This window comes from Lutra lutra, chromosome 16, assembly GCF_902655055.1.
Source record: "Lutra lutra chromosome 16, mLutLut1.2, whole genome shotgun sequence".
NCBI lineage: Eukaryota > Metazoa > Chordata > Mammalia > Carnivora > Mustelidae > Lutra > Lutra lutra.
In genome coordinates, this window is record NC_062293.1 from 44,069,562 (window position 1) to 44,213,285 (window position 143,724).

The following is a 143,724-nucleotide window of genomic DNA, read 5'->3' on the forward strand; positions in this document are numbered from 1 at the left end:
GAAACAGAAGGACAGACATATTTAAGATTCTATCCTAAAATGTTTATCTTTTTCATGGAGGTAAAGGCCCACTAAACCAATTGATTGGAGTTTTATTTCATTCTAGCAGAGGAAATAACTTCACCTTCATTTAGAAATTTCCATATCCCAGGAAGAGCAATTAGCTAGATCACCAGGTTTGCTCTGCCTGTAATGTAGTTATCTGAACTTTAAAATATTGTTCTAGTGTCAAAATTTAGAGAGAGTTAAGCAATGAAGGGAAAGAAAGAAAAGAAAAAATTTAGAGATTTGAAATATTCCATCCATGGAGCTAATCACACTGAATTTTAGTAAGATAATATACTTATCTCTGATACTGAAAAAAAAAAATGTCAAAACCCAGAACATTTCAAGTGGACCTTTCAAGCTTTCTACAGTTTAGGGATAATCTCTTCTGTAACATTTCTTTTCCCATATTTGGATTTATAAATTCTCTAACATTCTTCTCAGATAAGCACTTTATAAGCTCAACTTCCTAGTGAAAAGCCTTTTGTGTAACTCACCGTGTTTTAATGATGTGTGAGCTCCATGTTGACTTTATCAAGAAAGGATGCTGTACTTTATCAAATGCTTTTTCAGCATCTATTGAGAGTATCATATAGTTCTTGTTCTTGCTTTTATTAATGTATTGTATCACATTGATTGATTTGTGGATGTTGAACCAACCTTGCAGCCCTGGAATAAATCCCACTTGGTCATGGTGAATAATCCTTTTAATGTACTCTTGGATCCTATTGGCTAGTATTTTCATGAGAATTTTTGCATCCATGTTCATCAAGGATATTGGTCTGTAATTCTCCTTTTTGATGGTGTCTTTGTCTGGTTTGGATATCAAGGTAATGCTGGCCTCATAAAATGAATTTGGAAGTTTTTCTTCCATTTCTGTTTTTTGGAACAGTTTCAGGAGAATAGGTGTTAATTCTTCTTTCCAATGTTTGGTAGAATTCCCCTGGGAAGTCGTCTGGCCCTGGGCTCTTGTTTGTTGGGAGATTTTTGATGACTGCTTCAATCTCTTTACTGGTTAAGGGTCTGTTCAGGTTTTCTATTTCTTCCTGGTTCAGTTGTGGTAGTTTATATGTCTCTAGGAATGCATCCATTTCTTCCAGATTTTCAAATTTGCTGGTGTATAGCTGCTCATAATATGTTCTTATAATTGTATTTCTTTGGTGTTGGTTGTGATCTCTCCTCTTTCATTCATGATTTGTTCTTTTGGTTTCTATTTCATTGATTTCTCCTCTGTTCTTTATTATTTCTCTTCTCCTGCTAGATCTAGGCTTTGTTTACTCCAGCTCCTTTCAGTGTAGGGTTGGGTTGTATACGTGAGGCCTTTCTTATTTCTTGAGAAAGGCTTGTATTGCTATATACTTTACTCTCAGGACCACCTTTGCTGTGTCCCAAAGATTTTGAACAGTTGTGTTTTAATTTTCATTTGTTTCCGTGAATTTTTTTTTTAGTTCTTCTTTAATTTCCTGGGTGACCCATTCATTCTTTAGCCTCCATGTATATGAGTTCTTTCCAACTTTCCTCTTGTGGTTGAGTTCTAGTTTCAAAGCATTGTGGCCTGAAAATATGCAGGGATTGATCCCAGTCTTTTGGTACCAGTTGAGACCTGATTTGTGACCCAGGTTGTGATCTATTCTGGAGAATGTTCCATGTGCACTAGAGAAGAGTGTGTATTCTGTTGCTTTGGGATAGAATGTTCTGAATATATTTGTGATGTCCATCTGGTCCAGTGTCATGTAAAAAGTCTTTTATTTCCTTGTTGATCTTTTGCTTAGATGATCTGTTCATTTCAGGGAGGGGGGGTGTTGAAGTCCCCTACTATTATTGTATTATTGTTGATGTGTTTCTTTGATTTTGTTATTATTTGGTTTATATAATTATCTGCTCCCATGTTAGGGGCATAGATACTCAAAATTGTTGGATCTTCTTGTTGAACAGACCCTTTTAGCATGAATGTCCCTCTTCATCTCTTATTATAGTCTTTGTCTTAAAATCTACTTTATCTGATATAAGGATTGCCACCCTTGATATAAGTATTATAAGGATATCATTGCCATGATATAAGGATTTCTTTTGATGTCCGTTAGCATGGTAAATTGTTTTCTACCCCCTCAGTTTAAATCTTGCAGTGTCTTTGGGTCTATTAGTTTCTTGCAGACAGCATATCGATGGGTCTTGTTGTTGTATCCGTTCTGATACCCTGTGTCTTTTGATTGGGGCATTTAGTCCATTTACATTCAGGGTAACTATCGAAAAATATTAATTTAGTGCCATTGTATTGCCTGTAAGATGACTGTTACTGTATATTGTCTCTGTTACTTTCTGGTCTGTTACTTTTAGGCTCTCTCTTTGCTTAGAGGACCCCTTTCAATATTTCCTGTAGACCTGGTTTGGTGTTTGCAAGTTCTTTTAGTTTTGTTTTCCTGGAAGCTTTTTTAATCTCTCCTTCTATTTTCAGTGACAGCCTAGCTGTATATTTTTCTCATTTAATGCTCTGAATATATCATGCCAATCCTTTATGTATGACCTGCCAGGTCTGTGTAGATAGATCTGCTGCCAATCTAATTGTTGTATGTTACAGACCTCTTCTCCTGAGCTGATTTCAGGATTTTCACTTTGTCACTGAGATTTGTAAGTTTTACCATTAGATGACAGGGTGTTGACCTATTTTTTTACAGATTTTGGGGGGGATTCTCTGTGCCTCCTGGGTTTTGATGCTTGTTCCCTTTGCCAAGTTAGGGAAATTCTCTGCTGTAATTTGCTCCAACATACCTTCTGTCCCTCTCTCTTTCTTCTTCTTCTTCTGGGATCCCAATTATTCTAATATTGTTTCATCTATGGTATCACTTACCTCTCAAATTCTCTCCTTGTGGTTCAGTAGTTTTTTATTTCTCTTTTTCTCAGCTTCTTTATTTTCCATCACTTAGTCTTTTATATCACTAATTCTCTCTTCTCCCTCATGTATCTTAGCAGTAAGAGCCTCCATTTTTTTTATTATACCCCATTAATAGCTTTTTAAATTTTGACTTGATTAGATTTTAGTTCTTTTATTTCTCCAGAAAATGCTTTTATTTCTCCAGAAAATGCTTTTATTTCTCCAGAAAATGATTCTCTAGTATCTTCCATGCTTTTTTTGATCCCAGCTAGCATCTTGATGATTGTCATTCTGAACTCTAGTTCTGACACGTTACTATTGTCCATATTGATTAGGTCTCTAGCCATCAGTACTGCCTCTTGTTCATTTCTTTGAGGTGAGTTTTTCCACCTTGTCATTTTATCCAAATAAGAATAGATGAGTGAGAGAACAAAATACTAAGAGTGTAGCAACAACCCCAGAAAAATACACACTAATCAAATCAGAAGAGACCCAAAACCAGCAGGGAGAAAGGAGAAGAAAAAAAGTATATATATATAGATAAAGATATAGTGATATATAGATATATATCTATATATATGGTATCTATGGTATCACTTATATCTATGGTATCACTATATCTATAGCTATATATATATAACTATATATAGATACATCTAGATATATATCTATATCTATGTATCTATTCACTAGTCTAATATATATCGGATATATATATCTGTATCTATAAGACTGGTGAATAGAACAGGGCCACACACTTGATTTTGGGTACATTTGGGGCTGATAGAAGAAACTTGCCTCCTAAAATTATGAAGAAATATTCATATATATATATATATATATATATATATATATATGTATGTATATGAAAAAAAAGGTAGACACAATGAAACACAATGAAAGGATGGAATATGACTGTAATGATGAAAATTTTAAAAGATTCTAAAAAAGAAATTGATAAGAAGTTGGTTGAGGGCGCCTGGGTGGCTCAGTGGGTTGAGCCCTTGCCTTTGGCTCAGGTCATGGTCTCAGGGTCCTGGGATCGAGTCCCACATTGGGCTCTCTGCTCAGGAGGGAGCCTGCTTCCCCCCTTGCTCTCTGCCTGTCTCTCTGCCTACTTGTGATTTCTCTCTGTCAAATAAATAAATAAAATCTTTAAAAAAGGAGAATTTGGTTGAAAAAGGGGGAAAAAAGAGAATGTAATCAGGCTGGAGACTAGCACAAAGCCATGCACTAGATAGGGTACATTTTGATCTGTTAGAAGAAACTGTATCCCAAAATTCTAAAGAAAGAAAAACCTATATGTATACAAAAAATGAGGTTAAATACAATGAAGGGTTAGAATAGGACTATAACAATGAAAATTGAAAAAGATTTTTAGAAAGGTATTGATAAGATAAAATAGTTTAAAAAATTAAAATAGGAAAGAGGAAAAAAATTTTAAATAGAATAAGAAAAAAAATAAAATTAAGAAAATTTTAACTTTGAAAGACTAAGGAATGGGAAAAGAGCCATGAATTCTATGTGTTGCTTTCTCCTAGCTCTGGAGTTCTGCAGTTCTTATTGATCGGTGAACTTGGTCTTGGCTGGGTGTTCTTGCTGATCTTCTGGCAGAGGGGCCTGTTGCTGAGATTCTCAAATCTTGGCCTGAGGCGGAATTGCACCTCCCTTGCCAGGGGCCAAGCTAAGTAATTTGCTAGGGTTTGCTCTCTGGAGCTTTTGTTCCCTGAACACTTTCCATACCACTTTGGAGGGCGGGAATGAAAATGGCGGCCTCCCAATCTCTGGCCTGGAGTTGCTGAGAGCTCGGGGCCCCACTCATCAGTGCACCCTCAGAGAAAAGCAGTTAATCTCTGGTCTCCAGCCGCACTCCGTGCTCACCCAACTTGTGACCGAGCATTTCTATCTCTGGTGCATGGCCCCGTTTGGAGTCTTCAAACCCAGCAAATTCTTGCTGCCCTCTACCGCTCCTGGAGGAGGAAGGTGAGTCTCCCTGGATCTGCCACTTGTGGGGTCCCTGCTCAAAAAATAGTGGTCCAACTGTCTCCCAGATCATAGTTTAAGGTAACCCTGAAGTGAAAGCCCACTACTCAGGTCCATCTCTGCATCCGGTTTCCCTGCTCCAATACCTGAGAGCTCTGCTGCACTCAGACACCCCCGGTCTTTCTGTGACCCTGAGGGACTGAGACCACACTGTCCCCGTGAGGGCACCATCCCTCCTTAGCCTCTGGAATGACGTCCCTCAGTATAGCAGACTTTTAAAAGTTCCAATTTTGTGCTCTGCTTCTCTATGGTTGCCGGGAGCTGGCCCCTCCCATCCACAGTCTATCATCCCATAGATCACCTCTGACTCACTTCTCTGCACATCCTATTTTCCAGAAAGTGGTCGCTTTTCTGTTCCTAGAATTGCTGCTCTTCTCTTCAATCTCCTGTTGAGTTTGTAGGTGTTCAGAATGGTTTGGTAACTAGCTGAACTCCTGGGACCCAATGATATTTATGTCTCATAGTCCTCTGCCATCTTGCTCCATCCCCTTCCATGTTGACTTTAAAGTATATAACTCTTCCCACTGAGCATAGGACTATTTTGCTTTTATTAAATTACTTAATTACTTATGGGATGACAGGTTGTAACATAGTCTCTTGGGGGAACCTACTGCTTTTCCCCACTAGCCCCCGAACCAAGAAAAAAAAGGAATGGAGAAAGGGATGGTGAAAAATGTCCTCCGATTGCTGCCGTATGAATGACCACCATCATTCTGAACAATTCTGATATTTTATGCACCAGTTGTTGATTTACGAGTAGACATATGCTAAGAAGGGAACCAGGCTTGGATTGTCCAATTCTGTAGCTAAGCACCAAGATATGGGGTAAGAACACCACAGTTAAGCCATTGCATTCCATAGTTTTAAGCCTCGCTTTGACGGTGAAACCCAAATCAATTATACAACGGGTGGAACATATCAGGTCACTCCTTCTTACTTATCAGAGAGATGTATCCTTACTTCTAGAAGAGTAATCTTCCTTTTCAGGCTTGGGGATGGCATGGATAGGTTAAATGGAAATTCATATTAAAGCTTAAATTTTGAGATTAACCAAATTAACAAGTTTAGTAAAAAGAGGATGGTGAGGGGGTGACTCATCTCACCAAAAAAACATTTTTTTTGCCTTATTGTTAGATTTTTATTATTTGATATGATTTTCACTAATTTTGGAGCTATTGTGTTGACTTTGTGCTTCTCAGATGGGGCAGCCAGGGCAATGAATTTAGGCTACCAATCATATGCATTCTAAACAACAAATAGAATAAATTTTAAATAGATTGTAAGTTTTTTGGAAATGAGAGCGCCAAATCCTAACCACTAGACCACCAGGGAAGTTAGTTTTTTGGAAATGAGATGAATTATTTGGTTTCATTGCTTATCAATATAGGAAACAACCTTAATCAGTTGAATTCCCCTGGCTGCCTTCCATGCCTTTATCTTCTGTATTGCCTCTTTCCTGGGTGTTGCTTACTAATAAAATCACAGAAAAAAAAAATTAACTTCAGTTGTGAAATAACTTTACAATTCAATTCCATTTTATTTTTTACTTTTATGTAAATACTACATTAGATGTAAAAGGTCTTTAAAAGATTGTTTTAAAGTCCATCTACCTACTTCTAAGTTTTCCTTTAAAAAAAAAATCTGTAGTAGTACTGATAAATAGGGATCAAGTAAATGAAAATTGTGCAGAACAGAGATTTCATTATTTTTTTTTTAAGTCTAGTTAAGTCTGAAACTTTTCAAAACACCTATATAATCCCTTCAACACCTGGCTTGGCAGAACTTTAATTCTGTTTGAAAAAGTGCTTTTTATAAAATGATGTCTTTGGAACATGCATAAGTGTGTGTGGGACAGAAAGAATCCGTATCTGAGTATCTTCATAAAGTAGTTCTTTAAATTTGCAAAGCTAGTTACCACTGACTTACGCTGTCCCTTAACCCCTCTCCTCTCAGCATGCTAGAAAGTGAAGAGAATGGAAATAAGGAGCATGAAGGAATGAAAGAGTAAAGATAATGAAGGTAGGTCAGTGAGGGACTTTTTAATCCCTTTACTCTTTTCCTCTAATATTTTGGGAAACTTCTCAGCAGCTCACTTCTATAAGGAAAATATCCTGCTGGGAGAAGCAAAGAATCAGAAATAGAAGGATGTAGGGAGAATACAAGAAGATGGCTGGGGCAGAGATTGTGGGGGAAAGAAGCCAAGAGAGGAAAATCTATAATTGGATAAAACCAAGTCTCTGCTAGATGGATCTTCTTTCTATAAGGCTGTTAGAATTAAATGCTATATATATAGAGGACTGAAATGATGTGTAGCAAGATGATGGAGTCCTTTTATCATTGACTAGGTTTGTTCCCTTTAAGATTTTGGTGAGGAAATCTTACAAGGTAAATTTACTTCTTTACTTACGCATCTGAAAGCCATAAGCCACCTGGAGTCAAATTTACTTGATCCGTATTCAAGGTTTTATGTGGAATGCAAGGTTATTCATTTAACTGACCCTTTTCCAATTAGCCTTACTTAGTTTAGCCTCAATCTTGAATATTATCTGGAGGCTCACAATCCTGGTAGTCAACCAGCAAGTGTTGGGGGAATTCCATTTAAGGCTAATCCAGAGTCTCCAATTACTTCTGGATTGAGGGCAACCTCAGTTAAAGTCAGGGTACCAGACCTTTATACCCTGTAAGCAAGAATTGGATTTAATCCTCTCTTCACAAATTGAAGTAACCCGAGCAGTCAAACCAGGTCATCTGAAACAGTTTAAACGAGATGGTCACCTGAACACCAAAGAAGCATTTGTCAGTATCCACCTTCAAAGCGGTTTACGGCCAAGCCACAGTCACTAATGAAATGGGCCGGATTTGCCTGTGGAACATTATCCTGCATGTTTAGCTGGCAGGGGCAGGAAGATGGCAATGAAGTGCAGCAAACGCTGAACACGGGCCCATAAAGGAAGGTGTGCACTGAAGTGTGTCACTGGAAAAGGCAGAGGTGGCAATGATACCCTTATAATAACATACACACACAGTTGAGTAGGTGGAATTGTTAATGTAAGAAAAATTAGAGGAAATTCATATAGTTTGTAATGGGCCCAAAGTATTGGAATAGAGAGAAGGATACACCGAGGCAACAGTAGACACAGACACACATGCTCACATGAATACATTATTTTTCCATTTAGTTTCTACATCTTCCTCTCCTGACTCCACAAAGGCACACGGGTTACAGGGTTCTAGAAGTTCCAGTTATAGAATTCTATGCTACTCGGAAAATATATGGCTAACAAAACAGCATCCCTGTTTTCTCCTACGTGGTTTATGCACTCATCAACAGTGACATCTTTAGAAGCAAGTGGATATCAGATACCAATGATCATAACAAGAAACGATGCAGGAGACTTGTACAAACTTGATTCTAAACCTAATCCTAACTGATGATATGGTGGCTCTCATCACCTCCATACACACCCTCACACATCCAAAAGAGTCCAGTTTAGCTGGTCATAGAGCTAACATGGTGATATGTCCAGGAGATTTCCCAGAAACAAGTACTTGGAGGCCATAAGAGTCTGGGCACCATAGTCTTTTGGGACAGTCTCTCCATGAAGAAGGCCCTTCCATTGTCAGGTGTAGCTGGAAACTCGTTCACTGAGAGGGGAGAAGGCGAGGCATGACTTGTCAGAATCAGAGGAAGAGGTTGTTGGGAAGCCATTTTCCTCTCACTGAAGCATGTTATATGGCATTCAAGTGGATGTCCCCATAGGGAATTTCTGTCGCTGTTTCTGGAGTGATACCTTTAATGATACGCTGTTGGGAAGAAAATGCAATGTTAAAAACATTCATTAAAACAATAGTATTGCAAAAATATTTCAACATTAATATGAAAACATTTAAATAGCATTTTAATGGCATTTACTAGTAAGTGGGAATAGTCTCATTGACTTTCCTTAAGAAAGGCATTCCCAATTTATTTGTTCCCAACTATAGATAAAAATGATACATTCAGAGAGCCCCTGGCTGGCTCAGTTGGAAGCTGTGACTCTTGATCTCAGGGTCAGGAGTTTGAGCCCCATGTTGGGTGTAGAGATCACTTAAATAAATAAATACAACTTTAAAAATGACATATTCAGAAACTATAAGCATCTGTCAATTAATTACAAGATCATTATAATATTAATGGGAGAAAATGATGAACTTTCAGTAGAACCTCCACTGGGGTATAACATGCTTTCAAGGACCTGGGAAAGCAAATCTTTTTCTCTGGACCAAGGAGGCTTCCTGTGGCCACACACGGCTCAGGGAGCAGAGAGAATGCTGGACTCTGTCCACCCCCTGCCCCCTGCACCCCTGCCCCAGCCAGGCTCCTTGCGCCCTGCACACACACCAGATACATGATGTGAACGCAGCCACTGCAATGGCTAGGATGTCCCTGATCTCATGAATCTGCCTGTGAAGAAGTACTGGTTAGTTCATACAAAGGTACAAATTATCACAAAATTTAAAAAGGTGTGATGATTTAAATCATCACTCCTAAAGCAAACTCATGTTGACATAGGACTCATTACAGGGAAGACTTTAGGAATTTTTAGTTTGGAAACAGCTGAGATACACAGAAGCTTTAAGACGATCTGAAATACACATGGGCTTGGGTATGAAATATATAGCCCACCATGTAAAACTTAGCATCAGAGTGACATGAAGAAGGGAAAACAGCAGCAACTCAGAGGCTTAGAAAAATATGAAGCTGCTTAGTAAAATTTTTGATGGCTGAGAGTATGTACAGGAAGTGGGCAAAAGTGGATCTGAAAGCATTTTTGATTTATGGATTGTAGGTGAATCTCTGCTACTCATCCTTTATATTTTGCATTGAAAATGAAAGTCTTTTTCTTTCTTTGAGTATAGTTCCTATACAATATTACATTAGTTTCAGTCCTTCAATCTTTTATTCCCTGATTCTGGGAGTTTGTTCTTCTTTACAGAGCAGGGCCTATGGAATTCAAATAGTTCCATCTGCATAGTTAATGACATTAACAAAACTGTATATTTTGTGTTCCTAATCAAGTTCACATTCAAGAACTAAAGTCTCACGCCAGAAATCCCCTTAAAAAGAAGTTGCTGTAGCCCACATCAGCCCTGGATGTCTCCGTTCATTGAAAACATAATTTCACAAACCATCCCTCCCTATAGATGAGTATTTGAGTATTTAAGCTGTAACTGATTAAGCAGAATTAAGTCTTGCTAATTGGGAACTGGACGCAGATCATTCTAACTAGTCTCGAGGGGAGCCGTGTTGTGCAGGAAGAGCAGAGAGCACTAAGATGTATGGTGGAACAGTATAATGAACAACAAAAGTAGAACTTTTGGCTTTTGTGTCCTAGTCCCCAGCCACCCGTGCTGCTGCCCTTCTGGCTGCTGATCTCCCAAAATGCCAGGCCCACTTTTGTTTTCCCTGTTTTGGTAGCATTCTAGTTGCCAGACTATCATTGCTCTCAAAATTTGCCAGGCCATGACCTTTTACAAGGTGACAATCTAAGAAACAGATCACCCCTGACTATGACCTCTGGATTGTAACAATGGAACCAAGGGACTGAAATAAAGGAAGATTTAAAGGAACAAATTCAACAGTTCTGGGTCTGAGTGTGTATTTCAAGCAACACCAGGGTCCAAGGCCCTTGGGGAGGAATGAGGTTGTGATAAAACAGAAAACATAAAAAGTGCGTATTGCTTCAGACGTGACAGATCTGATGTCCATGCCCGATGGCAAGCAGAAGGCAAAGTGGCCATCTGAGAAGTTTAGAATGCTATACACAGCTCAAGCTGTGGGCTGTGGTGCATGCAAATACCAGCTCTCCCTCTCATCACTGCATCGAAGGCTCCTGGGAGTGGCAGCTGTTACAGCTCACCCACTGATGTAGACATATAAATATAGAAGATTGAGAGCCAACGGGTGAGTTTCACATGGGGGATTCATCTCCTCTGAACCGAGCACAACCAGAGAATCCTTTTCTCCCAAAACAATTACTAGTCGGAACACATGCACAAGCACCTACCTCTTTAAATGTCCCTGGAGTGACGATCAGCCGGTACGCTATGTATGTGGGGATGCAGACGAAAGACGAGGTCCCTATGCAGTAACCCAGGATGATACTCCACTGAGGGTAGTTATACTGGAAAAGTCGGAGCTGGGGCGGGCTCATCAAAAAACTGCAGATGATGAACTGGAACCGGAATGCCAAGAAACATTACAAATTGTAATGACATCCTTGCAGATAGGGGCAGTTCTGATACCATGGACCCCAGATGCTAAAGCTGGGATCCTTTCAAGAAATCCCCCAAATGTGCGAGATCCTTGATTGAACCCTGATGCATAGAATCCACTCACTGCTCAGCCCGAGCTGCAGCCAGGAAACAGCCAGGTGCTTGTACTGATTCTCCTCTCCACCCCCCATCTCAACCCTTTGAGCGAGGATGCCAAGGCCTCAGAATGTTGTTTCTGAGGAGTTAAAGTAATCCTTTCGGGGCAAAGGGGAAAACACCGGCAACTATGAAAAGTGATTTGGGCCCTGTCTTGCCAGACAGTGGAAGAATGATCTGGGTGGCATCTCCACAGCATCTGCCCCTCCTAGGGCCCCACAGTTCTCTGGGTTCTGTTTTCACTTCCTCCTGCATTTCCCAGCTGTCAGATGGAAGTTACCTGTGTCCAGGAGAGATACTAAGGTTCTCAAGACCTGGAGAGGCCTTGGGCTCCTGGGTATATGTGTCCCCTCTTTTCTTGAGGTCTCTGCTTTCTGCATTGAGAGCCTTAGCCTGGTGTTTCTACAGACATGGCCCTGCCACGACGTGTCTCAGCCACGAGAGTCCACCCGCCCCGGCCCTCATCATGACCGGAATCGTGGGAGAAAGAAAATTCGAAAGAAAATATCTCCCCCCAAAAAAACACCACAGTGTGTTCCCAACACTCAGCTTCTAGGTTTTCTTACTTCAGTTTGGTTTCCAGAGGGAGAGCGTTAACACCAGTTTCTGCCTAGTAACCACAGGGCCGAAATCGTCACTGCTCTTGATTTAATTTTATTACTCCGTAGTCATAAAGAAAGCAGTGATGTAAACTATTTGTGTGGTTCAACAACTATTTATATCTTTCCTTCTTTGTCTGCAGGTAATAAAATGGGAAGTTGTTAAACACACATCCATCTTCCCAACAGTGTTATCCTAAGTTTGGGAGAAAGCTTTCCCAACGCAGACCCTTCTCAGGTCTCGCCGTCCTCACCCCTGGACCCAGCTACTCAGGGAGCTAGTTCTGGAACATGGCAAGGCTGCACCGTGAAGAGCCTCCCTTCTCTAACTCCTCGCATCTTCACGTCAGGTATGTGAAATCCAGCCCAGTTCTGAGAGGCCTCAGGCTCCTGTGGTAGCCAGTGTGTGCTACTCCAGACACACCCCATGCAGGGACGGCCCTGCCTCTCCCTGCTCATATAGATTTTCTTTTTTCTGAAACTTGGCTTCAGTGAAAAAGAATAGTTTTAGTAAGCTACTCCTTGTTCACTGAAGGCAGCCTTAAAAAGCGCAGAGCCAGGGATCTGGTACAGAGACCCAAAAGTGGAAGACGGATTTGCCTCCCCTTCGCTGGGCCCGGGAGCACTTGCCTTTAGAGGAAGGGAGTAAAAGCAAACACAGCAGGGATCAGGGGTGACGGGCCTCACCCAAGTCTGTGCGTGAGTTCTGCTGGGCATGGCAGCTCACTGACTGCACACCACGAGTTTGCCCAGGCTGCAAGACAGCCAGAGGCTCACAAAGATGAAAGTACTATAAAGCCCGGGGCCAGGACGAGGGGGTAGCCTGTGAGGCCCTCACCTTGGGCACAATAGTTAAGTCGATTTTAGTCATCAAGGGGGAATACTTTAGTGCAATATTTTTAAAAAAGACAAGATCTGACAGGGCCAGAGTAGGGTAAGGTGAGCGAAGTGAGACATGCAAGTTGAGGTCAGGCCTTGCGTTTATTTAAAATGTTGAAATCTGCTGACTGGGGACTTTCCTGCATTAATTTTGGTTTTTTAAAAGTGTTATATTAAAATGTAGTAGTTTTGGGGGCACCTGGGTGGCTCAGTGGGTTAAAGCCTCTGCCTTTGGCTCAGGTCATGATCCCAGGGTCCTGGGATCGAGCCCCGCATCGGGCTCTCTGTTCAGCAGGGAGCCTGCTTCCTCCTCTCTCTCTCTGCCTGCCTCTCTGCCTACTTGTAATCTCTGTCTGTCAAATAAAATAAATAAAATCTTTAAAAAAAAATAAAAAATAAAAAAATAAAATGTAGTAGTTTTGAGTAGTTTTGGCACAACCCCTCACCCCCCCCTTCACTTTGACACCTGTGGCAGAATGCCTTACTTGCCTCTCCCAAATCCCAGCCCTGGACATCCTTTCCTTACTGGGTTGGGGATACTGAAGTAGAGAGACAGAGCTTCTTCCCTCAAGGAACTCAAAGGAACTCTCCTCTTTCTTTGAAAACCAAATGAAAGGATTTAAGTAGATTATCAAGAAGCACAGGTAATCACATAAATTACTGATCCATCTATGTGAGAACTGAGTCTAGTGATGGCAGGCTAGGCCGTTCATGCCAACCCTCTCATGGAAAACAACTACATCTTCTGGATTTAAAAAAAAAAAGACATGTTTTTAAAACAGATGAACATAGGGGAAGGGGAAAAAGAGCAAGGGAAAGCAAACCATAAAAGACTCCTCAGGATAGAGAACCAACAGGGTGGATGGAGGGAAGGGGGTGGGAGGTGGGCTGGCTGGGTGATGGGGATTAAGGAGGGAGCTTGTGGTGATAAGCACCGGGTGTTACAGGCAAGTGATGAATCACTAACTTTACTATACTAAACATTACACGGTTAACTAACTCGAATTTTAAATTTTTTTTTAAGATTTTATTTATTTATTTGACAGATAGAAATCACAAGTAGGCAGAGAGGCAGGCAGAGAGAGAGGAGGAAGCAGGCTCCCCGCGGAGCAGAGAGTCCCATATGGGGCTCGATCCCAGAACCCTGGGATCATGACCTGAGCTGAAGGCAGAGGCTTTAACCCACTGAGCCACCCAGGCGCCCCTCGAATTTTAAAATTTTAAAGAAAAATATACACGTATTTTTAGTCTACCAGTGAGCTGATAAGGTAATAAGAACTACCAAGCCAAGTCTAGGGGAACACTAGAGCCCAGAGCACTTCCCAGAGCCGCTGGGCACTGAGAACTATCTCCTACCCAGGGCAATGGTTGGCTTTGGTTTTGGAAACCTGCAGGGGTCAGGGGAATGGAAGTCAAGAAGGGCTTCTGGGGTACAGACAGACAGACTCACGCAGCATCACAGAGGCAAGAGGGAACTTATGCTCATCTTATATGTTCATGTCCAGATGTACGGGCACAAAAAGTACCAAAGGGCCGCCCAGAGAAAGTCGGAACAGAACACACGAAGGGGTTTTCCCTTGTTGTTTTAAACAAGACGGGGAAGGAACAACGACCTCTGTGTCAAAGCCAGAGATGTCCCTAAGACAAAATGTTTGGCCCAGACATTCCTAACAAGCTAGAGCCGGATAGAAGGACCAGTCCAACAAGCTTTCTGGCTCTACAAGATTAAAAAAATTCCCTCCAAGATAAAATTACAGTTAAATGAAAGAACTGGACAGTGATCCCTGCTGACGGGCACGGAGCCACTTTACGCAGGGCTGCCTCGGAGCACAGCCGGGAGGTGAGCAGGGAGCTTCGCCATCTTGGGGCAAGTGTCTCCTTCGGAGGGACACCGGGAGGTATGCAGGGCCGCCTGCTGCCAGGGGGGGTGAGCACTGAAGGCAAAGAGGCAATGCTTGGAACTGAATGTTCTCACCCAGGTCCTTGGGCATTAGATGGATTCTATCTTGGACTCAGGTCCACACTTGAGGACTTTCGTGTGGGGCATCTTGAAGAAAATGAATATGAAATTACAAGGACCCCTCCTCCCAGGGCCTTCAAGAGCAGCTGAGGAAATCCTTCCCAGGTCTTGAAGAGCTCTTATACGTCACATGTGACCTGGGACCCTTCAGGCTTCAATTTCCTTAACTGTAAAATGGGGTATGAGGGCATGACCCCACTTGACAGAGACGGACTTGGACCATACATTGGAAACATTCAAGAGGAAATTTTAACTGCAGATTGCCCGCTCACATGCCAGATCAAGATCAAGGTTCTTCTAAGCTCCTTCATGGAACGGTTGTAAGGATTCACAGAGCAACGGGTCTAAGTTTAGCATGAAGTCTGGTATGGCACGTCATGTTCAATAAATGTTATTTATCATTCTCACTGAGCAGGGTTGTGATGGGCACATGCCGCAGGCACCCAAGCCCCGACTACCCTTCCATGGTGCTGGAAGCCAGAAAGCGGGGAAGCCTGGGGGACACAGTGACTGGGAGGGACACCAGAGGGGCTTCTCAAGGGCTGGTCATGTTTTTGTCTCTTAGCATGGTTCCTGCTGCGAAAGCATGCTTGATTTATAAAGTTGTGATGAGAGGTACACTTAAGATTTACACACTCTTCTGTAACTATGTTACACTTCAGCACGATTTACTCTATATAACAGTTGGGGTGAACCTTTCTTCGGGGCCAGGGAGAGGGAAATGGCCACTCACCAGGAGAAAGAGAGGGCTGATGGCAACCCAGCAGATCCTCCAAAACCACCCAGGGCTGAAGCCGAGCATTTCCTTCACGTCACTGCAGAACTGAGTGATGCCTAAAGTCACCCGCAAGAGAAAGAGAGATCGGCTGAGGGAGGACATGGACTCCCTCAGAGACAGTGAGCAGCTCTCAGTTTGTCATGGCGGGGGCTCAGGGGCACCAATCTGGTCTGAAAGTGGGACAGGGGACTTGTCACAAAACTGCATTTGATAGCCAGCAACGTTCTTTCTACATGGAGTGAGTGGGACAGGTAGACATTTGGGGAGGGACCCAAAGCCTCCTCTTGGTGCCCACACTGCGCTTGACTTCTGGGATCTCAGCACACATCTGATTTTACTGTTACTGTAGAAAAGAAAGTTACATTTTATCTAGGAACCGTGACCCCACTTGACAGAGATGGACTTGGACCGTACATTGGAAACATTCAAGAGGAAATTTTAACTGCAGATTGCCCGCTCACATGCCAGATCAAGATCAAGGTTCTTCTATAAAAAATATGTGCATGTGAGAACTGAGAACTCCGACTGGTGATAAACTGGAAACGGGAAGGCAGGGTGCCCTGCAGTCCATTCCCCAAGAGCCTCAGCAACAGCAAGGTCCACAACCACACCCGTACCCTGAACTCTGTCCTCAGAATCACTGAGGAGGTAGGGAGGGATTCTTTTTAAAAAACTGGGCTCATGTGCAACTCAAAATACGGGGCCTCCCCTTCTTCATGTTATGTGTAATGACAAACAGGCTACGGCTGTTCTATTACCATAGAAACTAGGGAAATCAATACATTTTCAGAATGAAATAATCACTTCTTGATTTTAAAGATGAAGAGAGGTATCTCTGAACCTGGTTTCTCTCTCTCTCTCTCTCTCTCCTTTCTTGCTCTCTTCAAAGATTTGAGTAATCTGTACATTCAATGTGGGAGTCAATCTTAGATCAAACCCCGATTTTGATTTCTCTCTTTCTTTCTTTCTTTCTTCAAATATTGTATTTATTTATTTTGAGTAATCTCTACATTCAATGTGGGACTCAAACCCTGAGATCAAGAGTCACACGCTCAGAGCACCTGGGTGGCTCAGTCAGTTAAGCATCTGACTTCGGCTCAGGTCATGGTCCCAGGGTACTGCGATCCAGTCCTACATTGGACTCCTTTGCTTATCAGGGAGTCTGCTTCTCCCTCTCCCTCTGCCTGCAGCTTCCCTTGCTTGTGCTCTCTCTCTGTTAAGTAATAAATAAACTTAAAAAAAAAAAAAAAAACAGTCCCATGCTCTATGAATGAGCCAGCCAGGAGCCCCTGAACCTGGTTCTCTTCATGTCAATTGCCCAGGTCATCCCATCCCCACCCACGGACTCTTGGGATCCCTGCCGATGGACCCATGTCAGCTTCCTCTCTCTGCTGCTGCGAGTTTCACCCCTATCAGATTGTATCCCGGCATCCCAGGGGCTGAACTGGGGATTTTACCAAAACAGATAATCCACACAGGAACATTCCTGCCTCTTCCCTGGAAGAGGATCTCCCAGACTCTATCCTGGGGCTTTACGGGGAGCTCTGTAAAATATGGGTATATTGTACCCTCTCCAAATGCATTCCCCGTGCACTGGTTCTTCGTTGTCTGTGCCGCTCTCAGACCCCGCAGCATCTCCAGCATCCTCCACGGGTGAGCTCTATGGAACTGGTCAGCCCGCGCCCGCTGGGTGAACATTTAAACTCAGAAGGAGACAGCGTCCTCCCATGAGCCAGGGGAATCTGTGGCACGGAGTGTAGAGGACATGGTGACCTGCTTCTGAAGAAGCCACTCTGCGGGCGTGGTTTTCCAGACCCCCAGGGAGGTGACGTTTGGTACCCTGCCCCAGCTTTCTTGGATGAAATCAGCCCTTCTCTATTCTGGGGGTTACAGGCTGGTGTAGAAAGGCTCACGCCTGGTGGAGGGAAGCATCTTACCATAAAACCAGTACACAGCCATGGCCTCTATGAGGACAACGGTGAGCACCGCGGGGCCCGTGGCATACTCCTCCAGCAGCTTCACCACGTAGGCCCCTCCCTGGAAAGGAGACAGCAAATGAGTTAAGGGCCCTCCGACGCACTGCCTCCTCTTCATGGGGAAGGCCGAAAGCTGCTTCTTAACTTTGATCAGTCCCACCTTGGACCTAATATAAATTTCCCAGAGCCTGCCTCTGAGACCAGCCCTCACAGCGTGGGCCAGACTGCTTGGCACCAGACGTCCCTTCCTGTGCTACGGAGCACTGTCTCCTTGCTTCTTCTCCCACTGAGCTTTAAGAGACAGACTCAGAAGAGTCCCTGGATCTGTTTTCAACGTCCTTCCACTTATGCAGCACCTACTGTATACTCTGCCCTAAAGAATCCCAGTCCCTAAAGACTGGACCTGGGCCAGTTCACAATACCAGACATGCTGAGCACATTGGTCCTGGCTTCACCTTCTGTCTTAACTTGCCAATCCCTTGGGTCCTCCTCAGGGTGCCCCCCGCACCCCACCCAACCCTGCTGGGGTCATAGCTTGAAGATGCAGATCTTCACAATCTGCCTTGAGTCAGGAGGACATAAGCCAGGGACGCCTGTGGGTATGATCTTATTCCGTTTTAACTGTATTTGCCTCCGCTTCAAAAAAAAAAAAATCATGGGAGGGGGTCTGACTTCTTCACCATTGCACATTCTCTGGAGGAGACAAAGTGAGATTACAAACAGGAGATGCCAGCCTCCAGATATTCTGGATATCAGGACATCAGGGCAGTAATTCCACGAAAGCAGCCCTCAAGACTGGAAAAGCAAACCTCAGTTCTTCTCCAGACGCGCTGTCAAGCCTGAAATCCAGCTGGGTTGATTGCAAGACGGAAAGCCCTCCAACTACCAAGCACAGAGCAGATTCCACACACAAACACTGCCAGAAACAACCTTCCTCCTGATCCCTGGTGACATTTTCAGAGCGGCATCAACCCTCTTACTTGGGCCCCAAAGCCAGGGTGCCACGGAGGATGGAAGCAAAGGGACAGGTTCTTGCGGGGCTCTGCTGCCCCCACAGAGGCTACTCAAAGCTGGGGGTTGCGGTACTCACGAAAGTCAGAGTGGCCAGGGAGCCAAAGAAGCACGTAATGACGACACCAAGCACAAACCACTCCCGGCGCTTGGCCCAGATGTGCGGAAACTCGTCGAGCACAGCTGTGATCACCCCCTCCAAGCCTGCAAACTGAGAGGGACACGCCAGCTGTCACAGGGGAGGCTTAAGGCCAGTGTGTTACCTTCGAGGACAGTGAACGGGAAGGCGGGTGGCTGGTCATGATGGGCTCCTCACAGACCCCAGCCCTCGCTGGCAACGTATCACCCCATTTTCACAGTCATAAAGAAGCCCCCCCGACCAAGCACATCAAGGAAAGAAACAGAGTGCCCAGACAGGACTGCTTTATGTGAGGCCTCCCGGGGAGACTGCGGCTTTGCCAGAAAGACCAACTCAAAGCTGAGAGTCTTCCCACATTACTAAGTGCCAGGTGCGGAGTCAAATGTGGGGCAGCAGGGCACCGAGACCCAAGAGGGACCTTTAGGGTCCCTCTGGTGCAGGGACAGCACCCAGTAATAGCAGTTCACATACCTGAGCCCTGGCCTGGGCAGACCTCTTACCCTCATTAGCCCCTTAATGACTCTCTCAGGTCCTAGAGGGCCATGAGCAGCTGCAGGGAGGCCTGAACCAGGGTCTGAGGGAGCATGGGAGGGAGCAGCCAACACCTCCTGGGGTGGCCAGGATGGGAAGTATACGTGCGCCTTCCTCCCCAACCCGCTCATCTCCTCCAGAAAGCCAGGCTTCCCTCCCTGTTCACTCACGGTGCTGTCCAGGCCCAGTGTGATTAACATCAGGAAGAAGATGATGGCAAAGAAAGTGGATGCTGGCATGTTGGCTATGGCTTCTGCATACGTGATGAAGAGGAGGCTGGGGCCTGAGACAGAGCGGGAGAGAGGAGGTGGTCACCAACACCTGCCCTGCGAAGACATCTCAGGGAAACGCAGCCACACCAACAATTACACTTCTGTCACGAGAACTTACATGTAAAATAGGCTTTAACACACCCCGAACACTTGCTCACACTCCACACCATCCCACCTGCCCATCCTGACATCACGTGAGGGAAGGAACCGCAGCCATCTTGAAAGGCGTAAACCCTCAGTCAGTTGGGGGTGGGGTGGTATGGATGGAAAGAAACCCAAGACCCTAACACTAGCAAAGCTACACAGGGGAATAAGAGTTTCCACCATATCACAACTCAGAGCTTTTTTTTCTGGGCCAGGACTGATATCCAGAGCATTTAGCTTTCTCTGACGGTATTAGCTAGAAAACAGTAGGAAAGGTGAAACATTCCAGAAGAGTCATAGAGGCCTCGGAATGAAGACCTCCCGCTATTTTTAAAGTCCCTTTTGATAGTGTGACTGACATGTCCTCCACTTCTTACGAGCTGGATCAAAGTGCCTGCGTTTGGGGTACAAGGATGATCACAGCTGTGCATTAGGTCAAAGACAGAAGTGTGTTGTCAAGAAAGCCCTGGGATTCCATCCACAAGCTTCCATGGCCGCTTCTTCAATATTTGTCACTCCTTTCCCACGAAAACCTCACAATACAATAGCGTGACTACATCATCTATATTTTATTTTTCTCCAAGGGGAAATTCTAAGGATTAATAATCATTTGCTTATTAGACTTGGACTCATTGCCAGACCCAAACCCAATGCTTTTAAAAGCCCAGTCATCCAGCTGCCCCATCGCCCCCCACCCCCGCCATGGCTGAGCACACAGAAGGCGGTAAGTTTCTCTAAAACCTTGGACAATGTTTAAAGAACATTTAGAAATAGCTCAAAAGTTAGATATCTGTAAGGACCCAAAGAGCAGCCAAGCCATTCAGCAAGGGACATAAAGAGAACACAGGTTCCCACCTGCATCTTTGGCTACCTCGGACACATCCTCGTTCCGCATCTCGGCCATATACCCAAGCACCGTGAAGATGACAAATCCGGAAACAAAGCTCGTCATGCAGTTCACCACGCTGGTCACCAGGGCGTCTCTGGAGCAGAGAACCCACCGGGACTGAGACACTTCCAAGAACAGAGTCTCAAGAGCACCAGTCTCCACCCGAGGCCCTCAGGGACCTGTCCTGGTGTCCCCCTCTTGTCTGCCCCAGCCTGGCCTCTCACACTAGTTGGTAGCTCGAAGCACGGGCTGCCGTTCGCACCATGCATGGCAGGAGGTGAGCCTGGGGCTGGTTATAGTGACGTCCTGTGGTGAATTGGAACCACCCAGACCTCCTGACTTCAAACAAGAATTGCTCTCGGGGAGCCTGGGTGGCTCATTGGTTAAGTGACTGCCTTTGGCTCAGGTCGTGATCCTGGAGTCCCAGAATCGAGTCCCGCCTGGTCAGGCTTCCCTGCTCAGCGGGGAGCCTGCTTCTCCTCTGCCCCTCCCCACCTTATACGTCCTCTCTCTCTCTCTCAAATAAATAAATAAAATCTTAAAAAAAAATTGCTTGGAAGCAGGGTCTGGATTCGAGGCAGGGCCATGAGGGAGCCTTGGCCTCACATTCATAAAGTCCCCGGATTTAGACTTTTGACACTATGTGCAAATGAGGTATGAGCCTGTCCCAGGGATATCCTGACACTTTTTTATTTTTTATTTTTTTTAAATATTTTATTTATTTATTTGACAGAGAGAGAGAGAGATCACAAGTAGGCAGAGAGGCAGGCAGAGAGAGAGGAAACAGGCTCCCTGCTGAGCAGAAAGCCCGATGCGGGACTTGATCCCAGGACCCTGAGATCATGACCTGAGCCAAAGGCAGAGGCTTAACCCACTGAGCCACCCAGGTGTCCCTCCTGACACTTTTTTAAAAGAAGACCTCGTCATCCAACTTCAGGCTGGTGTCCCAGTGCAATGCCACATTGCTTAGGGCAGTTGTGGATTCCTTTGGAAGAGAAGGTGAACAGCACAATTAGATTGCTAGTCACTGTCTTCTGTGAGAGGGCACTCAAAGTTAACTTTAAAGATGATAAGCAATAGTGAAATCGTAATTGGTAAAACACTCCCTGTTTCATCTAAATTTCTGAAATGAGACTTTGCCACAAAAATCATGGTGGCATTTTGCCTTGTTCAAAATAGCTCAATACTTTTGTGAATATGTATATAAATAAATAATCACATTACAATTCTTGTTAAACACATTAATAAGTAAAATCGAAATATTTACTATATGTTGCAATTTTAAAAAATCTGCTGTGGAATTTCTTAATTAAAAAAATTTTGTGTGTGTATGAGAAGCTCTCACAAAACGGAAGTGGCCTGGGCCCCCTCTCAAACCCTGACTGGCCTGGGGAAGGCTATGGACCTGGTGGGTGCTCTGGCCATGGGGGAACTGGTCAGGGACCTGTGGGGTGCCTGGGCCCGGCCAAGCCTAAGGCCATTGTTTTGAGCACCTTCTTCTGGGCCAGCTGACAATGCTCACCCCACTTTCAAGCTTTGCCTGGGGAGCCCCAGATACTCACTGGTAACAGTTGTTGTTGAACTTGTTGTAGCTAGCGAAAGCCAACAGGACCCCAAAGCCAGGACCAAGAGAGAAGAAGATCTGAGCGGCAGCATCCACCCACACCTGGCAGCAGAGGTGAGGGTGAGGGTGAGGGCCAAGCCTGGGCCACACTCTGGCCTCCAGCCCTGGCTCCACACAAAGCGGAAAGACCAGCTCTCAGAGCTCCTCCCAGGGGCGACCACATACCATGTGCAAACCAATATGATTTCTATTCCTCACTTTGTAGCATAAGCCAATCCACTGCCCTTGACTGTACTTTTCATGCTTGTTCTTCTGATTTAAAACATTATTGCAGACGTGCCACTGAGCCTACATTTCTGTTGTCCCTACTGGAGGGACTAGTTTCCCTTAGTAAAATGACAGGCAGGTACCTCTCGTTTTCCCTGTTATCTTACCCCCGTCTCCAGCAGTTTCTGCCAGTTGGGTTTCAAGTAGAAGAGAACACCCCTCCAGGCTCCAGGGAGGGTGGCCCCCCTTACCAGCAGGACCAAAAGAATGATATAAGGGAAGGTGGCTGTCACCCATACCACCTGTGAGGGAAGGGGGCAGAAACACAGATTGTCAGCTTGTGGGTCTTGGTAGCTTTTATGCTTGAAAACCTCTAGGAAAGGAGATGGACCTCTTCTGTAACTATAGGAGGCAGGGTGATGTGGCAGAAATATCAGAGCCTTTAGAATCTGACGGGGATCTGATTCCCAGCTTGCCAATACTCCCACCTCCAGACCCACTTCCCACCTGCAATATGGGAAAACACCCAGCAAAGGACAAGACAGTAGCCAGTGGATATAAAGCATGGATCACAGCCCATCATGGGCTTTCAACAACTTACTGCCACGATTATTCATTGTGACACCATAGGAAGGGGTTAAAGGAATTTTTTTAAAAAAATCATACAATGGTTCCTGGGATTGGTCCATTTCTAGAATTCCTGAACAGATTTGGTGAAGAGAAATTGAGCATTGTGGATCGTGTTTGGTGTTGAAGGACAACAGTGCCCCTCTCTGTCTATGGCTGTCCAGGCTCCCGAGGGCCCCTTGGCAGCCAGAGTTCTCCTCACCTTGCCAGACATTTTGACACCTTTCCAGATGCTGAAGTAGATAACAGTGAAGATGCCCATGATGCAGAGGGTGAGCTGCCAGCTGATGCCCCCCAGGTCCTGAAGTCCCTTAGACCGATGGATCTGCAGGACATGGCGCCTGGAGCCAGTGAGAAAGAAAGGCGCGTGAGATGGCCTGCGCAGTGAGCGGCCCAGGCAGCATGCCAAGGGAAGGGACCGACATCGCGGCTCAAGGACCCAGCACTCGCTGAGCCTGAGAGTGGTGGCCCTGCCCATCCTGAGGGACAGAGCAGCAGAACAGCACATCCAGCCCACAGGCGCTGGGAAGAGTACTCAGCACCACCCACCCTCCCCCCACCCGGTAGACGACTCTCAGGCCCCCCCTTTTCTGGCTGGGGCAGCTTTTGGGTGTCTGGGTAGTAGGCCCCTTCCCACCCCAAAATCCCGCTCTCATGGTTGGCAGCTGCGGGAAAGCCCCGCATTGAGGAGTACGACGTACTCCAGGCATCCTCTTCCAAAGGGTAGGTCCCGCTTGTGAAGTGAACACATGAAACCAGAAACTCCTTGAATAGCGGCGGACTACTGCAGCAGGGGGAGGCTTTGATTCCCTGACAAGGTGCCAGGGCCAGAGCGGGGGCCCAGGAAGAAGGCTGGTTTTGACGCGGAGGAGTCATTTTGGAATGTGAACCAAGGGATCGGCCTGGGCACCTGGGGGCAGCCTGGCCTGGCACATTACAGAGGGCGGGGGAGGAACAGCGCAGAAGGCCAGATTAGGGAGCACTCAAGGTCGAGTCTCCCAGCTCCACATCAGCGTGGTGCCGGCCCTGCCGCTTGCTCACTTACAGGTACCCCTCTTGCCCTAAGGGCTTCATTTCCGGGACACCAGGAAAGAGAAGAGCCCCTCCCTCCCTCCGCGGAAGCCCCACCCCCGGGGGTGTGGCCTGCCTCTACCAGACCACCCCTCACTTACATGCACTTACGTGTAAAATTCTTCAGCGGGAGACGTCGAGTGCAGCGTCCAGGTGACGTTGTTCCCCGAGAAATAGTTGGTGCAGTTGCCGGTGTTCCAGGAGTTGGTGCAGCTGGTCCAGGGCAGCTGGTCGGTGAAGGAGGAGATGAGGTAGTAGAGTGCCCAGGCCATGATGGTGTTGTAGTAGGAGGCGATGTAGAAGGCGATGATGCAGATGGCGTAGCCGATCCCTGGGAGGGGAGTTGGGGGGGGGCACGTTTACAGGGCAGCCTGACAGTGACTGACAGACCCGGGGGGCCTTGTAGGGCCCTTGCAGCTCAAGGGAGCGGAGTGGGGGTTGCTGGGGGCTGCCATCCCCCTCATTCCCCAAGGCTCTGGGAGGTGGTGGACAAAGTGGCAATGTGGTAAATTCCTTAGATGTATTTGCAGGATCACACGTTTGAGAAACACACACACGTCTGTGCTGTTACTGCTTTAAACTCTATTTTGGTTGCTTTAGATTTTTTTAAAGTTTTTTTTTAATTATTATTTATTTGAGAGAGAGTGAGAGGGAGAGCACAAGGCGGGAAGGGTCAGAGGGAGAAACAGACTCTGCCCGGATGGGGGAGCCCCATGCGGGACCCCGGAATCATGCATGACCTGAGCGGAGGGCAGTCACTAAACTGACTGAACCACCCAGGCATCCCTATTTTGGCTGCTTTAAAAAAATACTTTTATTTGAATACAGCTGACACACAACGTTACGTTAGTTTCAGGTGGACAACAGGTGATTTGAGGATATATATGTAACGCTCTACTCACCACAAGTGTGGCTACCATCTGTCTCCACACGACGCTATGACAGCAGCTGTGACAGCACTATATTCCTGATGTGGTGCCTTTCATCCCCATGACCGATTCATACCATAACGGGAAGCCTGTACCTCGCAGTCCCCTTCACCCATTTTGCCCATCCCCCACCTCTTGCCCTCTAGCAACCATTAGTTTATCCTCTATAGTTATAGGACTCTATTAGATCTACTATTATTTATTTTCTAAAATGCTTATTTTTATCATTACTATTTTTGTTTATTTATTTATTTAAGATTTTTATTTATTTATCTGACAGAGATCACAAGTAGGCAGAGAGGCAGGCAGAGAGAGAGGGAAGCAGACTCCTCGCAGAGCAGAGAGCCCGATGCGGGGCTCGATCCCAGGACCCTGAGATCATGACCTGAGCCGAAGGCAGAGGCTTTAACCCACTGAGCCACCCAGGCACCCCATTAAGTTTATTTATTTTTTAGTAATCGCTACACCCAGTGTGGGGCTCAAACTCATGATGCTGAGATTAAGAGTCACATGCTCTAGTAACCAGGTGCCCCAGGTTTGCTTTTAATTGCCATTTATTTTGTTTCTCTTTAACAACCGCATACCACTCGAGCAGTCAAAAACTTAGTACTCAAGTCATCGCCCAGAGATACCTTCAGGCCCAGCTGATTCCAGAAGAAGGTCCCCAACTCCCATACTCTCCCCTGCAGGACCCACCTACCCACCCACCCACTCAAGCCTTTTGGTTACCTTTGAAAATCGGGCAGATTTTCCTCCATATGGAAATGCATCCGTTTCGGTGGTACTGGCCCAGCGCAAGCTCCATGTAGAACAGTGGGATCCCCCCGAAAATGGCCATAATCGTGTAGGGCAGGAGGAAAGCCCCTGAGGCAGATGAAAGACAATTTCACCCCCTGCCCACATCTGCACCAGGACAGCCCAGCTGATCGGGACACCTAGGGTCGCGCTGAGATTCACGGGGCGCTAAGATGCTCAAGTCTAATGAAGCCACTCTGTGCTGCGTGACCTCACACTGTGGTCTCCTGGACTTAGCACCTTCCCAGAGCTCCATGGTCAAATGGGGCTTTAAGAGAGTTAACAAAGGCAGCTGAGAGTACATGGAAAGAAAGCTGGGTTCAGGATCAACAAGAAAGCCTGGGTTCCGGGCCCTGGAATGGGTTGCACATCAACCCACCCTGAGAACCAGGGTCACTGCCCCTCCTGGAACATGTTTCCTCTCCTATGAAATGACAGTGGCACATGAAGCCAGCCACACACGGAATCACTGGTGAGCTTAAGGACACAGATCCACCCACACCCCCGACACGGAAGTTCCAGGTGTGGGTGTCACAACAAAAATGTGCGACCCGCCCAGGTGATTCTGATGCAACCAGAGCTTAGGACCCTTGAGACAGATCACCTGTGACAACCTGCACCAGGGCTCCAATAATCGGCAAGTTCCTGAATTCCTATCTGTGGCCGTCCCTATCGTTCCTGGCTCAGACCCTTGTCACTGATATGTGACTCTATTCCCGTAACTCCACTAAGCCAGAACGCTCCCTTCGGAGCAGCCTTGGCAGGTGTGTCTGAGAAAGGTAGTTTGTCACAAAAGGAGGACGCCTGGAGCTGCTGCATCACCAGGGATGCTGGCATCCCCAGCTCTTGTAGTGACACAGAATTTGGGAACACCGAGGTGGGGATTGCTCACCTGTCGCCTGAGTCTCAGTCCAAAGGGTGGGTCAGCTGTGATTTCCCCCCCTGACTTTCCCTTCCAGAAATTGCTTTGAACCTAGAAACTGGAAGTTGGGGCAACTTGGAAAGGTCCCACCTCACTTACAACTGCTCTGGGTACATCTGGCTTGGGAATAAGAACCACATTGTGTTCTCATGGTGGCATTTGCCCAACGGGGCTTGACTGGCTGAATGGTGGGGAATGAGTGTGGGACAAACGTCCCCAGCGCCTTATAGAAGGTGAGCCCTCTCCAGCTGGAGATAACTTCCCTCCTCCTGGGCAGGGAGGGCTGGGCTTCCCACATCCCCCCCCCCCCCCACCAGTCCCCAGCTGCCTTTGCGGCCACGTGGATCTAGTTCCTTTAAAAATGAGGCAAACCTAGGCAACTCCACGTCAGGCCATGGAGGAAATGAGGACACTAATGAATTCTCCCCAAGCTTCATTTCAGCCGCCCTCCCAAATCAGCTACCAGAGCTTCTGTCAAAATAAATAATGACTGATTTGACTTCCATTTCTCGTCCTTGTCCCATTTTTGATAGCCAGTCCAGCGTCAACACAGAGGCACCGTACATTACTCACTCCTCTCCACTCTACTCTCTGCAGCTTCCACAGCCCTGCCTATAGTCCGCTACTCTTTTTGATAATCTACCAGTTAACTGCTCTGAAGTGTTGGGGGTGGAAAGAGGAAAAGGAGATAATCTCTAGCCTCAAAAATCTAACAGTCTTGGAGGAGACAGAAGGCAGATCCAGTGTCTGGCTTGGGGTTATTATTAAGGCCATGCTGTGGCTGGGTTCAACTCTGGGTCATGCTTAGATTCCAACTCAAGACTCCGGACCTGAGCAGAAGCCCTTCTCTGACCACACACAGGTCCAAAGGTCCCGGAGGGCCTGGGACCCTGGAGCCACTTCCCAGTTTCTCCTCAGACAGATCTAGCCTCTCTGGCCTCTGCCGATCAAAGCCCACACAGGGCTGATGGCCATTCTCACATCCCGCTGTGAACGTGCAATTGGGACCTACGGGGATGGGAAGGGAAGGGGGCCCTTCCACACATGAAGCACAAGCACGCAGAGAATCTGGCAAGGTCAGGTTTGGGAGAGCTTTTATCTGACTTCCTAACCCAGGGAGCCTCAGACATGCTGACTGAACATTGGGCTTACTGGGAACCCATCTTTTGGACCAGTTTGAAAGTCCAAGCAGTCATGTTCTGAGACTCATCAGTTTAGACAAGACAGAAAAGACATGATCTCTGTTGTGGCCTCCTGAGAGGACCTTAAAGACCATCACCGGCTCCGAGCCTCTGTTTGTGGCCCAAGATACTGACCCCCTCCATTCTGGTAGCAGATGTAGGGAAAGCGCCAGACGTTGCCCAAGTCCACCGCATAGCCAATGACAGAGAGGAGGAAATCCATCTTCTTGCCCCAGGTCTCCCGCTCCCCTTGGTGAGCCTCGGCGACTAGGGCGGTGGTGGCAGCTGGAAGGGCATGCTGAGTGTCGTCTCCGGCACCAGGGCTCGGCACCGCTGAGTACCCATTGGAGATGTGGCCAGACTCCACCTTATCCTCAGGGACAGGGACCCCCTTCTGCAGAACTCCATTTTCCTGACAATCGTCTTTATCCTTACACGCGGGCAGCTCCTTCTGGGAATTTAAGGGCGTGGTCTCCATCCTGCTGGCTAGGGGACTATAACGACACCCATCTGCGGAAGTCCCCAGCTGAATTCAGGGCTCAGATCCTGGGATCTCCTCCGAGCTTTGTTATCAGCGGGATTGAGAGCTCTGTTGGAAAGGCACACAGTGAAGGGAGAACAGAATTACGCATTCTCCTTGTCTTTGGTATTAACAAACATGGTAAACTCCGTTAATTAATGGGATTACAAAAGCATCTGTCAAGCGTAAAACATCCTGTTTGCTATAGGGCAGTCAATAAAATCAACCCAGTTTTCAACCTAGATGAGGTATCAAATCACAGTCAAGTCATCTGAAAAGGAAAAAAACCTGAAACAATAAAACAAACAGGAATGGACAGCAAATCACCCAGGTCTCGCGTCAGCTTTAAGAACAAGGGACCGACTTCAGTTTGAGGGACCAGCGCCGCATCCTGGAGCTCACCAGTCACCCAGAAGAAGGTAGGAAGAGAGCTTGCTTCACCAATGCTCTGCAGAGCACTTACCTTGTCCTGGATGCTGTGCGGGGAAAAGAAACCCAAAGAAAGGAGCTGTTGCTGCCTGCCAATAAATTAGGACGGTCCTAAGCCCTTTACGCCAAGCATGCCGTGTATTTTACATAAATTATAGGTATGGCTTTGAAAGGACGAGAGTAAAGGCACCCCTAGCTCCTCAGCTGTAGACTTTTCCCCTCTTCCCGGGCTCCAGCCCTTAGAGATTCTAGCTGCTTCTGGGTGTGTCCAATCCGTCTGTGCTTTGCAGAGCTGCCTTCGCCTCGTGCCTCTGCGGGTCTGCCCAGGCTTTGAAGGGCCCTGCTGCTCACCGTGGGTTCTGCCAGCCTCTCCCAGCGGTCCTGAGCCAGATACACCTGTTATTCGGCAATAGTGGGCAGGCAGGGAGAGCCGGAAGAGCCAAGGAGAGGAGCGTGAGGGTTACAGATGCCGGCATGGCCGGTGTCTCTGAGCCCACACAGCCTGGTGGCGAGGGCTGGCCGGGACCTCGGCACCTCCACAGCCCTGCTGGGGCCTTGGTGCGGGGAAGTCAGAGCAGCAATCGGGACCCAGGCCTCGTACATCAAATGTGGAGCAGAAATTCGAGCCCTTTTGGACTTTAAACCTATGGCCTGTTGTAAAGTCATCAGGAGCCAAGACCTGCCAGCTCACTTCATTTCATCTGGGCCTGAACTCTTCAAGCTCTTGAAATAATCTGGGAGTTGAAACAGGTTTCTGTTTAGCTCAGGTCACATTCTACCTTTCGAGATGTCCAGGGTGAGCTATTGCTGTTCACAGCTCCAAAAATCTGCTATTACCCCTTCAAATCCAACAGCTGGCGGATGGCTAGAAATGGACGGCTAATAAAAAATGGCCATGTCTGTCTCCTACCTCTCTGGGGCTTTCAGTGACCAGAACTGAACTGTCCACACGTGGAAACGTGAAGATAAAAATGTAGCAAGGAATGAGAGCAGAGGAATGGATTCACACCGATGACTGCGTACATAAATATTGGCAAGGGCAAGAAATGACCGAGAAATGACTTAGAGCTCTGTGTTCACTGGGTTCCTTTCTCTGTAAAGCAGAAAATAAAAATTTTAAAGGGCTTGATTGTTGCCAGAAAGATTACAGCCACAAGAGAGAGACCAGCCAGCTCCATGACTCTAGGGGACAGGGTGGGTGTCCCGTGTTCTACCCTTTCTACCTGCTTGGCCCCCACCCCTGACCCCACCCTGGGCTCAAGGTTGCTCACAAATGAACATGAATTTTGATAAGGAGTGATCTAGATAAAACCCCATTGTGCCCATCTTTATGCTGCTCTCAGCCTCTCCCTGTCCCCCTCCGTGGAGCCCTCGGGTTAACCACCCATTCTCTCATCCACCATAAGCCACCACGTACCAGGCCGAGGGATTTTTTTAAAGTTCATTATTTTTTCGAGAGATGATGAGGCGTCAGAGTATTTAAACTCAGAGCTAAATTAAACCTGCCCTTTGTGGTCTCTGGTTGTGTTGTCTGAAGCAGGCCTCCACACTTGCCTTCAGCCTCAATCATCGGCCTATTGTCTGCATTGAACACTGAAGAACTTGAAGGTCAGATGACAGAGATAAAGGGCTTTACCATGTGCAACCCCATGGCACCCAATGGGCAGAGCCAGCCTTGACCAAGGCTCCCCCTCCCCCACCTTTCTTTCTCCACCTTCGAATTTTTACCCCGAGCTTTTGCAGGAACTTCTCCCTATCTGGAATACCGCATTGCTGCTCGCATTGAAACTGCCGCTCAGGGGACCTCACCCCCAGCTGGCTCAGTGCCTGGAGCGCGTGACTCTTGATCTCAGGGTCATGAGTTCGAGTCTCAGGTTGGGTGTAGAGATGACTTAAAAAACAAAACAAAAAAACTGCAGCTCAAGGAGCAGCTACACCATCCAGTCATTCTCTGGCACATTTCCCCATGGTCTATGGGAGAGACACATCACCCATCTCCGAAGAGTATCGTGGTCGGGGGAGCCTTAGCCATACTAGTGACTCTGTGAACTTCCTCAGGCCTGGGTCGAGTTCTAGGTTTCCTGTACACTCTCTCCTGGGGAAGCTTGCAGGGAGGCTGGACAATGCGCGTGTGTTGCTGAATTTTTCCGAGCAATGTATGTTCTTCAGTATCTTCAGGGGGTCCGTCCCCTAAAGCAACGGATCTCGATTTCTTGGCACTGCCCCGACCAGCTCCTAGAAGAATAGTATGTGCTTCTCTATTTTTGTTGTGAGCATTACAAAGACCTTGCTTCCTGATATATCCCCCAGCACTTTTTTTTTGTTTTTTTAATTACATCAACAGGCTGAAATGGCCCAAGTCCTAAGAAAGCAGGTTAAGAGGGATCCTGTGCTGACTCATGACTTTAAGCCGGTCACTGTCCAGCCAGCTCCGCTCTCTGGCACTCCTGATCACAGACCCTGGGGTACAAACGCAAGTTACAGCCACCCAAAGCCACCAAACGGGCAGGAGATACACATCTCTTTTTTTTCTCTGCTTCTCCCAACTGGAAAAAAGCTCCTCCCGGAGACTCATCCAGACAGCCAGGAGACCACGGCCTGGCCCGGACCCCCTTCTGCCCGAGGCTCTCGTGCTCCTTTCCTACTTTTATGATTCTATAGAGCACTGGCCACCTTTTCCTACTGAGTCCAGCAGATCACCGTTGAGAGCAGGCTGCCCTGGGAATATAGAAGTAAAAGTTAAGAAAATTGGCTTCTACGAATGTTCTCTTCAAAGCTTTCTTTTTTAAAAGATATTTTTATCCTGCTGGGTAGAGGTTGCAAACGAGGTCACTGTTACAGCTGTGACCTCCTCCAGGCAGCCTTTGAGTTTCTCCGTGGCCAGAGAAAGCCCCAGAAGCCTTCCTTTGCACCTCAAATGTGGGCTCTTGCACCAGCAGACCAAGTGACAGGCTGGGGTGGCATGATGTCATGCTGCTCCTGGGTGGGATGACAGCCTGACACGTGGGACCCTCATCCCCAAATCTCCGGACACAAGCAGCACGGTGATGCCTCTGGCAGGCTGACAGTCTGCTTTCTGTCCACACTCCTGCTTCCTCTCAGCCCAGGGGGTGGCCTAAGATACCCCACTCCCCCCCCCCGCCCCCCCCACACATATACCCTTCAGGAGAAAGGATTGTTTCTATTTAAACTTCGGGTCAAATCTCCATTCCCCTTCCCACAAACCCTGCTTTTGGAACCAGGGGAACCAGCATCAGAACAAGCACGTAATTACAGCAATTAGTCATGAAACCACCCAGACCTTTGGAAATGGCCATGACCTGACTTGTCCGTTGGACATCCATCAGCACATTCTAAGCAGAAACACTGGAGAAAGTTTGTACTTTGACTTCACTTGTTGAGATCAAAGTGAGTTCATGTCTTGGGACACTTGGTTTCCATTTTCAAAAACCAAACCAGACCCAGCACGGATGATGGGTGTACCACAAGAACAGAGTAATTATAGGTCAGATGGCCAAGTGGAAATTTGCCTTCTCTCTTCAGAGAGGGCGTCTGACGTTCCCAACACACCTCCCTGAGGACCAGAGCGATGACAAAGCTCTGGTGCCCATTGCTGGGGAGCCCCTGGGCTTGGCAACACTAATTCTGCAAAGGCACACTGTATGCCTACTACATGCCAGGCAGGCTCTCAGAGGCAAGGCAGGTGCAGTCCTGCCTGCATGGAGTTCATGGAACAAGGCCAAGCTTCGACTGCGGGAAAACAGTACTTGTGCCGAAGGAGGGAGAGGCAGGGGTGCTCGAAATCCCTGTTGTGCCTCCCTTTGAAAACAGAGCTTCCTGTGGACTGATGCAGCGTGTTGAGGTAGCTCACATTTCAAGCCCCAAGATGCCTTCAGAGTCTACAAGTCATCCCTTTTTCCCTATTGTGCAGTTTCTGTCACAGGAGGCCCAGATGTGAGTGGGTTCTGACTCACAGTCGCCCAAAGCATAAACGCCCAGGAGCCCAAAGGGACTCCTGGCTCACCTTTCAAACAAAACAGACTTCACCATGTGAATGGGGAGCACAGGGAAAACCTGCCTGTTTTTGGACCAAAAGGGCTAGAAATGAACACTGCTTTCCCAACCAAAGAATTCTTTGTGTGAGACCGACAGTTCAATTTTTTGGAGTGGGATTAAATAGTCTCTAATCCTGAGGGCCGTCTGGGCCAATCATCACGAGAAAGGACAAGGGTCTCCTGTCCAGAACTTGCCCTGCCTGGGGGAGGGGGGAACTTCGAACGTCTCTGCACAGAGTGCTGAGTAGAGAGGATGAGCCCTCGGTGGTGTAGTCGACATCGCTCCAGAGGCCGCACTAACATGCTGTGAGTTGTTTACCTTGTCAGTGTCTAGCATAGGGACAATGTCAATAAATGACAGGGCGTTGACAGCCACTGGGCCACCACACGTATGCCGTCCCTCCTGCCATCCAGCTTCACACCCCAGTCAGGCAGACCGGGGTCCAGAGGTGAAGTGACTGCACCCCATTCCACGAGCCCTCCCTGTGATCGTTCCTCCCAATCAGCTCCTCTCCATGGGGTCACTGGGAAAGCTGTAAACAGCAGAGTCCTGGGCTGCCGTCCCAGAGATTATAATTCAAGAGATCCATGTGGGTGCTGCATGCTTAACGGGTGCCCCTGTTTCATCAGGGGCAGGTGGGCCATTGAGCGCCCCCAAGTGTATCCCCACCCCAGGCCATTGCTGCCCGAATTATCCCGCATCCTTGGAGGCCTGGGTTCAGTTTCTATCCACGAAGCTTCACTCACCACCCCAGCCCAAAGGATCTCTCTCTACTCTGTATGATCATCAGAATGTCACTCGTCACTGATTAGTAGGTGTCATTAGTCATCCTTTTACGTCTGTTCGCTTTGGATGCCTTTGGTAGCAGGGGTCGTGACCCACACATCTCTGGGCTCAAATACGGGCACGGCCGCCAGAATGGAGGTTGTATTTTGGGTTCCTTGGGTGCAGGGCCTGGGGAGCCCCAGCCACAATGCTGGTGGTTTTGAGCCTCAAGTGAGGCACAACCCTTTGGTCCCCAGGCTCCCATTCTCAGGGGCCCTGCCCCAATCCTCACCCATTGGCAAGATGAGCTGCGCATCTTGGCTGGAGGAGGGGGGCTGTCACAACAGTCATTTCCATAGACTCTGGACTAGAAAAGACGGACATGTCTGGGATTAAAGAAGAGTCTGGGTTGTGCTTTTAGACTCTGAAACAAGTACCAGCAGGCACACCCATCAGCGGTCTGTGTTCCAAATGTTCATGCATGAGTTGCTTGTTTGGAACGTGGGATGTGTTTTCTCCCTACAGAAATCCACCTTATAAAGGGCGGGTAGCCTCCCAAACTCACTTACAGAATCCTGGTTTGCCCGGAAAATCCAGAAACATCTAAAATGTAAGCTGTGGGACACAGCTTTGTGAAGTACGACAAAAGGGGGTGCGGGGACAATGAAGCTGATTGGGAGGTATCTGTCACCCATCATCTCTCTGGCCTCACGCTCTTTCTGGGTCTTGAGCAGAACTTCAGGAGAGGACAGGAAGTGGGGAGACTCTTGGCAGGTTCTATGGAGGGGTCTTTGGGCAGCCTTCTAAGAGCTGTAGAAGGTGAAGACACACAGTTTCTATCACATTGAACCCCACAACTCACAACTTTTTGCTGAAAACGAAACCTCTGTCGCTGTGTCTCAGCGTGGACAGGCCAGGAGAGGACTTGGGAAACTCAAACAGCCGATGTGCTAGATCAGGCAGGCTGAGGAGTGCCCCTTATACCTTCGAAACCCTACTTTATTGTTGTAATGCAATCTACGCCATAAATAGAAATCAAGATCAAAAAATGGGGCAGATTCCAAACACAGATTTTCTCGTCCTTAATACAAAGTAGATCACTACAACTACTTTTGCGTAAAACAGACATGATTAGGCCCACAAACAGAGCCGGTGGTGGGGAGGGTGGAGAACACCAGCCCCCACCTTACCCCAGGGGCGGCTGGGGGTGGGTGTTAGGAAGTGAGGGTAGATTTACCTGTGGCAGCTGAGCCAAGCAGAGAGAGAGGGGGCAGGGAGAAAGGGATTTGAAGTCGAATTAAGTACAGTGGGAGTGGTGCAGGCAAGAGGAAAGGGGGAGCCACCCGTTTTTCCAGGCGGGGCAGGGAGGACACAGCAGCCCAGGGCTGAGGTCAAGCAGCAGAGAGGAGGGGCCCACAGAGGCCACAATATGCTTCTGCTTTAGGAAATGTTGCCTGCAGGGACCTACACTCTTAGGTCAAGAAGTTCTGAAATGTGCTTTACAGTGTGTTGTGCACGCGGCTTGGGGACATTCATGAAAATCAGTTCATCGTTACATAGTACTGACCTAGGCCTCGGATGCACAGAGGTGGGGGCAAGAGGTGGTTTCCGACCCCTGTGAGTCTCTGGTCTCAAGAAGTAACCCTCTATCCTACAGAGGACACCCTTGAGAGAGTGGGGGAAATTTAAATAAGGGCTGTGATATTTGTGTATTTCATAAAAGTTGATCCAATTGTGTCCCAAATGTGATAATAACGGGGCCATGCCTATGTAGGGTCAATGTCCTCGTTCTTAGGAGACAAAATGTCAAGTATTTAGATGTCTGCAAACTCTTGAGTTTCAACAACAAAAAAAATTATGTGCTATATAGATTGTCTCACTGTTACACAAATTATGTCATACATATTATACAGAATGAATCAAACTACATATAGTACACGTGCAAAAATTAGAGCAAGTGGACACACAAACATGACAAAATGTTAATGACTGGCAGCTCTGAGGGAAGAAGTTTCACCAGGCCATTTCTCTGAATTTTCAGTTGAAATGTTTTAAAGATTTTATTTATTTGACAGACAGAGATCACAAGTAGGCAGAGAGGCAGGCAGAGAGAGAGAGGGAAGCAGGCTCCCTGCTGAGCAGAGAGCCTGATAACTGGCTCAATCCCAGGACGCTGAGATCATGACCTGAGCTGAAGGCAGAGGCTTAACCCACTGAGCCACCCAGGAGCCCCTCAGTTGAAATGTTTTAAAAGAAAAAACTGGGGGGAGGAAAATCATTCTAGTCTTCAGAGCGCTGGGAAACCTCCAGTCAGTCAGATCTCCCTGTGGGCCCAGGGTGCGCCCAGAATAGCATATCTACTTTCTCCTCTCTCTCTCTGGGCAGAGCCTCCCTCCCCTTTCCTCCGGACTCTGCTCCTTTCCTCTGAAACAAGAAAAAGAGCCAGCTAGCTGGATTAGTGTTCAAAAAAAACCACACCCGGGGGAGAGGAAAGAACAGAGGTGCAGGAGACACAAGTTCCAGGCAGGGCTGAGCCCTCAGAGCCAAGGGTGAGCTGGAGTAAACCACAGGGGACCTGGAGCCCTGCCAGCTTGGCCCCTCCCTAAAATCGAGGGAGTCCCTTAGTGAGAGGGAAAAAATTCCGTTTATCTTCATTCAGCAGCTCAGTAGTAATGGAAATAAAATGTTCTTTTTCTTTGAATGTGCCAAGAAAAAAATCATACAAAAACATAAGGGAAAGGCCCCGCTGACTTGCTCCCTCTAATGCAGCCTGCCTCCCAGCCTCCAGCTCCGCATTCCCCCAGAGCACACAGCTGGCTCTCCCAGATCTGCCTTGGCCTTGTCGCCACGTCCCCCCAGCCCCACCCCACTTCTTCCCTCCCTACCTCAAATAATGGCATAAAGAGCTGGACCTCAGGATCCCAGGAGTCCTTCCCCATGCCATCTCCCACTTGTCAGTGTCTGGAGACCCTGGTCACCGGGCCAGCCCCAGAGGATATGACCCCCACGTCTCCATACTGCTGGGATTCATCTCTCGCTCTGCAGTCCAGGGGGTTCGGGGATTACTGACAGGATATCCAGTCCTGGCTTTTAGAAAGCCTATCACTTGGGGGCCCCTGGCTGGCTCAGTCAGTGGAGCCTACGACTCTTGATTTCAGGACTGGGAGTCTGAGCCCCATGTTGTGTGTACGGATAACTTAAAAACAAAATAAAATAAATGAATTAAAAGTAAAAAATCTAGGGGCGCCTGGGTGGCTCAGTCAGGTAAACATTTGCCCTCAGCTCAGGTCATGATCCTGGGATCCTGGGATCAAGTCCTGCTTCTGGCTCCCTGCTTAGCGGGGAGTCTGCTTCTCCCTCTGCCCCTCCCCTGCTCATGATTTCTCTCTCAAATAAATAAAGAAAATCTTAAAAAAAAAAAAAAAAGTAAAAAAGCCTATGGCTTAAATACCCACTAATGAATAACATTGGCTGAGGTTGGGGTGGTAATCAGGGAAGACAGAAGGCCAACGGCCTCATACCGACCTCATCTCTAAGCATTTTGTCACCCCACACAAGGCTGGGAGCACACTCCCTTGCTTTAAAAACGTGTTCTTGACCCCCAGTAAATGAGGAGTCATCTCCCCAGTCACCAGCAGCCAGTTCCAGTCAGGCTGAGGGAGCGCCCCTGCACAGAGTCTGTACTCAGAGATCATTTCGGAAAATGGACCCAAGTCAGTATGATAAGCTGTGCCTAGAAAGAGGGGGGGTGTGTTCAGCCTCTGGTGGGTCTAGCACCCACCCGAGAAAAGCAGTTCACCCTCTGCTCAGGGAAAATCCCTTCTGCCAGGTGTCTCCCACAGGCCACTTTCATCTATTTTCCACCCGGGTCCCTTCCGGCAAGATGCCCACTTTTCTTTCCTTAGGGTGCTAGAAGGTTCAGCCCAGAGACTAATTGCCCCAGGAATGGAGAAGTAGGGCGATTTATCAGATCTTTGACTCCACACCAAGCCTGTGACTGTTACGTGGAAACACCACAGTCCTCAGAGGACCCCGGCGCTGACCGGCAACAGATGCGTGACTGGAAGGAAAATGGGCAGAACCCAGATCTTACTGCCTGGAGGCCGTTGCTATCGCTCCACACTCTGGGTGTCCTGCAAAGGGGATGTGGGGGGTGGGGAAACCCAGGCTCCTGTTTCCTGTGGGTGGTTGAGGTGCAGGATTTGACTTGTGCAAACCTCTGCCTTCCGGTGACCCCTGGGGGTCCCCAGGGAACCCTGACTGGACGGCAACATCTGGGCAGAGTCCCGGGGCTCGGGCATTTGGCAGCATCATTTCCAGTTGTGTTTGCTTAAAGCAGAGAGATTAGGGTCACAGTCACAGGAGTGGAGGGGACTCGGACATCTGGTTATGCGGGGCCCTCTTCTGCCGCTCACTTGGAGCTGAGGAGCTGAGCTGTGATGGGAAGAACTAAGGTGTGAGGTAGCTTCTGACAGAAAAATTACTCCCTTTGGTCACACAGGCATCTTTCTTAAAAAAAAAAAAAAGTGAAATCATGACCGTATCCTGTTGGTTTATTAAGCCAAATTGAAATTAAACTTCTTCAGGCAGCCCTGCCTTTTTTCTCTCAAATTAAACCATTTGGTGATATGAAGGAGAAGGGACTGCCCCTCACTGGCTTCATTCGTGGAATCATCTGTTTCTCTTCAGAAGGGGATATCGGGGATGTTTCTGCAAGCCTGCCCTCGGAGACGACCCCCTCCAGCCAAGCACCCCCACACCATCGCACACAACCCATTTGTGAAGCTCTTGGCCATGCTTCTCTGAGTTTCATCAAAATACTCTCCCAACTCTAAATATCCCCCACAGAGGAATTTCCGAGGTTTTCCTGATTCCACTGAAGCTTCAGCATCACTCTGTCCCCACCCTCACCCCTCTGCCCACCCTTAGTATATGTTTTTTAAGCAAGAGACGGAGAAAAATGGGTTTGAGGAACTGCCCTGCTCTTAGATTCCTGAAATGTCCCACGGGCATCACCAGAGCACTGAGGGGCCTTCTGATGAATTGTGAAGCAGTCTCAATCTGCTCTTGCTCGAGTTCAGTGAAAAAAAAAAAGAAAGAAAAGCCCATATACAAAATGGCTTGCTTAGTTAGCCCTATCAGAACCGGACTCTCCTCAGGGCACTGGGAGCAGCCAAACCCACCCCAGTCCGTGGTAGGAAAACCCCCTTTGGGCACCAGCGGCTCCACACAAAAGCAAGGACTAGGACAGAGTCAAAGCTGTGTGTTTCCCTCCACTGCTCAAAACCCAAATGCTAATGCTCCTCCGTGTCATTAAACCTAAATCCCAATGTTGCTTCCTTAGACATTTTTCCTATGTAACTGAAGGCAAAACACATTAAATATTTGATCCAGTCTTAGCATGATGAGAGCTAGCGGACTCATAAATAATCCACTGACCTGGTTCATTTTTCTGGACAAAATTGAGCATAAAAGTACACGCACACACACACACACAAGTGCTGGTAACGCCTGACTCTTAGAAGTCTCCCCCTCTCAGATTCTTCAGAACCCCAAGTGAACCAGAAATTCTTTACGCAAAAGACCCAGTGCCAAAGGAGATGTGCTCCCTCGGGTCCTTCCACTCCAGAGAGTGTTTTCAAAGATATTTAAATGCACACGTTTTCTTCAGCAACTGACGGTTCCACGCTTGAACCGTGTAGAACAGCTCGCTGGAGTCTGAGTTTCCCATAAATTCTGAATGGCCCGGGAGGTGGCTGAGCGTGCACCAGCTCTGCCAGTGGGAACAACCCAGGCGCACGGAGACTCGTCCCACTTAAGAGTCCATTCAGAGATTCCTCTAGATCCTTGGGCATTTCTGTCAACCAGAAGCCTCCCTGCAGAAACGCCTCTGCACGCAGCCACCTGCCCGCCACGGCGGTAAGGGACCAAACCCGAGCTGCGAGCTGAAACTAAAGCAACTTTTCCCCACGAGCGGGACAAAACGCTTAGCCTAAAGCACATCTTCACAGGGTCTTGCTCTGGTCCCCAGGCCATCGGAACAGCCCCCGCGGGTGGCAGACTAAAGAGCCCTCCAGTGTCCCCCAGTCCCCTGGGCCGCGCCCTGTCCCCGGGCGCGCCGGCTGTCCCCACCCGTGCTCCCCTGGAGGGCGGCGGCAGCGCCTGGAGCCCACCGCGCGCCCACCGGCCAGCCAGCGCCCTGGGGAGCCCCCGCGGGGTGGGGTGCGGCAGGAGCGGGGATTCGCAGCTGGGCAAGCCGACCCACCTGCCGGGAGTCCGTGGGGAGGCTGGTCCAGGGCCCTCGGAGGCGGGGCGGCCCTCACGCCCTCGAGGCACCGGGGGCGCGGCTGCCTGTGCGGGAGCGGGTGCCAGAGCGGCCGTATTTGTACTCTCTCGTTCCCTCACATGGTCTGATCTCTAGATATCCACCGCCAAAGAGCTCTTTAAGAATTTTTGCGTCACTTTGAGCTGCAGAAACTTTACGTTTCCCGCGTGGCCGCGGCTCTGCGCTCCCCCCGGGGTGGGGGTGGCCGCCCCGGGCGCTCGCGCGGGGTGGGGAGGGGTGGAGAGGCTGCGCCGCGTAGGGAGGGGGTAGGGGGCGGGGCGGGGCCCCAGGAACGGGAGGGGAGGCCTCCCTCCCTGGGAGGGACAGTGCTCTAGGAAGCGAGAGAGCCCGCGCGGCGGTGGCACTGGCAGAAGGCCCAACAGAGCCAAGAATCCCAACTTTTTCGCTCTCACCTCGCGGGTGGGCGGGCCTCTCCCTAACCGACAGGTATATTTCCACCCCCACCAGCTGCTCCCCAAGTTTAGGGTTCTGCTCAAAATCACTCCTGCAGAGCGATCTTTCTGGACCACTGACACTTGCCCATCACCCCCACCCTGAATCCTGCTCTGTTTTCTTCCTAGGACTTGGCACCTGGCATTCCTGGGGTTCATCGGCCCCACCGTCTGATGTGCGCTGGGCCAGAAGGGACCTCGTTTCATTTCTGGCCATCCCCAAGGCCTCTAGCAGTCCCTGACCTAGTGGCTCAGTAGTTACTTGCAGACAGACAGAATGAATGAATGATTTCTCCTTTGGTTAACTAGCCATACTTCAAAGCTGTATCGAACTGATTGTCCGGGTGGTGATGCTGGAGGGGATATGCCCCTGGTGTGGCTACAGTAAAGAACTTTCTACAGTATTTTAATTATCTCAAGAGGTTCAACATGGGCGTATTGTTTTGAACCGTGTGAAAACATTGCTTTGATAATTAAAAAAAAATCTAAGTTTAAAAGTGATTTTTAGGGGCGCCTGGGTGGCTCAGTGGGTTAAGCCGCTGCCTTCGGCTCAGGTCATGATCTCAGAGTCCTGGGATCGAGCCCCGCATCGGGCTCTCTGCTCAGCAGGGAGCCTGCTTCCTCCTCTCTCTCTGCCTGCCTCTCTGCCTGCTTGTGATCTCTCTCTGTCAAATAAATAAATAAAATCTTAAAAAAAAAAAAAGTGATTTTTAGTAGAATTTTTTTTTTTAACCTTTGAAAAGAACAGATGGAGTTCTTGCTTTGGGATGCCCCTGAGGCAGAGATGAGAGGGCACAGACTAGCCCATCACCCTCCTCCCAAAGGCGGCCAGGGACCGAGCAAAGTAGAAGGAAGAAAAGAATCACAAGCTTGCAGCCCGTATGTACTTGGAGGAACCGAGTCAGCACACATACGCGGTGCGGTTGAGCAGGTGTCTGTGCCCCCCAACCCCCGCCTCCCCGCCGCGGCCTCTCCCGCCCTGGAAGGAATCAGTGTGAGGCTTTGGTGCCCCCTAGACGTCAGGGGGGCGATTGCAAGGTTGTGGTGAGCCAACTGGCATTTAGGGCTGCAAAGCCAGGCTGGTGATTCCTGGGCGATCTTGGGAAATTCATCTCGGGCCAAATCCCCAGGGATCCCCTTTCAGATGAACAAGTTCCTGCTCCCTGGGTTCTGCTTGGCCTTATTAAACTCATGCGTAAGCACAGTATGAACAACGGGCTGCAGAAATGTAGGGTGCGGTTCCAAGGAGGGGACAGGGCAGAACCAAGGGAAGAGGAGACTGGGGTGGGGCACAGGCTGGGGAGGGGGGTGACTTTAGCCCTCGGCTAAGGCTCTCCAGAATCTGTCCTCCACCTTGGTTCCAATGTGGCTTTTTAACACGACTCCACAGTCTCAAACTGCTGGCCTTCTTTCCAGATCCTGATACCCACTCCAGGGTGGGTACTGCCTTCTTTGGTGCAGTGCTGGCCTAGAGAGTAGGGATCCCACAGGCCTGGGTTAAATCTCAGCTCTGACCCTGGACTGTCTATGTAGGTTTGTTCCCACACAGGGTAAGTTCCCTTACCTCAATCCGTCTGACCTTCGGGTCCCTTGTGTGTAAAATAGGGATCCTGTGAATGGTGGGCACCACCCAGCTCCGGGCTGTGAAGAGGCTGACGGATGCATGGCCTGCCCCCCTGTGCGCCTCTCCTCCCAAGGGAGACTTCGGTATCTTCTTTCTTTGGCCTTGGACCACCCAGGCCAGGCTTCTCTCCTCTTGCTCCTCCTCAAACCCAGCCCTCCTCTCCTCCCTAAAGCGAACCCTTCCCTATCATTCCTCTCCCTGTCATTGTCACCACTTCCCAGTCATCTCCAGGAGCTGACTCTCCCTGGTGAAATCCCTGGTCTCACTGCCCATCCTCCGTCCACATGGGGGGAACGGACAGACGTCACCGTCTACTGGTGAGAAATCAGCATTTTGGGAAGGATCCCATGTCTGCTCCAGCCAGGCTACAGGCAGCAGAGCGGGGGTACTGGAGGCAGACGGGGTCCTCAGATCAGAAGGAATGAGGCCAGGAGGTACCAGTACGAACAGGGAGGAGGTGGAAGTCGGAAACTGGAGAACCTGTGAGTCTCAGCGACTGGCCAGTGTCCAGAAAGCGATGAGTCTGTCGAAGATGCCCGGAACTGGGGTGAACCTGCGTGACCATGACCGGGAGAAAAGCCCCGCTGGGCAACCTTGGTTCAGCAATAATTTCTCTCAGTTCGACCGGCTCTGGCCTCTGCAGAAGAAACACAGCCCTCTCTCCCTCACCACACATAAACACGGCCATCAAGAACTCCCAAGTTCTGGGTCTCTCAAGGCCCAGCAAACCGTTCCCCTGTGGAGCCAGACCAGGAAAAACCCTGTAAGGCCAAACCTCTCCCTCCAGAAGTCCTGGGGCCATCCGTCTGTCCTGCCTTCCTTCTGTTTAATGCATAGATGCAAGACGAGGCCCACCCCTTCTTCTGGGCCTTTCCTCAGCATTCCCAGCCCTGGCAGTGGATGTGTCTGCCTGTGGCATCCCTTCTGAGGCACAAACTCCCACCCCGCCCCCCGATTCGCCAGGGAGGTGACATAGTTTGGGTGACTCTGTTCACATTCAGCTGTGTGTGGAGGCCGGTGCCTGGAGGCCAAGCTCTGCTGCCCAGTAAGAGGCCTGCGCTCATCCCCTCAGAGGGCAGGGCAGGCGTTCCCCTGCAGCTGCTCCTCCTGGACCCAGAAGAAACAAGGAGAGGGCACGGGAGGGGCAGCCCCACCTGGAGTCCGGGGAGGGGGACGTGCTAGGCAGCGGCAGGAATGGGGGACTGGCTCATGCTCGGCCTTGAGCAAGATGCTTTGGTCGCCTTTCCTGGCCCCTTCTGCCTTGTTCCTGAGGAGCCGCCTGCCTCAGATAAACAAGGCCTCTTCCTGCACGTTTGACAGCTGTTGTGACTACCCTGTGCTCTAGCTGTAACATCTCTGAACCGGGGTTTTTGGTTTTTCCTTCCTTCCTTCCTACAGAATTCTCTCATCTGACAGTAAACACCTAGAGCTGAGGCCACATTCTGGAGGCAAGCTGGTTTGTTTGTTTTACCTCTGACCTTGGCAGAGAAGTGGAAGCCAGGAGCAGCATGGAGCCCCAAGAAGGGCCCCCGCAGCCCTGTGTGTGTGCCCCCCAGTATGCAGAGCCCCCGTGCCCCTCTCCTACAGGCCCACCTCCTCTGCTAGGCCCCGAGTCCCCACAGGAAGGGGCTCCACCTCTCCCCACAGCTCCACACACAGCAGGCCCCGTGACCGGAAATGCCTTTTACTCTCAACAGACTCTGGGTGTCCTTAAAACCAGGGCCCCGGGGAAAATCTTGGCACAGCCAATGCTGGGGTACCACACAGCTGTTGGAAAGAGTGAGGCAGTTGATCTGGGCTTATTTGGGGAGGTTCACAAGATTGTTAAATGAGAGGGAAAAAAGCAAACGCAGAACAGGTGTTGCTCAGTTTGCTGGGCAGAGGAAAATGAAAATATGTGTTGAAATCCAAGAATAGACAGGTGAGGAAGAAAAAGAATTAGGAGGAGGAAGAGAAAAGAAAGAAGGAAGAAAACAGCTGAGGGAAAGACAGAAGGCAGGAGGACATCCTGGGAGCCCCAGCCTTACCACAGAGCAGAACCTGGAGGCGCTTCCAGGGGCGCAGCTGTACCTCCCATGATTCAGACGTGTTTCCTCCCCAAAGGGGGCCAAGTTACTCAGCGCCATTGTGATTTTGTCTGTTCCCTTAGGAAGGGGGCAAATATTTGTACTAATTTACTAGTGAGGATGCCAAGAGCCGAGAGGTGACGTTTAGGGCTTCACTGGGGTTGGGGTCAAGAGGGCCAGAATTATTCTTAGAACACCTGTCTTGTGCTTCCAGGCTCTGAGGTCCTCCTGCCAGTTTTCCTTTGCCGGTTAAAATTATAAAACACTCACCCTCTCTTTCGCTTTTCTTCCCTCCTAGGAACTTCAAGATAACTCGTGCCTCTGTGTATGGGGAGGTTTCCCCTTCATCTCTTCTTGGCAAGCTCGTCACCCTCATCCATCACCCTCACTGAGGTCTGTGGTCACCAAGGTTAGAAGTTAGTTTAAAACCAGGCAGCATTTCTTCCCTTCTCCGAGTTCAAGCCCCTTTGCAACCGGAGGGCACTTACTAGAACTGTTGTTCCCAAATGACAGCAGCTGGTGTGAATCAAACATTCCCTCCCTCCCGTTCTTCCTTTCCCTTTGTGATAAAGTGGAAAAGGCTGAACTTGAAAAGGGAAACAAGGGGCACCTGGGTGGCTCAGTCTGTTAAGCGTGCGACTCTGATTATGGCTTCAGATCATGATCTCAGGGTCATGGGATGGAGAGTGGATCCATGTTGGGCATGAAGCCGGATTAAGATTCTCTCTCTTCCTCTCCCTCTGCCTGCACCCCCCCAACTCTTCCCCTAATCCTCCACACCCACTTACTCTCTTTCTCTTAGGGATTAAAAAAAAATAAAGGGAAACAAAACCCAGGCTGGTTTATTCCTAGTTTTAATCAAATTGTAGCATGGACCCCAGGGAGGAAGGAAGAGTTGGTGTCAGGCAACAACGGTTCGAACAAGTTGTCCTAAATATGCGAATGCTCATCTGGAATTACTTAAAGAAGTCCAGCTTAACTAGTGGCGTTGGCTGTGATCAACAGCAGCACCAGCTAAAGGACTTCGTTAGCGCGAGGGCCCCGGAGCTGCCCGCAGCCCATTAGAATCAAGCTGTTCTTTAAGGACAAGCTGGAGACAGCACATGGGTCCGTGACCACATCCTGAAGGCACGTCTCATTATCAGGTCCTGGCTTCTTGGGTGTGTGGGGTCAGCATGACTCTACATGTCCCCAGAGTCCTCTGGCCGCCAAGGACCTTCCACCCGTCAGAGCAGCAGTTAGAGGAGTGCCCAGCCATGCCTTCCTATTTCTGCTCTCAGCAGTCCCCGAATATCAGCAAGGTCCTCCAATTCAGGTCTGGCTAAGCTCTGACCCATTTCCCCATAGGCACTGCTGTTTGCTTCTCCCTACTTGATCCTAATTTTGAGAAATATTTTTTATTAAATATTTGGTTATAAAGATAATTTTTTTACATATTGTGGATTTGGTTTATAATTTGTTTTGGGACTTCTGCATCTATGTTTATGGGTGTGATTTACATGTAATTTTTCCTCTTACTATCCTTGTCAGAGTTATGCCGGTCTCACAAGACAATGCTTTCCACCATAATAGTTCCTTACATCTATCCTTTTGGGCTAATCGAGATTCCCCAGAGATTTCCAATCCCCTGGGCACTACATTTTTTTGTTTGTTGTTTTGTTTTTGTTTTTAAGTTTTATTTATTTATTTCTGAGAGAGAGAGGGAGAGCAGGGAGCAGGGGAGGGGGGAGGAGCGGATGGAGAGGGACAAGCAGACTCTACACTGAGCACGGGCCTGATGTGGGGCTCCATCTCAGGACCCCGAGATCATGACCTGAGTTGAAACCATCTCTTGATGGACGACACTTAATTGACTGAGCCCCCTGGGCACCCCTGCCTGGCACTGGAGTTCTAGGAGCACAAGATGGCAGAGAACATTCAGAATGCAAAGACTCAACCCTCTTACGGTACTTTCATCCCCAGCTCTGTTGCTGACCTCCAGACCATAAACTGTTTTTCTCTCGAGAATAAATCTTGAATTGGCTGAAAGAGCAGGGGAGGGACACTTACCCAGCTGCCCAAGGTGAGGAGGGGATCTAACAGACAGTCAACCCTCCAGTAACCCTCCTTTTGCTCCCAGTTCCCTTAGTGGCTATCTGGAGATGCCATATTTGGGGGTGGGGTGGGTAGTATGCAGTGTAGATTGGTTTGCGGAGCACTGGTTGTCTCCGCCATGGGCTGAGGATTCAATGGTTTCAGCTCTGCTAAATTTCTCAATGTCTCTGCTTTCCAGCTTATTGTGTTTCTTCTGTTGCTCTGGAGGTTGTGGAATTAGGTCTTCTAAATGAATCATTTAACAAAGTTTATCTTCCAGTTTTTAAATATCTGCAGTATCTATAATAGGGCTCTCCTTTTAATTTCTTGTGTATGTGTTTTCATTAGTCTTGTCAAGATCTGTTAATTTACTTTTTTTTAAGAACCAACTTAATGGCTTTGTTGAACTTTAGTTTCCGCACATACATTTTATTTCCTTATACCTTTTTTTTAAAGATTTTATTTATTTATTTGACAGAGAGAGAGAGATCACAAGTAGGCAGAGAGGCAGGCAGAGAGAGAGAGAGAGAGGAGGAAGCAGGCTCCCCACTGAGCAGAGAGCCCGATGCAGGGCTCGATCCCAGGACCCTGAGATCATGACCTGAGCCGAAGGCAGAGGCTTTAACCCACTGAGCCACCCAGGCGCCCCCTCCTTATACCTTTTTTAAAATTTTACAGTTCTAATTTCTTGACATGGATGCTAAGCTCAAATCTCAGGCTTTCTTCCATTCTAATAAAATTTTAAGGCTATAAAATTTATGTACTGTTTTAGCTCTACCTGCCATTTTGAATATGCAGTATTTTTTTTAAACCATTGTTTGGGTTAAATTTCCTTTATGATTTCTTCTTGGACCTATGACTTAATTTCTAAACATATAGGAGCCTTTTAGTTAGCTCTTAATTTTAGTTTCTATTAAGAACTATTGGAAATTTGTTGAGGTTTACTCCCCAGTATATGGCCAGTTTTTGAAAAAGTCCCATGTGCGCTCAAGACTGTGCAGTTATTAGAGCAATGCCTTATAGATGTCCACTATACCAAACTTACTAAATGCTTAAATCTTTTATATATTCACTTGAGGTTTTGGTTACTTGATCTATCAACAATCAAGAAGTGTGTTAAAATCTTCCATTATGATATTATTTTTCCATATAGTTATGTTTTTGTTTTATATAATTTGAGGTTATTAGGTACATACTAATTTAGAATTTAGAATCTTTATATTTTTCTGGGGAACCAAGTAAACATATAATTAATGCAGTGATTCTATCTCTGGTAATGATTTTTTTTTTTTTAAGATTTTATTTATTTCACAGAGACACAGCAAGAGAGGGAACACAAGCAGGGGGAGTGGGAGAGGGAGAAGTAGACTTCCCATTGAGCAGGGAGCCCGATGTGGGACTCAATCCCAGGACCCCGGGATCATGACCTGAGCTGAAGGCAGCCGCTCAACCGACTGAGCCACCCAGGTGCCCCATGCTTTTTGTTTTAAAGCCTATTTCCAGGGTCGACATGTTATACAACTCCAGGGAGACTGTGAATAACAGATCCTGGCATGAGTCTGTTTGTTATTCAGAGTAGTCCTAATTTTGCTAATTATCAGTATAGCCACACCAGATTTATTTTTCTTAGTATCTGCCTTATGTATCTTTCCTATCCTTTTCATATCCCAGGTTGCCGATGTCTCTTGTAATTGGCTTATGGCTGAGTTTCTTTTCAAACTCCAGTTTGAGGGGCTCCTGGGTGATTCAGTCTGTGAGGTGTCTGCCTTCGGCTCAGGTCATGATCCTGAGGTCCTGGGATCGAGCCCCGCCCGGGTCGGACTCCCTACTCAGCAGAGTCTGCTTCTCCCTCTCTCTCTCTCTGCCGCTCCCCCTGTTCATGCTCTCTCTCAAATAAAAAAGTCTTTAAACACCCCCCAAAACCCTCCAGTTTGACAATTTGCCTTTTTTCAGGAACATTTATATATTGTACTTACTGACACATTTAGATTTATCTCTTATTTTGGATACTCTATTTGTTTTGCATTTTTTTTCTCTCACCATCTTGTCTTTTCATAGACAAAAATACCCTGCTTATTTTTTAGTAGTTCATCTAGAAAATTTTGGATGTATCATTAACATACCAAAGTCTAAAGTCAATCGATACACTTCTCTTCTTCCTGAATGACAAAGGATATGTTTAGTCCAACCACCTCCCTAATTATCATCATCTCTTTTCAGGTATTTTAGTCTCATCTTTCTTTGAACCCTGTTAGACTTATCTACAGGTACTTTCTGTTTAGATGATGCACGTACTTATCACATTTCCTATCTTCCATACTGGATCACCTCCCTTCTGTTTGACTGAAAGTGTATTTTATTTCACCCCTGAAAGACAATTTCATTGAGTATAAAATTCTAGGCTCACGGTTAACTTCTCCTAGCACCTTGAAGGTATGTTTCACTGTCTTCTTGCTTACAGAGTTGCCAATGAGAAGACAGTCGTCAATCTAATGGTCTTTTCTTTGGAGGGAATGATCTGTGTTCCTGGATGCTTTAAAGATCTGTTTTAGCGTTTTGCCATGATGTGCCTAGAAATGGGTTTATTTAACTTGCTTGAAACAGAAAGGGTTTACAACAATAGTGACACTTCGATTAAAGCTTGATCTTTTATCTAATGTTATCTTGGAAAGTGCTATGACAGACAGTATCCCCTGCTAGGACTGAGAAGATTCTAGGAAAGCCAGAAAGGTAGGGGGCTCAGGCGCTGATGGAAATGTTGATTAGGAGGCTATATTTATTTGCTTTCAGTGAATTTGCTTTTCAGTGAAAGTAAAGCACATACTCTCCAGCCAATTCCAAGGCAGAACCCAGCAAAGCTTCCTTTCTTACTCTTCTAAGATCTGGATGAAAAAACAGTAAGGTGGCAGGGACACAAGCTCTCCTAGATGCGGTGCCTGGACATCCTCTGCGGGGAAGCCAGTGAGGGTCAGCACTGGCTGGGAAGGACCACGAAGACCACACAGAAAGTGAAGCAGGGAATCCCTGAGCGATCTTACCGTTTCTCCATTTTGAGGAATAGGAGTCACCTGGTTGCTTTCCTTTGTTGCTAAATAAACTCCTAGCTAGATCAAATAAGCCATTTACTCTCATTTAGCAAAGTGTTTTATTCAAAAGCTTCTCAGCACCATCTAGTTGTCAGAAAGAATGGCATCGCCTTTTCCTGCCCACCAGACTCCAGATTCCAGAGGCCGCAGTTAAACCGTTGGGCTAGAGCGCCCCCTAAGGGTTATAATTCAGATCATGATAAGGTTTTGGTGGTTCTCACACTCCTCTTTCTCTAAGCCTCCACTCAAGGAGAGCTGTGCTTCCCCACAGTTCCGAACAGGAAGGAATCATGTCAGACTCAATCAACCTCCCATTCCTGGGCTATCAGAGGCACATAAAACTACCTTGACAAAAACGGGATTCAGTGACTGCCATCTAGGAAGGACAGTGATGCTGTCAGGCAGCATGCCGTTTGAAAGCTCGAATCTCAAGATAACCCTCCCCCAACTCTACCCTAGAAACAAGGAGCATCAGGTCCATTTTCTCTCCATATTCAATTGCTCGTCCTCTCCTGTCTTCTGAAAAGACACTAAGCCAGACCTTTTGACAGAGTTAGGACAAACAATGACAGCTAATTAAAATGCTAAGAGATCCTGAGCTGTTGGGGATGAGGAGAGTACAGAGTGTGACCTGATCCTTCCTTTTAAGAATATTTTGTCTCATCATAAAGCACACTTCTCCGAAGAGGTTCCTGGAGGAGAAATCCAAGAGTCTGACTGTGTCCTGTGGGAACCCATGTAACTTTGGCTTCAGTCCTTGGATCTGTCCGTTGCAGCTACTTCGGGTCCCAGAGGAGGAGGAAAGAGCTAGAGGCAGCGTCAGTTGGCCAAAGCCCCCATGGGGTCCCAGGCCGGCAGGATGATGGGTTCCTGCTCTAGCACGGCTAGCACCTCTTCGGGAACGTGCTTCTTGTCCACCACTACTTCGTAGACATACTCAGAGAACCACTCATCCGTCATGCACAGGTAACCTGGAGGAAAAAACAGAAGGCTCATGAACCAGAGGGCAAGGGGCAAAGGGCAGAAGCCCCACTAGCACTCTAAAGAAGCTTTTTACAAAACTTATACCTGCACACGTCTTTCAGCTTTCTCGTCTAGAACCTCACTTACTCTAAGTCTTACTAACCATTCTGTGATGCAGACGGGACAGGCATGGCTATAATTTCATCTATCAGAAAACTGGGGCTCAGAGTAACTAGGTGACAGGCCCAGTCGCACAGGGGAGGCTCTGACCTGGGCCTCGGACCTAAGACTGTTCGCAGATCCTGTGCTGTTTCATTGCCCGGCCTGTCTGGGCTGAGGAGGAGCATGTGACCCTAGAAGACAGGAGGAAAGTCTTCTTGTTCATAGAGCCAACACCAAGGGGACTGATCTCTAGGATCAGAAGGGCAAGCACCCTAGTTTCATTGTTACCCTGCCCACCTCCTCAGCATCACAGGCTCTTCTCCTACCTTCCTCTCCCCTGTAAATTCCTGCGAGCAGCTAAGCTGCTAGGGGAAACCTGATGGGGCCCGTGTCTTCATTCCCAGGTAGCTGCTTATTTGCTGGTGATCCTGTGTAAGTCAAATGATAACACAGTCTTTGCTTTCCTAGTGGAAAATCTGTGGTGAAGATCAGGCAGAAATGGAAGACTGAGACAGCTTCTTGATTCTTTTCCTCAGCGAGGCCCTAGAGTTTACAGACCTCTCCACTGGGTAGGACTGTATGAATGCCCTAGGCTGAGAGCTCAGCCAAGAGAAAACATGGTGTCAGCCATCATCCACCCATCTTAGAAGCCTGCCTCTTCCCATTGGGAAGATTAACCTGTATTTCAGGCTCCACTAGGACAAAACAAATTCCCCTTCAGGAACGTACTTCCAACAAACCTAAAGAGGGGAAAAAATGCTTCACTTGGCCACTGATAATATAAAGAGTAAAATTAAAGTGAGCAACTAAAGTGCGTATTTAAAATAAGAATTGGTTAAGGAGGGAGCCCAGAGCACAGAAATGTGAACTTACACAGGGCTACTGTGGACACCTACACATCCAAGGACTCAGAGGAATTAGCAGTCTTCATCACCATCATCATCATCACTCCCATCTTAACCATAACCGGCACCTGTTCTATACTAGACACTTGAGCCATTTTCCCCTCAAAGTGTTGTGCAAATCGGTTTCTGTGCTGTATCATTTCTCACTATATGGGACCAAGAAAAAGGAAGAAGTTGTAGGTGTTTCTCCCATGGCAATCCTCTAGGGGAGCAGTTCTCCAATGTCTAGGCCCCACTATATTCTTAAAATGAATGAGGATGCCAGAAAGTTGTTTATGTGGGAACACCTACTGGTCTTCACCATATTAGAAATGAAAACAAAGTTTAAAATACTAATTCATAAGAATTAAAAAAAAAAAAATGAATAGAAATAATACATTTTTAGGAAAAAAACATTAAATTCTCGAAGACACAATAAACCTTAGTTAGAAAAATGGTTTTGTTTTACACTTTAATGTCTGGCTTCACAGAAGACAAATGAATTCTTGTATCTGCTCTGTCTGCAATATGTTGCAATTTGTTGTTCTGGCTGAAGGAGAGGAAGGAAAACCTGGCCTCATACAGATATGTTGTTGAAGGGAAGACCTTGCAACCCCCCTAAGATGGTCCCAGGGAGCCGCGGGGGTCCTGAGAGCACACTTTGACAACCGCTCCCCTAAAGGCCAGACTGATTTAAGTCATTAAAATGCAACATGATGGCAAGTCTAATTGTGTAAGCTACATGGTGTCACAGAGGACATTATTTAACATGAAAACACAACTGTTTTGGTGAGGTCTCCTGTGCCCAGTTCTCCTCTTCACCTCTGACAGAAGCCAAGGACAGCTCCCCCTGATGTGGCACAGGATATCTATGGACACAAGGGAACACAGTGCAGAAGTGCTCAAGGGCTCCCTCCAAGTCGGCTGAGGGAATGCATCTCTGTCCACTGGTGCCCACCTCCTGATCCAGCACTCCTCTTCTCAACCAGAGGTACAGGCAAGGGGACCACAGACCCAATGGATGCTGTAGCCAGGGCTGCTTCCGGTTCCTGCCTGGATTCAGCACCCCCAAGCCCCTGGCTTTGCTTGTGTCCGCTGAGACCTGGCCCGCACTATCCCCTACACGAGTGCCACTAAATTCTCTCAACGGACAGAAAGTCCTATCAACAGACACCAACTATCCACTCGGGCAGCGGAAGGGCCAACCAGTACCATCTCTTGCTGCATCCCAAGTCACTGCTTCCTGAGAAATTCATTATCTGCCTTCCCCAAGAGGGGCTTTCAGTGGGCAGGAAACCAGACTACTAAACACCACACAATTTGAGACATTAGTCATCCTTCCCCTTCCCAGGCTAAATAAATCCCTAGAATGGCTCTGGACAGTGAGGCAGGTGAAGGACAGAGGCAGATTCGTGTAATAAAGTTCTGTGTCCTTACGACAATACTATCATCACACAATCAAATGAGTCTTCAAAGAATGCACAGAGAAAATGGACAATAAGTACATGTACACTATCTTGTTCCAAAAGCAGATCAGATTAAGTCCTCACAAATTAAAACTCCTATCAACTGCGATCCGCCCTCTCAGTGTCCCTACCCAGAGGACCTGCCTTGATTCGCCTCTTTCTTCAGGATATGAGTTCTTTGGAGGCCCACAAAAACCTCACAGTCTAGGTGGTGGCCAGGTAATTGCACCCTGAGCAGATAATGAACTTGGGGCTGCTGTAACTGTTGTATCTTTCGTGTCTCGGGAGCTGGAGATTAGGATCAGCATGTCTGAGACCCGAGTGAGTGCCATGTGCGGGAGCAGCAAGTACCCATTCAGGCAGGTTTATGTTTTATTTTTTCAGGCAGGTTAAAAATGGCCATTGTGATTTGAAGAAAATTGCAGCTTCCAGTCCTTAAGTACTCTGGCCACCAGAAACAGGGGTGCCCCAGGAGAAGAAAAATCTACAAGGAGCCCAAGGTTATATTTAAGGAAACAGAAAGTCAGTTTTAGGAACTATGGAGAAATCACATTTTGCTTAAGCTGTAAATTGTTTACAGGCAAAGAAAAAGAAACAAAATACGTGAACAGTCATCAAAAAAACTGCCAGTGTTTCTGTATTTGTTAAGGGAAAGGGCAGCGTTGGTCTGTAAAGGGAAAAACGGTGTCTGTTGATACAACTCTAGACTGATTAGGCCAAATTTACTCAGAAACAGAATAGTATTGAACAGGTTAGTTTAAGGGGAAGAAGATCTTTACCTGAAAATAACAGTTTTCTGAAATTCTACCAGAGATCTAACATTTCCCAACCTTTCAGACTTGATTAAGGTGGTAAATATATTATCATTTATGAGTTAGATGTTTTCTGTTTTTTGTTCTCTGCCTTCTATGAGGTATTTTACCTCACTAACAAATGATCTGTGGTTAATGTGGGGTGTTGGGGGGGGCTATTTTTTGAAAAAGGTGCGACAAAATCAAGTTTCTGTTCTGCTCTGATGGGTGTGCCTGGCAGCATGGATCTAAGGAGGTTGGATTCTCAGGGCCTCATGACATCACTGCCGATCTCTCACCTGATGGTGATAACTCAAGGCTGAAGAAAGCTTCCAAGAAAGGAAAGCAAACACCTCACGGGCATTTGTCTCGTATTTCCAACCTCCTAATAAACACTTAGAAACTACTTCACGGGACATTAGCCAGTCATTTAAAATGAAGTTGCAAAGACCATGCAGCAACATGGAAAACATTTAAGCGATAAAAGTGTAGAGCATACAGACAATATATCTTACATAATCACAACTATGTTACGAATCCAGATATGTAAGTGAAAAAAACCTTACAAGAAATAACAAAACGATAACTTTATTCAATGGGGTAGGTGATTTTCTCCTCAAAACTTCAGAATTATTTTTTTTAAGATTTTATTTATTTATTTGACAGAGAGAGAGAGAGAGCACGCATAAGCAGAGAGAGCAGCAGAGGCAGAGAGAGAAGCAGGCTCTCTGCTGAGCAGGGAGCCCGATACGGGACTCGATCCCAGCACCCTGGGTTCATGACCTGAGCCAAAGGCAGACTGAGCCACCCAGGCGCCCAAAACTTCAGAATTCTTGTACTGGTTTCTGGCTCCTAATTCTAAAGACTACTCAAATAATAAACACTTATTAAAACAGATTTTGGAAACATGGGAAGAGGAAGAAGATGAAAAGGTAGAAAATGAGGAGGAAGAGGAAGAGGTGGATGAGGAGCAGGAAAGAAATATACATTTTTTAAAAAAGATTTTATTTATTTATCAGATAGAGATCACAAGCAGGCAGAGAGGCAGGCTGAGAGAGGGTGGGGGCGGGGGGGAGGAAGCAGGCTCCCTGCTGAGCAGAGAGCCCGATGCGGGGCTCGATCCCAGGACCCTGGGATCCTGACCTGAGCCGAAGGCAGAGGCTTTAACCCACTGAGCCATCCAGGCGCCCCAAGAAATATAAATTTAAGACCTGCCTGCAATCCCACCATCTAGAGATACTCTCTATTCAGATTTTACATCCAGCCTTTAATAAAGTTCCTGCGTACAGACTATACATTTAATAAAAACGAGACATCACACATGCTCTTTTATTACAAAGTACCACACAGGCTGCGTTTTTCCACTTCGTCTCTTTCCATATTAATTTAAACAATACAATATTCTACATCATAATTTTTAAGTGCAGAATTTGGATAAGCAAGCCAAAATGAATTTAATCAGTCCCCTACTGATGAAGTCTGGCTTGTTTTTTCATTCTTAGAAACAACACTGCTATGAATATCTTTGCAACTAAATCTTTGTACGTATCTTTAATTATCTATTTAATTTGTTTAAGATTTCATTTTTATTTATTTGACAGAGAAAGAGTGGGTACGCACAAGCAGGGGGAGCAGCAGGCAGAGGGAAAGGAAAAAGCAGACTCCCCGCTGAGCAGGGAGCCCACCAACTCAGGGCTCGATCCCAAGACCCTGGAATCATGACCTGAGCCACAGGCAGATGCTTAACTGACTGAACCACCCAGGTACTGCAATACCTTACATTTCTAGAGAATACATAGCAAATGTGGAAAATGACACAATCGCTATGAAATGAAAATTGGCAGTGTCTATAAAAATTTCAAATGCGTTTACCCTTTTCCCTAATGCCACTTCTGAGACTTTGTCCCACAGACTTACAATACTTGCAGGAACATAGTAAGTATTTATGCACAATAACTAATACTCATTTGGCACTTACCATGTTAGGCACTGCTCGAAACATCACGCATATATTAACTCACTGCAACATTGTTTGTAATAGCAGAAGACTGGAAATACCCCAAGTTCCATTAGTAAGGAAACTGGTTGAATAAACTATGGTACATCCAGACAATGGAAAATAATGACGCTGTCCCGATACAGAAACATACTGATTTGAAATGCCTCCAAGATATGCTGTTCAGTGAAGTGAGAGCAAGAGGCAGAGCAGGCTAACACGGTGTGTTATCTTTGATGCACTACACCACACCGATAACCGGAAAGAGAAACTAACAGGAACGGCAACCTGAAAGAGGGCAGTGGAGAGTGACGGAGAGGGAAACAAGATGCTTTTTAGATGCTTTTTTGTAATTTGATTCTGGAACACTGTGATTTTACGATTTATTACAAGAATTATACTGTAGAAAGCAAAGCAAAAGCACACACATAAATCTATAGGGTGCTTCATTTCACAATGCAGTCTCATATCCACTGTCCTCATTATGATTTTAATCCTGCAACACTGCAAGGCAGGAAGGGTTGGTGTGAATTGTCTAAAGTCATGTAGCCTGTATTCAAACCCAGGTCTTCAAATTCAGCCTTTTCCATGGGGCTCAGCCCCCTCCTCTAGGGCGCTTGGAGACTTGGCACTTACGGCCGAGGCAGCAGGTCACAGCACGTCATCTAGTTCGGACACCTGTTTGGCGCCAACTCCACCTGCTCACACATCCCATGTCATGTGTCCGGGTGCTGCTTATAAAATATTTTGTATCTTTAAATTAAAGAGATGTCATGTGTGCCAGGTGCACATATTTAGAAGTCAGAGAACAGGATGGGCTGGGAGTTTAAAAAAAAAAAAAAAAAAGAGGGAGAGAAAGGGAACCAAAAGCACCATTTATGAGACAGACATGGGACAGTGATCTAAGAAGAGGCTTTCTTTTTCCTCCAGAGTAAACACAAAAGTCTGGCTGTATGGTGGGGCACATTCATGTTCCCGAACCTTTTGCTAGTAAGAGAAGAGATACTCTTATAGCTTAATACCACCAGAGGCTTTTTTTCAGAAACAAAAGCTAGAGAAGTTAGAGTGAAAAATATGGTAGGGAAACAAAGTTGTTTTGGTTATGGGTTGGTTGTATTTTTTTAAACCATCAAGTCACAACCACGTTCAATGAGCAGAAGCATACACTTCTGAGGGAGCATCCTCTGCTGGAGTCCAGAAGAAGCCTGTTTGCCTCTGGGCTGAGGAGAGAAGGCAATGAACGAACCAGTCAGATTTCTCCTTTCCCTGGACCAGTAAGCACGATCCAGAGGAGCCTGAGAACACACACAATCCTGCCAGATCTCTAACAATGGACGGGGAGGAAAGACTTAGATGTCACCCAAGGGTCTATTTTCCCACTGAAACTCAGTGACTTCTCTCTGACCCCAGAATGCTCACAACTCCTCTTTCAGGCAAAACTTGCTCTTTGATCTCCTCAAAAACTCACACTATGTCTTGGCCTCCTTCCTCAGACCCACCTGAAGCATGCTCCACATGCCAGGCACTATGCTCTTTTCAGCTACTTTTTCTCTGGCTGGCCTCCCACTTCCTTTCCAAAACAGTCAGGACCTTTCCTAAACACTCCATTCCCTCTTGAAGACTCATGAAGGAGCCTTCACAGTTCCAATCACTCATCTACCTTGCAATTTATCCCCTACATTATTCTGCACTTATTCTGGTGTTTACGTTTTACTTATTTGTCCTTATAATTAATTACAAACACTATATATGGAGCAAGATTTACAATCTCAAGTGTCCCAGCTTCAATCTTCTTGTCTTCTCACTGCACCTAGCACTGGAAGGGATTGGTACTGGTGCTGATGTGGTAGAACAGGACAGCTGGGCTTCCATTCCCTTTCTAAAACCTGCCCCAAAACCTTTTCCCTTGACTCATTTTCTGACTGCTCCACTCACACTATGCACCACCAAGTTCTCCCTGACTTCTCCCTAACCCCTTCCCGACAAAAGCTTCAGTGCCTTCCTACTGTCTCCCCACTGTGGGGGCCCTCTCTAGGTCTTCCTCTTTCTCTGTCATCTGCCTTCTTGGAGAAATCATCTCTTCTTTTCCCTTTCTGGGTCTACTTACCCTATATCTTACAGTCTGAGGAGCACACCACGAATGCCACTTCTGTCCCATCACAGCCCTCTTCAAGTCCCCTTCCTGTGTCCCTGGTGAATACATATGAATTCCTTGGAGGGTCTGACACTCATTCCACCATGGTCTGTGCACGGTTCCCTGCATCCCATCAATAAATGCAAGGTGATGCTATTGCTTAATGGTTTTTCCTCAGCACTAGGTTTAGTCGCTTCCGCTGCTCTCTCTCATGAAACTAAGGCCGCACGACGAGCCATCCATCCGGTAAACGGGTCAGGTAGCGCAGTGGTCACACTATGGACCTGAATTCTTCGAGATCTGAAACTGGAGCTGTGGGCAAGTTAAACAGCCCAACTCTAGAAGACAACGTTTGAGGGGGACTTCTTGTTCTGCCTTCATTTGTCCACAGGTAACATTAACAACGGTCATGACGACAGCTCATCTTTTTGAGCACTCCTTATATGCCTGGCACAGTTCTCACAACAACCATACGAGGGAGGTACAATTACTACCCGTTTTATAGATTGGAAACGTACGGCTTTTGCAGGTTAAATACCATGACCAAGGTCGTAGAGCGAACAGATGGGACTGCCAGGGTCCAGGCGGTCAGGCTCCAGAGCCCGTGCTTCCCCTTTATCCCTCTCAAACCAATGCAAGAACATGTTGGAGAAAATCAGGTGAAAACAGCAGGTCCTCTCCACAGGAGAAAGCAAACATACGCACAAAACTCTATGGGAACGTGAGGAGATTTGTCCCTGAGACTGAGGTCTGGTTACCGTCAAAAGGAGCTACTGTGCCATAGTCTGTCCCCCATCACACATGGTAGCCCTTTCCCAGACACATGCTTTGATAAGGGAGCAGCAGTCAACCTGAGAGCGCATGCTTGCTCTGTCCCGCTCCCATGCACTGCTGCTTAGCCCCAGTCATGCAGGCTCTTTGGTTAATAAAGATGGAGGACGAGAAATCCCTCTGAAGGACCTCGGATACTTGGGAGTTGATAACAGCAGCACTTTTCCCAAGCTGGTAGAGACATGAAAACTCCGAGGTGACATCATATATTTGTATCTTGCCCATTTCCAGAAAGTCGGAGACCTCTTCTTTTAGCTCATACAATTTTCTCTTATTTCAGTACATTCAGCTCAATATTGCCTGTAATTTACATTAATTGTGCTTGATATACAAAATGGGATCTCAGATCTGCAAATACTATGTTATCTTTTAGAGGTAACATACATTTTGAGGGATGCTGTCTCTGTCAGAGAGCCTGGATGGCTCAGTTGGTTAAGTATCCCACTCTTGGTCTTGGCTCAGGTCATGATCTAATGCGTCCTGGGATCGAGCCCCGCAATGGGCTTGGGGAGTGTGCCTGAAGTTTCAGTTTTTTCACATTCAACATGGGTATAATCATGCATGCTCATATCCTGAGTTACTCTACTCGATGCCGTGAGGAAAAATAAAGGCAAATGTATCAGCAAATTTTGAATTCTTATAAAGATGCTATGAATTATATATACTGAGCACCCCTGACAGAAATATGGAATACTCATTGAACTCTTCAGAGTTCTGTAGCAGCATATAGTCTGAAAAATGCTTTCACGCATTATTTCATTTGACAGCTATATACAAACTGTAGGACCTCATAAGGAAACAGAAATTATCCATGTTACAAAGAAATAGAAACTACACAGAGTTAAATTATGGTCCAGGATCTATAATCAAGAAAGTAGTAACTGTCTCTCCTGGTTCCACAATATAACATTAGATGAAGGATATGATGACTTTTTTGCCTAGATATCTGAAATCATATGGGATAGTTTGGCTGGTAAGGCTAATTTTCAGGAAGCAGTAGAACTCCAGATATAATCTGAATCAGCCATATAAATTTCTTTCCAGATTAATCTCCAATATGCCAAAGTCTCTCTGACGGAAATCAAGATACTCTCTCTCTCTCTCTCTTTTTTTTAAAGATTTTATTTATTTATTGACAGAGATCACAAGTAGGCAGAGAGGCAGGCAGAGAGAGAGGAGGAAGCAGGCTCCCCACTGAGCAGAGAGCCCAATGCAGGGCTTGATCCCAGGACCCTGGGATCATGACCTGAGCAGAAGGCAGAGGCTTTAACCCACTGAGGCACCCAGGTGCCCCTCAAGATACTTTCTTTTAAGGAGGAAGTCTGGAAATTTCACTAAAATTAAATCAGGAACAGAGAGGCCATTTGTAAGAAAAGATGAAGAATGTGGGTTAAAAACAATTTTAAATATTCATGTATCTGAAAGGCACAAAAGCAATATAAAAAATGAAAAACTAATCTTCGTTCAAAATAAAAACTAGGAGACAAAATTTTTCAAAGAAATGTTTTCTGGGGCGCCTGGCTGGCTCAGTTGGTACAGCAAACAACTCTTGATCTTGGGGTGTAAGTTCAAGCCCCATGTTGGGTGTAGAGATCATTAAAAAAAAAAATCTTAAAATCTTTTTTTCTTTCAGTGACCACTGCAGATTTTGAAAATACTATTCTCCCTACCCTCACTTTAAGGTTATATTATTTAGGTATATTAAGAAACTAGGCTTAATGAACATGAAGAACTTTGTTACGATAATTCCATGTTCACAGTTCTGCTGTATCAGACTTTAAAATGAGAATACATCTCAGATTAAGTGAACCAATCATGAAGAAGTCAAGTTCCATAATAAGACTGGTTCATTAGGAAGAATATCCAGGAATTCAATTTACTCTCAGAAACACTTTGTTATATGCATGCCAGAATTTGATAGTTACTGAAGTTGGGTGATGGGTACATGGGAGTTCCTTACTACTATTCTGTTTACTTTATACACCTTGAAATTATCCATGATAAAAAGTTAAGGGGGAAAAAATGGCCAATGTATTATAAAGCAGCACAGACACAAGAACTCTGGGAAATAATAGGTGCTTAGAGTTTTTTACTTGCCCCACTCACAATGTGCTATATTTGAACATAAACCTTCACCAGGTACCCCATCCCTCCCTCCTCCTTCAGATTCCCAGCCATAAATGGTACTCCACGAACCCCTTCTGCTGGCATGGGACATTTATGATGTCTCCAGATTCTTTATAGTTTTATATGTTCCCTCTACCACTAGTTTCTGATCACCAAAGATCATGACTCAATCCATTATTTCCATGAGTGGAGTGGATGCTACTAGAACAGAGAAGCTGAGAGAAAGCAGAGTTTCATGGCTAAGAAAACAGGCTCTCATGTCAAACTGTCTGAATTATAATTCTGGCTCAATCACCTATTAGATGACTTGCAGGTTATCTTGGTTTAAAGAATATACTCTTTTCAGGTGAATTTCAGATTAAGAGAGAAGCACTAAAGATTATTTCCTCTACTTTAAATTCTTAGATGTTTTTATAAACGATTTTACTCTAATAAGCCTACCAACTTTTCAAAATGAAAGACAATGTAACAAGTCCCAAGGTCTGTTCCCCCATCCGATGTGAAATCCACTTTTTTTTTTTTAAGATTTTTATTTTTATTTTTTTTAAGTAATCTGTACATCTCATGTTGGGGCTTGAACTCACAACCCTGAGATCAAGAGTCAGAGCTCTACTGACTCAGCCAGCCAGGCATCCCTCCATTTCTGATATGATCCATACATGTACAAAATGCACAGCCAAGTATTTTAAGAAGCAAGTGAAAAAAGAAAGCCATGTTGCTAATACAGCATGTTAGATATGTATCCAATTTTCAGTCCAGTTGACTAAGAACACTAATTCAACAAGAGGAAGTAACCCAATGGGCCCAAGTAAGACAAGAATTGAGGTCTCTTGGGGTCAGAAGGTACTTTTGTCCATTTTGGTAAACAGGTTATTCGATTTACTTAGTCATCTCTGTGTAAGAAAGGCCATGACCATGACCAATGGGGAAGACCAAAGCCAGGACTGGGCAGAGGGCAAGGGCAGTATGCCTAAGTATCTCTGCTGTGTTTGTATCTAGCTTGTATCATCAACACTGCTTTTTCAGAAACCATCCATCTTAACAGGCAGAAATCTCAAAGAGAATAGTAACAGACTGTTAACAATGTTTTCTATAGAAACAAAATCTCAGCAATGCTGTTTAAGATTGTTTCCTCTCCGGAGAGCAGGTTCTGCCTCACACATGCTGGCCAGTGCCCACCAGGCTGACAGACAAGAGGGACTCGCTGGGGTGAATATATAGCATCAGCATAATTACATACTACACATACTCTCCTAAGGTCAGGCCAGGTGTGCTAATTAAGTTAAATCATATTTTCTTTTCTTCCTTCCTGTTAAGTAAAAAGGAACATTGCTAAGGGGTGCCTGCATGGTTCAGTCAGTTAAGTAAGCATCCAACTCTTGGATTTTGGCTCGAGGTCATGATCTCAGAGTTGTCAGATCCAGCCCCAAACCCCATGTCGGGCTCTGTGCTAGAGGCAGAACATGCTTAAGATTCTCTCTCCCTCTCCCTTTGCCCCTCCCCCATACATTACTAAGAAATAAACGAAAATAATTTATTTTGGCTTTGAATGAACTATTCCCTACCCCCACTCAGGTCCTATCTTTTAGTTCTCTACTGAAATGCTTTGCTAAGTTATTCAAGAACAACAAAAAAGTTAGTTTAACCTTAACTAGATAGCTAAAGATTTCACCAAGAAGGATTATAGGGAGATCACAGGAATCAAGACCTCAGCTCTCAGCATAACGGAATTAGTAAATCAGCAAAATCACTAAGTAGTAGTGAAGAGGTACAGCTGAATGGGAAAAAAAATAACACAGTGGCCCAGAATCCTCTTTAAGAGTAGGTATTTAGGGGTGCGCCTTGGTGGCACAGTTGGTTAAGCTTCCGACTCTTGGTTTCAGCTGGGGTAGTGACCTTGGGGATTGAGCCCCACGTCAGCTCTGCGCTTGGTACGGAGTTTGCTCAGGATTTTCTCTCCCTCTCCCTCTCCCTCTGGCCTCCCTCCCCACTCTCTTGAGCTCACTCATTCTCTCTCTCTCAAATAAATAAATCTAAAAAAAAAAAAAAAAAAAAAAGAATAAATATTTAGGTTCAAAGTAATAAAGACAATAACTCACATTACTCAAAAACAGAGCATTTGCCAGACTTAACTGTGTTTATTCTCTCTTAAATGGATATCACCACATAGTGTAAACCCTGAGAGTTGTTTTTCTTTCTTTTTTTAACTTAAGCTTTGATTGCTAAGGCCTCACTACAAAAGATGCCTATCTTAAATAAACACACTGCCCTGCACTAGACTAGATAAAGAGCCAGGCCACCACTCCCACTGAGGCTCCTTTGTTTTAAGAGATCTTAGTTGATTCGATAACTGACCATTTAGGCCACTTGCACCTTCTCTTCCCAAGCTTTAAGCTTCTGTTCTTATGTTTTAAATTCACCAATAAACATTGAGACTGCGAGACCCTAGTCTTCCACCCTCAAGCCCCTTTAAAACAGAACCCGCCGCACGTGCACACTGTCTACCTGCAACCTCGAGGTCTGGCCCCAGGTGAGCTCTGTAATTTCGAGGTTCTGTAAGTAATAAATCTTTATTTTTTTTCAAAATTTCCGGAATAAAAAATAGAAAAAAAAATTTTCAGAATAAAAACCACAAGGCCTGGTCAAGCCACAACACTGCTTGTGGACAGGCCAACAAAAACAACAAAAAAACATACTATTCACCTACAAACCAAGTGACAGTTACAGATGGAAAAATATCACAGAAGCAAGCCAACAGATCCAGGCTCATCTAAACCGTAACTGTAGTCCCTTTCCTCAATACTAACCTTTCCCATAGCAAACCCAGTTACAGGGACCAAATTAGACCAAAAATGAAAGAGATGCTACAGAGGTTCATCTGAAACAATCTCTTATGTTTTAAAATGTTACAAATATAAAATCCTTCCAATCCAAGACAAGTTATTCCTTTGCATTCATTTCTTAACTACTACCAATTTGCAGCATTAACTAAATCATGAGTTATATTAATCTTTCTCCAAGGTTTGTTAAGGTCTCTAATTCACCTAATCCCAGTGTGTATTTGTCTTAAAATAAAAGTCATCATATAAGGACTCACCAATTTAAAAATATACTGCCCTCAGCTTTGCGCAGTGGCATATCGTAGCCAATGAGGTTTATCCGAGGCGCGATTATTGCTAATTATAAATATACTGCCCTGTAATTCATAATAGTTAATTTTTTTAAAAGATTTTATTTATTTATTTGACAGAGATCACAATTAGGCAGAGAGGTAGGCAGACAGAGAGAGAGAGAGAGAGAGAGAGAGGAGGAGGAAGCAGGCTCCCGGCCGAGCAGAGAGCCCGATATGGGGCTCTATCCCAGGACTCTGGGATCATGACCTGAGCTGAAGGCAGAGGCTTTAACCCACTGAGCCACCCAGGCGCCCCCATAATAGTTAATTTAACAAGCAGCCCATAACCACAGAACAATCGCAGAACTCACGGAAGGGGCCCACCCAACTGAGGATGAACAGAAATGCACTAAGAGCGCTTGTATTTGTTTACACAGAGACACTGAGCTGCCAAGTTTCATGGCAGATCCCAGGCATGGTGAGTGAAAATACACCAAGGATCACATCATGGCGAGATGGAAAAGATTTAGAACAACGAATTAAATGGCTTCCAGGTTTTAGGCTGTGCTGCTGAATCACAGCATACTCAAGTCAAGTTCAAAACTCAGGTTAATAGACTCTTTGAAGACAGTAGTCTTCAAATATTAATGACATCATTTATATTTGCTCACCTCCAAACGTGCACACCTGCTCCCTACCGCTTACCCTTGGAAATCCTAAGTCTCTGGCAAACACGATTGGGAAATCACTAAAGACAGAACAGGCAAAGAGTTGATAAGATCTCTATTTTCTTTTTCTTATTTAGTAAGGAAATTTCTGGCTGATTGTTGGTTGGGGGGATGTGTGCTGAAGTTGGATTCCAATGTTTGGGTATCTCTCACTGGATTCCCTACCTGCACCTCGTCAGTCTTCTAGCTAGTCTAGCAAGCTGTGGTTACTACATTTTTCCTAGCCAGAATCCATTGGCTAAATGTTCAGAATGCGGACTCTGGTAAAGAGCTGCTACAAAATACCCCCCCCAAACAGGCACATACATGCTCTCTCGCCTAATACTTTGTGGTAGTTGCCACTTTGGGTTTGAAACCCTAAAAATTAAGAAATAAAAAAGCCTTAGGGGCACCTGGATGGCTCAATCAGTGAAACATCTGCCTTCGGCTAAGGTCATGATCCCAGAATCCTGGTATCCAGGCCTATATCAGGTTCCCCGTTCAGCCGGGAGCCTGCTTCTCCCTCTGCCCCTCCCCCTGCTCCTTCACTCTCTCTCTCAAATAAATAAAATCTTAAATCACAGCTTAAAAAGCTTTTATCTACTATGAGAAGCTGTCTTTAAAAAGTATGGTCTCAAATTTTGCAAGAATATAGGCGCGAGCGTGGCTCAGTTGGTTAAACATCTACCTTCAGGTCGGGTCACAATCGCAGGGTCCTGAGATGGAGTTCCATGCTGGGTTCCCTACTCAGTGGGAAGCCTGGTTCACCTTCTGTCCCCCACCCCGGTCCTGTGCATGCACGCATGTGCTCTCTCTCTCCATCTCAAATAAAATCTTTAAAAAAAATTTGCAAGAATATACCCTAAACTGTTCATCGGTGGTGATCTCTGGGTGATAGGATTACTTTATATTTTTATTTTCTTCATTTTGCTTATATATATATATAACTCGTAGAATGCTATAACTCACAGAATACCTGTTAGCTTTTAGCTCAATTACTATAATTTCCTTATGACTTCTGCCTGGGTTTTGATTTGCCAGAACACAACAGTTCTAAACAGTAACCAGAGTATTCCTCTGCACTTTGGACTTCACAACTTCTAAGGAGACTCCAATAAATGGCTAAAGTTTCTTGCCAATCCCATTCTCCCACTGAGAAGGTTCTGACTTTCTAGAGTTGGTGAGGTAGAGGAAAACACACCAAATGCTATACAGCAAGTGTCCCGGCAAAGGGAACTCAACCTGCTCGTTGGTCAAGTGCAGAGAGGTCTATGGGGTCAGCACGGGGTGGAATGAAGGCCCACACACACTGGCCTCAGAATCAACTGTGGGTTCAGGCAAAACACGCTGGTCACAGGGATCATGGAGGGAAACTAGATCCTCAGATTTTCTGTAGGACAGTCTAGCTAATGAACTTAATTACTGAAAAATGCTCCACACTAGGGCAGCTTTTTACTTGTATCTCTTAGGAGGCAGAGAGTAGAACAGACGCCAGTCACCCTGAGTTAGCATTACCAGACTAAGCTCACCTTTGTGGCCATGATCTTCACCCCATGAATTCTCCACTCTCCACTTCACAAATGTGCCATCCTGATCATCCTGCAAAAGAATGGATAACGGTGTATGGTCTGAAACAGATCCCTCCTGCCAACATGTCATGGAATTTTAGCTCTTCTGCAGCCACTCAGAAAAAACAGCCTTCTCTAGACAGCCATGATGGACATGATCAGGACCATATACATACTCTACTATAACCAAAGGGATACTCTAGTAGAAGCGAGCTTTAACTTTCTTGGGAATAAAAGTGCAATATACCTAACAAAATGACAAATACTGTTCTCTCCTTTACACTATATTCTAAACCAAAAATAAGCATACTAAATTGCTACTTGGCTGACAATATGAAATATTAAGTTACTAAGAGCGGTGAACACCATCTGAAGCCAGGGACCCTTGCTTTTAACAGTCAGTATTCTCTGTAAAGGCTTCCCACTATATTCACTTTAGAAATGACTCTAAGACCCGGTCAGAGTTTTAAAAAGAAAACAAACACATTCTCATCATACCTAATTTTCTATTTAGTGGAACCAAGTAATGATACACTCCAATGTGCGCTTTTACTGATTCGGTTACACAAATACTGAATTAATAAATAGAGACGGAATGGCAAAGCCAAAGTAAAAAGAGTATTTTCCTGTAACAAAATTCAGACAGTTCTTGTTCTCCCTCTTTTATCTTCATTAATAAAATATACTCAATTATAGTCTCTTTAAAGGGACAATGACACTTAATGATAACCTTCATTTATAACCTTTACTATAGGAACAGAGCAGAACAAGAGGAAGGCTCCATTTGGGAAGACTTTTTTCTTTTACGTTTACCCAGGGCATTCACTGATGTCAAAACAACGCAAATCTTTGAGAAGACAGCTGGCTCCTAATGATTTCATCTGTCAACTCCCACTTGCATATAAGTGCATGAGTCTCACCTACATGGGATCTGACTCTTCCCTTGGCAGTTTTCTTAGATCTCAGTAATTTTCAGTCTCAGAAATAGCCAACAATCAAGCCAACAAGTTTCAAACACCCTTATCTGTACTACCTCTTAACTTGGCCCCAGGTACCTTCAAAACCCCATAATTAAACTATACATTTTGGAGCTAGCCTATCAGACGTCTGTTTTGGGTTTCTGCTCCCCCCATTACAGTATATTTTTACTTTCCTTTTAAATATCACCGTTAGAATCTATGCCACCTAAGGTCATTTTCTATAATGAGTCTGCGAATGTTTCCTCTCCTTGGCCAATGAATTCCTGAATGACTTAGACAGCTCTTCTCTGTGTCATCTACAAATAAGAAATAATACCTGGACCTCCATCATAGTGATTCTAAGAAATCAGCAACTAAGAAAGGATATCCCAGAATAGAGCTACTAGCATTTATCTTTGCATAATCATTCAAATGCAGTGCAAATTAGTATGGTGGTCCAAAACCCAAACTGAGGGAAGAGAGAGATTTCAATACAGAATACAGTTATGATAATATAAATTCTGCTTTATACTAGTAGCATATAAAGTAGCTCCATTTCCCTGAGGAAAAATAGGCATGTTAATAAGCCATACCAAAGAACAGAAGTTCCAGAGAAAATGACACAGTGTATATGATTTTTATTTCTGAAAATTAGGAATATAACAGAGATGGAAAAGGATTAAAAAAAAACTGAACCTCTCCTGGAAATTACAGGTTTTCATTTATTTTTGTTTTTTTTTTAATAATTTACTAAATAATTTAAAAAGTTTAACTTTAATTTAAGGAGCTTTTGTTACAAATCCAATACAGCAGGTCCAAACATACAATATAAATAAATATAAAAATATAAAATTTACACCACTTAGTATTTTATTCTAAGTATTTTAGTATTTTGGTTTTTTTAAAATAGTATTTTATGAAAAGTTCCTTCTAACACTTAGCTTCTAATGGCAAGGTAGTTATTCTATAACTTTCTTTCCAGCAATTAGGCTAGAAAAAGAACATTTTTTTGTGTGGTGGTAAAGAACTAAAGTAGTTGTAAGTCTTTTCTTCTTATGATCCCTGAGCACAGGAGTGAAATATATACTCTACAGCCTAGAAACAGGGAAGCCTATTTGTGAAAGGTAAAATTTTAGTTATTGTTTCCAACACCAGGTTCTAGAAATAGTGATGCTACTACTCAGAGTATTTCATAGGAAATTCTAAACACTTTACATCCAATTTCCTGAAAAGCTCTGTATAAATCCAGCCATGGGCAAGGAGTCCACTGATTATTGTTATTGACATTTTACTGCAGAAGAATCTGAATGGTGAATGAAAAAAAGGTAAACCTGAAAACATAAGACATCAAGACATGAATGCTTTCAGGGCATATTCTAATTCCGTACACATAGAAGTTATCTTCTCCCCCACGTTCTCTCACTGACCTCTCTTCACATCAAGAACTTCCAAAGTCACAGAAAAGCTGTTACTTCCCTACTCCCTTTTGACCCAAATTCTGTTCCTCACCCAAAGTTCCCATTTTTATTATCTCCGAGCATACAGCCAAACCCCAAGTGATACGAATGCCAATGTCTTGCTTGGAAGCTAACTTTTAACAGAAATCACACAAATGAAGCTCTTTTAGATAACAGTCTACAAGAGAATGTAGGTCCACCAGTGCAAACAGTGCAGTAAGCATGCTGAAGGTCATACCTTCTCTGAGACAGCAGTGAAGGTCATGGCATGGGTCATAAGTGACTCACCAAAAGTCAACCTCTCAGCTTTATTCATGTTCTTCAAGGAGACACCGAACACTAACTCATGATCATAGCTGTAAAAAGAATGGTAGTACAGAATAAAGACAGTACAATCAAGGGGGAAAACTGGCTTCTGGTTGTAAAAGGGACATAAAAGAAACTTAAGGAGATCCATAGTTCCAAATAAATATGGGCTGTAGCTCTTCCGAGAATATGGTACACATGCAGAATTTGGTCTCTTGTTGGGATTCCATTCTCTATGTGCTACAAGAGTACTGAGGAAAATATGAAGTATTAAACAAATTCCCCATCTCAAAGGTGGACAAGATGAGTTTGTATTGGTCATTTTGGCAAGAACACCGTAAAAAAAATATTTTGAAGTAACCTCTTTAAAAAAGGGTCTCTTTTGGGGGCACCTAGGTGCTTCAGCTGGTTAAGCATCGACTCTTGATTTTGGCTCAGGTCATGATCTCAGGATTGTGAGATGGAGCCCCGTGAGATGGAGCCCTGCCTCGGGCTGGCGCTCAGTGTGGAGCCTGCATAAGATTCTCAATCTCCCTCTGCCCCTCCCTATCCCTCTCTCTCAAGGAAAAAAAAGTCTCTTCCGAACTGAACTACCCAGTTCAGAACCACCCAGTTTCTGAACTCATTTAGACCACTACTGATGGTAATATTTAAATAAAAAATGTCAGAAATATTGGAGAATATTGTCAAAGTTAAAAAAATATCATGAATTCTCTGTTTTAGAAAATTTCTCTGTTCTTAACTACTGACTTACTCAACTTCTTATAGCTAATAATAAGAAACTGTAAAGGGGTTTATTTTAATAGTCAAGGAATTTTGTATGATTTGGTTAGCAAATGAACCTCACTGTCATAAACAATCAGGAGACATGCTTTAAAGCATGTGTGCAAATTATTCCTACTAGTCATAAAGACAAAATACATAAGGCATCAAAGTAAGGGTAGTAGTTAAGAACGATGAAATAGGGGACGCCTGGGTGGCTCAGTTGGTTAAGCAGCTGCCTTCGGCTCAGGTCATGATCCCAGCGTCCTGGGATCGAGTCCCACATCGGGCTCCTTGCTTGGCAGCGAGCCTGCTTCTCCCTCTGCCTCTGCCTGCCACTCTGTCTGCCTGTGCTCGCTCTCGCTTCTCTCTCTATGACAAATAAATAAATAAAATCTTTAAAAAAAAAAGAAAGATGAAATAGTAAACAAGAAGTGTAGAAAACCTTTCACTACATCTCAAATGTACTGAGCAGATTTACACAATTATCAATTCTTTTTAAAAAGTACTTTTCTCATATAGGATGGCTTTTTAGGAATACGCAACAATTTCAACTTAAACATGAAGTATGATCTTGACCTCCCAGGTTAGAACATATATGTTATATAGAGTTTATGCAATGAGCCCTCAAACTCTACAAGATGGAAAGAGAGAGACCCACCCTCAGGCCATCCTTAATCTTTGGGCAAACCTCAACGGAGTCATTTCAAACCAGGAGTGCACTCCAACAACAGCCCACAGATATTTTCTATTTTACATTTCTTGTACTCACACATTCATGTCACTGAGGCCTAGCTTGCCACTGAAGTGTTTTCCAACATCACAGCCAAACCACACAGCCTAGAAATAGAGGAAGGAAGAAGAAAGAAAGTCAACATAAATCCCGTCTTCCTATTACACCAAACAAGTGAAGAAGAGGTTTTTAACCCCAATGGGGAAGACACAGAAACGATACCAACCTCTCCATCTTTGATGGAGGCAGCAACCATCTTTTTCAAGAAGTCAATGGGTTGGTTGTTATACAGAGTTTTTCTCCCGCCAACCATATTGCTTAAGTAGTCCACTGTGTAAACTCTGTTGTACTTGTGCTGCGGCCGAGGGTCATTCACTAAACAAATCTATTGAGATTAGTAACATGTTGATTAGAACATAAAACCAGGAAGGTCAAACAAGGTTCACCTCTCCTCTAAATTCATATATGGGCATCAAACTCATCACCTCTGTCTGCAAGAAAAAAACATTACAAGTACCTTGCTAAATAACAAAGAAACAAAAGGCGGCCAAGGCATGTGAAGAGAGATTCCCGCATAATCTAGTTCGTGCAAGGAACACCTTTTGGGAGCCGCGTCTACTGGTTTTTTCCTATTGGCAAGAACTGCCCCAAAACCAACTCTCACGGATTGTATGCGCTGAGTCAAGATGGACCTCCCATCACTGTAAGACTCCCGCTCTCAAGTTACAAGACAGGCTCAACTCCTGGCAACACAGCAACCACACTGAGACTCCATTCCTAAAACAAAGCCACTTGCTTCTAAGAGGGTGAAAATGCCAAGGAAGTTAAGAGGCTCCGGTCATCTTGCTAGACTGGTGGAGAAGACCTAAAGAGAGTAGGAAAAACTAGGAGGGGAGAGTGCTCCTTTCCATGTGAAAGTTCCCAGTGAGGCCCATGGTACAGAGATGCTCTGAAGTCACAGTGAGAAACACCTAATCTCCTTTTATTGTTTTGCACCTGAGATCGATTCTGGGCCCCAGTCAGGGGAGTGTGTGGGAATTACACTGACTGCTGGTTAGAAGTCTCTGAAGAGTTGCACTAGGGAAAGGTGAGAGATCCTCAGATGACCAACTCCATCATTAGGTACATAAAATACCTCCGAGGAAAGGAGAAAAAAGTTTGTTTACTGTCCAGGTTGATGACCATCCATGTTAACTCAAGAATGTTAACTCATCATGTTAACTCTTAGATGCTTCCCTGTAGTCAACACATATATATATATTTTTAGATTATTTATTTATTTATTTGACAGACAGAGATCACAAGTAGGCAGAGAGGCAGGCAGAGAGAGAGAGAGGAGGAAGCAGGCTCCCCGCCAAGCAGAGAGCACAATGCAGGGCTCGATCCCAGGACCCCGGGTATCATGACCCGAGCCGAAGGCAGAGGCTTTAACCCACTGAGCCACCCAGGCCCCCCAGTCAACACATATTTGAAAGTAAAGAGCCAGTGGCTCCCAGTGCCAGTCTCCAACCTTATTTTCCATATTGAAGAGCGGCTTGACATGTTCCTTGTAAAACTCCAATGGTGTTATGGGGCCAATCTTCTGATAATTTTTATCCTTGTCTCGATACTCCCAGGTGAATGTCTCTGGTGGATTACCCAAACAAATGCACACTACTCGGAATATCTGGAAGAAAGAAGGAGGGCAAATGAGCAATGGCTAGAGAAAAGTGTTGTTTTTTACCTCTTCGTTTTCCTCAAGCTTGGGAAACACTAGAAATCAGCTGCTAATTCAGGCCAGAAGTTTCATAGGACATCTAACATTGCTCCAAAAATTTGAAGGTTGATGTCCAGGATTTTTTTTTTCATTTTATTTATATTATTTTATTTCTTTTCAGTGTTCCAAAGTTCATTGTTTCCACACCACACCCAGTGTTCCATGCAATATGTGATGTCCAGGATTTGATCAGCTGACTTGTGAGTTCATAAACACTCTGAACAATACAATTCTGAAATGTTAATATTTAGTACTTAGTATTTGCCTTGCAAATTAAACTTCTTCAGCCAAGAAACCACTCACCACTGATACTCAACAAGACAGGGGTTGCTGCTCTGCTGATTATATTTCAAGTGACAAAGAAAGGGACATATTATAAATGGATTACCTTCCCTTTAGGCATCTAGGTTTTCCTTTGATTGTGACAGGGATCTCCACTCATAGAAAAAACATTAACTTTTCAGGTGAAGCTTGGGTAACAATGCCTATTAGAAGTATTTTTAGAACAAGAATAATTTCTAGTGGTAGGCATCATTTTTGGGTTGTGGTAGTTTCTAATGATGTCACACCTTCAAGTTAGCATCATTATAATCCAAGGATATATTCTGTATTATTTTCATCTTATAAAAAGACAAAAATAGAAGCATAGAGAAATACCTTCTTTAAGGTCACAGCATGGAAAATCTCCCTCTGCTATATTAAATTTGCTATGTCTTTTATTTTTTAATTTTTAACTTTTTATTAACATATAATGTATTATTAGCCCCAGGGGTACAGGTCTGTGAATCGCCAGGTTTACACACTTCACGGCACTCACCATAGTACATACCCTCCCCATAATCCAACCACCTCTCCCACCACCCCGCAACCCTCAGTTTGTTTCGTGAGATTAAGAGTCTCTTATGGTTTGTCTCCCTCCCAATCCCATCTTCCTTCATTTTTTCCCTCCCTACCTCCCAAATCCCCCATGTTGCCTCTCAAATTCCTCATAACAGGGAGATCATATGATAACTATCTTTCTCTGATTGACTTATTTCGCTCAGCATAATACCCTCTAGTTCCTCCACGTCGACCCAAATGACAAGATTTCATTTCTTTTGATGGCTTAAATTTGCTATGTCTTTTAAAATTACAACATGATGAACCTCTTCTGTCTCTACCCTGCAGTACCCACTCTGATCCAATTTCATCACTTATTACTTGCATTATTTGTATTACACATTTGTATAGTCCATTACATTCAAGAGAAATGGATCTTATATTTACTTAGTGTGCCTCTTTCATGCTAGATACTACCTATCTGTTAGGTTCTCTTAATTCCTCATAACACTCACTTGAGGTATAATTTCCCCTCCCTTTCCCCCTCCCTGCCAGAGATTGAGACAGAGAAATTCAGTAAACTACTTAAGGTCACGTAGCCAGTAAGTGCCGAACCATGATCTGAACTAAGGTCATAGGTTGTTTAAAAAAAAAGTATCGCTCTATGGGTAAAGGGTTTAAGAAAAGGGAACATTTACTGAATATTACTGTGTTGTACTATAATCTTTGAATACCACATCTCTGAATCTTCTCAGCAAAAGGAGATGTTATTCTTATTTTACAGATAAGGACACCAACATTCAGGGAAATAAATAACTTGACTGAAGTAAAAAAATTAATACATGACAGAATTATGATTTGAACTCAGATCTGATTTCAGTGCTGTTTCCATACCACCATGAATCAAGCATTTATCACTGTTAACTTTCTGGGTTTCATATAACTCATCTCCTCCAAAAGACCATAAACTTCTGAAGGCTAAGGACCAGGTCTTGGCTATTTTGTCTCTCCTATAGCACGTAGCACTGTATCTGATCTAGATATAACAGCTGATCTGAATACTGTCCCATTCTCCACATTATTAGAGGATGAATCATTTTAGAAGTACCAGTTTCTTCAAGTCGCCCTTCCAGTTAAGATTCCATAACGTTTCCCTAATACCCCCCACAACAAATTTAAAACTCCAGAATCTGATTATTCTTACTTTTTTACTATGACATAACATATATTGAGTATGTAAAGTGCACTAATCTGAAATACAATGCTCTATTCAACTTTTTACATACATACATACCCATGTAACTACCAATCAATAACCCACACCTCCCCCAAGGTAACTACTATTTTGCCTTATATAAGCATTGATTAATTTTGCCTTTCTCTAACTTCATATAAATGGACTCATACAGCATATTCTCTTTTGCTGTGTTAGTATTCCACTGTGTAAACAGATTAGTTTATCTACTCTCCTGAGATGAGACGCAGGAGTTGTCTGCAGTGTGGGGTTATTATGAATAAAACTGCTATGGACATTTTTATCCAAACAGTTTTTAAAGGGGTTAAAGGAATTTACATACTCGCCAATATGAGAGGGAAAAAGGGTAAGAGAATTTCAGTTGTACTGCATTCCTCCTAATAGCTGACATTCTATTTTTAATTTTAGTTATTTTGGTGGTTATGTAATTATATCTCACTGTGGTTTTAATTGCCTTTCCCAGTTTTTAACCCACTGAGCCTCCCAGGCACCCCCCTTTCCCAGTTTTTAAAGGCTCCCTGTAACTTCACCAAACCTTACTTCCCATCATAGATCCCACACTCCAGTCAGGCTTGTCTGTGTCTCTCTTTACTGTCCACTGAAGGCATTCAGCTCACTATCCCTTTCATAATTTTGTCGTTTCCTCTGCTCCTAGATCCCAATCCTACTCCCATTTTACAGCTCAGGGCAGGATACCTCTCCCCCAGAAAGTTTTCACCAATTAATTATTCCAGCTCACACGAACTGTTCCACTCTCTGAACACTTCTGGCATAAAAATTTAACAACGGAGTCCTTAGAGCCATTTACGTTTCTCTAAGATCTCCCCCTGCTACTAGATTTAATCAGTAGGGACAGTAACTAGGTCTTAGATGTAGCCCAACAAGCCCTAGAAGAACCTTATTAAAAACAGCTTTCTTAAATCAAAAGTTCTCCAGTCATTGGTGTGAAATTTGAATTTAGGGGCTTTGAACTGGACTTCTGCTCTCTTTAAAAACATTCTGATCATTAAGGCTTTACTCACAGGTACAGGCAATGTTTTCCTATACTCCAACATGCAGAGCTTGGTGGTGGTGAAGTCAAACACACCAGCTCCAGTCCATTTCTGACAAACAGACCATGGATTCACACCTGCCACAAGCTGATTATACAAGTAATTCTTCACCTATCAATTCTACTTATCATTAAGGACTGTTCTCTCTCTCTTCCAGTTAAGAGAAGAACAATGGCTCCCAAAGTAACATTGTTATTTTCTCATTTCATAGACTAGAAACTTATACTTTGGAAAATTCTCTATTAGGATGAAGTAATCTCCAAACTTGGTCCTTCTACATTTTAAGGTATACTAAACATGGACAAGATTAGGGTGGCCAAACCTACCTATGTTGCAGTCATTCTTGGAAGCAGTGGTGCTATTTTATTTTTAAAATAATGTCCTACTCGGGGCATCTGGGTGGCTCAGTGGGTTAAAGCCTCTGCCTTTGGCTCAAGTCAGGATCCCAGGGTCCTGGGATCGAGCCCCGCATCAGGCTCTCTGCTCAGTGGGGAGCCTGTTTCCCCCTCTCTCTCTCTGCCTGCCTTTCTGCCTACTTGTGATCTCTATCAAATAAATAAGTAAAATCTTTAAAAAAAATAAAATAATGTCCTACTAATTCTATGGGCTCTTTCCATCCTGTGGTCTCAACCAAGTAAGATGACATATCTCAGAGAATGACCTGTGCCAGATCCCAAAGGTACCCTAAAGGCAGGCAAAAGGGAATGCTCAGAGGACAAAACAAAGCTACAGCCTATATGAAACACCACTCTTCCCCCCTCCTCTCCTTGGACCACCTACTCTGGAGAACTCTATTGTCCTTAAACTGACAGAACCCACATTCTTCCTCAACTTTACGGTCCTTTCCCTTCAGAAATATCTGCTCATGCTTTTGTTCTAGAGAAATCACCAGATAATCTATGCCTCTCCCATCCCCATCTACTACTTTCACCCTGAAAGACCACTTAACAAGCTTAGTTTTGAGTACTTCTGAGCTTACTTGAGTGGTTGATTTCAGAAGCCAGGACTTTCTTCAGATTGATCTAGAGGGAAATTTATTAGAGAACCTCAGCCCTGTCTGACTTCCTCACTCATCCGGGAACACACACACATGAGATCTCTCAGTCTGCATTTGTATTTCACCATCAAAAACTGAAATTGCTATGTATTTACTTTCTCTTCATCATCCCCACTGCATTCCCGGCCTCCAAAAGCCTTGGGATAGACTGAAACCTGGTACCACGGTTCAAACTTATGTTCTGACCAAAGCTAGAAAGTGACAGCAATTAAAATAACAGAAATTAAGAGAGTAACAGGCCTGCCTATGACATGAGGCCAATAATTAAGGATAAAGAGCTTAATTCATGGCTTATAATAGAAGACAAAGCATGATTCTGCTATCTCAACAGAAGCAGATTAACCAACAGAAGAGGTTATGCTTGCCTTTCATTTTGTTATGTTCTGTTTGCCAAGAGAGAATGTTCTTTTACCGGTATTTACTATAAGAGCCTGAACAGCTGGTGCTTAAACCACCCCTCTCCTAATGCTCTATCATTCTTAGGTTGGTTTCTAAGACCAAAGGGGCAGCGTATCTTATTAGCAACTGTCACTGAGCTACTCTAACCATGGATTAATGAACTGTTTGGGATTCACATGGACTAGAGAATCCTTCGTATTTGCTCAGCACCAAGGCCACAAATGGCAACCTTAGGAATCTGTCATCATGAGGAGAACACCATCCCTGGTAACTATGCTCAAGACAATAACAGTGAAAGTGTACATTTAGAACATGCTTAGATGAGGAAGGTTTCATAAACCTAAATGATGAACATTTTTTTAAGTTTTTATTTTAATTCCAGTTAACATACAGTGTTCTATTAGTCTCAGGTGTACAATATAGTGATTCAACACTTCCATACATTATCCTGTGGTCATAATGACAAGTGCACTCCTAAACCCCATCACCTATTTCACCCATCCCCCTCCCCTCTGGTAGTCATCACATTGTTAAATGATGTGTACTACCAACTAGTATTTGTCACATGTATATGGCCATACATTGGTGGCCAATAAAAGGGAAAGGCTAGGACCAGGCCTAATGAAGATTAAGACAACTAGGTCAATTTCTGTTTAAGCACATTTTAAATATAAATATAAATGTTTTATACTATAATTTACATTGTACCTTACTGTCCATTTGGCTCTATCTAAAGAAACAATGTTAAATCATTTCTTCCTTCTCCCTAAAAATGCATTAGTGGAAATTCATTTTTACTATCTAAATAGATTCTATGGTGAATCCATTTGCAAGACAAATGATTATGCCCTAATGCATATGTTTTATAAGTCTGAATTCTTATTAAAGATGCCTAGAAGGCATGAATGAGGATAAGAGTACCATCTTTCTCTTGAATTTTAGTAAAACTATAATTTGAGACATGTTGCTTTGTTTTATATTGTTTGTTTACCATAATTATAAATTATCCAAAGTCATTCACATTTAGGTCAGTGTGTAACCCTCTGGAAAAAATATTTGATTCCAACCCAACTAACAATAGTTAAATAAGCTCTAACATTAAAAAAATATATATAATCTCCAGAGGCCCTGATACTATATCTTCTTGATAAGAGGCCCGGCTGTTCTAAAATAACATTCTCTGTTCTCAAATAACATTCTCTGTTCTCAAAGGTACAAAACTGACAAGAGAGCTTTAGACAGCCAGGTCTGCTCTCTGGTGGTTAACCTGGGAGTGTCACCTGCTTCTTACAAGATGCACTTGGCATTCAGGACAAAAGGAAAATACCAGGCATTGAACACAAGTCACTGCACACAACTGAATAAAGTAAGACTATAACCATATTCCTCAGAATATAAGTACATATTGAAAACTACAATTAGTTCATTTAGGGAAATATATTTTTGACTTCAACTGAAATTACCCAGTGTCGATTCCAGAACTTCTGTTTTTCCCTTATTTTTCTCCATAGCACTAACCTTCTGGCACATGATATTTTTTACATATTTTATTCATCTCTCTCTATTAGAAAAGTAAACTATATGACAGCAGGAATTCCTGTCTGTTCTGTTCATTGCTAAATCCCCAATGCCTAGCTAGACACTACTAGGTAAATGTGTTAAGAAATATTTACTGAGTGAGATGACTTGTAATTGTGATTTTAGATTAAACTTAGTGTCGGAACCAACCCGATAAAAAAAGGTGGTAAGAGAGAGCCAATGGAATGGATTCAGGGAATATGGGCTTTCCAAAATGCTAGAAAGCTGAAGGCAGAGAGATCTATGTGTCAGTGCTACCAGAGAACTTATTTTGTTTTTCTCTCACTTCTCAGCCAATTAATGAGATAACTCTTATGATTCTCACTACAGTTTAAAAAACAATGAAAACGACAACAAAAACCCAGGAGAATCCAATGTTTGCAATTATTTCCTTAAGTACAGATTGGTAGAGAATGTGGTCTTAAAACTGTGACATGAGCCAAATATAAGAGGGCAGTAGTGTGCCAAAAATTGATGTTGGAGAAGGATTCACGGAGATCCTTCCCTTGCACACTTTGGGGAGTAAAGGGAAACTTCACTGCCATAGGCCGCAACTATATCTGCCTCCTGTGGCCAGCTGGCTTCTATGGGTCCATCTCCTTGGCTAATTAAAATTACTGGGAGTTGGGGCACCCAGGTGGCTCAGTGGTTTAAAGCCTCTGCCTTCAGCTCAGGTCATGATCCCAGGGTCCGGGATCAAGCCCCACAGGCTCTCTGCTTAGCGGGGAGCCTGCTCCCCCCCGCTCCGCTCTCTCTGCCTGCCTCTCTGCCTACTTGTGATCTCTCTCTCTCTCTCTCCCTCTGTCTGTTAAATAAATAAATTATATATATATATATATATATATACACACATATATATATATGTATATATATATATATAAAAAAGTCACTGGGAGTTTAAACTAACCTCCCAATGTGGATATGTGGAACAACCTGTAATGTATCAGAAAAGCTTCACTTGGGGTCAGAAAGGCCCAAGTCCTCTTTGCAGTTTATATCCATTTATACTTATTGCCTATATTATTACCTATTATACGGCTTATAAGTAGGCAGAATGTAAATTATAAAGAAAGGTTGTGCCTCACAAGTCTAATTTTGTGAAAAAAGGTCCATTATGATTGGTCTCTAAAAATACTGTACCCAATCACAGAGATCTGTTCATTTGCAATGATTTGCTGAAGTCTACCATGGTGAATAATAAAATCAATAAAGGGAATTGAAAAAGAAAAAAGGACACAAAAGGCATGAGGCATGGAACATGGAACATATAGATCTCAATTTAAAGACAAATGATTAGGGACTAAGTCAATTCCCATACCCATGGCTCAATGGGAGACAGACATCAAGTGGGAGGAGGAAGGGAGGATACAAAGTTGAGAGTCAGTCATGAATCCTTACAAGGGTGAGAGCTTAAAGCTGGCTACAGGCAGACCCGGAACAGGGTAAGCTGTAATAGTGAGAAGGGTTAGAATGGAAAGGCGGTTCAAAGATAACAACCTAAGGGCACCTGGGTGGCTCAGTGTGTTGAGCCTCTGCCTTTGGCTCAGGTCATGGTCTCAGAGTCCTGGGATCAAGCCCCACATCAGGCTCTCTGCTCAGTGGGGAGCCTGCTTCCCTCTCTCTCTCCGTCTACCTCTCTGCCTACTTATGATCTCTCTCTCTGTGTCAAATAAATAAAATATTTAAAAAGGAAAAAAAAAAAAAGAAGATAACAACCTAACTACTTGTAATGGGGCAAAACTGGCAGAGCTAAAAGATTTCAGTGCTTCGAACCACTACAGAAGTGAGAGAATCTTGGTATCTTCATTTGTATTTACAACACTGGGTTGTTGAGAGAGTGTACAATAAAGTCTAAAGCATTGAAGAAATATTAGTTGCTTTTACTGTTATAAAAATGCAAAGCTACAGTGCCCCTAAGAAATCATGTGCTTGGGGCGCCTGAGTGGCTCAGTGGGTTAAGCATCTGCCTTTGGCTCAGGTCAGGATCTCAGGGTCCTAGGATCAAGCCCCTCACAATGGGCTTCCTACTCAGCTCTCTCAAGTAAATAAATGAAATCTTAAAAAGAAAAATCATCTGCTCCAACTTACTGACCAAGGAATCAGGCTCAAAGGTAAAATGACCTACAATCTCAGAGTAGAAAGGCCCCAAGGACACAAAGGTGGTAGCAGGAAAGAGCTGAACTTTGAAGAAAGTTCAGTGTGGTGGGTAAACTAGTTACAAGCAGGAAGGAGTAGGGACCTTGGCTCCTGCTGATGCGCCGTGGAGAGAAGAGAAGACAGCTCTCTACTGCCTTCTAGTGGGGAACAGAAGAAAGGCACTGATCTGTTAAAAAAAAAATCGAGCGGCCTTGGGTGGCGCAGTAGGTTACGTGCCCAACTCTTGGTTTCAGCTCAGATTGTGATCTCAGGATCGCAGGATCAAGCCCCGCATCGGACTCCACCTGCTTGAGACTCTCTTTCCCTCTCCCTCTGCTCCTCTCAGCCCCTTTCCCTTTCTCTAAAATAAATTAATTAATTTAAGAACAAATTATAAAACACCCATCTGTGCCTGCAAAAGCAGGTAGAGGAAATACTTTCTGGAGGCATTAAATATATTTTCAGGCATTAAATATATTTTCAAGCAGGGAAAGACACTAAAAAGTAGACTTAAAAGCTATGTGCCCCTCTGTGATGTTAAATGACCTCATATAGAGAGCTGATAACTAATAGTCAAATGATTTTGAGTAGTTCTAGAGCCGCGTTTGAATCAAAGAAATTGAAATGCAGACTTTCCAGCTCCACCCAGACCTAAATCAATACGCATTCTAACAAGCTCTCTAGGGAACTGGTGAGCACATTGAAGTTTGAAAGCACTATTTTCAAACCACATCTATTCTTTCTCTCCTCCAAAACCTTATTATTTATTATTTTTCTCATTTGCAATTGCTAGCCCTTTCCACACACTGCCCTAACTGCCTACAGACCTTCTCTCGTCTCTGCAAGCCCTCCCCCTCAAGGTACCAGGCCATCAACTGACGTCCCCGCAACCTCAGCAAGTCCTGAGAGCTTCACTTTGTTGTTTTTTTTTTTTTTTTTAAGATTTTATTTATTTATTTGACAGATCACAAGTAGGCAGAGAGGCACGCAGAGAGAGAGGAGGAAGCAGGCTTCCTGCTGAGCAGAGAGCCCGATGCGGGGCTTGATCCCAGGACCCTGGGATCATGACCTGAGCTGAAGGCAGAGGCTTTAACCCACTGAGCCACCCAGGCGCCCCGAGAGCTTCACTTTGGAAATATATTCCAAAATGTATGGCCTTCTCTCCATCCTCACCCTCACCAGCCTGGTCCCAATCATTATAACCTCTCCTTTATAGGACCAGAAGAGCCTCTTAACTAGTCTCCCTACTTTTTCTCTTTATTTTACTATCCATTCTCAAAACACTCAGAGGGATTTTTTTTTTTTAACTGCCATGGTTACAAATGCAAACTCATTACCCTGGCTTGTAGGCCGCATGTTCTCCTTTCCTCTACATGACCCATTCCAACCATTCTCACCTTCTTTCCAAGCTCAAGCCACACTGCCTTCCTTTGTTCCTCAAAAATACCAAGCTTTCTCCCATTTTATGGCTTTTGCACTTACTGTCCCCTCTGTCTGGTATGCTCTGTATCCACATCTCCGCATAGCTGGTCTCCCTGTTACTCATGTTTCAGCTCAAATTTGACCTCAGAAAGGCCTTTCCTGACCACCTCATCAATCACCATATTATTTGTTTTTCAAAGTACATATCACATCAGATAGCTCCTGTTCATTTACTTGTCTGTCTCCCTCCACTAGTATGTAAAGTCCATGAGAGCAGGGACCATGTCTATCTTGGTCATCACTATACCGCTAGCACTTAGAAATGCTTAGTATTCAGTAGGTACTCCATTAATGCTTATGGAATTAACGAGTACCAACATTTTTCCTCACTCCCCTTCACCCCAAAATTTTGCCTATCCCCTCAACCCCCTCCTTTGGGTGAACATCAGTTTGTGGTCTGTATGTATAAATCTGATTCTCTTGTTTGTATTTATTCATTTCCTTAACATTATTTTTAATGATGAATTCTTGGTAGGTAAGCTGCCAAGTCATAGAGATTTTTCCTCTCAGAGCTCTCAGTTTCTCCCCTCTTTTCCATTTCTACTGTCACTACCCTTGTTCAGGCCTAATCAGTCCCACCTGAACTGCCACAGCTTCATAACTGGTCTCCTAACTAACTCTCCTCCTTCCAGCTTCACCTAATTAAATTAATCTCCTAAAGGGCAGCTTTACTTGACATCACTCCCTCCAATCTTTCTACCTGCTCATTTCCTACTCAGTTAAACTCTTACCCTAATATTCAAAACTCGTGCTTGCTTCAGCAGTACATATACTAATATTCAAAACTCTCATGATGTTATGACTAATTCTAACTTTCCACATTATTCTAGCTTCAAACTTCAGTGTGTCTCAGGATCACTAATTTAATGTGGATTACAGGGCCCATCCCCAGAGATTCAGATTCAGTATATCTGCCGTGGGACCCAGAAATCTGCACTTTTTGACGAGCTTCTGATGATTCTAATGCAGACAGACTTCACAGCACTTTCTGAGAAATACCATTCTTGCTCCTCCCCAAGACTCTCGGTAAAAAAGCCTACTCACTGCTCGCCAATTCTCCCATAAGCATTATCTAGAATGCCTTTCACTCCAAACTTACTGCATTCAAAGTGTATCTCAAATGCAACTTTCTCTAGGAAGCCTTCCTTGATCCCCCAAGTAATATGTACCAATTCCATCTTTGGAGTTAGACACGCTTGCATATCTCTTAAGACATTTACTTTACTTCACTTTGTATTACTTATTTTATTCCCCTACTAAATGTAAGTTACTTAACATGTATTACCTGCAACTCCTCCCATATAACAGGCACTGAGAAATATGTGACTGAGTGCTGTGGGGGTCCAGAATGCTTCACACAGTATGCCTTGGTACAGATGCCTTGGGTCACCTGGGTGGCTCAGTGGGTTAAAGCCTCTGCCTTCGGCTCAGGTCATGGTCCCAGGGTCTTGGGATAGAGCCCCACATCGGGCTTTCTGCTCAGCAGGGAGCCTGTTTCTCCCTCTCTCTCTGCCTGCCTCTCTGCCTACTTGTGATCTCTCCCTCTGTCAAATAAATAAATAGAATCTTAAAAAAAAAAAAAAGTAGATGCCTTAATTAGATGCCAAAACAAAATTAGCCAGGAAAACAATAAGAGAAGAATGAGACGGGACTAGCCTCACAAATATTACAACACTCTAAGCAGCTCCAGCAACTAAATACAGTTATTGGCAAATGAATAAACAGAACAGAATTGAAAGTCCAGAGGCTTTAAAAGGATAAAAATGGCATCAAATTAAGGGGTAGAGAGAGGATGGAAAGGAAAAAAATGTCGGTAAATTGGGTAGCCTTCAGGGAAAAAAGTTAGATCCATGCCTCATACCCTATGCCAGGATAAATTCTAAACAGATTACAGATTCCAATACAAAAATCAAAGCCCTACAAGTATTAGAAGAAAATGGAAGAATTCTTTCATAATTAGAGAAAAGTCTTTCTACTTAAGAACTAGAAAAAATTTCAAATTTTACTATATCTAAGTAAAAAATTTTGCATAGCAAGAAAAAAGCATATCACAGATAAACAAAAGACTAAAGGAAAAAAATGCAATTTATATCAAAAAGGGCCAAGGTAAGGAGTACCTAGAAATTATAAGAGAAGAAAAACAAGTTAAAGATATGAATATACAGTTCACAGAAATGATGCTCAACCCCACTCAAAGTAAGAAAATATTACAATGAGATACTTTACCTATCAAATCGTTTATCAATCAGACTGGTAAGTATCCAGTTGTTTGATAAGTATATTGCCTTGGTAAAACTAACGGGAAATAGGTTCTATCAGACATTGCTGATGTGAGTATAAACTGGTATAATCCCCAAAGAAGATAATTTGCATTACATACTGAAATTACAAATGAATATTTTCCTGACTCAAAAATTCTACTTCTTTGGGGCATCTTGTTGACTCAGTCAGTAAAATATGCAACTCTTGATCTCAGGGTCATGAGTTCAAGCCCACATTGGGTGTAGTAAAGCTTACTTTAAAAAAAATCTACTTCGGGGCACCCAGGTGGCTCAGTTAAGTGTCCAACTCTTGATTTCAGCTCAGGTCTAGATCACAGGGTTGTGAGCTCAAGCCCTGCATTGGGCACCATGCTGGGCATGGAGCCTACCTAAAAAAAAAAAATTCTACTTCTAGAAATATACCTACAATTATACAAGCATATATGCAAAATAATGTATGTACAAGATTACTTATTATATTTTTAATAAAAGCTTGGAAATAATCAGAATGTCCATTACTAAGGACCAAATAAATCATTTATACAACAGAATTCTATGCAAATATTTTTTAAATGCAGAAACTCTTTAGGTATCAATATAGAAAGATTACCAAGACATATTGTTAAGTTAAAAAACAAAACACTGTGCAGAACACTATGAGTAATAGAATAACGCCTCTGCAAAAAAAGGAGGAAAATAATATAAACTCATATTGGATTGTAAAAAAAAAAAAAAGGTTTCTGGAAGGATAACTAACAACTAATATAGAAACAAACTAAAAAAACTGGTTGGGGGATACAGGAGAACTAGAAGGATGGAGAACATGATGGAAAGAAGACTTTTCACTGTATACCTTCTTATATTTTTGATTATTTAGAAAATGTTTTTTATGCAAAGATGTCTTTACAATAAAAAATAAAAATACAGATAATTAGACTCCGGTCTCAGGGAAACTGATCTTGCATGCCTGGAGCAAGCCTAGGCCCATACTCCAGTTTTAAGAGCTGAGAGCCACTGCTATAGAATTTCTTCAGCACATCATAATGGCTTCCTATCTCTTTTCATGGCACTGGTAAATATTGTTTCCAGTCTTTATGTTTTGTTTTTAATGGAGTTTTGAGAGACTACATTAATAATCCCAAGGAGATCTGGAGGCTAAAAAAAAAAAAGTAGATGCACCAAGAAAACACTGCAGTAAAGGGGACTACATGTTTCCAAAACGGATCTGTCTGGTCTGGCATCACAACAAGCAACCTGCACTTCTCTAAATAATGCCTTTAGTACAAACACATTTCATTCAAAGCCATCTGAGCTTCATGGCTGTTGATTTAGTCATTATTTTGATGTGCCTACAAGGCTAGGCAAATCATAGGTACTAATTTGTGGCTTTAAAACCAGAGCTAGACTCTTCATTACCAAAGAGTCATAATCAATAAAGAAGGGTTTAGGGGTCTGTAAAAATCTAAAGACCAGGGACCACACAGAATTCTGGAGTCAACAGTTTACGTAGAATCACTAGGTAAATAATCTTATAAAACATCCACCATACTCAGGACTCCGTAAGGTGGTGTTTTACTATTTTTCCAAGATAGGAGTAGGGAAGGAAAAATATATGAAATATATCTGCCTTAATTTTTATCAGCCAATCCCAGGGTCAGCACACGGATCTTAGATACACTATTTGAAAGATCATTAAAGCAAAAAACAAAAGCCAACAGGATGCTTACAATTTGTAAGAAATATTATCTAGGCTCTTTTCCAGAACTGTTTACAGAACTTTTATGCTTACTACACCCTACCATTTTACTATAATCATAAATGAAGGCAAATCATGCAGGAAATATGGCCTCAACAAGAGAGATCATTCCAAGCTTGAAGGAAGAGAATTAACACATACTGGACAACTGCTATGTGCCAAGGACCATGGCTTGCATTCTTCTATCTAATTCCTTATTTGATCCCCACAAAAATCCAATGAAGAATATATTTTAAATCCCAAACTGAATCTCAGATAGGTTAAGCATATTACCGCATATCAGAGAGCTGTAAGTGATAAAGCCAAAACTGAAATCCATACCTAACTCCAAAGACTACTTTTTCCTATTACTCTCACATACCTCTCTTAAATAGGAATCCTTAGAAAAAAGGGGTAGATAGGAGATAACTTAAATGCACTTAGCAAAATGAAACCCCTGCATCCAACTCATTCAATGAATATTTAAGTAACAGGGTCGCCTGGGTAGCTCAGTCAGTAAAGTGTCCTACTCTTGGTTTTAGCTCAGGTCATGTCAGGGTTGTGAGACTGAGCACTATGTTGGGCTCCGCGCTCAGCGCTGAGTCTGCTTGAGATTTGAAAGAAAGAGAAGGAGAGAAAGAAAGAAAGAAAGAAAGAGACAAAGAAAAGAAGAGAAGAAGGAAAGGAAAGGAAGAGAAGAAAGGAAAGGAAGAAAGAAAAAGGAAAGGAAAAGAAAGGAAAGGAAAGGAAAGGAAAGGAAAGGAAAGGAAAGGAAAAACAGCTACTATGTGAAGCACTAGGCTAGACACATTTACTTGAACAGACCTGAGAGCTTAAGGAACCTGTTCTGGGTCACACACCTGTTAAATAATGAGAAGACTAGAACTCAGACAGTCTGATTCCAAGGACCACGCTCTCAACTACACTTTAACTGGTTCTCTGAAATTCAAAGGAAAACACAAGTGAAGCATTAGGTTTGTCCATGGCAGTGAAAAACTTAGGCCACTTTAACTCTATACAAACAGTTTTGAAAGGAAACTATTAGTTGACTGGTTCCTAGTCATGGAACCCACTAGTAATGGGCCCACTGGATGAAAAAGGGAAATGCTTTTTCTTTTCTCAAAGTAATTCATACTTTGATACATATCCATCTGTATTATGTATAGTCTTTTTTTTTTTTTAAGACTTTTTATTTATTTATTTGACAGAGAGAGAGATCACAAGTAGACGGAGAGGCAGGCAGAGAGAGAGAGAGAGGGAAGCAGGCTTCCTGCTGAGCAGAGAGCCCGATGCGGGACTCGATCCCAGGACCCTGAGATCATGACCTGAGCCGAAGGCAGCGGCTTAACCCACTGAGCCACCCAGGCGCCCCTATTATGTATAGTCTTAATAAAGATTAACTGCATTGATAATAAATATTACCACCTAATATTTGCTTAATGCTTTTCATGTTTTCCAAAATGTTTTTACATACTTATTTTAAGTGACATAACCATCAATAGCTTCCGATCTTTATTCCTACAAAATAAAGCCAAAAGTCCTGGCCACTACCGAAGATCCCTTACAGCCCTGCCTTTCCAGCTTTATTTGCTACCAATCACACACAAGATACTGTTTCAGCTACACTGTTCTTTGAGGATTCTACCACTGTTCATGCCACTGTACATGGAATTCCCTTTGTCTAGAATGGTCTTCCCAATCAGCCATCTGATAAATTCCTGTTGTTTTTTAAGAGCTGGTTCAAATATCTTCCCCCATGAAACCTTCATCTTGTTGAATTAGTTACTCCCTCCTCTAAGAGGGAGTCCTAGAGGACTAAAAAATCCTTTTTTACACACCTGTGACACAGGATATACCATAACTAAACATGTGTTTCTTTTTCCAAGAGACCGAACACTTTGTAGAGACTATGTCTTTCTCTTTTTTGTATCCCTAGTGCCAAAGTCCTAGCAGATATTAATATTTATGAAATGAATAAAAGAATGAATTGTATAGAACATTAAATTGAGAATTAGAAGATGTTAAGTGCAAGTCCCATATTAAAATACAAAGTTTACACCTCAGTTTTTTAGTTGTAAAGTAATTAATTTTCAACTCAATTCTACATTTACTGCGATGACTGTGCTTCCTAATCAGTTTAACAGATGGAAATATTCTGAGAGCTCTTTAGAATGGTCACAAAAAATCCAAATAATTGTTATTACCTCCTCCATCATGACATCTTGTGTGGCTGAGATTTCTCCTCTGGTCGCTCCACTGTGTACCAGGTTCCGTAGTCGTATACAGAATTCTCTCATCTATGACAGAAACTTATTCAGTACTCCAAACAGTTAACCCAACTTCAATATAAATGAGCCTAGTAGACCAGTACTAGTTCTTTTAAAGTGTAACTAAACCAAGACCCAGGGCAAAGTTCATAAAAACATGTATGTATCTCCCCAACCAGTCCACTTAAAATGGCCAAAACTTTCCATACAGGGAAAAAACATGGCTTATTCCCAAAGAATTCTAGAGGGACCTGTTCCTGCTCTGCAACTAACGATACCCTCTGTGCCAATATGGGCCTGGGTATGGGGAAAACGTCTGATTCCATAATGCCTATCACCCCTAGGAAAAGCAGGAGACTTAAGATTATTATGCCACTAAGTCACTCTAGTAGATTTTTATTTAGAATTTTACTGCTTGTTCACTTCTCCTTCCTTACCAAATCATTATAACAATAGCTATGCCAACCTTATAGTTTTCATTTTTGTTGTTTTCAATTTTGAAAGTACCTGAGATAAAGATGAGTCTTAAATCTAACCACAGTGCTCTAAAAAGGATCTTGCTCTCCTCTAAAATGAAATCCAAAGATATACTATTAAGGATCTTTTAACCTGTGAATAAGAATTCTGAGTTTCCTGGGTGGAAAATAACCTACTTCTAATATTGGGGAAACACATCTATAGTTTATATTAAAATCCAATCTTTCTCCCAGGGGTGACAAATCCAATCTCAGCCTTGTAGATCAAGAGAGGCGATTCTGGAAACTCCCAGTTCTCAAAAAAGAGGTCTGGCTGGTGGAGTAGCATCCAACCTTTCTTGCGGGGGGGGGGGGGGGGTGCCTGGCTGGCTTAGTCAATAGAGGATGCAACTCTTGATCTCGGGTTTGTGAGTTCAGGCTCCACGTTGGGTACAGAGTTCACTCAAAAAATTAAAAATTAAAAATTAAAAAAAAAATATATATATATATATCTCCCACCTTGGGAAAATGGGTTATGTAGCGAAAAAGAATGATTCACTAAGATAACTGAAGCAATAAAAAGCAGTTCAGTGACTACATCAAATCTTTAGTGGGTGGATAAACTATACTGATGTGGTTTGGGGACGCCTCAGAACTCTGCATACTCTTTAAGAAAGTCTCACAAATAATTCTCTCTGGTTTTACTAGAACATAAAATTCTCCCAGCCACTAGAACCCAATGGGTTTATGGCCCATATTAAGCATGGGACTTTCTTTCCTCAGTACCCATAAGAAAACATTTAAATTGGGGCGCCTGGGTGGCTCAGTCAATAGGGCAGCTGCCTTCAGCTCGGGTCGTGATCCCAGGGTCCTGGGATCAAGCCCCGGATCGGGCTCCCTGCTCAGTGGACAGCCTGCCTCTCCCTCTCCCTCTGCCTGCCGCTCTGCCTACTTGTGCTCTCTCTCTGTCAAAAAAATATATAAATAAATAAAAAAAAAAAAAAAGAAAACATTTAAATCAATAGAAATAAAAGTGGAAGTTTTTTAAAAAGAAAAAAAAAAACCTCTCTAAGCTCAATTATTTTTGAAGTTAATATGTAGCTACATTGCCTGCGAAAGACACTGAGTAGCTACCTTGTACATAAACTGTACAAGAAATGCCCAGGAATCCCTCTTAAAAATCAGTTAAGAGTTTTAAGGTAAGTACACTAAATTCAATCCCACCCTGCTCCATATGCTGCACCTTGTGATTCAGAATATCATTCATCCTTCTGGTTGCCTCTGTTGTATAAGATTCAGGGAAGCATTTCTTAGGGACGACACCATATTTTTCTAAAAAAAAAACACATTTTTGGTGTTCAATAAGGTAAAAGCATACTCCAGCACTAGAAACTGTAGCAAAAATAGCTATCGCTTTAAAGAACAGGCCATAGTTTGCTGGTCTAAATCAGAAAACTTAACGACCTTATGCTTCATATTAATAAACAGGTCACTGAATCTGGATATTTATCAATAGATCTAAGAAAGAATTCTGCTCTTTTTATCCATAATACTATGTAAAGAGCTCAGCATGATGAGGTTTTCCCAAAAGACACCACTTTTTTGAACGAGGATATTATTAAACAGCTGCAGTTGTTATTAAACAGCTGTGTCTTGATTACACTGATGGACAAAAGATAAACTTTTTCATAGCAAGTTGGTTCCACTTAATACAACCGTTTCTTCCCCAACCAACTCTTCACAGTACCTATCTCCTTACCTTTCATTTAAGAAAGGTACTTAAAAGGTGAGAGTATGAGATAAAAATTCTCAGAGCTAACTGTACATCCTTCTGGGGGACTGATTTTACCCTGCATATAACCACCAAAGAGACAGCCCATGCCCAACTACAGGTCCTTGCTTGATCATGCTGAGTTTCAGTTCCATTAGAGAAAGGCTCTTACCAACAATATTGACAAGCATATCCCACTGTCCGCCATCATTCGCAGGATTCATAAGCAAATACTGCACCAGCCTACCATCCTCAGGCTCCTTCTTCTGGGCTGTTTCCACAAAAGCATTTAAGAAGAAATAACAACGTTCAACCTAGATAAGAGAAGTTAAATAAAATTAAAGGAAAAGAAAGCTAAAACTTTTATTGGCACTAGCAATACAACAGGAGTTTGGGCCTACCATAGCCCCACCACAGTAGGTATTTTTAAACTAAAGTTGGTAATTAAGTATCAGTATCTGGCTTCATAAGAATATTTAAAGTTTCTTCTTATATTTCTATAGCTACATTCCAATAGTTTATCCAAACCATGCACTGCTTTATTTTGAAACAAAATCTGATATTTAGAGTCTTAATCAGTAAATATCTAATGAACACTTATATGATGTACATTTTAAAAATTAAAAAATTACGTAAAATTATTTACTGTTTTTCATATAAGTACTACCCAGAGATGGGAAATTAGGTCCTAGAAAGACCAAATAACCTAAATAAAGATGGTAAAAGCAGAAATTACTAAAAACAAAATAAAATATTTTAAATAAGTTAAGAAACAAAGAAGCAGTAGGTGAGTCAGTAAGTAGACTTATCATTTCCTTGCAAAAAAGTAGCCACCTACCAAACAAAAGCAGTTCTGCCTTTGAAGAGTCAACCTTTGATACTTTGGAAATCAGAATAAGTGGTGTCCCATCTATAATGGAAGGCAAACTACAACTGGAAAAGCAAGAAATGAAGAGACAGTCCCTATCAAGGTTGATACTAAAACAAGAATCTTGCAAGATCAGTCCCCTACCTTGTCCCAGAAAAAGAGATAAGATTGACTAAACTCAAATTCTTCAATATTTAATTTTTTCATGAATGGAAGTCTCATAACATTCAGACAAGAAAAGATCCAGCATCGCCCTGAAACAAGAAAGCAAACCAAGAAATTAGACTGAGTGTTCACAGAGATTACAACATTGTCCTATCCCTGTTTCCCAAAACTGAATGCATGAGAAGATCTTGAACAATTTAAAACTAAATCAGAAAGAACAGGAAGATTAAAACAACACCAAAATAAGAAAGGTAGGAATTAGCATTTGAAATATATATGCAAAGACTTAATATCCTTAACATATGAAAAATTCTCCTTACATATCATTTAAAGAATCCAATACAAATCACCTAAGAAAATCACATTAGAAAAAGAGATATGGCTAGAAAGACATGAGCAGAGATCATGAATACATACTGGCCAAAAAAGATACAAATGGCAAAGAAACATTTTCAAAATGTTAGGTGGGGATACATTATTTTTTAACTGATTACGCCCAGTATTGGGATGGATTTGGGAAACAGCATTATTATACAGTCTGGATAGAGATCTAAACAGGTATGAAATACCAATATATGACAAAAGCTTTAAAAAGACCCCACCCTTTAATCTGGAACATATAGTATATGCTTCAATATAAGATGACCCTAACATAATTCAATCCCCAGTCTCCCAAGAGAATTAAAAAGAAAAAGTTGTTGGGATGCCTAGCTGGCTCAATCGGTAGAGCATGCGACCCCTGATCTCAGGACTGTGAGTTCCAGCCCTGCATTGGGTGCAGAGATTATTTAAAAAATAAAATCTTCGGGGGCACATGGGTGGCTTAATTGATTAAGCATCCAACTCTTGCTTTTGGCTCAGGCCATGATCTCACTGCGAGACAGAGCTCCGTGTTGGGCTCTGCACTGGGTGTGGAGCCAGCTTGGAGTTCTTCCCTCTACCTCTGCCCCACTTCCCTGCCCCTGACCCCTGCACACAGGTTCACACTCTCAAAAATAAACAAATAAAATAAAATCTTTAGGAAAAAAAAAGAAAAAATTGTTTAGCTAACTGGATCATACAGACATTAAAAAATAGAGATGAAATAGTAAATGTCCACCTACAACATTTAGTAATTTAAATATATACAGATATTTAAAGTCATGTTAACATTAATAAATTGATGTAGCATTGTTTTTTTCACTTTCACATATGTCATTTTCACACTGATTCACTCTTCACTTGTATCTTGGTATCGTGCTTTTGCCATCATTAGACCCACTCTTACAATTAGAACACATCATCTTTCTTCCATCTATTATGTTTGAGTCACAGCAATGTTTTGAATTCATGCATGATGCTGTTCCTGAAAACTGTTTGCCAGTGCCAATTATACAATCATCTTCTTAACTTGTCTGGTAAGCAGATAATCATGAACTCTACAATGTTACCATTACCTGTACTGATTTAAGTGATCTTTGGCCTATTTATAATGATAGCCAACATTTCCATGTGAGGTCCTGTCTTAGGAATATACTATGTTCAAATTTTTCACCTTTTTAAAAAACTGATTCAATCCAATGATCTCTATAAGCATCCAAAACTAGCACAGATTGAGGTCATTTCAGAGTAAAGTGCTTGCCAAATTGTATTTTACTTCAAAATAAATTAGCCAAGAGTGCTCATTACGAGGATCTCTGTAGGGTAGGGTAACTCTCTCTTTCCTAAAGGAAAATTCAGAGGGAAAAACCTTGACTTCTTTTTTGGGCATAACTTCTTTACTCCTATGAACTTATGTTTGTGCTCTATTGGTAAGTGAGAAACGTAGACAGGTTACCTAACAATATGTAAGGTATCCACCTATATTAAACACACACACACACACACACACACACACACACACACACACACAGAATAAAGACCTGACAGAAAAAAATATATACTTGTTGGTATTTTGCAAATATTCTACACTGAAGAACAATAATTTTGTGGGACCCCTGGGTGGCTCAGTTGGTTAGGTGGCCAGCTCTTGATTTCAACTCAGGTCATGATCTCAGGGTACTGGGATAGAGTTCACAACAGGCTCCACACTCAGAGGGGAGTCTGGCTGAGGATTCTTTCTCCCTCTCCTTCTGCCCTCCCACTGCCCATGTGCCCCCCTCAAAATAAATAAATCTTTTTTTTTAAAAATAACAATTTTGTAACAAGAAAAAACAATTAAAAATAAGTAACTATAGCGGTTTTTGAAAGTCACTAATGACTTAGCTCATCTTTACCTTGGGTTTGTCTGGATGCCACCTCTCCTATATTATTATTATAAGTATATTATACTTATATATTATTTATATATATTATATATTATTTCTCAGTAAAGAAAAAATCTGGATGAACTGTTAATGTGAAAACTGCATGAAAATAAACTACATAGCTCATGTAGTATTGGTATCTGTTGTAAATAACAGTGTTACTACAGAATATATAAGACCTGATCTATTCCAGAGGTCACTGAAATCCGGACTGTGTAGGGCCACTGTGACATTACTAACTGGATCATTTGTAGCCTGACAGTCCACACCATCCCAAGCACATCCTACTATGGCAAAACAGTAATTATGGCAAGGTCATGACTTTTTTTTCCCTTAACATTTAAAAACCAATTTTAGGGATGCCTGGGTGGCTCAGTTGGTTGGACGACTGCCTTCGGCTCAGGTCATGATCCTGGAGTCCCAGGATCGAGTCCCGCATCGGGCTCCCGGCTCCACGGGGAGTCTGCTTCTCTCTGTGACCTTCTCCTCGCTCATGCTCTCTCTCACTGTCTCTCTCTCAAATAAATAAATAAAATCTTTAAAAAAAAATAAAAATAAAAATAAAATAAAATAAAAACCAATTTTACTGAGGTATAATTTACATACAACAAAATATCCATATGAAGTATACTCTTTGAGTTCTGACTGGCTCTCAGCAAGGACTGATCTGCTTTCTGTCAAAACAGACTGGGAGTAGGGCGCTTCGGTGGCTCAGTCAGTTAAGTGTCTGACTTCAGCTCAGGTCATGATCCCAGGATTCTGGGATCAAGCCCCACATCGCTCATTCTGCCCAGTGAGGAGTCTGCTTCTCCCTCCCCCACTTCCCCAACTTGCGCTCTCTCTCTCTCAAATAAATAAACAAAATTTAAAAAAAAAGACTGGGAGGGGTGCCTGGGTGGCTCAGTGGGTTAAGCCTCTGCCTTCCGCCCAGGTCATGATCTCAGGGTCCTAGGATTGAGCCCCGCATCGGGCTCTCTACTCAGTGGGGAGCCTGTTTCCCTCTCTCTGCCTGCCTCTGCCTACTTGTGATCTCTGTCAAATAAATAAATAAAATCTTTAAAAAAAATAGACTGGGAATAATTTTTAAATGGATACACTTTACAAAGTTCTTTTAGTACGATTTTGTTATAAGAATGTCCTCCTTATTTAGATTCCTGGATAACCAATGTTTCACCGTAGCTGTTTTTCTGACAGCACTGCTAGACAACAGAACAAGAGCTCTTGAGGAGTGAGGCATGAGAATTGATTATTTTTCTGTATTACAAACTGGTCTATTGGCAGGAAGTGAGCCCATTAGCACATCTGCTCAAACTGCAACCAAAAAGCCTACTTAAAAATAACATCGTGTCTTTTCCATTTCATATATTTGTGTATGGCCTTCAGGGCAAGAACATTTTGGGGAGTTTCTGGATCATGAACATTTTTGCATGGTTCCCTTTGTACCAAAACAAGGTATCTCCAAGACACCAGGCTAAAGTCACCTAACTTCAGGACACCATACAGTGAATTACATTCAAACAGATGACCATGGACTTGTCATTTCAGTGCTTAAGGACCAAACAGAGGACCAAAATAAGTCACAAGGTAACGTCCTTGGATCTGCCTTTTCCTGTGCCTGTTCTCTGGAAATTTACTTCAAGTTCTTTCAACACAAACTTCTACTCAAGACCACTCTTAAAGACATCAAAATGGGGGCGCTGTCAGGAAGGTCCAGTAAAGTGTGCAAGGAGCTGTGAGACCTCACCTGAGCTCTTCTGGTTAGTGACTGGCTTGCCTTCCTGAGTCACAGCGTGCTGGAACACATGCTGGGCACCCTGTACCGTGGCCCTCTTCAAGCAGATGTCCAGCAGGTCGTGGGTGGTCCCGACATTCTGGGCAAGTACGAACTGAGGGTCGGAATTCAGTTTCTGAATCAGAGCAGCTACCTTCTCCGAATTCAGCCCTGTTGGAAGACCAAATGGTATTTCTAACACCAAAAGGAGGCTTTAGAGGGCCGATCCCGGACTCCCACTGCTTGGCTCCAACTTCGGGGAACCGACCATCCTGAGATGACCCTTGCGGCGGCGAAGCCCTTTACTGGCGACCTCCCCCAAGTGCTGTCTCCCTCCAAGACCGCTCCAGCCCGCCCTAAAAGCTCCATTCCCGCCTTCGCCCCCGGTCCCAGGCCCGGTTCTCTCCCCGCCGCCGGGCCCCCAGGGCCCAGCTTGAGCAGCCCCAGAGAGGACCCCGCTAGGGCCTCAGCGGGGAAGAGCGACGCCTCACCCGCGTTGTTCATGGTGGCCACGCCGCCTGGCTGGGGACCGGTAGCTTCGGGGTTCTCAGGGGGAGCACCGGGGTTACACCACGGCTCGCTGCCTCAGCGGCCGGACCTGCCACTCGCACTGGGAGCGCCGGAAAGAGGGAACCGGCTCGGTGGCGGCGGAGGGCTGAGGCCCAGAGAAACGGGGTCCGCGGAGGGACAAAACTCCCCCTCGCGTTGCTGAGTCAGCGCCGTCTGGGCTGGCCCCGCCCAGGGGAGGGGCGACCGGGCGGGCTCTTGACGCTGTCTATCCAGCCCGCGCCCCTGCCCACCCTTGGCGCGGCCGGGAGTGGGTCCCACGCGACCCCGGCTCCCTGGCACACCCTGCTCTGGCTTCCTAGCTGCCGGGGTGGCTGCGAGATTCCGTGCTGGGCCCAGAGCCCGAATACTCTGGCCTTGGGGACTGAACCCAGTAAGCCTTTCCAGAAACCTTTAGGGCGCTCGAGGCAGCGGGGTGGAGGGGAGGGGCTGCATAATTAAGCGCAGGCTTAGGATCGGTTGACTGTCTTACACACACACACACACACACACACACACATACACGGATGTTACACACACACACACACACACACACACACACGGATGTTCCCAAAGTCTCTTCCTGTCTGCATCCTTTGCTGACCATTCACTGCATTTTCGATGGCAACTTGTTGCTTGGATTCTAGTCAGAACCAAGTTCTTGTATTTGAGGGAAAATTGGAAGCAAGCTCTTTCCCACCCACTCGGGAGCTACTACCACGGTTCTACAAACACACATCTGCTCGTTTCAAGAAAACTACCCATTCTGGGCTTCAGGGAGTCAGTGAATGTTTCCTGCTTAGCCCAGCATGTGCTAGGGGCTTAACTAAGGGGAATGACAGAGGTCCCTCCCACGCATTAACCGTGGATCGCCAAACCCTCTCCAAAACCTGCCAGTGAGCGTCCCTATCCTCTCCGCCGGCTTTCGGGACAACTCAGATGTTTTAGAAGGCTTTGAGATTTCAAAGCCTTGTTATATTGTTTTTCGTGCTCTGAAATTCTCAGTCTTTAATGAGATGTTGGAATGGGACCCACAGATGATAAAGCAAATAGAAATGTATCTGCCTCATTGAAAATCCTTTCTGCTACTCAGAAGTGTGAGAGTCTATGGTGGAACCCGGAACCTAGGTCTTAGATTGAGAATCACGACTGGTTCTAAGGAACCCTATTATCTCAAAAGACCCACACTCAGATACTAGTTGTTTGAGAAGTACAATCTCTATGTCCCTAGCTAAAGTTTGGGGATATGACATAACTGTCTCCAACAGAACCCATCCTATTTTGAGATGCTTCTGATGTCCGAAGAAAAGGAACGGGCTGAAGCTATGCTGAAAAAAAGCCATTGGTCCTTTCACAAAATGATGTCCAAGCACCCTGCCCAATTCGACTTACAAAATTTAACTCAATGTCTTCCAAGGCACCAGGCACAGAGCAAGCTGCTGATGATACCAAGATCCACAAAGCTTAGGCTAGCCCTTAAGAAATTCACAATGTGGTGGGGAGGATACAAAATAACTTTTAGACAATCTGTACTAGCATACCAGTAGTACTGTAGTACCAGTGAGGAGAGAACCGTGATTTAGGGACAGAAGTGCCTGAAAAAGAGATGATGAGTGAGCATGATCTTAGAGTGGATGGGATTTTATAAGGCAAAACCAACCAACCAACCAAACAAATAAACCAAAAACAGAGAAAGGGCACACAAGGCACCAGCAAAGGCACAGAACATTAAAGCACATGGCAAGAACTTGTTAAAGAAACTGTGCATCATAGTCTGATGTGGTTAAGAACAAAGAAGGTGTCGAGATCAGGGGCGAGGTATAGAGCTGGAAAGGTGGGTTTGATCAGGATATGAAGGCTTTTATATGCCATGCTCCAGCATCTGTAGTTTATCCTATGGTTAATTGGAAGAATTGGCTTTTAAACAAAGAAGCAGTATGCTTAATTCTGTGTAATGAAAGAAACCCAATGGCGATGAGGAGGGTGACGTAGAGGGGAGAGATTCTGAAGTTAGAGAAACTCGTTAGGAAGCTGTTCCAGTAGTGCCTTTGGGAGACGATCCTTAAACTGAGGAAATGGAAGAGACGCAGACAATCTGGAAAGTTTTCAGTTGAATGAGAAGCTGGATGGCAGTGTCTTTAACCCAGAGAGGGAATACAGGAAAATAGATGTTTGGGAGTGTGTGAGCAGGAAAATAATGAATCCAGTTTGGGTCTTGGCAAGTTTGGGGCACCCACAGGACCCCCAAGAACAGAAGGACAGGAGTTGAATGAAAAGATGACTAGAGATTAAATAAGACATGCCAGTCTCGGAGCCATGAAATTCAACGAGGTTGGCAGAGGGAAAGAGTAAAGCAAAAAAGGACCGAAGACCAAGCATAGTGCCCTGGGTGGCAGCATGCAGCTTTGTAGGGTGTTTGAGGCACAAGGGTGCCAGGCTGAGTGGGGTGAATAGGACCTGAAGCCCAGTCCAAGCTCTGCTTGCCAAGCCACGGCCCCTGGCCCAGGGCTGTGCTCAGAGTATGGGGCATCTTTTACTGTTTATTACAAGGAAGCCATATTGGGGTACCATTAACTCTAGAAACAGCAACATTTAAGGAACGGGTGAAGACAGAGGAGCCCGCAGGAAAAGACAGAAAGAGCAGACAGAGAGGTAGAGGAAGACATGGAGTGTTATGTCTTGGAATCTAGGAGGGCAATGAGAAGATGGTGAAGGGGACTGAAAGTTTCAGGAAAGTTTGGCAACTGGATCATGGGTGAGCTTAGAGAGGAGAACCACACTGCAGGAAGTAGAGAGGGAAGAACTAGCAAGGAAGCTCTTTGGGGAGAAAAGGAAAACATGTCCACCAGGAGGATGAAAGGCAGGAACCAATAGAGATGCCAGATGCCAGAAGGGTATAATGGCTAGAGTAAGAACCCAGAAAAAGAGGAGGGATGGAATCGATGGAATCACTGGGGAAGGTGGAGGGGCCAGTTTTGCAGCCTGTGCCACCCTTTGCATGCCAGTGATTACATTTCCCCACCCCATGCCCAGAGATTCCTATCAACACTTTGCCAGGTCTCTTACTCTGCCCTCGTTGTCAGGGTGGTACCCTTAGTACCAGCTTTCCACTCAGCAGCTCACACCCATGTATCCAGCCCCCGTGTGAGCACAGAGATGGAATGCAGAAGAAAACTGGTTTCCCAGTGGGTTCACCCCAAATGACCCGCCCAGCAAGACATTTCCCCAAGAATAGAATTTTTAGGACCTATCCCTCTAACTCTGTCCAGAAAAGATGTTGTTGGACTCGGTGACACCTCATAGAACAAAGCAAGCAGAAACAATTCTAGTAGGAAGTCCCCAATATTAGCAAAGAAAATCCTTATAAATCCTGTGAAGTGGGGCCACCTGTCATTGTAGATGGGCCAACCGCCTGTTGCTCCCATGGGTTCTCCCCAGTTAAAGCAAACAGGACCAGTCTCAAGGCAAATTCTGCGTCCTCACTCCCCGTTCTGTGCTGTCCACCGATCTTTGATATGTGTTTTTCACCTGCTTCTACTTTGATGGAAAAGACCAGATTTTTATGTTGGGTGGAATTCTGGATTAGGATGTAACCCAAGTATTCTACATTTAAATGTTGTCCTAGTTGAACCCTCCTCACTGTTGGTGGGAACACAAGCTGCTGCAGCCATTCTGGAAAACAGTATGGAAGTTCCTCAAAAAGTTGAACATAGAGCTACCCTACATCCCAGCAACTGCACTACTGGGTATTTACCCCAAAGATACAAATGTAGTGATCTGAAGGGACACCTGCACCCCAATGTTTATAGTAGCAATGTCCACAATAGCCAAACTATGGAAAGAATCCAGATATCCATTGACAGATGAATCCATAAAGAAAATGTGGTACACACACACACACACACACACACAATAATATCACGCAGTCATCAAAAAATGAAATCTTGTCATTTGCTACTACATGGATGGAACTAGCGGGTATTACACCAAGCGAGCTAAGTCAATCAGAGACAGACAATTATCATATGATCTCACGGATATGTGGAATTTCAGAAACAAAACAGAGGATCATGGGGAAGAGAGGAAGAAATAGAACAAGATGAAACCAGAGAGGGAGACAAACCATAAGAGACTCTTAATCATAGGAAACAGAAGATTATTAGAGGGGAGGGGAGTGAAGGAATGGAGTAACTGGGTGATTGACATTAAGGAGGGCATGTGATGTAATGAACACTGGATACTATATAAGACTGATGAATCACAGACCTGCACCTCTGAAACCAAGAATACATTATATGTTAATTAATTGAATTTAAATTTTAAAAATAAATAAAAATAAATAAATAAATAAATAAATGTTGCCTTAGTTAACGCTGAGATTTGCTTTGATCAGGAAGCCTTCTGATAGTTCATCAAACCTGACAGTAAGCTTCTGAGGTCACATTTTGGTGCTCTGCTGGGCCAAATTCAGCTCCTAGATGTATTACTTGGCCTGCGTGGTGTTTTAAAATTTTTGAGCCAATATTTAGAATCGAGAGGTTTTGTATACAAATCTGGGCTACTGGCTTCTTTTGAAAATATTGTTTCCCCACGATAGTCATTTCTCTATCAAAAGTGAAAAATATTGTTTCCCCATGGTAGTCGTTTCTCTATCAAAAGTGGAAAAAAAAAAGAACTATAAGTGAAGGGATTCCATATAAACTTCTTTATATCAAGCTTGCTTCACTCATTTATATGTATTACATTTATTTGTGTTTGAGTTTTTCATCCCCTAATTTTGGGTGACCTAGGTGCAGTTTGGGAGGACTACTTCTCTCCTTCTATACTCCTGCCTACCCTTGCCTCCCTGAGATAAGTAATGTCAACAGGAGGGAACTCGGATAAGGCTTTCAGATACTGAGTCTCGGGACTCTTAGGGCCCAAAGGAGCCAGTATCCCTTCACTACACTTTTCCTCCAGACGTACCCATCTGAGTACAGGTAACTGACAACTTCAGGACTTCTACCTTCCCTGCCATTCCCAAACTCCATGTAGGCTTAATCTAGCCCTGCTACCCCTCCTTCAGATTCAAAGTTGACATCAGTTGTAAATCATGTCAGTGCCTTTTTTTTTTTTTAAACATTGTCCATGTTCTAAAACAACATTGTTGTATCAGCCATATTATACCTTCCTCTGGATATGACGTTTCTGCTACTCCCTCGCTGTTCTGGATGCTAGCTACTCACAGAGCATTCCAGGCAGAGAACACAGCATACGCAAAGACAAAGAGGCACAAATGGGTTTGAGTGTGATTTAGAAAAAGTTTTGTGAGTATTTTATTTATACACATTTGAAATAGTTCATGATAAACTATCAATAACACCTTACTGCATGCACAAAATCTGAAGCAATGTGAAGCCTTCACAATGTTTAACATTTGTCAGAGAGGACATACTTTCAAAGCTGTTGGTGGCTAAGTCAATCAGAAAGTACTTATGTAGAAAGAAAGGAAGGAAGGAAGAAAGGAAGGAAGAAAGAAAGGGAGGGTGGGAGGGAGAGGGAGGGAGGGATGAAAGAAAGAAAGGAGGAAAGAAAGAAAGGGAGAGAGAGAAAAAGAAAGAGAGAGGGGAAGGAAGGAAAGAGGGAAAAAAAAGAAAAAGAGAGAGGAAGGAAGGAACGAATGAACGAACGAACTACTTTTGCTGTTGCCACATGGCGGAGCCATTTTAGCTAGTAAAATAGTATCCTCCCTGCAATAAATTTACATTTATCACAAAATAGTCTTGCTAAATACTGCTTCTAAACAGTCTTGAATTATGGATGTTTTTAACCTTGTGCGAAGTTTTCAGGAACGTATCCCTTGTGTAAAATTCAACTGTGCTAGAATTTGGTGTGACAAGAGTAAATGATAGGGAGAAAGAAGACATATAGGTGTAAGAAATAAGGTTGGAAAGATTGTTTATAGACAGATTGTGAAGCACTTTGAAGGTCATGCATCTTTTATTCATGGGGATATTACTATATCCAGAAAATTCCCCCCATAGGTAGCAAGGAGAATGGGAGAAAATTATCTTCGAGTAATATTGCCCGTAAAGGCAATAGGTTAGTATTATATTTCTCCCAAATATTTCATTTCCCTCTTTTCCTTCCTTCCTTCCTTCCTTTCAGTTATTCAACAGCTTATTGAACTATCTACTATTTGGCAGCAACTACACGAAGCACCTGAAATACAAAAATGAATAAGACATTGGTCCCTGACCTTCAGGAGCTTCAATCTAGTAGAGAAAATAAAAAATAAAATCAATCATTATTTTTTGATTAATGCAAAAAATATTCATTGAGTGCTTACTATGTGTCAGACACTGTGTTAGATGTAGAAATACACAGGAAAGACACACAGACAAGATTCCTGCCCTCCTGGTGTCTACATTCTACTGCAGGAGACATAATAAAGAAATGCAGATAATTTCAATAGTGATATAAAGAAAATAAAACATGATGTGAGAGTGACAGGTCAGAGATACCGACAGCATCAATAGCCCATCTGAGGAAGTGACCATTTGGGCTGAGCCTGAACGGCAATGAAGAACTGGCCTGTGAGGATTTCTGGGAAAAAGTAGCAAGAAAAGGGAAAAGCAAGGGCAAGGGCTTCAGTATAGAAACAAGCAGCAGCCAACAAGGCCAGAAAGAACCCAGCTTCCTTCTGGCTCCAGGATCTGCCACACCCAGTGTTAGTACCATTCTTGGCCTTTACCCCCTCATGCTCCCCTTTTTTTTTTTTAAGACTTTATTTATTTATTTGACAGAGAGAGATCACAGCAGGCAGAGAGGCAGGCAGAGAGAGAGAGGAGGAAGCAGGCTCCCTGCTGAGCAGAGAGCCCGATGTAGGGCTCGATCCCAGAACCGTGAGATCATGACCTGAGCCGAAGGCAGAGGCTTAACCCACTGAGCCACCCAGGCACCCCTCTCATGCTCCCTTTTTCAAGTCCAGTGGGGGAAAGTCTGGTATTTTCTTACTTCCTTCTATGAGTTAAAACCATCTTTCTGGAAGTTTCTGGCAAATTTCACCCTGAATTGTACTATCCACAATGAGGTCATGTGCTTTCTCCTGAACCAGTCGTTGGCTAATGGAAGGGGATTTACCCCCTACATCCATCTATCGGGTCTATCCCTGTTGCGATACTCAATTCCCCAAATTGCATTGCTTCTCCTGAGTGCAGGATGGGTGGGATGGCTGTGGAATGTCAACCTGCCCACTACACCAGTAAGATGTTTAGATTTTATTCTAAGTGCAATGGAAAGGAGTGAAGAAATGTGTTCTGGTTTATGTTTTTAAGGACACACTGAAGATATATGTAACACATTTAATTTAAAAATAATATTAAAATTATACAAAGAATTCCTAACTATTAGTAGGAAAAAGATAAACAACATAATAGAAAAATAGGGGCGCCTCAGTGGCTCAGTCAGTAAACGTATGACTCTTGATTTCAGCTGAGGTCATGATTTCAGGGTTGGGAGATTGAGCACCATGTCGGGCTCCAATGTGCAGCAAAATCTGGTAACCATCATTTTAACAGTTTCCTTCTTTTAGTTAATAATACATTATGGAGCTTTTCCCTTATAAAATCATACAGATCAACAGGACTATTTTTAATTATTCCAGAGTATTTCATTGTATGGGTGTAATGTTATTTGTTAAACCAATCCCCTGTTCATGCCATTTCAATCATTCATTTTAGGTTCCTGCATGGAAACCTGTGTCGAGTCCCTCATGAAGTCCCCTGTGGGGCTCTGTGCTGGGTGTGGAGCTGGCTTAAGATTCTCTCTCTCCCTTTCCCTATGCTCCTACTCCCACCTTCTTGTTTTCCCTGTATTTAAAAAAAAAAAAGGCAAAATAGACATTTCACCGAAAAAGAAGCATGAATTGCAAATAAACAGTCATGGTGGAAATGGAAAATAAAATTGTGATAAGATGCCACTTAATCCATAGACAGGTAAAAATTTTAAAGGCAGACATTAAAAATACTGTTGATGATTCTTACAGACAGCTTGTGAAAGTATAAATTAATATTGCCACTTTGGAAGACATTTGTCAATATTTATAAAGTTAAAGTCACATGCACTCTATAACCCAGCAACTTTATTCTTCGGTGTATATTCTAATGTATGTTCATACCATCCAGTATGGTAGCCACTAGCCACTTGTGGCTGTTTAACTTTAAATTAATTACAGTTAAATAAAATAAAATATCTAATTTCTCAGTTGTAGTAGTCGCATTGGATAGTATAGATATAGAACATTTTCATCATCACAGTGAGTTTGTTGGACAGCCCTGCCCTGGAGAAATTCTTGCATATGTGCACTAGAAGTCATATTCAAGACCATTTATCTGAGCATTGTTGGTGATTGCATAGCACCTGGAAGAATTCCAACAGTTCATCAACAGGAATTTGCATGAATTGTGACACATTCATAAAATGGAACACTACATAGAAGTGAAAATCAACATAGATAAAATTCAGAAACATGATATTGAGTGCAAAAAACAAACTGCAAAGCAAATGGCATGTAAATCTAAGGATTCAATAACAAGCAAACTTAATGCATTGTTTAGAGATGCCTACATGGGAAAAGAATTAAAACACAAAACAAAACAAAGGAAGGGACGCCTGGCTGACTCCATTGGTAGAGCATGGGAGTCTTGATTTAGGGATCGTGAGTTCATTGGGTGTAGAGATTACTTAAAGTAAAATCTTTTTAAATTTTTTTAAAAAAACAAGGGAAAATTAAACACCATATTCAGGATAGTGTTTACCTTTGGGAAAGAGACACAGTCTGCTTCAAAGTGATAGGCAGTATTTTATTTCTTATACTGGAGGCTGTTCACTTTATTCATTATACCTAATTTTACACATAATCTATAATTTTGTGTATATGAAATATTTCTTCTTAAAAAATTACTCTAGGGGTGCCTGAGTGGCTCAGTCCATTAAGCAGCCTACTTTGGCTCAGGTCATGATCTCAGGGTCCTGGTTTTGAGCCTGAGTTGGGCTCCCCACTCAGCAGGGACTTTGCTTGTCCCTCTCCTTCTGCTTCTGGTCCTCCCCCAGTTCATGATCTCTCTGACTCTCTCTCAAATAAATTAATAAAATCTTTTAAAAAATTACTCTAGCTGTAGTGTAAATGATGGAATGAAGAGAGACAGGAAGGTAAGCAAGAAATCTGCTAGGCAACATGAATTTGATCAGGCAAAAGGTGAATGGGGTCTGGATCCAGGAGGCAGCCATAGAGAAGAAAAATCATTGGCTATATATGGGATATATTTCAGAGGCTGATCACCCAAGCCCTAACACTAAACCCGATCCTAACCTTTATGCTCTGGTAGAGGTTTGCACATGTAAGGTAGAACTCGCAAAAGGAATATCTAAGTCAGACTGGGAGCTTTAGGAAAAGCTTCTTGGAAGAGATGACAGATCATCTGAGTTTGGGACAATCACAAATGCCTTAAGTGATGACTGAGGAAAGGCATTCCAGGTGGGTGTAATGACTTATAAAAAGATTTTAAGGCAACAAGTTGCTGTTCGGGAACTGAGGACATTGAGCACGGCTAGAACTAAGAGAAGGCAGGTGTCAAACATGGAGAACCAACTGTGCCTCCTGAGGGGTTGAGACTTATTCCGAAAATGCAGGAAAACTGCCTCCATTTTTCTTTCCCTTTTCCAGGGAGAGAGGAAATCCCTGTGAACAACAAAAGAAGGCATCAATACAATGCTCTGAGTCAATCTAGCTATGGGGAGGTCTTGATCGGGCTCTATTCTGAAAATGCTTCTCTTTGTACTAATCATTTTTTACAAAATGATCACCAAAACCTATATTTTGTGAAATCACAAAAAGAATGAAATGAAGAGGAAAGGAAAAAAAAAAAGCAAATAGAAGAGAAAATGACAGAGATGAAAAAGAAGAAATTGAATCTGAAAGAAAATAATTAAATACCATTGGGAGAAGAAATAAACCTGGCCAACAGACACATGAAAAGATGCTCAACATTACTCATCAGGGAAATACAAATCAAAACCACAATGAGATACACCTCACTCCTTTCAGACTGGCTAAAATTAACAACACAGAAAACAACAGGTGTTGTCGAGGATGCAGAGAAAGGGGAACCCTCTTACACTTCTGGTGGGAATGCAAGCTGTACAGTCACTCTGGAAAACAGTATGGAGTTTCCTTTAAAAAGTTAAAAATAGAGCTACACTAGGACCCAGCAATTACACTAGGTATTTATTCAAAGGATACAAAAATACTGATTTGAAGGGACACATGCACCCTGATGTTTATAAGAGTATTATCAACAATAGCCTAATTATGGAAAGAGGCTACATGTCCATCAATTGATGAATGGATAAAGAATTTGAGGTGTATATATATATATACATATATATATGTATATATATAATTTGCAATGATGTGGATGGAGCTAGAGTGTTTTATGCAAAGCAAAATATGTCAGTCAGAGAAAGACAAATACCATATGATTTTTTTTTAAGTGATCTCCACACCCGATGTGGGGCTCGAACCCATGACCCTGAGATTAAGATTCTCACACTCCACTCACTGAGTCAGCCCAGTGCCATCATATGATTTCACTCATGTGGAATTTAAAAAACAAAACAGGGGTGCTTGGGTGGCTCAGTCACTTAAGCATCTGACTCTTGATCTCAGGGTTATGAGTTCAAGCCCTGTGTTGGGTGTGGAGCCTACTTAAAAAAAAAAAAAGAAAGAAAAGAAAGAAAGAAGCAAAACAGATGAACATGGTTGGGGGGCAGGAAAAAAGAGAGAGGCAAACTGTAGAACAGATTCCTAACTACAGAGAAGAAACTGAGGGTTGCTGGAGGGAGATGGGCAGAGGTGCCAGGATGAGTTAAATGGGTAATGGGGATTAAGGGGGGCACTTGTGGGGAACACTGGTGTTATGTGCACATGTGAATCACTAAATTCTACTCTTGAAGCCAGTATTACACTGTATGTTAACTAATTAGAATTTAAATTAAAAACTTGAAACAAACAAAAATGACATCAAAAAAATAATAAATACATAAATACACCACTAAGACCGTCGTAGATCCTTGTTTCCTTTTAAGAATGTTGTTAGACTGGTTTCCCTTAAACCCATAAAGAACAGAACCAGAGCTTTCTGTAATTCTTCTTTTGTTCGTGAACTGCATTCTTCACTGTCTGAAGCAAATACTGAAGTGTTTTAATTATGGCATTTTTGGCCTCTCTTAAGAGGCTCTTTTTGAGGTGCATAAAAAGCATCAAATGAAAAGGATTTAAAAAATCTCAGAAATAAAGTTAACATGTAGGAGTTGATGACCCAAAAGCAATGTGTATCCTTTATAAAATTTGTAAAACTTATAAAATATAAATATATTTTATATGAAATAAAATATAAATATATTTTATAAAAAATATAAAATTTATAAAATATCCTTTATAGATATCCTTTATAAAATTGGACCCTTTCCAATGTGTATAAATAAATGTGTACCTGATGTCGGATCTCTTTAACAAGCTGGTCATGCGGCGTAAAGGTATCTCTGGGAAAGGACCCTCGACGGGGGCCAGCGAGGGGCCAGGAGGAGCCTTTGCCCGAATGTCAGACTCCATCCCACCTCTGCCTCCCCCACAGCAGCCACCTGGAGAAGAGGATGAGGACGACTGGGAATCCTAGGGGCTCACTCCTTCCCACCGAGACCCAGATTTAGGTCTCACCCTCACATGGACACGACCAGGATGAGATGCCTTGCCTGTGGGTCTCGGCCCTGCTACCCAGGGAGGAACGGGGACCATGGAGGACTGTCCCAGACCTGCGCCCGGACCTTCTTCAAGGAGTGAGGTAGCCAGCTTCTGAGGCCAAGTGGCTGGGAGAGGGGAGCCCTTGTGCTCTCCTCCAGCCACAGACTGAAATGAGTACGTGCATCAATAAAGCAGTGTCATGCGGGAAAAAAAAAAAATTATAAAATTTATAAATTTATAAATTTATAAAATTTTTCATTTGATTTTAATTTTTATACCTCATCTTATTTTTCTTTCATTTAATTTTCTTTCTTCCCTAATCCAAGAAGAATAATTCATCAGATAAGAGTAAAACTGAAGACATTCACAGGGGGGGCGCCTGGGTGGCTCAGTGGGTTAAGCCGCTGCCTTCGGCTCAGGTCATGATCTCAGGGTCCTGGGATCGAGTCCCGCATCGGGCTCTCTGCTCAGCAGGGAGCCTGCTTCCTCCTCTCTCTCTCTGCTTGCCTCTCTGTCTACTTGTGATCTCTCTCTGTCAAATAAATAAATAAAATCTTTAAAAAAAAAAAAGACATTCACAGGGCAAACGAAAAAACTAAAAAAAGACAACATGCCTCTCACCCTGAAAGTGAGTGAAAAAAAAACTGGTCTCTCTTTTTACGACTAAAAAAAAAAAAAATGTTTCTTAAAAGCTGTCAAATAGAAAACCTGATTTTTTATGTAAAATAAGAAAGGCAGCGTGGAGTTAAGAAGCCAAGGTTTGAAGTCCATTTAGTCTGGTTTTAGTCCCAACTCCTATTTAGGCATAAACAATAATTTAAACTGAGTGTCCATTTCTTGTTCTGAAAAGTAGGGTAGCGATTGTAATTCCCAAAACTTAGTGAGCGCTTACTATCCCACGATCTTATAATGGAAAAGCCTTTGTTCCTGCATTTCCTCATTTATAAAATGGGCATGGTGATAGAAGGCACCTGCTAACTCAGGGTCATGGTAAGGATTAAATGAGCCGAGAGGTTAAGTAACTTGGATATCATCACATAGCTAGTGAAGTAGTAGAGTTGGGATTTACCCCCATGTAGTCTGATTCCAAAAACTGTATATGCAAGCTCATGAGATATAAGGGGCGCCTGAGTGGCTCAATTGGTTAAGCGTCTGCCTTCGGCTCAGGTCATGATCCCAGGGTCCTGGGATCGAGCCCCGCATTGGGCTCCCTGCTCAGTGGGGAGCCTGCTACTCCCTCTGCCTGCTGCTCTCCTTGCTTGTGCTCTCTCTCTCTCTCTCTCTCAAATAAATAAATACAGAATCTTTAAAAAAAAAAAAAAAGGAGAGACAACGTAAGTGAAAGCATTTTGAAACTGAAGTACTTTAGACATGTCAGCCTAAACAATAAACATGCAGATTTATAAATTGTTGTGTGTCATATGTCATTTTTCCAATTTGCAACAAAGCAACCATTGTGGATATTCCGTTTGTGGATGGTTCAGGTTTATAGGTGCTTTTGTTCTAGGCTTTGACAAATGGGATATAATCAGGAAGTTTGTCTTAGACATTTACATATGCAGCTGTTACGTTTTCACACTGGCCCATTTTAATTTGTCTGATAGTAGAAAATCATGAAGACCACACAACAAGACAAAAATGGATCAATGACAGAAGCTTTGGAGGGTTGAGTGATAGCATTATAGAATCATAAAACACATCACACCTGCATTTAGAGTAATAGAAGATATTGTACAGAAATCTTTAGCCGAAATATAAACTTGTTAATAGATCATTAAATATTTTCTTAAAAACAAATATGACACATCTCAAATTGGGCAAAGTCCTTTAGACTGGTGATTTCCAAGTGAGCCAAGTTTGTTATTAAACACTTTTATGAGTACCATAACTATAAAATTCAGGAATTCAAGGCTATGCTGCTTTAGCAGAAGCAAAGTTTATATCCTCTTTGGTGGAATGTTTTAAATTATGCCCTTGAGCGGCCTATAAAGCCTACAAATGGCAGCTAGAGTGAAACATGACCCATTTGGGACTGATAATCTGTTGCAGAAGAAACACGCAGTTTGCAAAATGCCATACAAGGAGGTGGTGAGGCCTCCCAAGAGGTGTTTCATTATCAATCATTTTCATATGAGGACTCCCAGGATCTTAGAGATTACCTTTTGGTCTAGAACCTCAGTCTGGAATCTCTGGAAGATTATGGGACATCCCGGAGCTGAGCAGCTCATTAGCGCCAGAGCAAGAACGGAGGCAGGCGTGTTTTCTGAAGCAACTGTTCATACATCTGGTAGCTTCACGTACAACTGGTAGCTCAAACTTTTCCATGAGCAACTTTGAATATACACAGCAGAATTGCATTACAAACTACAGGAAAGCAATTACCTCCTTTAGCACCAATCAGGTTGGACGATACAAGTGGGTTTGGCTTTAAGACTTAAGGATGAAGTTCCAAAGTCAGGTAAACATTGATTATCATCAACATCCTTGGAAATTCACTGGGGAAGTGTTGCTTCAGGGACCCAAACACCTCCTCTGAACAAACACAGCAGAGAAGGTTTTCCTTCCAGAACGGGAAGTGATGGCTGTCTCTTTGGTTGGGAACCAAAGTAAGTAGCTGGCTTGCACTCAGGAGCTGTGTTGGAAGAAAAGTGCACATCCTTGGACACTAGACTCGTCCTCCGCTCATGAGATGCTCACGCTTTAAGAATCATGAGGGAGGGGCACCTGGGTGGCTCAGTGGGTTAAAGCCTCTGCCTTCGGCTCAGGTCATGATCCCAGAGTCCTGGGATCGAGCCCTGAATCAGGCTCTGCTCAGCAGGGAGCCTGCTTCCCTTCCTCTCTCTGCTTGCCTCTCTGCCTACCTGTGATCTCTGTCTGTCAAATAAATAAATAAAATCTTTGAAAAAAAAAAAATCGTGAGGGAACTTGCTGATTCTCCTTCTCCTCTTTTGCTCATATCAAGCCACATGTTCTTTGACTCGAATGGCTGGCCTCTCACAGTACTTTCCCATTGTTCTCTCTCCCTGCCTTCCATCCTCTCTCCCTCCTTCCTCACCCCTGCCCTTTTTTTTTTTTTGCCCATTTTTCACTCCCTCCCTCCCTATCTCTCTGCATCTACCTACAACTTGAATTAATTCAATTAGTGTCACTAATAGGGATTAAATCAGTCCATGGATGTTTGTTCCTACCATGTAAGAAGGACTGTGTAAGTCAGTTGTTAATGTAAAGGTAACTTTTCCTGGTGGTTAAAAATTCAGAAACCATACCACCTGGGTCTAAATCTGGTTTAGCCTCTAATAAGCTGTGTGACTCAAGGCGCACATGACTTAAATTTCTCTGCACTCTAGTTTTCCTCTCCTATAAAATGGGTATGATAAAAATAGGACCCTTGCTGTGTGGTTGTTATGAGGATTAAGTGAAATGTAATATATTTCAGGTGCTTAGGAGAACAAGGTAAGTATGTATAGGAGTATAACTATTGTTATGTGATGTCCCTGTCTTCAAGTCACTCAGAGAACTCAATTTTGACAGTTCCAAGTCACTGTGTGTGCTAGTTTAATTTCTCATCTTCTGTCTTCCTTCTTCCTGGCATATTTCTGAGGCAAAAGGGCTGAATGAGCGTCCTGGACAAAACTGAAAGCAATTGTCGGGGTGCCTGGGTGGCTCAGTGGATTAAAGCCTCTGCCTTCGGCTCAGGTCATGATCCCAGGGTCCTGGGATCCAGCCCTGCATCAGGCTCTCTGCTCAGCAGGGAGCCTGCTTCCCCCCACCCTCTCTCTCTGCCTGGTCTCTGCCTACTTGTGATCTCTCTCAAAAAAAGAAAAAAAAAAAAAAAAACCCGAAAGCAATTGTAATACTTTACATAGAACCCAAAGGCAGGTGATAGGAGGGGTGACTCTTGTTACTAGCTGTGTGACCTTGGATGGATCTCTTCGACCTTCTGAACTTGAGTATTTCCGGTTGCAAATCATACATGAAGACAGCCCTACCTGTGTCCCAGGGTGGCTGTGAGGATCAAACAAGATCTATGTGAAAATGTTTCCTAACTATAAGCCAGCTTGAAAGTGTAAGAAATTGTTACTAATAACCATAATTTAAACAAAGGCTAAAGCTATTGTTGTGGCCATAGAGAGCGTCTGAAGAAATAAAGTCAGATATTTTCTGAATTTCCACAGCAATACTTGACTGTAGGAATCTGTTGGCAGGGATGTCAGAGTCCCCAATTTTTTCTTTACATGTGCGCAATTCTCTGAGAACTCAGGTTTTGGGGAATTTGCGATAGTGTCCTCCGTGTTTTCCAGTATTCTGTCGATGAAAACTCCCCATGCTCTAAGTTGTTTGTTCTAGAATAACCTTGGTGTTGCAGAGATAGGCTCTTGAGGAAAGATTACCTGAGTGTTCAAGAATTTGCGATTCATTATGGGTTTTATGTTCTATAGTCACTGGCATGAGATTAAGTATTATTCGGATTTTTTAGAGAGACAAGTTAATTTTTTTCTGGCTTGCCTTACTGCTGCCCTATTTCTTTCTTTTTTTTTTTTAATAGAGATTTTTATTTATTTATTTGACAGAGAGAGACACAATGAGAGAGGAAACACAAGCAAGGGGAGAGGGTGAGGGAGAAGCAAACTTCCCGCCGAGGAGGAAGCCCAATGTGGGGCTTGATCCCAGGACCCTGGGATCATGACCTGAGCCAAAGGCAGACATTTAATGACTGAGCCACCCAGGTGCCCTGCTGCCCTATTTCTTTAAAGATGTGAGTTTATTCAAAGAGGAAAATGTGATTTTATTGCAGGTTTTTCAGCATTTTAAATGATTCAGTGTCCCTGGTTGGGAGGGTGGGGGGCTTATGATGAACTTGTGCCTGAAATTAAACATCATCTCATTAAACTAGATTAAACCTTCTCTTGATTTCTTATTATAATGAAACACCTGTATTAGTTAGGATAGACTAAGTTATGCTGCCGTAACAAATTAATCCTAAAATCCTGTGGGTTAACACAAGGGTCTATTTTTCACTTGCCTGTGAGCAGGGAGCTCTGTTCCACACTGTTACTCAGAATCTCAGGCGGACAGATGCTCTTAACCTCTCTCCATAGTGGCCATATCGGTGGAAAAAAGAACCTAAGGAACACTCACCCATTCTGCTTTGCCTTGCCCAGAAGTGACACTGTTAATTCTATCAATAGGCTAGAACTAGTCACATGTACCACCTAATAGCAAAGGGGGCAGGGAAGTGTGAAGAACAGAAGGGTATTCAGTTAATGCTAAATATCTGCCCCAACCCCAAAACCCCGGTCAGTAAGATGCTGTCAATCACATTCCAGTATCTTTACCCCTGAACCCCCTGCCCCAGGACAGTGCAGTGTAGGAAAGGAACATGGACTGTGAGGTCAGTGACTCCCAGCTCCACCCCTTGCTAATTGTGCTAGTCGGACCAATTTATTTTGTTTCTCTAATCCTCAATTTCCTCATCTATAAAATGAGGATTCCAACACCTACCTTTCAGGGTTGTTGCAATGATAAGAAATTATCTAGGCAAACCCTTTGGCAAAGAGTAATACTTGTTGATTACAATCGTCAGAAGGACGAGCAAATATGTAGGGCAGCAGTTCTCAGCTCCCAGACTGCAACACTGTAGGACATCTCGAATGATCTCAGGGAGTGTTGTAACAACTTCAAAATGCTCACCAACTACAATCGTAAATTCCCCTGACGGACTAAGTTATCTATCTAAGTTATAAGTTATCCTACTAAGGTAGGATTGGACATCATTCTTGGCAATATATGAGCGAAGTGAGGTTTTTTGTCTTTATTATTCAACTTTGTTCCTTCTGTAATATCCTCTCCCTTACTCCAGTCCCCAGGCTTTGGATCAGCCCAATATGAATCCCAGCTTAGTCACTCTCTATAAGCTGGTGAAGCATTCTGAGCCCTGGTGTCCTCGTCATCAAAGTTGGGACAGTCATGAGTACTTCATAAGGGTTGTTGACAGGATCAAAAAACGCAGGTAAAGTCCTCAGCACTATATAACTAATTTCCCTCTGATTCACTTATTCGTGATCATGCCTGAGCTTTGGAGGAGAGGAGGATAGGAGTGAAAATTACATGAGTCATTTCATAAAAATCTCCATGAGATAATGAAAACCCAAGACAAGGCTGGGTTGTAACTTAACTAACAGAGACTAGCATGTATTGGGGTGAGAGGATTCTTCTACTTCTTTTTTTTTTTTTTTTTACAGCTTTATAAACATATATTTTTACCCCAGGGGTACAGGTCTGCGAATCGCCAGGTTTACACACTTCACAACACTCACCATAGCACATACCCTCCCCAATATCCATAACCCCACCCCCTCTCCCAACCCCCTCCCCCCATCAACACTCAGTTTGTTTTGTGAGATTAAGAGTCACTTATGGTTTGTCTCCCTCCCAATCCCATCTTGTTTCATTTACTCTTCTCCTACCCCCTCGACCCCCCATGTTGCATCTCCTCTCCCTCATATCAGGGAGATCATATGATAGTTGTCTTTCTCCGATTGACTTATTTCGCTAAGCATGATACCCTCTAGTTCCATCCACGTCGTCGCAAATGGCAAGATTTCATTTCTTTTGATGGCTGCATAGTATTCCATTGTGTATATATACCACATCTTCTTTAGCCATTCGTCTGTAGATGGACATCTAGGTTCTTTCCATAGTTTGGCTATTGTAGACATTGCTGCTATAAACATTCGGGTGCACGTGCCCCTTCGGATCACTACGTTTGTATCTTTAGGGTAAATACCCAGCAGTGCAATTGCTGGGTCATAGGGTAGTTCTATTTTCAACATTTTGAGGAACCTCCATGCTGTTTTCCAGAGTGGTTGCACCAGCTTGCATTCCCACCAACAGTGTAGGAGGGTTCCCCTTTCTCCGCATCCTCGCCAGCATCTGTCATTTCCTGACTTGTTCATTTTAGCCATTCTGACTGGTGTGAGGAGATATCTCATTGTGGTTTTGATTTGTATTTCCCTGATGCCGAGTGATATGGAGCAATTTTTCATGTGTCTGTTGGCCATCTGGATGTCTTCTTTGCAGAAATGTCTGTTCATGTCCTCTGCCCATTTCTTGATTGGATTATTTGTTCTTTGGGTGTTGAGTTTGCTAAGTTCTTTATAGATTTTGGACACTAGCCCTTTATCTGATATGTCATTTGCAAATATCTTCTCCCATTCTGTCAGTTGTCTTTTGGTTTTGTTCACTGTTTCCTTTGCTGTGCAAAAGCTTTTGATCTTGATAAAATCCCAAAAGTTCATTTTTGCCCTTGCTTCCCTTGCCTTTGGTGATGTTCCTAGGAAGATGTTGCTGCGGCTGACGTCGAAGAGGTTGCTGCCTGTGTTCTCCTCGAGGATTTTGATGGATTCCTTTCTCACATTGAGATCCTTCATCCATTTTGAGTCTATTTTCGTGTGTGGTGTAAGGAAATGATCCAATTTCATTTTTCTGCATGTGGCTGTCCAATTTTCCCAACACCATTTATTGAAGAGGCTGTCTTTTTTCCATTGGACATTCTTTCCTGCTTTGTCGAAGATGAGTTGACCACAGAGTCGAGGGTCCATTTCTGGGCTCTCTATTCTGTTCCATTGATCTATGTGTCTGTTTTTGTGCCAGTACCATGCTGTCTTGATGATGACAGCTTTGTAATAGAGCTTGAAGTCCGGAATTGTGATGCCACCAACTTTGGCTTTCTTTTTCAATATTGCTTTGGCTATTCGAGGTCTTTTCTGGTTCCATATAAATTTTAGGATTATTTGTTCCATTTCTTTGAAAAAAATGGATGGTACTTTGATAGGAATTGCATTAAATGTGTAGATTGCTTTAGGTAGCGTAGACATTTTCACAATATTTATTCTTCCAATCCAGGAGCATGGAACATTTTTCCATTTCTTTGTGTCTTCCTCAATTTCTTTCATGAGTACTTTATAGTTTTCTGAGTATAGATTCTTAGTCTCTTTGGTTAGGTTTATTCCTAGGTATCTTATAGTTTTGGGTGCAATTGTAAATGGGATGGACTCCTTAATTTCTCTTTCTTCTGTCTTGTTGTTGGTGTAGAGAAATGCAACTGATTTCTGTGCATTGATTTTATATCCTGACACTTTACTGAATTCCTGTACAAGTTCTAGCAGTTTTGGAGTGGAGTCTTTTGGGTTTTCCACATATAGTATCATATCATCTGCAAAGAGTGATAGTTTGACTTCTTCTTTGCCGATTTGGATGCCTTTAATTTCCTTTTGTTGTCTGATTGCTGAGGCTAGGACTTCTAGTACTATGTTAAATAGCAGTGGTGATAACGGACATCCCTGCCGTGTTCCTGACCTTAGCGGAAAAGCTTTCAGTTTTTCTCCATTGAGAATGATATTTGCAGTGGGTTTTTCATAGATGGCTTTGATAATATTGAGGTATGTGCCCTCTATCCCTACACTTTGAAGAGTTTTGATCAGGAAGGGATGCTGTACTTTGTCAAATGCTTTTTCAGCATCTATGGAGAGTATCATATGGTTCTTGTTCTTTCTTTTATTAACGTATTGTATCACATTGATTGATTTGCGGATATTGAACCAACCTTGCAGCCCTGGAATAAATCCCACTTGGTCGTGGTGAATAATCCTTTTAATGTACTGTTGAATCCTATTGGCTAGTATTTTGGCGAGAATTTTTGCATCTGTGTTCATCAAGGATATTGGTCTGTAGTTCTGGATTCTTCTACTTCTAGACATCCAGGATTTAAAAAAAAATTTTTTTTAAGATTTCTTTATTGGGGGTGGGGAGCAAGAGTAGAGGGAAGAGCAGAGGGAGAAGGACAAGCAGACTCCCCACTGAGCACAGAGTCCAACACGGGGCTCAATCCCACCACTGTGAGATCATGACGAGCCAAAACTAAGAACTGGACACTTAGCTGACTGAGTCACCCAGGTGCCCCCCCAAATTTTTTAATTAAGAAAATTACACATAAAAATTCAGAGTTCTGGCTTCTCTTAAAGAATCAGAAGATCTGTCCCCAATGGCAACTATTCACCCTCTTTTAGACATTTGCCCCTGTCCTCACCACTCCCTATTGTTTAACAACTTGCCTATTTCACTGATCTGCTTGAACACTGTAAGAATTTAACTTTATGACCCCTGGCCAGTGGGTTCGGGTGATGGTGACAATAACAGGGGTAAAATTGGTGAGCAAAGGAGTTTGTAAGCTATTTTCAGTGATCCAAAAAACCTAACGGCAGTGATTATATTGTTAACCTATAAAAGATGGTCCAGGTTAAGTAAAGCACCAGATTTCTTTGCTTTGAAATTGAATTACATCAACTGGGTAATTGCGTCATCATGAAGGAAGTTCAGATTGGCAAGTAGAGATCACTGATGTTTTATTTATTTTTATTTTTATTTAAGCAGGCTCCGTACCTGGTGTGGAGCCCAACACAGGGTTTGAACTCACCACCCTGAGATCAAGAGTGAGCTGAGATCAAGGGTTGGATGCTTAACTGAGTGAGCCACCCAGGTGCCCCAGTATCACTGATGTTTTGAAAATTGGGAAAGCAAATATTATTACTTAATAAATACCGGTTGGTTGATAGACCTTTTTTTTTTTTTTTTTTTTTTTTTTTTTTCAAAAAATGGGGCCCAAGGGCACCTGGGTGGCTCAGTTGGTTGAGCAACTGCCTTCAGCTCAGGTCATGATCCCGGACTTCCAGGATCAAGTCCCGCATCGGGCTCCCAGCTCCTTGGGGAGTCTGCTTTTCTCTCTGACCTTCTCTCTCATGCTCTCTCTCACTCATTCTCCCTCAAATAAGTAAATAAAATCTTTAAAAAAAATGGGGCCCAAGAAGGAGAAAAATGATAGTTATAAAAGGTGTCCCTATTGGTAGAAAGGCTGAGAAGATAGAACTGGCTTTGTCTGTCACTTCTCCACTGGTATTTGTAGTCCAAAGTGTCAAAAACAGAATATTATTGTTGGAAACTCAAGAATCTGATAGTAGATAGAGAAGACATTTAGGAAAAGGCTAAAGGGGCTTCTTTTAAATTCTGAATTTCATGTCCTTTTAAGACAAGTTGTAGGCTGAACTTCTAATTTTATTTATTTTTTTTAAGATTTTATTTATTTATTTGACAGAGAGAGAGATCACAAGCAGGCAGAGAGGCAGGCAGAGAGAGAGAGGGGTAAGCAGGCTGGGCAGAGAGCCTGATGTGGGGCTCGATGCCAGGACCCTGAGATCATGACCTGAGCCAAAGGCAGAGGCTTAACCCACTGACCCACCCAGGTGCCCCAACTTCTAATTTTAAATAAGAGACACCGTTTTGGGTCACTTGGGCGGCTCAGTCAGTTAAGTGTCTGACTTGACTTCAGCTGAGGTCATGATCTCAGGTCCTAAGATCCAGCCCCACCTTGGACTCTGTGCTGGGCATGGAGCCTGCTTAAGATTCTGTCTCTTCCTCTCCCTCTCCCTTTGCCCTTCCCCCCCCTTCAAAAAAATAACAATAGACACAGTTTTTAATAAAGGCTCTGTGTTTTTTTTTTTAAAAAGATTTTATTTATTTATTTGACAGAGATCACAAGTAGACAGAGGCAGGCAGAGAGAGAGGGAAGCAGGCTCCCTGCTGAGCAGAGAGCCCGATGCGGGACTCGATGCCAGGACCCTGAGATCATGACGTGAGCCGAAGGCAGCACGGCTTAACCCACTGAGCCATCCAGGCGCCCCAAGGCTCTGTGTTTTTTGTTTTTTTTTTTTTTTTTTTGCCAAACTAAGGCAAAATGAAAGGCAGTGATCATTTACGACATTGCTATGCTCTGTTAAAACTGATGTTCCTTGTCTGTGCTAATGTACAAGGTCACTGGAGTTTGTAAGGGTGAAGAAATTCCCTACTGATGACCCGTAATACTCAAGGATTGCTATATGTCCTAGAACAAAGCTGATTCATAATTCTACCATGTAGGCCAAAGGTATTACATTGTCAGTTTTTCTTGCCAACTCCTTCCAGCATTTAACTAAAGTATTTGGGAATCCTTTGAGAATCACATGGGTTAACATGAAATTTAACATGAAAATTAATCCTTCTTCCAATCCAGCATCCTCATATTCCAAAGGCCCAAGGGACCTTAAAGGATTTGCCCAAGGTAACAGAGCCAAGACCGGAATTCTGGTCTCCCGATTCCAAGTCCAATTAGATAGGTAAGTTTTTTCCATTTCCCTTTCCACTTTAAACTATCCCAACCCCCTCATTGCCAGAGACGTGTGTGTTTTTTCCATATAGTCTCCAGGCTTCTCCTTCATTGTCTAAACTTCCGGATTTTCACAATCCTCCTACCTTGTCCTTACACCGTTTTCATAGGCTTCCAAAGTCTACTTTAAGAAATCCTGAATGGGGGGCGCCTGGGTGGCTCAGTGGGTTAAAGCCTCTGCCTTCGGCTCAGGTCATGATCCCAGGGTCCTGGGATCCAGCCCTGAATCAGGCTCTGCTCAGCAGGGAGCCTGCTTCCCTTCCTCTCTCTCTGCCTGCCTCTCTGCCTACCTGTGATCTCTGTCAAATAAATAAATAAAATTAAAAAAAAAAAAAGAAATCCTGAATGAGGAACAAGATCTGGAGGCTTCCCTACATAGTCCTGTTGGGGCCTCCAAGAAGACAGAGAAATCTGAAAATCACAGTCTTCAACAGTCTCTCTCTCCATTCCATGCAGAAGTTTCCAAGGAAGCAGAGAGAAGCCTCCAGGAGGATGTGTCTGGGTCCCTCTTACACATGAGACTGTTAAGATTTCATACAATCTGCTCGTTTCTTCTCTTTGCTTCCATGTCAGTAAGAAGCTTTGAACCACCTGGCTGATAGCAGATCATTTGCTGTAGCACATTTAGCTCCTGCAATATTAGACCAAAAATTGTGTTGTTGTTTCTAAGTTAGAGGGTGAGCACAGCAGAGACATCCAAGGTGGTTCTGGCCAGGACAACCTCTCTTCCTAACCCATCCCACCTGCGTGGGGCAGAGAAGCAGACTCTCAGAGGAAAAGAATGAAGAAAGAATGGAAGTGGGGAAGGTTAATGATAAATCAGAAGAGCCGAAATTTAAAATGGAGGTAAATGAGGAAAGTACAAACAGGCTGATTAATAATCAATGGGGCTGGATCTAGGCAAGGGACTGCACCAGAAGGGTAAAGACTGCCCCTGAGCAGAACTGCTGGCTAGCCCAGGTCCCCTGCCGTTTTCGTCTCCATCTCCACGCAGGCTCGCAAAGTCTGTGACTGTGTCACCAAACCAGGATGAGATGAGAAAAATAAGGACATATGCTGACTTTTTCACAATGCTAAATTTATTCTGTTTAAAGGAATGCCTTATATTCTGAGATTACATCCGTCCTTTTTTTAGTCCTAAAACATTTCTTTTATGAGACAACAGTGAAAGTAGATGATAGTTGATATTATTTATGTACTTCCTTGGCAACTTAGAAATTGATCACTCTGTGTTCGGTTCCCCTTTTCATTTTGGTATGGCACTCATTCGTGAAAACCAAATGTGTGTGTTCATCTCCTCCCTAGAAAAATACAGACTCAATGGTAAATGGTGACCAACCTTTTTGGAACCAACTTCCATTAATTAACATAACCTCCCAGGAGAAGCCTTAACAGAATCTTACTTTTCCTTCTTAATAGTGTTCTCCATAAAAATGCAAGGATATCAAATTAGTCATAACAACTACTGTTCAGGGCTTAATGAAACACTTTTCATAACCTCTGACAATTTGACAGGAGTGAATTTAATAATAGCAATAAATACAGATGGGACTACATAAATCAAGGAAGTCCTGATCCAAACCTCTTTCTGTGTGAGATGTATCTCAGCTTGCTCATCTGAAATGAACCAAAAAATCAATTACAATGATGATCATGGCAATAAGAGAAAAAATCAAAACAAAATTCATGCTCTCAGAAAGAACACCTTTGTTCTTTTTACCCACTGCTTACTTCTCCAAGGCTGGAGCTGACAGACTACAGGAACTGTTACAGAGAAAGCAATGTTAAGAATGAGGGGTACGTGACCCTGCTGTGAAGGAGAAAGCAGTATTGCTTCCCCCAGGGTAAGCCCTCTCAGCCATTTACATTAGGTGGCAATACAACGCAGGCACACAGCATTAGCCCAAAACTTCCTAAGTGGAGAGCAGGCTTAAGACCAGTGGTAGGGGGACACTGGGTGGCTCAGTCAGTTGAGCGTCTGCCTTTAGCCCAGGTCATGATCCCAGGGTCCTGGGATCGGGCCCTGCTTTGGGCTTCCTGCTCAGTGGGGAGCTTGCTTCCCCCTCTGCCTGACATTCCCCCTGCTTGTTCTCTCTCTCTCTGACAAGCAAATAAAATCTTTATTTTTTTTAATTTTTTAAAGATTTTATTTATTTATTTGACAGAGAGAGAGATCACAAGTAGACAGAGAGGTAGGCAGAGAGAGAGGGAGAAGCAGACTCCCCGCTGAGCAGAGAGCCCAATGTGGGGCTTAATCCCAAGACCCCAAGATCATGACCTCAGCCAAAGGCAGAGGCCCAACCCACCAAGCCACCCAGGCACCCCTAAATAAAATCTTTAAAGAAAAAAAAGAAGAAGAAGACCAATGGCAGCAGTATTCTCAGTTCTAGGCAACCTTCCAACCTCGCCTCACCTGTCTTCCTCTAAAGTGGAGGCAGATTCTCCTCCACCCTCTGTTCTTGTCTGAACCTCTTCACCTCCAGCACCTCCCGACACCTCCCATCTAAGGAGGAGTTTGCCCAGGATGGGCTTATGACCCATGCCACTACTCCCATCTGCTTCTGGGAAATCACTGGCCCCAGCCCAGAGTACTTACAGAGCCGTGTCTCTTTGAGGACCTTCATCCTTCATGCACAGCTAAAAGCAAACACAAGGGCAATGAGTTTGCCTGCTTTGCTGAGGCTGTAGATAAACATTTTGAATGCACCAGAGTGGCTCAAGGGATAAGAAACCCAAATGGCTGTTAATCTCCTACCGAGAAAAATACTCATCCATACAGAGATGGCTAAAAATACAGACACCTCTGCACAGGTGCAGGTCTTACGTCTTTGGCCATATTAATTATCTCTATTGAACCTACAGAGATGTAATTCTTAAATCAAAATGCTTCTAGGAGGGGCGCCTGGGTGGCTCAGTGGGTTAAGCCTCTGCCTTCGGCTCAGGTCATGGTCCCAGGGTCCTGGGATTGAGAGCAGGCCCTCTGCTCAGCAGGGAGCCTGCTTCCTCCTCTCTCTCTGCCTGCCTCTCTGCCTACTTGTAATTTCTGTCTGTCAGGTAAATAAATAAAATCTAAAAAAAAAAAAAAAGTCAAAATGCTTCTAGGATTCTTAGGCAGTTGAATATTTCTTTTTACTCTCCTTTTCTTTCTCCCCCCACCCACCAGGGGAAAAAATTTGCTTTGGATTGGCACCAGAAGGTGGGTGAATTTCTTCTTGGGAGATGTTGTTGCCCCGAATCACACGCAGTTACCATATGTTTCAAGAAGCCTGCGTCTTGCTGTGTAACTGACAAGCCTAGACCATACTGGGCTTTTCTTACAGGCTTCCTGCCGCATTTGACTCCCTTTGGCACTGGAATAACTGGTGGAGCCAAATGCATGGCATTAACCTATGCACACACATTCGTTGTACCAAGCTAACCAACAAGGTGAACCGTGCAACAATTCAAGCTCCAACTCTCGGGTCGCAGGGCCTGTGGCTACCCTCAGAAGTTGAGCAGCAAGGGCCATTTTTTTCATGCAGATCTCTGAACCCACAGCAGATGTTTCTCCATATATTTATTTATTGTACCGAAGGTACCATAGCAACAATAAAGGAGAATTTAAAGGGAAGAAAAATCAGCCCCCAACCCCCTGCAGCTATTTTCACCCGGGGTTTGTCCCAATGACTTTCCATTCTTTGTTAAAGCTGTACTCAGAGTATTTGTACAAGTTTTACTCCTTTGAGCAGCTTCCATTTTAGACCTTCAGACTCCATAGTCACTTAGACAGCTGATTCTCTCCCTGTATTTAGATGACTTTTTACCCACATAGCTTAGAATACTTAGATACCTTCATTATTCTTTTTCTTCTAGCAATGAGTCCAAAGCACAGTGTCAGAAAGACCACAATACACGCAGCAATAATGGGTTCTATTGGCATAGTCACAGTTCTATCTGTTGGAAAGGCAAACATAAGGAACAAGAGCTAACATTTATATGAATCTAGTTCACATATTTCTACTATGTCCCCGCCATGGTGCCTTATACTTAACATAGACCATCCTCTTAATTAAAGCCTTCAAACAACCCAAGAAGGCAGGTATTGGTCCCTCATTTTATGGGTGACGAACCACTGACCCAAAGTCACAAGCTAGTAACTAGCAGAGATAGGCTTTAGATCCATTACTATGGAGAAGGATAATTTATTGTAATGGGAATAACTCCCCCAAAGCAGGTAATCAGACCATTTTGTGATTTCCTCATCCAAATTTTTGGCTACACAGAAGGCAGAAATAGGCTGATATCAGTGGTTTTTCCTGCACTTTCAAAAGCCCCAAAGATATTTGGAGGTATCTCCACAGGGGACAAAAGAGAGAAGAAGGACTTGAAAGCAAGAAGAGAAAAACTGAGAGGTGTTCTGCTGGCTCAGTCGGTAGAGCGTGCAACTCCCGATCTCAGGGTTGTGAACTCGAGACCCATGTTGGGTGTAGAGACTTAAAAAAATAAGATATTTTTTCTTTTTTAAAGACTTCATTTATTTTTTTGACACAGAGAGAGGCAGCGAGAGAAGGGACACAAACTGGAGGAGTGAGAGAGGGAGAAGCAGGCTTCCTGCCAAGCAGGGAGCCCGACACGGGGCTGGATCCCAAGACCCCGGGATCATTACTTGAGTCGAAGGCACACACTTAAACACTGAGCCACCCAGGTGCCCCTAAAAATAAAATCTTAAAAAAAAAAAAAAAGGAATAGAAAAGTGAAAGAGCCTGCTGGACTGAGGGGAGAGAGGCCCGAGAAGAAGTGTTGTGATAATACCCCAAGCAGGGGACAAAATGTTATACAAGGGGGCTGTGTGGTGCCCCGAGGGAAGTAGGACTCTAAGCTCCAGCCTTCCCAAATTTGGCAAAGATGTTCATACCTTTCTAAACGACATGGAAGAACAGAGTCTACTTCTAACTTGGGCTAGAAAGAGATCAGCAGCAATCATGTCAGCTAGAAATGAAAACCCATCCCCTCGTTTTCTGAACACCAGGGAAACCTAGAGCTATTTTGTTCATCAAGCACTGTGGGCGCAGTTCCCAAAAGCCTATGAAAATATTTGAGACCTGGAAAAAATTGACTCCAGGGCCCCTGGGTGGCTCAGTCGGTTAAGCATCCAACTCTTGCTTTCGGCTCAGGTCATGATCTCATTGTTGTGGGATCAGCCCCACATCGGGCTCCTGGCTCAGGGCAGAGTCGGCTTCAGATTCTTTCTCCCACCCCTCTCTTCCCCTCATGGCTTGCACTCTCTCTTTCAAATAAATAAATAAAATCTTAAAATATATATGTATATAGTTTCTAAAATGTGAAAGTAAAGTGGCAAAATTACTCAAAATTAATAAATGTTTAAACATCTATAAAACATAACTTTGTGTCAACTATAACTCAACTGTTTAATAATAATAACAATAATAATTAAACCTTAGGAACCAAATTAATACCTTATTTATAATAAGATTCAAAATGTATGCAAGTTACAAACAACTTTCAAAAATTTTACAGCAAAAAAGTATACTTAATGAGCTTCATTTTAATATGTTTGCTATGATATGGGATGAAACTTTCAAGAGTGCTTAATTCAGATCAACAAAGATATTTAAATGACCCAGTCTAAGCCCCTGGATTCACCCTAGGAGGGGAAGGGGCTCCAATCTTGGCCAAGATATTATTTTAGGAATTTATAGAAAATTAAAAGTGTGTTATTTATCATACAATTGAGTTTGTTGATTGAGTGTAGTCAAAACATTTTTATTGAACAACTACTGTGCAGTAGGTTGTGCTCAGCCTGCAAAAGATAGGCCAGATATGGAAGGCTCCTGCCTTCAAGGAGCTCACATTCTAGTCGTGAAGACAGACATTAAACAAACAAAAACTATAGATTGAGATCAGTGTTATAAAAGACACAGGTTCACATGATAGTACACGAGGGGCAAAAGATGGGAAGGAGGGGAAGAGAAGAGTTTAAATAAATCTCAATTCAAAGTCCAAGTCCTCTATTCCTCAATATTAGAAAATAGGGTTTATCCCCCCATAACTGTAGGACACAATAACCACTTACCTTTTACTTGTTTTCCTCTTTGTTATGTATCCAGTTTCTGCTCAGGGTAATTTGGGGGAGTACGTGGATTAAGCATCCTTTACTCTCGCTCTCTTTTAGCTGTTACTAAAAATTTTTCTCATGAGGGTGTGAGTTGCACCAACACTCTGGAGAAATTCTCCTCCGTGGGCCTTCTTGTTAGCTAGCCCTGAGAGACACCAAACGGCCCTCACCTTCTTAGGGACCCCTTCCACTTTCAGTGCCAAGGAACAATTGGGAAAATAAATCAGAAATCATCCACAGACCTGAATATTTTTACCAAGCTGAATAAAATGAAGCCACTCCTGGCAGCTTTCACTCCACAAACAAGCTGAAAACTGCCTGACCCACTGGCTCACTTCAGATTCCAAGTTTCCCATGAGAGTGGCTTTGGCAAGTGTAAGTCTAAGGCCCCTGCATTCACCCTCAGAGCGGGAGGGGCTCCAATCCTGGCTAAGATAGTATTTTAGGAATTTATTGGAAATAAGAAGTGAAGTGTACTGCACCTCTCCTGCTGTCCTGTTTTACTCTCTTGGTATTTTTTCCCTTCCATATTTATTAGGGGAAGATAATCCCAACACACAGGCTACACTCTTGTGCCCAAGATCCATGCTTTCACTCCAGCTTCCACGGCCTCATTTAGAAACCACCCTACTGAACGACAAAGCCTGCCCAGGCTCACCTCGAGCGTATTTAGCCTGAGCCCCAGCAGCAGAGCACTTAATGCTTTGAAGATAGCCCACAGCCAAGGAAATAATAGAGCGGGAAGAAATCAGAAAAACAAGTTGGTTTGGAAGAGCTCCATCCAAAGCCCCACCCATCCAAGAGCCAAGTTGCCAGGCTAGCATCCTGCTTGCCACATGAGTCATATGTTTTTGTTGTTGTGGGTTTTGGGTTTTTTTTTTTTTTTTTTATGGCACAGAGAACTTGTGATTCCTTCTTAACCAAGAGAGATGATATAATTCCCTAATCTCCGTGTGTAATTTTCACAACTGGTTAGAATGCTGTGGCTGGAGGTGCCCGCCAGCCATGCTTTGGAGGGGAGGTGAATAGGCAGGGCTTCAATAAGGGGCCTCCTCCTCCACTTCTAGATCCCATGAGTACTTGGGTTATTTGTGGGTTTGGTTTTGAAAGCAAGCAGCCCCTGGGCATACCGTCACCGCTCTGCAGGACAAATTACTGGACAGGCCAGTAATCACAGTCATGGGCATCTAACTGGGTGGCTGTTCCCGACCTCCCCTTGAGAGGGAGGAAATAAGCCTGGTGTTCACATCGTCCAACACTTCTGGCAGAGGTTCAATTGGCTTCCCAGGAACTAGCAAGAAAAGCAATGTGTGGGCACAGGGAAGCAAATGACAAAGTGAAAAATGTTCTAACAAGAAATAAGAACCTCAGCTTGTTTGGCTGCTCTTAGCATATTGGCCTCGGACCAGGAAATGTGTGTGTGAGCATTTCCAGCATCTGTGACTCCAGGTATCTTGCCTTTCTCTTTTTCGTTTTTGTTTTTGTTTTTGTTTTTGTTTTCAGAAAAATTAAATTTTATTTCAACGATGCACATTGTCCAATTAGGAGAAGGGAGTGATTACATGTATCCAAACTAAGGCTTTGTAACCAGAAAATTAACTTGGCTTGCCCGAGTTTGCAGATCACATCAACTGGTATGTTTCTCAACTTCATAATTACAGTTTTAACATGAAAGCAAACTTTAAAGATTTTTTTTAGTGTGTTTTTGTCTGTATATTCAGCAACTAAAATTGACAGTTAAGGGTCTTAATAAATGGTTGTTTCAAATTAAGAGAGATGTTATCTAAGAAAACTTAACTATGCTAACCAAACTTTCGGAATTTGTATCAAAAAGGAAGTTATTTTTGAACTTGGATTCATAGCAGCAAAGAATGAGTGACAAGCTTGATGGCTGCCAGTTTTCATCTCACACTGTCCTGTTTCAACATCTGAAAATTTTCAAGGCTGGGCATTGTCTAAAGAAGTCCTGAAGACTGAACACCCTCCAAGGGTCTTTTCCGCTGTGCTTAGACTGTGGTTCTCTTTACCCTACTACCAAGATGGCCGTTCCCATTCCAGTGATCACACCTGTGTTCTTGACAATTTCTTTTTCTGCTGCTCACCTCAAGGTAAGTTTTTTTTTTTTTTAGATTTTATTTATTTATTTGACAGGGGGAGAGAGAGGGAGATCATAAGTAGGCAAAGAGGCAGGCAGAGAGAGAGGGGGAAGCAGGCTCCCTTCTGAGCAGAGAGCTGGATGCGGGGCTCGATCCCAAGACCCTGAAATCATGACCTGAGCCAAAGCCAGAGGCTTAACCCACTGAGCCATCCAGGCTCCCCTCAAGGTCAATTTTTGCCCCAATCACCTATGTTAAGTGGAGGTGTGAGAACACTGGTCTGCGTTCCATTCGCTCTCTGACCTGGTTTCTTTCTACTATCTTCCTCATTTTCTCGGCACAGGTCCCCTTTCTCTTTTCGTATGAACGAGAAGTATGAGGAGGGAAGAACACTTGGAACTTCATTTGTTCCCTGTTATTTATTTCAGGGGTGAAAAATCTGGGTAGGTGAGGCATGAAGCCAAGAGAAAGACCTTTTTACACCATCTTCTCCCTCCCTCACTGCTGCTTAGCCTATAGATACAATTTCAAAGTCAGGAGTGATTTTAAAGATTCGTTTCCTTATCTATCATTCTTTCTCTTTGTGTTTCTGACTTCTCTTTTTGTTTGTCATTAGGCTATAAACTCCAAAGTCCAGTTCCTACGAACCTTGTTGCCTAAGAGAATTCAGGAAAGGTACTCCTCCCTAAAAGCCAACCAGAATTGTCTTCCACCACTTGGTTCTAAAAAGGACCTTTGCCCAAAAAGCGGTGCTGTATATGGAATGGGTATCCTAAATGGAAGAACTAGAGTTCTTAGTGGAAATTCCTTGGATAGGGATGACTCTCCGAAGAAAATCATGGCTACTAATCATAATTGTCATCGTGATCTGTTGCCACAAAAATATTTATGAAAACCTATTCTGACTTTTTGCATACTCTACTTGAAAAGAGAGTTACCTTTGACGATGAGGTGGAAGTCCTTGGTCTCCATTCGCCCGGATAAATTTGCAACACAGCTGTAGGTTCCATTGTCAGATTTCTTGACTTTGGTGATTGACAGTTGGAGAGACTCACTTGTCTGATGGACTTGGTAATTTTTCTCTAAAATCAGGATGTTACTGTTTTTGTACCACGTCATTTGAGCCTGGGGGTTGGATTTCACGCTGCAAACCAGCCTCACATCATTGCCTTCCTCAGCTGTTTGGAAGTCATCTCCGCTTAGAATAGGAGGAACTGCAAGACTCAAGCAGGTGGGTTGAATTAACAGATAAGCAGTAGTTGACTGTCAACGTTCAAGATCTTCCTTCAGTCTCTCTCATGTAGTCGTTCATTCATTTGACAAAAATTTATTGAGTACCTACTTTGTGCCGAGCACTGGACTAGGAACCAGGGATATAATGGTAAATGATATATATCCAGTTCCAAACCTCATAGAACTTCTATGTGGTAGAGAAGATGAACCATGGAAAAACGTCTATAATGAATCTGGGGCGCCTGGATCAGCCATTTAACTGACCGACTCTTGGTTTCGGCTCAGGTCTTGATTTCATGGGTCATAGGATCAAACCCCGTATCTGGCTCTGTGCTCGGGAAGGAGTCAGCTTGAAGATTCTCTCCCTCTGCCCCTCCCCCCACTTGCACACACAAACTTTCTCTCTCTCTGTCTCTCAAATAAATAAATCTTTAAAAAAAAATAATGAGGGGTGCCTGGGTGGCTCAGTCAGTTAAGTGTCTGCCTTCCACTCAGTTTATGATCCCAGGGTCCTGGGTTCAAGCCCCGCATCTGACTCCCTGCTCAGCCGGCAATTTCCATCTCCTTCTCCCTCTGCCTCTCCCCCTGCTTATGCTCGCTCGCTCTCTTTCGCTCTCTCTCTCTCTGACAAATAAATTAATAAAATCTTCTAAAATAGTTAATTAATTATAAGTCTTTGCTCTCTGACCTTGAGAAAGTTACTGAACTGCTAAGTACCCGCTCAATTTCCTCATCTAAAAAGTGAGATAATACCTCTATCTGCTGTAAAGATTCAAAGAGATAATGCCTATAAAGAACTTACCACAGTGCTGATCATATTATTGTGGTGCTGGTGTTGGTGGCCACGGCAGGCACGGTGGTTTTGAGGTTTCCTTACCTCCTCTGTTTTTGCATTTTATCTAACCAAATTTGTCCTGGCCACATTTAACCAGTGCATACTTGCATTTCCTCCGTGATCCTCTAAAAATAATGTCCTCCTCCCGGAAGGTGCTCCAATCATGGCAACTTTGACATCTATGGAAGCTGTGACCTTCTGAGTCTCTCTCATCCCTCCATGTGAGCAAGTCCTTACTCCCTCCATGATAAGGACAGGCATAGAGACATAGGTTTTGAACATATTTCTCTTTGCCAAATAATTCCAACCCTCTTCCCCACGAGGGCTTTCCAACATCTAGGAGGAGAAATGGTTGAGCTGACTCTTTTTCTCCTCTCTGCCCATTGCATTTTCTGGTTGAGGTGTGGAAGAGTAGTGGAGTGCTTGAAAAATGGGCAGTAGGAAAGAGAGGTGGAGAAGAGGAAAAAAGGAGCTTGGATAATCTGCACACTGAATAATTAGACCCTGAGTAGGCCGTGCTATTAATAACGCTTTCAGAAGAATGACATTTTGTTGCTCTTTGGAATGAGCTTGAAATTCTGTATCCATATCCAACGAGCATGTTAGATGGTATTCAGAGATGTAGGAAGCTACTGGAATAGATAACAGAATTACCAAATGTACTATAGGGCCTGTGGATATGTCCTATTAGTTGTTCCTTTTTATTTAACTATTTACAGAGTTAATTTTGAAGACTGTCAGCTATATGTGGGTATTCCCTTTTATAAAATTAGCACATTTCTGATAAAGTTAAGGTCCTCTTTGACTCCATCTTGTTCACTTCCTGGCTCCCCAAAGAGACCCAATGCTCTGAGTTTCATGTAAATCTCTACAGCTATTGTTGTTTTTTAAAAAAAAAAAAAAAAAAACAAGGTTTTTTTAATACATATACTGTATCGATAGAAAATACATCATATTGTTTTAGGAGGCTTATATAAAAGACTCTGTTAGCTTGCATGTTTTTGAGATATATCCACGATGAACCACAGAGATCTAGCTCATTGTTTTAGAGTGCTACCGTGTGATATAGGACTCTTTGATCATTTTACTTGATGGGGATTCTTTCTTTTTTCTCTTTTCCTTCTTCCTTTTTTTAAAAATTTTTATTTTTTTAGAAAGAGAGAGAGTGGGAGTGCAGAGGATAGAATCTTAAGCAGGTTCCACATCCAGCACAGAGCCCCACATGGGTTTCCATGCAGGGCTCATTGGGGGGGCTCAATCTCACAGCCCTGAGATCATGACCTGAGCCAAAATCAAGACTCAGTCACTTAACCAACTGAGCCACCCACACGCCCCTAGCCAAACCAATTTTCAAAAGGCAAATAACGCAATAGAGAAATGGGTAAAGGACATGAACAGGCATTTCACACAAAAGAAACATGAATAGCCAGTACACTTATGAAAGGGTGGACACCCTCATTCTTAATTAAGAAAATGAAAGTAAAATTCCAAATCGGGCTGGCAAATTCTTGGAGTTGGAGGATACTCAGTACTTGGAGTATGAGGATACCCTCATGAGGGCGTGGGGAGACGAGCACCCTCATGCACTGTTGTGGGAGCATAAATAGGGCAATGAGGCAACACCAAGCACATGTGAAAATGCACACACAACTCTTCAGTCCCAGGTTTCAAGTACCACTTAACACAGTGCAGACAACCGCTATTGGCTAGCGGTCTCTTCCCTCTCACTCACAAGTGACATTCAGCACCACTGAAACGGACACCGACTGGTCCCTCTGTAGCTTGCAGGTAAAGGTGACTCCGTTGTCGTTTTCGCTGATGGAAGAAACACAGACCGTACTGGAGTTGATTTTGTTTCCAGATTTCAAATCCACTGTCCCCTCTTCTCGGTACCAGAGAAGTTCTTCCTCTCTGGTGTGGTTATGAACAGCACATTTCAAAGATTCTTGGGAGCCAGGCTCAGTGTCCAGGATATAGTTCTCAGTGCTATTATTCACAGTTAAAACAGAAGCTGGGAGGGCAGGAAGAAAGTATTAACCTAAAGTGAATGATCAAAATGACGTAAACGGGGGATTGGTTAAACAAATCACGTTACACCCATACAATGAGATATTTTGTGATAATTAAAAATAGTCCTATTGATCTATATGGTTTTACAAGGGGAAAAGCTCTGTAATGTATTATTAACTAAAAGAAGTTATGTTAAAAGTAAATGTTAAAATGATGGTTACCAGATTTTGCTCCACATTGGAATCACCTGGGGATCTTTAAAAACACATGGTTGGCTCCCACCCTCAGACATTCTGATTAATTGATATGCGTGCAATCCGGGTAATGCATTTGCAAAATGCCTTCAGGCAATTCTAATGTGCAGTGAAGTTTGAGAACTACTATGCACAGAATTACCCCATTTACACACACACATGCATGGATGTACACACACATGCATTTAAGAGGAAAAGTCTTGGAAAAAATTTCAGTGTGTACACTGAACAGGATTGGTAAAAATAGAGAAAAAAGTAGAGAAATGCTTTCTAGACATTGTTTACTTCAAGGGGTTGAAAGTGGCAAAGGAAAGGCACGGGAGTGAGGAAATACAAATGAAACAGATTGATAGCAACATTGAAGAATACTTAGGACACAACATTAGGTGAATAGGCAGAATGTAAATTACATCTCTAGTAATTACTATGAGTGTATAAAAATTGAATATGCAACTGAATACAGGCAAAAGCTGATTTGAAAAGGTTTCCGATCAGGTAATGGGATTGTGGAAAATTTAGTCTTGCATTTCTGATGTTTGAATATTATTTTGGCAGTGTAGTAAAATAATTGATGTTTAAACAGCTGTGGTCTGAGGCACAATCAAGTTGTTGTGCGAAGAATTATCAGGATATATAGCAGCTGGTTTCCATCTCTGATTTTCAGAAATCCATTCACTGTAACATACTGGAATTTCAGTTCTTACTTCCCTAGTTCAGAAGCAAGTAACAAAAGCTAAAATTGACTTTAACTGCACACACTTGCCCCTGACATGACATTTGTTAATATAATCTGTAATCATATGAATTTTTCCTTTAAAATGCATAAACTACTGGTGAAAATGATGTGATTGCTGCCCAGTATTTTTTAAAAATCTGGAAGAATATATATCAGACTGTTGTTGAGTGGTTATCTCTGGATGATGGGATTTAGTTTTCTTTCTTCTTTTTTCTTTAAAGATTTTATTTATTTATTTGACAGAGACACAGTGAGAGAGAGAACACAAGCAAGAGGAGTGGGAGAGGGAGAAGCAGGCTTCCTGCTGAGCAGGGAGGCCACCAGAGGGCTTGATCCCAGGATCATGATCCAAGCTAAAGGCAGACATGTAATGACTGAACCACCCAGGGGCCCCTATTCTTTTTTTTTTATTATTAAAAATTTTATTTATTTGAGAGAGAGAGACAGAGGGGTAGACAGAGAGAGAGAGAGAGAGAGAGCGCACATGTGGAATAAAATAAAAAACATGCACATGACAGAGGGAGACAGAGAGAATCCCAAGCAGACTCCCCACTGAACTTGAGCCTGAGCCTGACACAGGCTGATCCCATGGAATCAAAAGTCAGATGCTCAACTGACTGAGCCACCCAGGTATGCCTTCTTTATCCTTTTATATATTTCCTAATTTTTTTCTACAAGGACTGTGTATTACTTTTAAAATTGGTGTTTGGCGGGGGAGGGGGATCTACTTCCAGTTTGGGGTAGAGAACAAATGCAGAAAAGATTTTCTTGTGAGTGGTTATGCTTACATAAACAGCAGAGTGTATATCGGATGTCATTAGTAATGAAATGCATTAAAACGTAGAAAAATAATGGCTGTGGCTCTGGAGAGAATAGAATATTTACTCTGTCTTATAATATCAGAACCATAAAAATATTTTTCCATTTAATGTCTTATCATGTGGTCTGACTCCTCTACTCTGAGCCATACTGGCTGTGTATTTGGTGATTTGGATTTTTCCAGTGCCCGCTGATCAGGTTTTAATCGGCAATGTTTATTTACAAAGAGACCAAAGGAATATTAACTTACTTGTCACCTCACATGGCAGAAACAAAATCACTAAGAGAAGAAATCTGCATGTTCTCATGAGGCCACTGACGTTCCACGCCATCTTTAACAAATTTACGTCTGATCTGCTGGGGGAGAAAGAGTGTAATTGGTTCTGTACTTTGGTCTATACTGAGTTTATGAACCTTCCTCTTGTCTATTATGCATTTAAAATAAAATCCCAGATGAGTCATCCCAGCTGTACTCTTTCTAGTTTTTAATTAAACAATCCTGTTCTGATTACGAAGTTCAAAGTACTTTTAGTATTAGGGATTTTTTTTTTTAAGGCAAGAAAAAGAAAACCACAAGGAAATACTATAGGGCAGCCCTGGCAAAGGCAGAACCAGTCTTCCTTGGAGAAATTGATAGGATGTCATTGTAACAGAAAGAGAGAAGAAACTTTATTCATTCGCAGACAGTCTCTACCGAGCTGCAGTAATTCTGATTTTGAAAGCCTCTTTTGGACCAGTGTTGTAAAAGTTGCTCTCTGCTACAGAGAGTTTTTGAGACTGCTCCAAACCCCATAGACTCAGATGGTTCATACCTTAGAAAAGACTCAGCTGCCACATGGTCTGTAGTCTGAATCGCATCAATCTCTCTGCTTTCCCCCATCCCACTACCATCATCCCCCTTGGAATACACGTTCTGTTTAACCCAGTATAGACTAAAAATAATAGATAATAAAGTCCTCCATTTTTTTTCTTTCTATGCTTTTGCTGCCGCTAGCCCTCTCCCTAGATACTTTCCACTTCATCTGGGAAAAACACGGATGTATGACTTCCTTTCAAGACTACCACTATGAATATGGTAGAAACACATGTTGAATGCTTTCTATGCAACAGGCACTGTGCTGAACAGTCTACAGACATTATTTCAATCTCAGTGAAGTCCCTAACAGCCCTCTTGAGATCACTGCTAAAGGTTTGGAAAGACTATATAATTTGCTCAAGATCCTGAACACAGGAAATGTCCTGGCTAGGATTTGAACCCTGGACTTCCAAAGCTAGGGCTCTTAAGCATTCTACTGGGTAGACTGATATTCTCCTCCTTTAAGAAGCTGCCATTAATCCCTTCTGAGCCTTGGCCTCTCCATAAACATTAGCGACCTGAAGTTTTGTCCCCCTAATACAAATATTAACCTTCAAGAGCTGGAATGTAATTCAAATATTAACCCGCCTAGGACTTCTGTAGGCAGGCTCTGCTCCTCCCTATCCCAGGCCTGTCCTGACAGGAGCAAGCTTCATTCTTCTCAGACTCACCTCTTCTGACCAGCAACGCTATGTCAATATTTCACTAAGATACCATTAGTAATAACATCAATACTTTTGGGATGCCTGGGTGGTGCAGTTGGTTAAGCATCTGCCTTCAGCTCAGGTCATGATCTCAGGGTCCTGGGATCGAGTCCCGCATCAGGCTCCCTGCTCAGGGGGGAGCCTGCTTCTCCCTCTCCTCCCCGCTTATGCTCTCTCTTGCTATCTCTGTCTCTGTCTCTTTCTCTCAAATAAATAAAATCTTTTTTTAAAAAAATCAATTCTTTTGTAATTTTAAAATCTTGCCAAAAAAGATTTCTATCATAGTACTGTGACAGTGATGATTTCAGAATTTGGTCATTAATTGCCTTTTCCCAAGCACTGTCCACTGTAGGTACTTAATAAGATCTGAGAGTGTGGGCTCATTAGCAGACCATACCCGACCTGTTAATTAAGGAGGAGGATTAATTTCTCCCCTTCTCTTCTACCATACCAGACAGCATCCTTTCAAGATGAATTTCCCTTACTTGTTTTTAATTTTCACAACTTTCTATACAAGACAAAGATTTACTGCTTACCTGCTGAGCTCTGAAAAGCTGACTTCCTTGGCCAACTGTTCCTTCATCTGGAACCCTGAATCCTTTCCCTGTTACCATCTTTATACTACTTGAATTTAAACACTTTATGACAGTAGGATCAAGTCAGCAAAATAAATTGGGTTCAAAGTCTGTTTCTTTTTATGGATTCTTAGAGAAGACACTAACTAGGAAAGACATCTTCAGATCTAAGTTTTCATATGTCCCTAAATTACTAGGTGAGGCCAGAGATTACTAACAGGGATATAATCATACCAGGAAAACCTGACCTTGTGCAAAAATGTGTAGCACATTTCACCGAACATTGCCATGTTCAAGTTAGATAAGGCACCAGGCTTGGGTTACCAGTGGTAATTAATACTTTTCCAGCATGATTTAAGTTGTGGAATCCTCCAATATTTCAACTGCTGTGAAAACCAACCCTTTCTTCAGATTTGCCCCCTTACCATTCTCAGGCTGTCAAATTATCAAAGTTATCCAACTTGAACACGGCAGCCAAGATAGTGGAAGATTCCACAACTTATATCATGCTGGAAAAGTATTACTGGCCACAGGTTACCCATGCCTGGTGCATAAGCTATACTAAGCCAAGCACAACAGGGAAAAGGTTTTTGGTTTGGGGGGCTTTTTGTTTTGTTTTTTTGGCTTTGGGGTTTTTTTGTACAACACTTGGAAATGATTTATTTCCAATGTCTTTAGAACACAGTTCAGATTCCTGCAAAGACAAAAAGAACTAAAAAGACATTTTAAATTTCATTCAGTTGGGGCACCTGAGTGGCTCAGTGGGTTAAAGCTTCTTCCTTCGGCTCAGGTCATGATCCCAGGGTCCTGGGATTGAGCCCCACATCGGGCTCTCTGCTCAGCAGGGAAACTGCTTCACTTCCTCTCTCTCTGCCTGCCTCTCTGCATACTTGTGATCTCTGTCAAATAAATAAATAAAGTCTTTAAAAAAATTCATTCAGTCATTTTCTTGGTAGTATTGTTATTGGTTTTATTACTTGAAATTACTTTCTTTATAATGCAGGATAAACACATTTTTGAGTTAATAACATTAAGAATCAAGAATTTCCCGCATCAGGCTCTCTGCTCAGCAGGGAGCATGGTTCCCTTCCTCTCTCTCTGCCTGCCTCTCTGCCTACTTGTGATCTCTGTCAAATAAATAAATAAAGTCTTAAAAAAAAAAAGAAGAAGAATCAAGAATTTCAGGAGCACCTGGGTGGCTCAGTTAAGTGTCTGCCTTGGCTCAGGTCGTGATCCCAGAGTCTTGGGATGGAGGCCCACTTCGGGCTTCCTGCTCAGCAGGAGGGGGAATCTGCTTCTCCGTCTCGCTCTACCTCTTCCCCTGGCTTGTGCTCTCTCTCTCTTTCTCAAATAAATAAATAAATCTTAAAAAAAGAAGAAGAAGAAGAAGAATCAAGAGTTTCAGTATAAGAGAAAAAAAAAAGACCTTATCGGAAAATCAAAGAACAAAGTAAAACACTGTAATGGTAAACAATTGAAAATGATTTTTAAACATGCATTTTTCTTCTAGGTGTACAATCTGGAATGACTAGAAACATTGCCAGTCCGGTAGAAAAGAATACTCACAGTACTTAGAATCTGGGCTTTAATATCATTCTTCATGACAATGAACTAGGACTCCTTGAAGAAACAGCTGATTTTGGGTCTGGTACAGGAAAAGTAAAAGATGAACCAAGGAGATCTCAAGACAGAAGGAAAGAAAGTTTTTGAAGACTAATGAGCTCCTATAGGACAGGGAGAAGTTTTATCCCTTTGAGACCCTCTCGTGTTTGGGGAATCCTTGTGTTACACTCTCAAGAATCAGCAATTTGAAGGGAATTTTTTTATTGGTTAAAGAATATGTATATTTATTGTGTCGTTACTCTGAGCTATATATAGTTCCTTGCTAGCACTATCATTCTCATTTATATAAGAAATGGATAAAAGAAGATTTATGGTTATCTGCACATTTTAACACGATGGTGAAGCATACCAGAGATCTGGGACTTCCACAAGTTATTGAACTTCCGTGAGCCTCGATTTCTTTGTCAATGCAATAGGAATAATCATAGTGCCCTCCCTTCAAAGTCACTATGAGGAGTAGGTGAAGTGAAGCATGTGAGGAAGCCACATGGTAGGCTCTTACTTAGCAGGAGCTATCGTTATTACTAAGATGGGCTGAGCAGGACCCAGCCTCAGTATATAGCATTGTTCCCAAAGAATCATAACCGAGAGTGGTTTCTGTAACTGACTTGCAAGCACCATCTGAAAGGTTTGGAGCTTGCTACTCTGTGGATCTAAGAGCAGTGTGTTTTACCATCATCATTTGGATTTGGAAGTGAAGTTAGCTAATGAATTGATGATGTCTTGCTTCTGGGTCCCTCCAGGGCAGACTCTTAAGACAGCTGCTTCGGCTGCAAGTAGTAGTTTATTTAAAGGTGATCTCAGGAAGTACAGTAAGGAAGTGAGGTAGGGAAGGAAAGACAACCAATAGAAGTCCTTCCAAGAAGGAAGGACAACCAATAAAGGGTGTGTTAATGAACAGGTTAGTGCTGGGGGTGACTGTCACTAGTAGGCCCTTTGACACACTCTGTAGAGCATACCTGAGAATCAGCTCATGAGGGGAAGGAAGCTTGGGTATATATCCACTAGCTTCTTTCCATCATTGGTTAAGGAACACTCTCGGGGTACCAACTCCCCAACATCTCCAGCCCATCCTATGAGGGCCGAGTATACTCTTTGGATCCTGCCATGAAGGTTCAGGGACAGACACTCAGGAAGTCACCTGTTTGCTATGTGGGAACTGTTGGCAGGTGACCTCTAGGCAGGCCAAGGCCATTTGGGCAGGGCACCAACACCAAATTCTATTTCTAAATGATATTAGGAAATAATGGTTAATTATTCTCAGGTGTGATAATGGGATTGCAATTATGTAGGAGAATGTCCTAATTCTTGGGAGATACCTGGTGAAATATTTATGGGTTAAGTGTCATGAGGATTGCAATTAACTTTCAAACAATTCAGCCAAAACAAACACACATACATGCACGCACACACACAAGCGAATAATAGCTAATATTCATACCTACTGAATCTAGAATCTAGATAGGGTTAAACAGTTACTCAATTTTTCCGTATATTTGACATTTTTGTAAGCAAAATGTTGAGGGAATATATTTAATAGATATTTATCCCGTATGAGCTGAGTACTCGAAACATTGGGAGGGCCAGTGCCATCCAAGCCAATATGGTGTCTTTTTTTTTTTTTTAAAGATTTTTATTTATTTATTTATTTGACAGAGAGAAATCACAAGTAGGCAGAGAGGCAGGCAGAGAGAGAGGAGGAAGCAGGCTCCCTGCTGAGCAGAAAGCCCGATGCGGGGCTCGACCCAGGACCTGGGATCATGACCTGAGCCGAAGGCAGGGGCTTAACCCACTGAGCCACCCAGGTGCCCCCAATATGGTGTCTTTATCATGAACAAATAAAAGACTGGACTTCTCAATTCACTCTCCTGATATCTGTGGAAAATTGCTTTACTAACTATACAAATCTATGACGTCTACAAGATGAATGGTGCTCCCTCAATTCTACAACATTAAGTGGGTATTCCAAGAGATACGAAAATATGCAAAACAAAGGTCTTCGTCTTGAAGAGCCTGATGTTCTAGAAGAGAAGGTTAAAAATGGCTAGAAGCCATGTAGAGCGCCCTCAGTGCTGGAGAGGCTGGAGAGGGAGTTCAGATTTTTCAAAAATGATATCATGGTGCCCCTTCTGGAGAGTCAGAGAAGTGATGAGATTTGTCCAAGGTCATAAAAGTCATTCCTAGAACATTCCACTTTGCTATAACTGGCAGAAAGCCATAAAGAGTGAAGCCTAGTAGTTAACCATTAAGCCTAAGTAGTTTGCCTGGTTGGAGTATTAACAGAGTCTAGGACTTGACACCTTCCACAAATAGCTCAGGCCCAGTGGGAGAGGAGAGAGGCAGCCTGGAATCTGGAAATTCCTGGGAATGGAAGCCAATCCGCTCCACATCAGGCCCCGTGCACTTCTGGGCAGAGAAGAACTGGCAGCCTGCTGATTTTGGTGAGCATAAGAAACACCTGGGGAGGGGCACCTGGGTGGCTCACTCTGCCTTCAGCTCAGGTCATGACCCCAGAACCCTGGGATTGAGCCCCATGTTGGGCTCCCTGTTCAGCTGGGAGTCTGCTTCTTTCTCTCTCTCGGCTCCTCCCCCCTGCTAAGGTTCTCTCTGTCTGTCAAATAAATGAACAAAGTTTTTTTTTTTTTTTTTTTTTTTTTTTTTAAGATTTTATTTACTTGACAGACAGAGATCACAAGTAGGCAGAGAGGCAGACAGATAGAGAGGGGGAAGCAGGCTCCCCGCAGAGCACAGAGCCCGATGTGGGGCTCGATCCCAGGACACTGGGACCATGACCTGAGCCGAAGGCATAGGCTTTAACCCACTGAGCCACCCAGGTGCCCCGAACAAAGTTTTTAAAAGAAAGGAAAGAAGACAGGAAGACCAACCTGGGGAGTCTTCAGGCACCTTTCCTTCATCAGTTCTGTTGAGACTCAGGATTTTCATCTTTAATAGCCTACCAGGTGATTGACACAGTGTTCCGGCTTCTTATTTCGAGAACCACAGTCTATGCACCAAGAATTGGTGAGAGTGATGGAGGTGGAAGGGCCTCAGCTAAGGGGAACCTGCCCAGAGTATCGCCTACTGCATGGCAGGCACCCAAGAAACATTAGTAAAAGGAGGGGAGGGAGGAAGGGAAGGAAGAGAAAGAAAGGAAGGGAGAACGAGATGGGAGGATACCCACTTGAAAATAAATTGGAGGTGCAAGTTAGGTGCTCCCCTGGAAGAGAATGCATACATAGGGCCATCTGTGGGAGACAGACTCTGTAGGTACATGGGCCTCATGGTGCCTTGGGAATGAAGGACAGGAGAGGGAACCAAGCAACTAGCATGTAGGAAAGGCATGAGAGGCACAGGTTTTAGGCATTTTTAACCAGGGCCATTCCCTAAGGTCTTTGAGCCACAGCCTTCACATCTGCCATCACCAAGCTTTCTGTGACAGAGGCAGCAGCTTGGCAAATGGGTGGAAGGTTGCAAGCCGGGAGGATCATCTAGCTGGTCACTGGGAATGCACTGAAGGGTTTTTTGTTTTGTTTTTGTTTTTGTTTTTTAAGATTTTACTTATTTATTTGACACAGAGAGATCACAAGTAGGCAGAGAGGCAGGCGGGCGGGGGGCGGGGTAGCAGGCTCCCTGCTGAGCAGAGAGCTCGATGCGGGACTCAATTCCAGGACCCTGAGATCATGACCTGAGCCGAAGGCAGAGACTTAACCCACTGAGCCACCCAGGAGCCCTGCACTGAAGGTTTGAAAGTGACAGAAAAGCTAGAAATCTGGCAGTCAAAGACTAGCAAAAATAGAGTGGTCCTTTGAGCAATGCAAAGGACCCAGTGTAGTGACTTTTCCATCCAGGATCCACCGGTGTCCTACTCAACTCCTTAAACTCAGGGGCGCCTGGCTGGCTTAGACAGAACACGTGACTCTTGATCTTGGGGTCCTGGGTTCAAGCCCCACGTTGGGTGTAGAGGTTACTAAAAAAAAAAAAAAAGTAATAATCTTTTAAAAATTAAAAAATAAATAAACTCCTTACCCTCGGTCATGGGACTTGAGAGTTCCTAGCTTAAACAGTGATTAATGATCCTGTAATGTCCCAGTCTCCACTAGGGTTCCTTCACCACTGACAATCCTTGATCTTAAATCAAGACCTCAAGGGCCACCTTTCTAGGGTTGCCAGATTTAGCAAATAAAAATACAGGACACCTTGTTAAATTTTAAATCCAGGTAAACAATGAATATCTTTTTAGTCTCCATTTGTCCTGTGCAACCACTGTCTGTTAATTCATGACAAATCCAATATTTGGGGTATAGTTGTACTAAAAAAAAAAAAAACCTGTATTTATTTGAAATTCAGATTTAACTAAGTATCCTGTCTTTTATCTGGAAATCCTACATCTGTCTACCCTTCCTTTTTTTCCACAGATGAGGAAATGGTGTTCAGAGAGGTAAAGAGATTTGTCCAAAGTGACACAGTGGTTAGAATCCATTCAGGATTCCTGGCTGCCCCACTGAATTCTCATCCAAATGCCTTACTTCAGAGTTCAACCTTGGCTTCTTGAACCATTATGGATGTGCCTTGAAGTCTTGGTGAAATTCCTGAATTTCAGGCAAAAAATGCGCATGCAGATGTATGTCTTGTGTGTGCAAGTGCACGCAGTGATTTTCCTGAGGAGATGGTGTCTGCCTTTTAATGAGTTTCTCAAAGGAGTCATGATTTTATTTTTTTTAAAGATTGTATTTATTTGACAGAGGGAGATGGCAAGAGAGGGAACACAAAAAGGGGGAATGGGAGGGGGAGAAGCAGGTTCCCCGCTGAGCAAGGAGCCAGACACAGGGCTCCATTCCAGGACTCTGGGATCATGATCTGACCAGAAAGCAGACGCTTAGCCACCGAGCCACGCAGGTGCCCCAGGAGTCATGATTTTAAAAACGAGGTTAAAACCCATGCTTTCACAGTATTATGCTCCACCTTCAAAATGCAGAACATCTGTTATTTCGACTGAGGTCTCATTTCTGCTTCCCCTTTATCCCTTCGCTCCCTGGCACAACACTGGACCCGGGTCTCCCTAGGAGATGAGCAGATTTTGTCCGCTAGTACAGCAAAAAATATCCACTCCGTCATCTCAATGCGATAAGATGTCATCCTACCCTCCACATCCTCCTTATACCAAAACCCCCAATTCTTCTGCTCTGTTCTCTATTTTCTTTGTTCTACCTCTTGGAATGGACAACAAAGGATTGACCAGAACACCTTTCAGAGAGAGGGAGAAGGTAACAGTGATATGACCTTTGAGACTGACCACTAGAGGTCCTTTCTCATCTGCAGTGATTTTGAATTTTCGTCTGCTAGGGGTTAGAGAGAGTGTTTCCCTGGACCACTGGGGAAGGTCTCAGCCTGTTACAGGCTTACTGTTGTAGTCTGTGCCAAGCACTGGGGGGGGGGAGTAGTGGTGTGATTCAGCAAGAGTGGTGCGGTATAAAATGGCTTCCTTAGACGTTGGATAATGTCTTCCAGCATTAGGCTCCAAGGCAGCGTTTTTAAGCAGCACAGGGTTTGAAGCTTCCTCCTCCCCCATGAGGGAAACACACACACACACACACACACACACACACACACACGCACACGCACATACACACAGGACATCCTGTCGCTCACCATCACCAGGCAAACGTCCAGCTTTCTTTGGAGCATAGTCTAACTACAGAGCCGTATTTACTGGAAGCAAATGAAGCTTCCGCTGGAGACCCTCCTTTGCACAGGCTCATTCTAAAGGCCCGACCCTGGTAGATTTATATTTACAAGGCTGGGTTCTTTTCTTTAAAGGTTGTCCCCCAAGTACGTAAATGTCAGGCCCCCATAGAGTCTGGATATAGCTCCTTCGACTTTAGGATACAGGATTTGGAGAGGAAAGGGGCCCGGGGGCCATTTGAAGGGGAGGCCGCCCTGGAGACTAATGAGGGAGAGTTTCCTGTGAGAGGAAGAGGTTCATACATGTGTCAAACGACAGGGCAGCCACTTAGTTTCCAAAGAACTGTAACTGTGGAGGCACCAGAAGTGAGGGAACTCCCTCTCGCCTGCCTGGAGCTTTCCTTGGGCTGTGGGAGCCTGCCAAATCTTGAGGGGCAGGTGGTTCACTGACCGGCCTGTAGCATCCTGTTGGCTGCTTTCTGAATAAATAAATGGTCTTGCCAACCATTGTGTAGATTTGTGGTGGGGGGAAATACTCCAGTCCCAGAATTCCTATGAGCTGTGACGGGCCATGAACTTTACAAAAGAGTAAGTAATCAATCAGGGTTGAATGAACAATGAATGCTATTTGGGAGGTAGAGATGGATTCTGGAATCCAGATTAAATCAAGATGCAACAACTTCAGAAGCAGGTGAGTGTAAGGAGCCGAGAGTTTCTTCTGAAAGAGAACAGTGCTGGAAACCTGCAGCCAGCGATGTGGTGGGACGGATTGGTACCCACGGGTAGGAGCTGACCCAGCGCATTTCTTCCACTCTGCATTCAGTTACTGCAACCCCGTAGCTCGAAATCGGCCAGGCTGGGAGTATTTACACCATTGAAATTGGCAACTGCTGCAACTCAGGGCTCCCCCAACCAGGACCGGTTGTTAGATGGTTACCACCATATCACTGCCTGTGCTCTACCCCTAAAACCTCCCCTCACTACCCTCCCCCCAAACTGACAGATCGCAGAACCTGCAAGTAGGCCACCTTGCGTGTGTGTTTGTGTCCGGGTAAACACACAAAAGATCACATTTGTACATTTCCCCTTCGTAGTCAACTTGGGTGTCAGCGATCCTCCTGGCTCTGTATTGACATTTTTAGTGTTTTTCTGCTACTCACATCCTGATCC

General features: G+C 43.6%; 3 protein-coding genes and 1 non-coding gene across 9 annotated transcripts; 1 reads left to right on the forward strand and 3 right to left on the reverse strand.

Annotated features, from left to right (window-relative positions):
* Positions 1-8,539: 8,539 nt before the first annotated feature.
* On the reverse strand, positions 8,540-40,264 carry SLC6A4 (solute carrier family 6 member 4). Of its 2 annotated transcripts, XM_047706871.1 has the most exons (14): positions 40,001-40,261; positions 28,101-28,554; positions 25,797-25,931; positions 24,250-24,469; positions 23,270-23,408; positions 22,608-22,742; positions 22,172-22,275; positions 20,576-20,703; positions 19,475-19,587; positions 18,714-18,845; positions 17,585-17,684; positions 15,603-15,703; positions 11,008-11,175; positions 8,540-8,764 (listed from the first exon to the last, which is right to left on the reverse strand). In XM_047706871.1, the coding sequence occupies exons 2-14, from the start codon at positions 28,441-28,443 to the stop codon at positions 8,690-8,692; spliced, it is 1,893 nt and encodes a 630-aa protein (XP_047562827.1). In that variant the 5' UTR covers positions 28,444-28,554; positions 40,001-40,261; the 3' UTR covers positions 8,540-8,689. The 2 variants fall into 2 exon arrangements, with proteins under 2 accessions (XP_047562827.1, XP_047562828.1); XM_047706872.1 differs by lacking the exons at positions 8,540-8,764; positions 11,008-11,175; positions 15,603-15,703 and adding an exon at positions 15,771-15,817 and having other exon boundaries at positions 40,001-40,264.
* A 9,139-nt stretch (positions 40,265-49,403) lies between these two features.
* Positions 49,404-96,144, reverse strand: BLMH (bleomycin hydrolase). The gene is made up of 12 exons (XM_047707679.1): positions 95,923-96,144; positions 95,405-95,602; positions 91,355-91,464; positions 90,515-90,656; positions 89,815-89,903; positions 88,054-88,146; positions 71,830-71,985; positions 70,546-70,704; positions 70,359-70,426; positions 68,757-68,874; positions 66,064-66,133; positions 49,404-50,332 (listed from the first exon to the last, which is right to left on the reverse strand). Exons 1-12 carry the CDS (start codon positions 95,933-95,935, stop codon positions 50,181-50,183), a joined length of 1,368 nt encoding a protein of 455 aa, XP_047563635.1. The 5' UTR covers positions 95,936-96,144; the 3' UTR covers positions 49,404-50,180.
* On the forward strand, positions 63,836-63,977 carry LOC125088302 (U4 spliceosomal RNA). The gene has a single exon (XR_007123687.1). It is a non-coding gene; the product is annotated as a U4 spliceosomal RNA (small nuclear RNA).
* A 23,217-nt stretch (positions 96,145-119,361) lies between the features above and the next one.
* Positions 119,362-135,298, reverse strand: TMIGD1 (transmembrane and immunoglobulin domain containing 1). 5 transcript variants are annotated; one of them, XM_047709120.1, is made up of 7 exons: positions 135,211-135,298; positions 133,365-133,471; positions 131,028-131,306; positions 128,166-128,441; positions 122,846-122,949; positions 121,613-121,653; positions 119,363-119,647 (listed from the first exon to the last, which is right to left on the reverse strand). In XM_047709120.1, exons 1-7 carry the CDS (start codon positions 135,255-135,257, stop codon positions 119,641-119,643), a joined length of 861 nt encoding a protein of 286 aa, XP_047565076.1. In that variant the 5' UTR covers positions 135,258-135,298; the 3' UTR covers positions 119,363-119,640. The 5 variants fall into 5 exon arrangements, with proteins under 5 accessions (XP_047565081.1, XP_047565076.1, XP_047565078.1 ...); XM_047709122.1 differs by having other exon boundaries at positions 133,365-133,468; positions 135,211-135,290; XM_047709121.1 differs by lacking the exon at positions 119,363-119,647 and adding an exon at positions 119,760-120,633.
* Positions 135,299-143,724: the final 8,426 nt, after the last annotated feature.

What these genes read in the sequence shown, in the direction of transcription:
- SLC6A4 (XM_047706871.1), bottom strand. Translation starts at nt 28,443, where the DNA reads ATGGAGACCACGCCCTTAAATTCCCAGAAGGAGCTGCCCGCGTGTAAG. An exon ending in TCAGCCCTCTCTTTCTCCTG is followed by an intron (nt 11,176 to 15,602) that starts GTGAGTGGCCAT and finishes TTCCGGTTCCAG; the next exon opens with TTCATCATCTGCAGTTTTTT. An exon ending in CTCCAGGGACATTTAAAGAG is followed by an intron (nt 8,765 to 11,007) that starts GTAGGTGCTTGT and finishes TCTTCCCAACAG; the next exon opens with CGTATCATTAAAGGTATCAC.
- TMIGD1 (XM_047709120.1), bottom strand. Translation starts at nt 135,257, where the DNA reads ATGAAGGAACAGTTGGCCAAGGAAGTCAGCTTTTCAGAGCTCAGCAG. An exon ending in TCTGCCATGTGAGGTGACAA is followed by an intron (nt 131,307 to 133,364) that starts GTAAGTTAATAT and finishes CTGCCCTCCCAG; the next exon opens with CTTCTGTTTTAACTGTGAAT. An exon ending in AGTGGTGCTGAATGTCACTT is followed by an intron (nt 128,442 to 131,027) that starts GTGAGTGAGAGG and finishes TGAGTCTTGCAG; the next exon opens with TTCCTCCTATTCTAAGCGGA.
- BLMH (XM_047707679.1), bottom strand. An exon ending in ATCTCTTTTTCTGGGACAAG is followed by an intron (nt 90,657 to 91,354) that starts GTAGGGGACTGA and finishes TCTCTTATCTAG; the next exon opens with GTTGAACGTTGTTATTTCTT. An exon ending in TCTTCAATATGGAAAATAAG is followed by an intron (nt 70,705 to 71,829) that starts GTTGGAGACTGG and finishes TAATCTCAATAG; the next exon opens with ATTTGTTTAGTGAATGACCC.